This window comes from Apteryx mantelli, chromosome 1 (assembly GCF_036417845.1).
Source record: "Apteryx mantelli isolate bAptMan1 chromosome 1, bAptMan1.hap1, whole genome shotgun sequence".
Lineage (NCBI taxonomy): Eukaryota > Metazoa > Chordata > Aves > Apterygiformes > Apterygidae > Apteryx > Apteryx mantelli.
In genome coordinates, this window is record NC_089978.1 from 97,498,869 (window position 1) to 97,643,047 (window position 144,179).

A 144,179-nucleotide genomic window follows, 5' to 3' on the forward strand; every position below is an offset into this window, starting at 1 on the left:
TCTCTGAGAGGAGTTAGGACTGTTTAGCCAGTGTTATGACGTGTATTGAGCCTCTCCATTTTTCAGATGGGAGAGGAGGAGACAAAGTAGTAAAGTTTCCCTTGGATGCTCCCTTAACACTTCCATAGTGTACTAATTGCTAGAATAAGCATTTGCTTCAATTTCTGCCTCTTCTCACCTCTGTTTCCACTCAAGCAGAAGGAATGGCTGTTGTTTTTTTGGTCCTGCCTGACAGGAGCTGGTATCATAAATGCCTTTGGGAGGTTCCTATTGATCTGTGTAGAAAGACCCTACCTTAATAGAAGTTGCAGAGGTAAAGTGACTGATATTTCTTTGCTACTGCCAGCAATGATGAGGAAAAGCCGTGTCCTAGCTCTGAAGGAACATTCATCACACAATGGGAAGTTCTTGACAGCTTTGAATACAGGAACTTGGAAGTGAAGTGAAGTGAAGCGAAGCGAAGCGAAGCAAAGTGAATCCAGACCTAAGACAGGAACAGGGCTGGTCAGAAAAGAAGAATTCTCTTTTGTGAAAAAATGGACACTTTTGAATAGGCTGAGTAAAAATGATTAAGGCCTATGTTGATCTGGTTACCAGGAAGAGCCAGGTGCTATGCAAAAGAGCATTTACATAGATCAGATTCCCCTTTGCTGTTTAGTGAAGAATCACTGCTTAGCACCAGGACATCTAGAAAAGAGCCATACAAATGCAACCTAAATCCTTAAATTCCTAAAGTACATAAGGGGAAGAGAGAGAGAGGGAGAGTTTCTACAAAACTTCTGCTGTCAGTGTTCCCCCAAATCTAAAGATAACAAGATTTCTCAGGAAGCGATGGTAACCAATAAAAAAGATTTCCAGTTTTTATCTAAAGAGTGATTAAACTTCATGTCTGTTTTATCTTTTACTTTACCGTTTTGTTCCAACTTTCTTTTTAAAAGCTTGATGTTAAGTCTAGCTAAATATATGTTTTTTCTTTGTTTTACTGCTTTTCTGGCATTTGGGTCCCTTGGAAGCAACAAATTTATTACACACTACAATCATGAGTTAGCACACCTCCAGGAAACAGCATGTGCTTTCATCCTGAAGGACTTGTCCTCCAGGTTCTGTTTTGGGTACACAGGGAATCGGGAGATTTCCCACATAGCTGTCAAGGACTATTGAGGGAACTGGTGTTGTTCAGTATTTTATTTCTTGAAGAATTTCACTCCAACAGATAAAACTCATAAGCAGAAAACAGCTAAGGTATATTCTGTGACTCTAGGAAAATGTCAAATCATCATACCAAGCTTTTGGCTATTCCAGGATGGGTAGCCCTTTCTAAATCGAAACTCCATAATGCATCTGAGAGAGAAATACAGACAAATAAACATTTTCAGAATGGGAAAAAAACACTTTCTCAAAAGTCCTCTGCAAGTTCCAGTCAAGAATGTTCCAGGAACAGCAGGTAACTAAATTAGGACAATGTGGCCTTTTAAAATTCTTCCAGGGGCGCTGCTGTGTTACAGATTTGTTATGGGGGGAGGGTGTGGATTGAGGTGAGAGACAGTGAGATATAATATTGGCTGAGATATTTCTGTGTGGTTTGTCACAATCACTTCATATTGGTCTTCCTACAGTATCTCCACGAATGTTACGTAAAGTAAGTGGATATAATGATGAATAACTCTCCACTTCAAAAAAGTGATTCAGTCTTTCTCTAACTCCTAGAAGTCCTAACTCCTTTTTGTTTTCCTAAAAAAGAGGGGGAAAATATGCAAAGAAAACCCTGGAGAGCATCTGAAGAATGGATTTTTCTGCTGAATTACTAAGACAGTTATGATGAGTTAGTGACATTAACCAACATGGTTGTTTCTGGACCTAGATTTATTATTGTTAAGCCTTGGGGCTACAAAACAAAATCACCTTAAGTCTTCTCCCAGGAGAAGTTCAGCAGACGAATGAAAGGGCAGTAACAGACATATGAATTTCCATCAATTCAAATCAAGAAGCTCACTTCAAAGGCATGGAGTTTGCCCACCAGCAAGTACATTCTTAGCAGCATAAACATGCCCAAGCTGGGACAACAGCTTTTCTTTACCTCTTCACTGTTGCATTAATAGCAATAATAACAATGAATGGAGTGGTCTAATACTCTTTAAGGTAGGCTAAGTATAACACTTTCATCTCGAGTCTAATTATTTCTTTCTTAGAAGATATAATTTTAATTTTAATGGATGCACACAGGAGTCCAAATAGCAGTACGTTCCAGCAATTTGGAGTCAGTCAGAAACAGCATTATTTTTCATCCTAATGGCAGTGTCTGAGCTGGCATCTGAACTAGCTTTTTCACCCCAGAGAAAAAGACTCTTTGGAAAGCTTTGTTGTTCTGGGTAGGGGAGGTGACACTGTGGGGTAGGACAGAACCTGCGACCTGCTGCTCAGAACTGGCAAACCATGTTTGGCTCCCCTGGAAGAGAAGAGAGAAGAGTCAGGAAGAAGCTGTTCCCTGTTGTCTGGCAGACTTAAAACAACAAACATCTTTCTTTGGTTACAGCGCCAATGTTTTGCATGTATTTCTCAGTACTTGTATTTCATTCATAATAACAAACAGGAAAACTGTACTTGGATCTCTGACAGTATATTTCTTAATCTAATAGGACATGTAGGAACAATTTCAGTATATATACTTTATAAAACTCAAAGGCAAATGGTAGCTTTCTAATATTCTCCCAATTGAAATATGTTGAAATCTCAGGGCTTCTGCTACTTGTTTCCTTCTCTTCAGCCTTCTTCTAATTGTGATACTAAATGACACAGGTAAAGTAGAAGGACTTCTTGTTCAATAATGCAACACATTCTCCTCAGAAACAAAAAGTAAAACAGTTCTAACTGAGGGACCAGGGCATTTAGGTAAATTCATCCACCCTGACAATTGGCAATATGGATTAAAATTTAATTTCCACTTGGCTGTGAGCCTGGGCTGTGATCTGGCAAACTCAATAGGGCTGGGTCTAGTCAGCAGTTAGGTAAAAAAGACTGAAGAAGAAAACTGAGGAAGCAAAGGAAATTGTATTAACAAGTCAAAGTCTACAACCATTTAACTGAGCACTGTGTACTTATACAGTAGATGAGATAGAAGATACAACCCTATTATTAAAGTAGGTGAGGGTCTGCCACGCAATGGGAGATATTCAATAGATTAAGTGCTAATTGTAATTTTACTTCATTATTCAGATTGTAAGGTCTTCAGGGTGGAGAACATGTCTATCCGCATTCTCTAAAGCAGCATGTATATTTATGGTGCTGTCTAAATGCCTCAATATAATGATCACGTCAAGCTGTGTTTCTACTGAGCTTTTAATTTGGTTGAGGATCAGGGCACCCAAGTACACACAGGGTCCCAAAACACAGCTCTACCATGACCTCTCCAGGCTGAAGGATGCAGTTTCTTTCATCTATACCTTCTCACCAACAAACCTCTTTGTGTCAGTTTAAAATGAAGTGGCATTGACAAGTGACTTTGCTCTGAAAAATGACGTTGCAAAGGTAGCTTCTTGGGGTTTGATGTTAATTCTACCTTGGTGACTTCACTTCAGATTGCTCTGTGTGTAACTGAGAAAAAATAGTTCTAACTGCTTGACATTCCTGCTAATTCACCTGCAATTTTGAGGACATGTCTTCTATTCCAAATATATGCCACCATCACCCACTGAAAAGAAAGGAAAAAAACAGGGGTAAAGTAAGGTTAGTGCAGAGGCAGACCTGACCTTAAGTGGAGAATTTGCCTGACTTGCAGTGGAAGTGGACAAGGTGTTCACTTTGGTTTGCCATCTAACATTAGATGTCTAATTGAAGTGCCTAAGTTAGAAGTCCAAGGCCATCAGGGGGCTCCATTGACAGCACCTGGGATAGGAACCCACCTCTCTTCATGAAGTGCATGTTAAACCTAAGCTCCAACTTTAGGAACTTAAATCAGGGGAGTGACTTCCCACTTTCACTGCTATTTCTGTTAAAGTATAAGCCAGATGCTAATGACCTCTGTTTGCCAGACCCCTGTCAGTTCCATGGTGCAAACAGAGGCAAAAAACAGATACAAGCACAAAGACATATTTGAATCTGTAAAAACATGCAGGGAATCTGTCCAAGCAGCAGGTCCACTGAGTAAAAGGACCAGTTTTGACATGGTTAGTGTTCTAAGGCATGCAACAACTTCACTTTGGATGCCTTAGGACATCAGCCACAAATTAATTCAGACTGTTCAGCAGGTGTTCTGCTGGCATGCAGAAAGGTAAAGGAGACCATGGACTGCTCCTGAGTGATAGCTATTTGTTAACTTGTGCTCTGCTCCTGAGTACTTGGAGAGGAGGTGACTTTCCCTGTTTCAGATGTTAGGGAGCAGGGAATGAACTTCTGCTTCACAGCTTCATCTTCTAGTCATCCCAGTGAAGTGTTGTCCCATCAGCAGGGCCACTTTTAGAAAACAGTATAGCTCAGTGATTTTCAGTGCATAGTCCCTAGAAACCCTGGGTGTGCATGGAGCACTTTCAAGGGGTCCACAAAAACTATGGAAAAAGAGGGACATTGTCAATGGGTTTATGATCACTAAAAAGGAGCCTGGATACACCTGGGGATTTTTTTAGAGTTCTGTATGTTAAAAAAATTAAATTAAATTAAAAATTGGAAACCACTGTCCTAGCACTGTGGAGATAAATGAACAGGTCAAGAACAGTTCTGCTAGTACCTTTTATTGATGGAGTTTAATAAAACTTCCAAGAAAGTGACTGTTTGATTCAGGGACAGGGGAAGGGGGAATGCATCCAGAATTGAAAAACAGGAGGAAACCTGAATTGCCAGGATGTGGGTTATCTTAAGCGGAAATATTCTAGGATTATGTGTCCCCTGCATGAGGAATTAATTTGAAGACAGACAGAAAAAACAATAGTTTTGTAGGATAATTGGGGTATAGTATACTAATGGACTGGTTTTAGTGCCTTGGGTTTTTTTCCTGCAGTGTCAGCCACTGAAGTAGTTAGATGTGTGTGGGTTTTCACGTCCTGATGCTAATAATCCAGAGAACTTCCTCCTTGCTAGCTCCATAATATGTTTTATGAGCACGGCAAGTCCTTTGCTCCTTATGTTCCTGGAGCAATAAGATGCCACCTGTTCTCCACAGTGAGTTCTGGTGGAAGATGTTCTATGCCTGTAAAAAAAAATACATTTCCTGCAGAAAAAGTGGGATTTATGTCTGAGGACTGTGTTTTGCAAAAAAGAATTTACTTTATGAAGCAGCTGCACAGGTTTCTTGCTGTCTCTTGCAAGGCTTACTCATTCCTAGGTGAAATGATGATTTCACAAAAATTAATGACTTTCAACTTCTGCACAGTAAATATTAATTTCCAGTGTTTCTCTCTTCTTGTTGCCACAGACGAAGCTATCATTGCTTCATATAATGATGAGTGATAGTCTTCTTGTGATAGGGTCCCATCACAGCAAAAACAAAAAACGTAAATAAAACCAAACAGATAGGTGCAATACTTACACCTGCTCCTGGGCTCTTTCAAAATAGCCAGAAAGCAGAGCTAATCATCTCTGATGCTGATAACTGTTACATCCTTCTCCATACTATCTGTGAAGTCTCGCTACCTCTCTCATTCAGTCCAGAAGAGTGTCAGGCTTGGCTCTGTGGCACTGTGTGAAAGTGTGTGGTCCCCTCTGGTCCTTCACTGCATCACAAAGCCAGCTTCAACTGCCTGTCCTCACATTTCAAACTCTGCTCTGGGCTGCTGAAGCAACTTTCTCATGAGGGCACCCCTTAACAGGATTAAGCAACTATATTAAATCCAAATTGAATTGTGGACTCATTGTACTTGTGTTTGATTCTATTACATATTGTATTTGTTTCATTTCATTATTTACTGCTGGAAAATGAGCAACCCCCTTTTAACAGCAGGCATCAGACTTATGGAACTGCTGTATAACAAGCTTAAGGAGAAAGTTAGCCCAACTCCAGACTCTTGAGACAATAATACATCTATATACAACCACATCTATAAGAAACCTGTAGATAATTTTAATATACTTGTATATGAAGTACAGGTCAAGAGACAAAATTGATTATAGTTAGAAAACCAATGTACTCTAAAAAAAGTCTAGATCAATTCATACAGCCAAAGATTTGGATTACATTTTAATTTGGTAAAATCAATATCTGCTTCATATTTCTGGAAGGAGAAGGCAAAGACTAATGAAACTGACACAATATATTTTGTCTAATGTTGCTGAGGTGTAAATTAGAAAGAATAATGTTAGAAATGTCTATAATTCATACATAACACATATGAATTCCGTTGTCTGCTTTTAGTGACTCATTTCTTGCAGAAATCAATACAATAAGTAAAAAATATTTTCAGTATTCCTCAGGTCATCCCCACCACTGTCTAAAAGTAGTATATGTCAAAATCTCAAGAAATATTGCAATGTATGTATTGCAAAAGCAATATGTATTTAACCAAAGAAAGAGCAACATACCAGATGGTTTTAAATATGCAATATTTACTATACAATGAACACTAAGAGCAATGCTGACTTGACCCAATGCCCACTCAAGTCTAAAACCAGCCTTTGTTGGTTTTAGGAGACTGGATCATTTTCTAACTTCCATAGAGTGATTTTACCTAAAACATTTTACTCAGATCTACTGAGAAAGAACTGATGCATCACTGCAGACCAATCAATGGACTAGACTGGAGTCTACTGGTTCGTAATATCTGATGCTTAAAAAAAAAAAGAGAGAGAGAGAGAGGAATAAATATTCAACCTCTGTTCTGGTTTACTGATAATTTTGGAATGGTAACTTCTTGACTCTGGGACAGGGAAAACCCCCTAAAATCACAAGAGATAGGAATTTGATTGGAAATCACAAATAAAAAGGAAAACTGTTGCTCAGTTTTGCCATCAGTCCAAGTTTGGTCTGGAGTTCTTGCAGACTATGCTTGGCTCAGGAAGGCTGCCATAGATCATTTTTTGTCTTTTGGGAAAAAAATTTTGTCCAATCTGAGTTAACAAATGGATGCTAAACATTTATTTTTTTTCTATTTTAGTTCTGAGAAATTGTCACCTTTCTTATTATTCCTAGTCTGTCTCTCTCTCTCACCTGCCTTACTATGGCAAAGCTGCCTTCCCACAAGCTACTTTTCTTTACAGCTTGAGATTTGGGGTGTTGCAGGAGTATTTGTGTTTTTATATAGGTGTGTGGATGTGGTTGTACTATGTGTTGTTAAAAGGAATGAAAAAAGGGGCCATTTCTTTGTCTGCTTGCTTGCTATAGCATAACCTCTCTCATTATTTTGGAACCTTCTGCCATAGGATAATAGCCACCTTTTGATTCAAATTACTGTTGTGCCACAGAAATGAGGGATCTCTGACCTGGCAGAATATATTGCAGTGAAAGCAGTGAGAACCTGTAAAGGTTTTTATTGAAAAGGAGTTTGCAAATTGAGTTTTCCAGAGATCAATAATCAATATTGTTGTAGGAGTCAAATTTGCTGAATTTCAATCTCCATGTCAAATGCCTTTCCTATGTCCTTCTTGCATGACTTGTATATTGCTTTTTTTTTTTTCAAAGAAAATACTGTGTTTGGTACTAAAGATGAAGGGACATAATGTATATAAGCTATTTCTCCTGTGTCAGATGGGGCTTGGTACTCTATCACGCAGCAGCAACATTTAAGAAGTCAGCCAGCATATAAAAGAGAGAAGGCATTTAAGTGGATAACCAACCAGAGCGCTGACACCAATAAAGAGCATCTTCATGGCTGAAGGAGCAATGGGTGGAGTAGTTAGCAAGTGGTCTGCCACAAGGCTAAGAGTAAGGATGCTTATGCTTGGCAGTGTGTATTAATGCCAAAGGGAGGGCTTTATTCCGCAAACATATGTTTGCTGATGGCAGAAAATCAAATGAAAACTGTTTAAAAGAACCAGTGCACCAGCAGTTAACTTGCATCACAGCTAGCATGTGCATGGCAATAAAAGCAAAGACTGTCTCAGACTCCAGTATTTGTCCCTCCCAAGAAATGTAGCAAAGCATTCAGCACATGAGCAGGGTTGAGGTAGCTCTTCCCCATGGCCTTGAGAGAAGTGGCATCCAGAGCCATACACAAGGTCTACCAGGGGACACAGCCACAGAGTCCATGAGGCCAACAGAGGCTCATGGATAGCAACTGACCTGCTCCATACCTGTAAACCCTCTCAGGACCCCAAAATAGGATTGATCCCTGCAAACTGCCTGCTGGGAGCAGCTCTTGACCTGTGCAAGTTCCCAAAACTTGCTGGGAGAGCCTTTAGGAGAATGGTACCTCGCATAGGCCAAAAGCGCTCCAGGGTCTGCCCAAGCAGGTTAGTTTAATAAGCGGTTGTGTTTCCATGCCTGGAGGGTTTGCTGAGATACAGGTAGCCAGAAGTTCTTGGCACCAAAATTGTTCTTTTGAGACAACAGAGGTATCTTACATGTGGGAAAAAATGCCTGCAGTTTCCTGCTTCCATTGAGTTATGTTAGGATAGCAATGACAGCCCTACAACTGTGAGTAACTCAAAATTACTGGCATGACTGTCTCCTTCAATAGCACCTCAGGTGCCTTGAGTTAGATAAGACAAACAGGGGTTGAAGTACCTGGAAGAGCTGGAAGAACACCTACTGTAGGAGATGGAGGCAGAGTATTAGGGGAATGAGTGAAGCAGGGCTGAGGCTGTTGCCCTCTGTCCCTAGTGCTAGACTAACATTGCCACCCTTCCTTTAAGCACTATTTTTCCCTCTCAGTGGTAAGGTTCACACAGTTGCTTCCCAGTCCTATCCAGACTTCAAGATCCAAAGGCTTCACCCCCTTGTTTACTTGCTGCAAGGCAAGGCACAGACCTCTTCCATGTGAAAGTCTTCCTGTCAAATACAAAACTGCCTGACTCTTTCTCTGCTGGATCTGATGACTAACCAGGTTGTCTAGCCCAAAGCCTTGGTACTGTGAGGAATGCTCATAAAGAAAGAAGAATGAGAAAGAGGGTGAGGGGAAGCCCCTCTTCCAACACACACATCCCTTTTTTGGTACCTTGGAGAAAAAAAATATTTAATTTTGTCTTTGGTGGAGGGCCTTGCAGTATTTTAAACTGATGTGGGTAATTTTAAAGTCTGTCTTGATTTATGAAAGCTGTCTTAACAGGTAATAATGATGTAAACTGTGTATTGCTCCTTATGGCTCTGTTTTATGGATGGAAAGTGTTAGCAAACTTTGACAAGGGAGCTGGGAGCAGGAAAATTCCAAAGTTGTCCCCATTTAGATTTTATCCTGCTATGTTATCCTGAGCAACAATGCCTGTCCTCTGCACAATCACACAGAGAGAACAAGAAGATACTTAGGCCCGCTGATCCCCCAGACCTCTCTCCTTCCACTTAGACCGTAGGGCCTGGGACCATTAGCTTCAAGGCTGTCTGCCAGTACTTGTGTGCCGTATACTTAGTCTCAGGAGCAAAGTCCCAGCTCTGGGTTACACAGTTAGGATCTTCTCCTTCCAGTGCAGTTTCTAGATAACTCATTCCCTTGTCTGAAGGAGGTGTTTATGAGCTCGGGCAAGATACTGAAAAGTTTATGCAGCCCTCATCTTAGCAATAAAACCTCCATGGAGTTGATGGGGAGAATAATGTACAAACCATTATCATCCCCACCTCTCCCATCACATCCTTGCCTGTTCCTTTCATTCATAATAAAAGATATGTGCAAAGAGTGTCCTCTATTTGTACATGCAAAAGATGTGATTGAACCAAAAGCTGGTGAAAATGCATTCATGCACTTTTATAAAAGTCTCTTTTATTCACTTTTCAAAACTCCATCCAAGTGAATTGCTCAAAAAATTTTGGAAATAACAACAGTGTCATGAATCTTTACATTTCTGAACTGAAAATCTTTCTGGAAGGAATCAGCTTTAAAACTCTCAGTAGGTGTGAGAATCAACCCATCAGGAAACAGAAACAAGGACTGACCTCTGTCCAATGCTCCCGCAGCAAATTGCAGCATTGAAAATGCAAACCACTATGTCTGGTAACCATCTATGAGTATATCAATAACTGAGTCATTTATGGAAATAACCCACTGCATAATGATATCTCTGCGTATTTTTACTAATGTTACAGAAATGCATCTATGAAATGCATAGGCATGAACCTAGTCTTTCAGAAACATTCAAAATAGAGCTTTAAAGGCAATTCAGCATTGTACAGGCTTTGGGTTGGCCTTCTGCTCAGCAGTGAATTTCATCCATTGCGAATTATCTGAGAGAAGACTTTGATTTTTCACCTAAGAAGAGAAAAGGACTAAACAAATAGGATGCATGATTCATTTCAAGTAGATATCTTACTTGCAATCAGCACGTATTGTATCTGGTGACTATAAAGGACAAAGTAGGGCTGTCTTGGTATCCTGGAAGGAGGTATAGATGTTTGTGCATAAAACATGAAAAACAGGAGGAAGTAGAGATGGAGGGGGGAGTGTTCAGTGAGCTGTTCCCCCCCACACACACCCATAGCAATAGCAAAAAGTGAATCTATTATTGGAATAGCAGGTAGCAGGAAACCTGAGCTGCTCAGGGAGTACATGTGTATGGTATTGTACACCTTAAATACCTAAAGTGTATTTTTCTGTACTGTAATTTGAAAAATATTAATATTATATACTATTCTGGGCAGTAATAAAATTGCTTAGAGGTTTGAAATTGAAAAGGTGTTATGAAGTAAAATTTTAAATACTCTAGAGGTTTTGACTTTGAATTATGAGGAAGGATTAGCCTGTGCTGGCCTGTGCAGCCTGAGGAAGAAATGAGGTAAAATGGGAGACTGTCAGAGAGGTAAACAAAATCTTGAGAGGAACAGATTGAAGGCAGTAAGCTGTTTAAGATAGCAACTAATTTGAAAACAAGATGCCACAGACTAAAACTGGGATGGGATGGGTGGGTGCACAGGCAATTCAGACAAAATTACTTCACAGAAAAGAGTCTGTAATTTGGTATGGATGGAAAAAGTCAGCTACTGAAGCGTGTGTGTGTGTGGTGGAAGGATAAAGTGCAAACCCACTGTAAAAAGGAACAAGATGTATTTTTGGACAAAGATAGAATTCAGGGTTGCAGCTGCTAATTGGATTTTTAGGGATATGTTGAGATATTAGTTCCTTGTAGATTGGTTGGTATTTTCTGGGGTTTTGAGGACAGACTTTAACAGACTAACATTTTCTCCTTGCTGTTAATGTTCTGGAGTCTTTAACTCTTTCACAGCATGAGCCAGACCTCATGGAGGTTGATGGGACTCCTTCCTCATGTCAGGGTGTCAGTGGGATCAGGCTCCTACAGCAGAAACTAGCAGAGCTTTAAGATGTCCTCAGCTCTGTGGATAATCTCACTTTTTGATCATCAACAAGACTTTTAAGTGAATTACAGCTGTCAGAGAATAGTGCTTCTTTAAGCCTTTTCTCCCCCAAGTGCTGAGCACCTTTGGAGCCTTCCTTGCTGATCTGTTCAGGAATCCCTGATGGTATTAATTCATTCTGCTCATGCTTGTGCTACCTGCTATCATGATTTCTAAGCATTGTCATAAAGTTTAATCTTCAGGTCTTAAAGACTCATAGACTAGATTCTATAGCATTTGAAATCAATGTAAGTAACAGCAATGTTTACTTCAAAGAGCTGAACAGTAGGTAATTTTAAACATAAACCTTCTGAGGACCTGCCAGTGCTCATAATCACTAGTATCATATTGCATGTACACTCGCTCTAATTGTCAAGTAACTACATATATAGCCTGTAAGGCAGAGAAGCAAAGACCTTCAGTTCCAAAAACTCTGCCTTGTACTTCACAAGCTAATGAAACAGTTTCATTAACTTAGCTATCACAGGGCATTATGGTACACATGAGCAAGTCTAATACATTCCATGCAGAAAAGCACTGTGGTAAACATATATCCAAGCCAACATGTCACAAGGTGATACCTTGATTTTATTTTCCAACCTACAAATACAGTGGGAAATAATGCTGTGGCTGCAGTCTTCAAAGCCAACAGCTGAATTTAATGTGATCAGTTTCCACTGAGGCTTTTGTCTGTAAAGACTTCTAAGAGTAGACACATTTGTATGCTCTAATTGTTTTGTGTTACTCAGGTGAGGCAAAGTAGTCATAAATTTAGAAAAACCAACTAGTTGGGCTAGGTTTATAAGCTGGAGGCAGGGAAAAGCAGCTGCAGTACTTTCTAAGTAAACTTTGATGGTTGAGTCTTTTCCTTCAGGAGTAACATCAACATACTGCAAAGTGGGGATGAAACTGCTGAAATGCTTAATCTGGGCATTTTGATCCCTTGAGTGCTTCAGCTTTTAAAAGTAATCTTGACTCTGCATTGATGTGTTTGGCTTTGGAAGTTAAAACATCCTCCTAACTAAGCTTAGCCTACTGCTGCTGAATTGTACTCTCATTCTAACTCAATTTACACTCATTTTGGTCTGGAAATAAAAAGGAATTTTTACTCTTGTTGACTGGCACATGCCATTCTATTGATTAAATTAGGATGATTTCCATAATAAGGTGTACCTGGTATGAATCCCAACCTAATTAGTGTCATGCAGAAAATATTATAAAAAATGGAAATACAGAAACTTGATGTCCTATTTCATATTAACAACCTGAATACTCAAAGTGTTATAGCCTAGCCCAGAGGAACTTAAGTTAAATGTTAAATGACATCTCTTTTATAGAACTATTTTTAACTTTGCAACAGCGTATAACTTAAGGCAGAGTTATGTATTACTGAATAGCTTGGCAAGGTAACTGAAGCAAAGATGTGCAAAGGTTATAATTCTCTATTCCTTTATAAAGGAGACCAATCAATCACATGTTGTTAACAAAACCCTAATACACCACACCAGAACGGTGTCTGCCTTTTTTCCTGGGTCACCTCCCTTTGTCTTGAGACATGGAAACGTGTGAGTTCAGTACTTCTGTTCCACCTTCTCATATCCCACTCTCCTCTGGTACTACAAGACCATAGCGTGCAACAAACCTGAACTTGAAAGACCCAAGAGCACCTTTACCCACCAGAAATATATTGAGCCAGAAATTCTTGTAATGGTGCATTTTTCCGCATGGAAATCAATAGAAATATATTTTATCATAATCTTAAAATCAATATTAAATAGCTAAGCCAAGCTTTTGGAACAATAAAATCCCTGACTATAAATTTTCCCTAATCTGAGCTTTGAAATAGACTGTATCCATAGTACACTCCAATACTTCTTATGACCATTTAAACAATTGTTTTTATATTTAACACCATATTTTGTTCTAGGAAAAGGTAATAAATGTCTCTGCAGCACTGAAGAAAGCCAATAGGGGACACTGGTTGTTTGGAGTACATTCTCTTGAAGCATTTTTCTTTATGTTGCTGGAAGAACTAAATTAGCTGGAAAAACATGAACTAACAACTAGTTATCCATCATGGCTCTTTGGGCCCTAATATCATTGTACACAATTGCTTTACAACATGAAAGGCCAACAGAACATGCACCCAGGGACAACGCTATACTGAAAACAATCAGACAGGTGGTACTTTTTGATTGAATTTAAAGCAGTTCAACTTAGATAATAAAATGGAAGAGTGAACTAAGGTAAATGACAAAGGCTATAAAGTGCTGGGAGGAAATCAAAAAACATGTTGGAATTCATCTAAACAAGCAATTGTGCTTGTCTTTGCTGCATCTGACTTTCAGATGTGGATCAGAGCAGAGAAGAGAGAACAGAGAGCATTGTGTAAGGAAGCATCTGGCAACCAGAGGGACTGTAGTTTTGAGGAGAATCTCCTAAATGTGCTGCAACAATGTTATGAGTCATGCTTTAATAAGTAACAATTAGCTTATGAGAAGATCACAGAATCACAGAATGGTTGAGGTTGGAAGGGACCTCAGGAGATCATCTAGTCCAACCCCCCTGCTCAAACAGGGTCACCTAGAGCACATTGCACAGGATTGCATCCAGGTGGGTTTTGAATATCTCCAGAGAAGGAGACTCCACAAACTCTCTGGGCAACCTGTTCCAGTGCTCTGTCACCCTCACAGTGAAAAAGTTTTTCCTCATGTTCAGATGGAAGCGTCTGTGTTTCAGTTTGTGCCCGTTGCCTCGCGTCCTGTCGCTGGGCACCACTGAAAAGAGTCTGGTGCCATCCTCTTGACACCCTCCCTTCAGATACTTGTACACATTAATAAGATCTCCTCTCAGCCTTCTCTTCTCTAGGCTAAACAGGCCCAGCTCTCTGTCTTTCCTCATAAGAGAGATGCTCCAGTCCCCTAATCATCTTTGTAGCCCTTCGCTGGACTTGCTCCAGTAGTGCCACATCCCTCTTGTACTGGAGAGCCCAGAACTGGACACAGTACTCCAGATGTGGCCTCACCAGGGCTGAGTAGAGGGGAAGGACCACCTCCCTCGACCTGCTGGCAACACTCTTCCTGATGCACCCCAGGATACCATTGGCCTTCTTGGCCACAAGGGCACATTGCTGCCTCATGCTTAACTTGGTGTCCACCAGCACTCCCAGGTCCTTCTCCGCAGAGCTGCTTTCCAGCAGGTCAGCCCCCAGCTTGTACTGGTGCATGGGGTTATTCCTCCCCAGGTGCAGGACCCTGCACTTCCCTTTGTTGAACTTCATGAGGTTCCTCTCTGCCCACCTCTCCAGCCTGTCCAGGTCTCTCTGAATGGCAGCACAGCCCTCTGGGGTATTGGCCACTCCTCCCAGTTTTGTATCGTCAGCAAACTTGCTGAGGGTGCACTCTATGCCTTCATCCAGGTCACTGATGAATAAGCTGAACAAGACCGGACCCAGCACTGACCCCTGGGGGACACCGCTAGCTACAGGCCTCCAACTAGACTCTGTGCCACTGATCACAACTCTCTGAGGTCTGCCATTCAGCCAGTTCTCAATCCACCTCACTGTCCACTCATCTAGCCCACACTTCCTGAGCTTGTCTATGAGGATGTTATGGGAGACAGTGTCAAAAGCCTGGCTGAAGTCTAGGTAGACAACATCCACTGCTCTCCCCTCATCTACCCAGCCAGTCATTCCATCAGAGAAGGCTATCAGATTGGTTAAGCATGATTTCCCCTTGGTGAAGCCATGCTGACTACTCCTGATCACCTTCTTGTCCTCCACATGCTTGGAGATGGCCTCTAGCATGAGCTGCTCCCTCACCTTTCCAGGGATGGAGGTGAGGCTGACTGGCCTGTAGTTCCCTGGGTCCTCCTTCTTGCCCTTTTTGAAGACTGGGGTGACACTGGCTTTCTTCCAGTCTTCAGGCACCTCTCCTGTCCTCCAGGGCCTTTCAAAGATGATGGAGAGTGGCTTAGCAATGACATCCGCCAGCTCCCTCAGCACTCGTGGGTGCATCCCATTGGGGCCCATGGATTTGTGGGTGTCAAGTTTGCTTAAATGATCTCTAACCCGATCCTCCTCAACCAAGGGAAAGTCTTCATTTCTCCAGACTTTCTCTCTTGCCTCCAAGGTCTGGGGTTCCTGAGGGCTGGCCTGAGCAGGAAAGACTGAAGCAAAGAAGGCATTCAGTAACTCTGCCTTCTCTGCATCCTTCGTCACCAGGGCACCCACCCCATTCAGCAAAGGGCCCACATTTTCCCTAGTCTTCCTCTTGCTACTGCTGTATTTGAAGAAGCCCTTCTTGCTGTCCTTGACATCTCTCGCCAGATTTAATTCCAAATGGGCCTTAGCCTTCCTCGTCACATCCCTGCATACTCTGACAACGTTCCTATATTCCTCCCAAGTGGCCTGTCCCCCTTTCCACTTTCTGTATACTTCCTTCTTCTGGTTGAGTTTTGCCAGGAGCTCCTTGCTCATCCATGCAGGTCTCCTACCTCCTTTGCTTGACTTCCTACTCATAGGGATGCTCTGATCTTGAGCTTGGAGGAAGTGATGCTTGAATACTAACCAACTCTCTTGGACCCAAATTATGTTCAGACAGTGGCCAGGAATCAGGTGGAAAACAGAACTACTTTTCTGGGCTCTGAAAGTTTCCTTTGGGTTTTATTGTGAGTGTATACTCATGGAAAAGGGAGCATGGGATACATTGGTGTCAGATACATCTGACCCTTTAACATTTTTTAGGGTCTTCCAGAACTCTTAAGGCCAGGTTGGCAGATCTGCAGTGCTACATAGAAGTGGTCTGCAGGATGGACTTAAGGTCATTAGCATGGCTGCAGGAAAAGCCCTGGAGCTGGCTCTGAGATGGCCCAGCTGATATACCTCTGAGTGGAGTAGCAATGGAAGAACAGGGACCATCCTTTTGAGCTGTGTTTTGGAAATTCCGCACGGGTACATTTCTCTGTAGTGCAGACAGGCACTATTTTTCCTCTTTCCATCTTGTTGGCTTTGTCTAGTTCCTGCCCAGCTCGTCACCAGCTGCCAAGAGATTATCATTTGCTGATACAAATCCTCATAGCTGTCTAAGGAAAGAAACTGTGTGTGGGAAAGGAGTCATGGCAAAGAATGGCCAACAGGATGCTTGACAGGCGATCCTCTTCCTTTCTCCTGCGGCTGGAGCTGAAAGGGCAGTAGGCAGGTATTAGAACCTGTCTGTGAACAAGGAATTAAGAAGACATCTGCACCTGCTGCTTTCACCATGGGAACCACCCCTCTGTTTTTCCATGGGTTATTGCTATTTGTAAAGCGCTGATAATCTGTTGGCAGTTGTAAAGCTGAGGTCCTTCCGCTTATGTGCTTACAGCAATGGTACTCACCCTACGTCTCCTTGCCTTTCTGCATGCAGCTTTTCTCCTGGCTTGAAGGAAAATGCTATCTAATGTTCTGTCAATGATCTAATTTTTGCCCCTGGAATAGAGGTAATTTAAAACAAAAACCAGATTTCTTCACTTGTGGGTCACAGTGGCACTGTTAGTACTTAGCTTATAAAAACTGGTAGCAGATATGAATTCTAGCCTCTTTTATGACTGAGCCATAAATAACTTTGTTTTATTTTATCAGCTAGCTGAAAGTCAAACTAGTTCTGGAGGAGAGGAGCTGCTGGGAAAAACCCTCACTAGTTCTCCCAGACGGATATTGATTGGAGTCATACAAAAATACCCAACCTACATTTTTCCTTTCGTCTCATACTCTCCCAGCTCACTTAGACTGTGTTGGCAACACATTTGTTTCATTCATGTCTTCATATAAAATATGTCTATGTCACTTGGCAGGGGTTAGTATCCAGAATATAAAGCTGTCAATTTCTGTGGCCATAGGCAGGACATTAAATTCAATCTCCTGCCAGCTTTCTTAAGCAGTCTACCTCTTTATCCCTTGGCTATCATTCTAGGGGATATAACAGCTTGGGACAAGTTATACAAAACAATGGCCACCAGCATTTGGGAACAACAGGTAGGACTGTGGCAATACATATAGTGAGTTTCTGGGCTTTTTGAGCACTTTTTTTTTTTTTTTTTAATTTGTCAGTTGTTCAGCAGGGACAACCCTGCTTGTTGCCCCAAGTGCCTTATGCAGACATACCTCACCACACCACCACTGTCTGAACATATCTATGCTGTGGGAAGCTACCATTTTTGTATAATGCATCTTTTGCATTAACCAGCCTTCCTTTCCTTTCACATGTTCCTTTTCAGCTTGACATGTTCCATGCCTGGAAAGGTTTTACACACCTCAGCAGTGATGGGCTGCAGGAACAAATACACCCAAAGAGCAAACTGTATTTGGGGACTGCTAAAAGATTTGGTCCAATGGTTGGTATCAAATGGGAGCTTTTATGTACTGTGATAACTCAAAAGCTCTTCTTTTCAACTATCTGTACAACCAACAGAGTTCTAAATCAGTCTCAGGTAGTTAGGAAGGGGGGCTTGTACCCCATATACACCTTACTTAAGGACCTTTTCAGTATGCCACTGAGGCCCAGAAAAACAAACAAGATGTCTCTTAATGGATCAGGGTTAGGAAGAGAATAATATGAAAAATAATGCAGCCTTACCTCAAACGGCATGTACAGCAATAGCTACTTTATCTTAAAGAAAACTGGGAGAGGTTCACAGAAGGGCAATGAAAATGACTGGGGGCACGGAAAACCTTTCAAATGAAAAAGGTTGTACTAGGACTGCTCACCTTAGAAAGGCAACCAAGGAAAGTGAATATGATAAAGATACACTAAATCATGTCTAGCATAACAGTGGCAGCTAAAAATATTCAAGTAAATTGAAAAGCAGCAATTTCCAGACTGATGAAATAAAACCCTTTTGACACAAGAGATAATTAAACCATGGAACTCTCTGCTGCAAGACACCATGGAGGTCAGATGATCAACGTGATTGTAAAAGAGGTATGATTTTTGTCTTAGTAACAAGACTCTCCAGACTTACAATACTCAGCGTTCACACAGTTTTCTTAAGACATTAAAATCTGAATTGTAAAGTACTGACTCTTAGGAGGAGACCCAATTCAGTAGCCCAATAGAAGCGAGGCTGCTGCAACTCCATGCCCCTAGGTCCATATAATAGTGAGGCTGAACATGTATTCCCAGTAGGCACACACACAAACACATGAATGCATGTATATAAAACACACACACACACACACACACACACACACACGTGTATACACATCCAGCTATACAGATCAATACAGACAGACAGACACAGCATTCACACAGATGCAAACAACTCCAATAGCCTCATCTGGTTCCTCTCTGGCTGTTCAGCAGGAAGGTCCACTAGTGGGAAATATATATATGCACATATGTGTAATGTGGACTCCTCCAGCAGCTGTACTTAGAAACTCAGTCTACCCAGTAACTGTCCCTGGATCCCCAGTCTGCCTATTTGCTGCCATCTGGATGTAGGAGCCCTCGAGGCTGCAGCCCCACTCCAGCTGCTGATACAGACCCCTCACTTACACACACAAACACATTCACACACACACACACACACACACACACACACACACATGCTATGGATCCCTTGGTAGCTGGGCTTTGACAGTCAGTCTACCCAGTAGCTGGTCCTGGATCCTCACTCCTCTGAGGTGCCTACCCCTAGACACACACACACACACACACACACACACACAAGCAGGTCTCAGTTGACCCCAGACCCCATAGTCTCTCCAGCAGTTGGCGAGGACTCCCCTGGTCCCTCCAGTAGCCGGCTGCCCTGTGGTCTCACCCCAAGACACACACACATACCTGGCTCTCAGGTCATCAACTACTTGCCAGCTGGTCCAGCTTGACATTCACTGTTGATCACACACTAACATATGCACCCTCACTCACTCCAGTTGCTGGCACAACAGACACGCGAGCACCTATGATCCATGGTGTGACCCCAGTTGCTGGTGCTCAGACCTCCACACATACACATGCACACAGAACAGAGAGCCCCTCACCCAGGAAAATACTTTGAAATGGACTTTAATAAGAAGATAGGACAGACTGCACTGACGAGGCGCAGGGCATGGCCAGACAAGTGTACTGACAAGCAGCCTGTTTATGCAGAGCTGGCCTCTTTTATCCCATTGTTTCTCTATTTTCCCACATTTGTTCCTCCCCAAGCCACCTTGATCCCTCCCTTTCCCTGCCTTTGGATCCTCCCTGAAACATGCCATAATAAGTCTTGTGCAATCCCATGAATGTCTTATAGCGTGTCAGCATCACTGACATGCTTCATCTGCTGGGAGTAGCAGCTGGGAGTTGGTTGCCCTTGGGAGTCATTTGGTCCTGGGGGCAGGTCAAGAAAGAGCCTAGGAAGCCATTAGGGGCAGCTCCACCTCACCGGCTTTCTTAAAAAAGACCAAGGATATTTTTTTCAGTGTATGGATAACAATGTGTGCAAATGTTCAAGAATTTAAGCCATCTGGAAGGAGTACAGCCAAAAGCTGAGATAGGATCTTGGCTTTCATATGGGTGTTGTTGAAGTTCTTCAGGGACCATGTCAAAACAAGTCTGAAATCCCAGAGTTGTTTCTTTGTTTAGTGAGGACTATAAGAGAAATTTCTCTTCATCCACAGAGAAGGTAGTCCAGCAACAGACCTTTCTTAATTATGTTTTGTTGTCTAGGGACGTATATTTGCTGAAGGAGAAATTGTGTTAATCTACTCTTCAGATGAAAACCTCACTTTAGGAAAGATTGTTTTCCTCATTCTGTTTGGGAATTTGAACCTTCTCAGCAGTGGTACAAATAAATTCTGTGTATATAATCTTTGATAATGATCACACTTTAGTTCTATGCTTATGCAAGTGAAGACGACTGAGATTTCCCTAAGAGCTTGGAAGTGGCTTGAAAAACTTTATAAAGGCTTAAAAGGTGCATGACATCTTATTATCATAGGTGATCACTCCCTAGAGCTCTTGGTGCTTGAAAGGTGGCTGAATTAGGAGGGCAGGAAAGGAAGAAAGTGCAGTCAGGCTGTGTCTTTTTGCAGCAGAACTGTGATATTCAGTGTCTGTGCTTGACATAATGTGGTTTACAGGCACTTAATTTTGGCTTCCTGCCTGCGCTCCCTAACAGACAAGTTATTTTTTAATTTCTGTAAGCAGGTGTGAATTGCCATGCTAGTAGCCACACAACTTCTTCACTGTGATAAATGCTCAGCATTCAATTACAGCTGGCCTGACTGTTGTTTAAGAAGGGGTTGCATGGGCATATCTTAACAATGTCCCATGACACCCTTCTCCTAGGAGGAAATGTACACTTGAAAGAAATTATACCCAGACTTGAGATCCCTTCAAAATCTTCTTCTATGGAATATGATGGATTTTACCCCCAAGCATCAACATCTCTCCTCTTTTATGTTAGTAACACACGGCATGCAGGCAGATCATATTTAATCTGAACTAACCCCCCTGAACCAAATATACTGGAGATGTGAGGAGCCAGAGCACCAACTGCTTTGAGCTACTGATCTGATCCTATCGTAAAGAGTGAATTGCTAAAGTAGATGCACCCATTGCTGCCAATCTTTTTCGCTGTTAGTACCAGATTCAGCTACATTTGTAACAGATGTATTTGAGGTCAACAAGCACAATAAAGCATATGTTCTCAGAGAGAATCAGCTTTCTCTGTTCAAGTAAAAAGTAAGGGACAACACGTAATCAAGCTAAGAGAACTGAAATATGCAGGAATCCCAATATAAATTCCATGGATGATCTTTATTTTTAGCTGTAAGTAGAGAATCATGAGTAAAGTCAGTACACACATGCTCATTCATTCTTAACTGGCCCAGTGAGTGAAGAATGAAATGGGGGCAATACCAGCTGACGGCAGGCAGCCTTCCTAGACTTGTTAGAGTCAATGCGGGGAGAAAAGCCAAGATTAATCTCTCATAGAGGGAGGCTGAATGAAGGATCCTGTCTCTCCCGACCAACTGAAGAGGAAATGTAGGAAGACTAATTTCCCTAGTCTAAAGTCAGCATTTGGGGGTACTCCCTCAAGTTCCATGAAATTTCCATTAAATATCACTACACTGGGACCAGGATTCCATTCTCTCTTCTTCAGTAACCTAATGCCAATGCCTTCTGTACTTCATCTGGTTTTTGGGTTCAGTTTGCAACATTTTTTCAAAATCCATTTTGTTCAGTAGTCACACAACTCTATAGACTGGCTAGATACCTAGATTTTATTTTATCCTTTGGAACCACAAGAATTTCTTATGCTGAATCATAATGGAAAATTTGAAATGTCAAAAATAATTGTGACTTATAATCTGAAAAGAAAAAGCAAGAAGTTTAGAACAACTGACAGTTTCATTTTAAGTCTGACCAATTCAATTTTTTTCTTTTTTTTCCCCTACTAGAATTACATTTTAAAGCAAAGTCATTTTGAACTGAAAAGCTTTTTTTTTTTTTTTTAATTTCAAGCCAAGGCCATTTAAACCAATAGTTTTCTTCAAAAGATTTCATAATTTAACCTGTGGGCATTTCCTGCCAAAAAAATATTGTGCTGAAAATTTCTGGCCAGTTGTATTGCCTATGATTCAATGCTTAATCAGCTAGATGTTCGCATGTTTAGTTCTGGCTAATGGATATTCTATACTAGAGTGCACCTTTATAATTTATTGATATGAAAAATTAATGTATGTCTGGGTTTGGTTAAGAACAAAACAATGTTTTTGAACATGAAAAGACAGAAAGACTATTCTTACCATAAATTCTTACAACCCATATTGGGCTGAATTCATCAGACTGATTTCTCCTTTTCAAATGCTGAAGAATAAATAGCTCTACTGATAATTACAAGGCTTTTATATGTACTGTGTGCCCATTTAAAATATGGCAAGCACACAGTCTTGTGATATTCTATATCAGGGGACCTGTAAAGCAATGTAAAGCTGTGGCTGGGAATGATATTTAAAAATCAAAAGATTATTTATGGTCTGTAGGATTTCAAGGTAAGTTTCAAAAATGCACGCACAAACGAAAGCTAAGTTGCTCTGCCTTTACAGTCCTCTGTGCTAAAGGATTGGCAATTTTTTTATTTGTGATGAGGTGCAGTTCCTCCAAGCTGTGCTTTGAGAAAACATTACTGGAAGGATGGTGACATAGCTGAAGGCTTAAGCTGTTAAACTTTCCCTTTGTAGTCACGTGGGTGGGACTGCTATATGGTAATTTATGAGACTAAGTATATATAGCTTCTTTCTCTTTCTCCTCTGGGATTTTCAAGTACACAAGGTGGATTTTACTTGAAATTACCTGCCTGCAAAACTCCTTGACTGTATTCTGCCTTTCCCTTATCTTTCAATATACTCCTGTCTGTTTTGCCAAAGGCTTTTGTAGGAGGTACTAATCAAATTTCACTGCAGACTTTTGCAATAACTTGTTTGTTTGCTTTGTACAAGAAAGAAAGGAAAAATGATGAAAATTATTAGCCAGAAGCACAATCTCTCTCTGTCTCCCTTGTATGGCATAAAGAAAATTATATGAGAGCAAATCTGTTACTGTCTAATTTGACACAGTCCCCCACCAGGCACCTCGTGCTGTTTGTGGAGGTGGGTGTGAGGCAGATCCAGGCATCAGGGCATCAGTGTCTGCCAGCTATGAGTGCTGAAAAGCCAGCCATGTGATCAGTCTGCTTTTGCTGTCCACGCTCATACAGCATCTGTTTCAAGAGCATTTGGTTTGCGTTCCCTGCAGGGGAGGGCTGGTGCGTACCTGTGGCTTTGTCCTCCCCAGCTCTCCCCAGGGGATCCCTGATTCCAAACTTGGAACCTTGTGTGACTGGAAGGAAGGAGAGAAAGGTGTTGGCCCCAGAGCTAGGCTGAGAAACCAGCAAGTACAGAACGGGATTACCTTCTCAAGCAGTTCAGCTGTCCACAACTCCTCTGAACACTGCTTCATTGTAAAGATGGTGCTTCAGAAACTCTGCAGATGGAAACACCCATAGTTTCACAAGTACCTCTCTCCTTTGGTGTGGATTTCCAGCCTTGAACTATTGATAGTGGCAAAGATTCATTTTTTTAATGTAGAAATCACAATTGCTGTCAAAAAGTAGAAAGTGTCATTGAATTCTCTCTTGAGAGCTTTCCCTGGCGAAAAACAAGGATGGGAGATAATAGCCCTAATGGCTTTAAACATTTCTTGATCCTTTTGAATTAATTACCAGGAATGAAAGTGGTTGAGATACTTGTGAGTCCACAGAAGTTGACAATTATTCTCTGGAAAGCAGTAAGGATGAATATCATTTTGGTGCAGTGAGATGCTAATGTTATCTTTTACAGTCAATGGGGACCTAAAGTGAGGAAGCAAACAGTGTCCCTGTTACTCAATGACTATAAGAATTCAGTACAGAATCTAGTATTTCTAGCCATGAGCTGAGGTGGATAGTATCTTGAAATAAAAGTTATGACCATGGTTTTCAGAGAACTTCCCAGATCCGCTGGCATGTCCATGAAAACTGCAGGGTCTTAGATCCTCTGAAAATTATCTGCAATCATCTTCTGTATTCTTCAAAAACAACCAATCACTGTTGACTGCCAGGCTAGAATATAGCATTGTTTGTTGTGAGCATTTGTCCAGGAAATCTACACTCTCATTCAGTTAGTTCACCCTTACAAGCAAGGATTCAATTTTTCCTCCAAGTGCAGTTACTGCCAGCTGCATTTTGTCTTGCTGTGTGAGTATTTGCTCAAACACGTTACATACTGACAATCTGTCCTGCTCTGAGCCTCTCTTTATGCTTCCCTCAGTGGACACTGTCAAAACTAACTCTTCAGGCTTGAAAATTGTGGTCTGAAATCTTCCCTGAAACTGTTTATCTCTGTGTTTCAGGATATTAAATCTTAGCTTCAAGGTAGAAGTGGAAGAACAGTGAGCTCCTCTTCAATTTAGGACAGGGGAAAATGTCTTGTCACACACACCCAAGATGTGGGACAATGTGTATCACTTTCTTTCACTTCCTTCACCTCTAGGCCAAGAAAGGTGGAAGATATGTTATGTCTATTAGCAACTAAAGTCTATCTAGTATAGCTGGATATTGCTATTGTGAGTCTGATATTATCTGTGGCAATGAGTTCCACAAGTTAATGATATGTTATATAAACATTTTTTTCTAAAAAGAATAATCTGCTGGCTTTTGCTCCTGTTTAACAATCCCATAAATAATCAAGTATTCTTTTCACCTTTACTATACAACATGCTTTTATTTACTTCTGCTGCATGTACTCCTTGTTCCTCTCTAATGGAAGCAATGCTGATCTTTTTACTTCTTCTTTCTGCATCTTAACCTACAATCATTTCTGTCACCTGTCTCTTGCCTTCTGCCTTTCTCAAGACATCTGATTTATACTGTTCTGTGCAGGCTGCACTAGTGAAGAACCTAAAGCTAAGGAGTGGTTGATACCACTTCATAAATTCAATGATCACTCCAGTTTAAGATGGTAGAGATTAAATGGAGCAGTATGAAGAAACCTAACGGGTGAAGCACCTGTAACATTTGACTTCAGACAAGGATTCAGCCTGACACATATTTTCGCTCATTAATTTAAGAAAGGAAAAGATCTGGTTCTATCTCAAGCCAGCCAAAAAATCCAGTGGCACTGGATATAATACAGAATACATGAGTGTGGTTCCTTACAGTTAAGCTCCCTATAACTCTGAAAGAGATGTATTGCTCTCTCTTTGCTATCAGTATTCTGGGAATAGTGGGATAATTTATCCTACTATTAAGAAATCAAAATGGAGATTTTTGGCCTTCTAACCTCTATTGGTAGTGTAAAGTCAGTGAAAGATCCATGAAAACTACTCCAGACCAGTTTCTTAAATGAATTGCATGATGAGATATAGAGTTCTCACCTTAGGCCTGATCCAATCCACACTGAAAGCAATGACCCTTTTCCACTGGCTTCACTGAGAGCTGAACTGGCTGCCAAAACAGAAATTGATCTTTCTGTTAAATGACACTGTAGTAAAGAAGCCCCACATGCTCACTTTGCTTTTACTGTGGCTTTGGAGAGAGGGCTCTACAACATCAGTTTGACAGTTTTCATTGAAAAGAAGCAGTTAAAAATGCTCTGTTAAGAAAAACTGTTATGCAGGGCTAGGTACCTTTCTGAACTCCTAATAGCTTGTAACTCATCAAGAGAATTGTATCTGTGCCCAGTTTAGAGACAACCTATTTCTGACAAAAAGATTCACTTCCATTAAATAGAAAAATATAAACTCTGCTACAGGGACTGCTTTGTGATTCAGACTATGTCTCCAGAGTATAGATACTCTGTATGTAAGTACCCTCCAGTAATTAATACTGCACTATCAGCCCTCTAATTCATGCAGAAGAGGAGAGCTCTAATGCTACTTCCCAAGGTAACACAGAATTGGCAAAAATGTAGCTTTGAAAATCAGAGAAATAAGGGAGACCCTTTGAAGGGCAGTCCTGTAGCCAGAGACCCTGGGAAGAGTTCGGAGTTCCTTTCACGGACACAGAAAATGCCTCTCACTTACTAAGCTTAAGATACGTGCAGCACTCTCTCCTCCCAGTATAACCTCACAGCTAAAGAAGCAAAGGTATTGAGTGACAAAAGACATTTTAAGACATTTTATTATGAATCCAGCTTTTCTGTTGGTTCATACTGATAGCCATCTGAGTCAACCCAGCTGATAAATGATATTTGGTTGTTGTAAAACCAGTGAATGAGTTCACCAAATGGGCTGCTGTCCTGAGTATTGCAGGGCTTGCTGGACCATGGGAGAAGATGGGTGTGAAGAGGACTGATAAAATGTATGCTGGCATGCTAAAAGATGTAGCGTATTTTAGAATAATCTGGGACTTTCTTTCTTCCCAATGGCATCATTATCAGTGAAGCAGAAATGCTCACCATTAATTGGGGAGTCATAAGAAGGACAGCCTCATCTCTCAGGACAGATAAAGCCATCTAAAATCAAAGGCAATTTTTCCTTTTAAAAAAGTGAACTGGAAGGCTGAGGATATCTCTACCTTTGTCAACTCTGAAGAGAAAACAATGCAAATAGCAAAAAGGGAATATTTGTGGCCTATTGCATCTTCTAAAGTACCTGTGAAGCCAGGACTTCTTTCTAGAAATAAGTCTTGATAGTGCTGATTTCTTCATCACCATTCTCAGAAGGTGTCAGAATCAAGCACAAGTTGGGACACTGAATGTCCTCCTCACATCCATATCACATGCAGTGATTTTAATGAGTTACTGATTGCTAATGTTAATGAGCAATTGATTGCCAGTGCAACCGGAGTTCTGGATTTTTTGTGATTTTTTGGTAAAACCTCTGGCTATGGGCATTTTCCTCACAATTAGAAGTAGAAAAAAATGCTGGATTAAAGCATAGAACTTTCTAGGCTTACAAGTATATGAAAGGGAAGATTTAACAGAAGCACAGTCAGAGCTGCTGACTGCTAACAAGAAATAAAAGCACTTTTCTAGTTATCAGACAAGGCGCATCTGGAAAAATCAAAGTGCAGAAATAAGTAAAATGAAGGCATTTTGACAATCCCTGAGCACAGATGAGAGCTGGCACTTGAGGACAGCACAGGCCTTCTTGCAATCAGCCAGAACGGTATTTGTAAAGTTGGTCTGAAAGCACAGAGCATAGGTGAATCAAGGACGGTGGCCCCTCCAGAAGGTATGTCTCCAGAGTCTGGCCTCCCTCCCCTCAGCTGACCTTGCTGACTACAGTTCCCAGTGCATCACCTTCCATGTGTGGAAAAAGAGCTAGAGACAAGCTGGGATGGGCACTTTTGTACCTTCTCCCTCTCCTTCTGAGAGCTGTCCCAGTGCAGGGGATACAGAAAGCTGCATGTACAGAAGTGGAGAGATCAAGGTTACTGCTGGATGCCAGCCAAGCCCAAACGGTGGAACTGGAGAGCACCTCCCAGGTTGAGGCATGTGCCTGAGTGCACCCTGGGCCTGTTGGGATTAACACCCGTGAACTGCCCTGGCCACCCCACCCCCCAGCAGCAGTCACCAAACCTGAGGAGCACTCACAGCCTGCTTGTGTCCCCTGTGGATGCTCAGTGGGATCTCTGCCAAAAAGTAGCAGCCAGCTGTGTTTCTCTGTCCTCCTGACCCCCAGCCTAGCTCTCTTTCCTCTCATGCCCATGGCAATTTCCAGAGAAGATGAGAGACTAGTGACTTTTTAATGCTGACAAATGTTGTCCACTGCAGGTATAATTTGCTGCTTAAAGTCATAATGGTCATTTTATACACATTTTGGTGAACCATCATCCGTGAACAATGGGTTTTTTTACAGAAATGTGAGTTTAACAACCCTAAGGCTCTTCTAATTTACCCCAGCAAGCTGATACAGAGAAAAACTTAAAAATTAACTTTTACTCCCCCTCTTTGGTTCCTGCCCCAACACAGTAACTGCGAGTGGAGACTTACAGAGTGAAGACTCAAAATGCAGCTGCATCCTGCATCTTCACTGCATGTAGCTCTGTCCTCAATTTCCAGAATTAACTCAAATAAATTATTCATTTCTACATGCTTAACCAAGAAAATTCTGCACAGTGACAGTGTAGAGTCACTCTGAAGGGAAAAAATCTGACCCTGTAGTGCTATGGATGACAGCTATTTTTGCCTTTTGGCTGACATACAGCCACCTGGGATCATTTACTGAAAGAGAAACTAATGAAATTACTGGAGTGCCATACAAAGAAGAAAAACTGGAAGGAAAATTCCCATGAATGTCACATTACAGAATGATGAAAACGCCTCCCACCTGCAAACTTCTTAAAAACATTTCCATGGTGCCCCAGCTTCTAATTTGGCTTCAATGGGTAATGGTAGAGAACTAACTCGAGTTTATTGAAAGGACATAGACATGGGTTTTAGGAAGGAAACATCATGAATACACTAAGGAAACTGCAGCAGGTGTGAGCATTAATAACCATTCTCCTCTGCACTGAAACTTGTTCCCTTTCCACATAAACCACAAATCTCCATTATTCTGTATCATCCTGGCTCTGTATTAGTTTTGAACTCCGGAGTCTACAGCAGTGCTATCCAAGGCACAGATGAGCTAGCTAAGATCCTTCTGGGTAACTGTGCCAGGTGTATGGAGGGAGCAATGATGGCTGTGCTTAAAATTATGTTTAAATAGTTCCTTCTTCATGTGCTGACAATTGTTCACAAGGAATTACATTTGTACTTGTCAGGGAGAGCCCCACACGCCATGGACTTCTTATGAATCAGCAGTCAATGTGTGGCCCTTTAGGGTGAAGTGATGAGCTAGCTGTAGTTTGGAGAAGGATGTACATTCATCTTTCTGTCAGATTGGCATGCTTTACATATTCATACATTAATTTGATTCACAAATATACACCTTTCATTTTCTACTGATCTCTTTTTCCTGGTCACCTTCAAAATCCACATATTGCAGTCTAGATTTTTAATCCTCTTCTTTTCTCCTTGCTAATTTCCTCTTATCCTAAAGCAATGACTTTAATTTTCTCCTTTGAAAGCATCTAATGAATCTGGCCTTGTGGTGTTTACACATGCATCGTTTTCAGTTTTCCTCTAAATAAATATTTTCTAAAACTGTCAGTACAAAGGACACAGAAGGGAAATCAGAGTCCAGCTGACAGGGAGAGATGTCTTCATCCTGCTGAAAATGTAACATCCCAAACACTGCAAGCTGGGCCTATACGGACAGCAAGAGCCAGCACAACAGCAACTTTATTATTTAATATTCATGTTCTGTATATTTTAATACTAGAAAGCAAATCTACTCTACATACAAACTAGAAAGGAGGATTTATTTTTACCAATTCAACCTTTATTTTACCCACAAGGTTACCTGAAACACTGCTTCCCACAGCAGCAATAGAGAGCTAGCCTGGCCTACCTTTGAGAAACTGCTAGCAGAGTGAGGTGTTGGAGGGAACCTGCAGGCTTCCTGGCAACAGGGCTACCGTGTCCTTCTGCCCCTGCTCTGCAGGCTGCAAACTGTAAAGGCCGATAACTTCAGGTTATTGAGTGAACAATGTGAACCATATAAGAGAATTCAAGCTTATATATTAGTCTTAAAAACCCAGTACTGGTGATCCATTGCTAAGAATTACTCAGGTTTGGAGGCAGGCTCATTTTAAACATAGTACAAAACCAAAGAAAATGAGGGAACCTCTGATCTCACTTCTCTCCTTCTGCTGCTTTTTTTTAAGGGGAGCACTTTTTTAAACCACTGAGTTTAAAATAATGTAACTATGGCAAGATCATCACAAACAGGTGAGGTCTCTATTTGATATTCAGGATTAGTAGAAGGAGTAGAAGCCACAAGAATTCCTGTTCTGCAAAATATTCTCAGATGCTGGTATAGCACAATATTATGCAATATGTCCATTTGTCTCTTTTGCAATCCCAGATAAAGACCACGATAGAACTTGTGAAATAACCAGACAGCCAAAGGGTGATTTAAATCTGAAATATCCATATGATAATGTCTCTGTTGTCATGCATGGTTTCACTTAGAAAGTAGAACTCCTGCTATTGGGGAGCAGAGCTCCCAAATAATGGGCAGCTCTGCTAACAGCCTGGGGACGTGGGTGTGTACAATATTCAAACCCAGACGGGAAAATATTTCACAGCTTTTGCCATGATTTGAACATGACAGGCTGAACATATGGTAGGGCTGGAAGGCTTTTATGACCAGGTCCTCCTCCCAGCTCCTGTTCCAGGTGGGACAAAGATGTCTTCCTTTTCCCCTGTCTCTGTCTCCTAGAATGTCAGTACATCTTAAGCAGAAATGGAGAACTGCAAAAGCTGAATCTATAGAGTAAAATACATTTTTTATTTTTTAAATTCCTGAAATAAGGTTGGGAAATTCTCTTTCTGTTCATGGATGTTCTGCAAGTTGGCAAAGAGGCTAAATTAACTACATAAATTATTCATTACAAATTATTCACTCTATGTAGCACATACTGATTGTTTAGAAAATTCATTCTTTCTGTCCTAGAAATGTCACTGGCTGTAACTCATTACCTCATCATTGACAAATTCTGTTGATTGCTTGACTAGTTGCTTTAACTAATCCAGGATTATGGACTGTAAGAATAATAATAGCCACTTCTCTAGTACTTTACACATGAGGATCTCAAAAAAAACATTTCTAAATGCTAATTAATCCCCAGAGCATCTCGGATGTGAAGTATTCCTATCCTTATAACAGGTTTGTAGCTCTTGAACCTTGTCAGGAGGTGGAAGGCCATTTTGCTGACTCACACAAGCTGCCAGGTCAGGTGGATCTCATTAGCTCCAACCAGTCAAGATAAAATGCTGAGCATTAAAGAGACTGGAAAAAAAGAAAAAAAAATCAAGTGTGAAGAGTTGGGGAGGCTGAAAGAATTGGTGTTGGTAATTTCCTTAGCTGCTTTAGGCTTCAGTGAGTATTGACAGCATTGTTTGATTTGGGAGCCTTCCTCTTAGGAGTTACTGAGGGAGCTGAATAAATGATAGAGAGTTGAACGGGATGGAACCCATTCACTTGAACCCACTGATTGGGTTGAATCTTTTAGGCCTTTATTTATTTTGCAGGGTGTGCTTCCAGACCTGCCTACACTGGCAATCCTGAAATTTTGTGAGATGGGTCTACTATGCACCTGTAGTTGATCTGTAGGGCTGCAAAATATTGAAGCTGCTGTGCATGCTATGCTAAGTGTGCAGTGGCAATTTGTCTTGGACTTCTGCATGTTTGATGGTCTGAGAGGTTCTTCTTCAAAGATGAAGATACTTGACTAGAAGTAGGTATCTACTACCTAAATGAGTGTAGATGAGAGGCTGGCAAATAAGCTGGACTGCTAAGAATTTCCTTTGTATGGGATAACTTCTAGGTGGCAGAATGGCTATACTGGAGCTTTAAAAGCTCTGTCCTGGAGTCAGATTATCCTTGTCAGATATAAAGACAGATGGGAAAAGGGGTGTAAAAGCAGCTCCTGCACTAAATGGCTGTTAGTTCTGAGGATCACCTATGCTCTTTATCTGCCACATCTGTTATGTCCCTTTGCTTTCCCATTTACTGGGAAACTGAGGTACACAATGGAAAGTGAGCTTATTCAGTGAATCACTGGAATGTGGGGATCTGAGTCTTATCTCAAAGTTTTTCATGAACAGCATTAAATCTTGTGTTATTTTGGATTTCACCTGCATTTGTTGCTCTTTTAAGAGATCAAGCAGTACAACAGCTAAATGGTGCTGTAACGTTAAGCTCTGAAAGTCAAGTACATTGTGCTCTGCAGCAAAGGAGCATCAAGACCAAGTACCAAGCAAAACATTGCTCTTTGTCAGTTAGTGTTTCCACTGAAGGTAAAGAGCCGGGACTTTGAGCAGAGAGTGAGAGAAAAATACACAAAAATGTGTGTCTTCCTTTAAAAATAAAAAGAATTGAAGATTTAGGGAAAACAAATGTTACCAGGGCTGGACAATTTCATGTACACTGAGGGAAGGGGAATGAAATGGGCTTGTTGGTGCATGGCTCTTAACACTGTCTTTGTCCAGAAACATGCATCATGGCATCTAGCGTTTGTGCTTTAAAAATGTGATTACCATCTGAAAAATGAATCCAGATAACCAGTAAGCAGAGATAGAATGAGAGGCAGAGGCCAGTTCATGGCTGCAAGCTGCAGTGCATGGATGCTAATGTTATTCTGACACTTTTTTATTTTTTATTTTTTATTTTTTATTTTTTATTTTTTATTTTTTATTTTTTATTTTTTATTTTTTATTTTTTATTTTTTATTTTTTATTTTTTATTTTTTATTTTTTATTTTTGAAAGTAATGAGCGCTCATGGTTCAAGGGGAAAACAACACTCTGCCTAGCAGGGGCATTTAGACAGAGTGTGACAAACAAAAGCTTATGTATTGCTGCAGGTTATACTGCAGGGCTCTGTGGCACTGATGTGAGTGCTTAATTAAATAAGAGCAGTAGGGGTATAGAGAGCTGCTGCTTAAATTTTAGGCAAAACATTCTTGCCACTCATTGATAACAAAAAGGACTGACTATGTCTGTATGATCTGACTCCGCTCTTGCTTGTGCCAGCAGACAAAAGGAATAGCTTTCTAGAGGTTAATGGCTTTAGACTGATATGTAAATGAGAGGAAAAGCTGATCTTAAATCCTTAGGAAGCAAGAAGTGGTGACAGAATTTACTGCAGACCTCTTCTACAGAAGAAATCTGTGGGGGATGGAAGGGAGGGATTGTGCAATTAGAGAAGCCTTCAGCAGTGCCATTCATTTTGCACTTGTGCTCCCATTTAAGTTTTGGCAAGTGTGGGACTTGAGAAGGAAGAAGGAAGTGTCAGAATAGTTGTGGAGAGGACTTTCTGATGGGCTGCCCTGGATCCCACAGAGTGTGTTCACATTGTTGCTGGGAAAACAGGACAATGCTTTTCAGGCCAAGTTCCCTGACCATCCATGTTCCTTACCCTTGGAGTGCATTTGGGGTGCCAGAGCCCTGGCCCAGGCGGGGACATGGTGGGGCAGCAACCAGTCCCTCAGGTCTTCAGGGCAATCCTGCACCTGTCTGAGACCACAAAGGCACACCCCACAATGCAGCATGGCAGAGCAAGTGATGCTGCTACCCCATCCCTCACTGGTGCTGCAGGACTCTTGAAAAACTTGGCAAGGTGGAGGGCTGGCCAGGACACTGCACTGAGGGCAGGCTGCTTGTTTCTTTCTGCAGACAAGTCCTACATCGGACTCTGGCTACTGCAGAAGCCTCAGCCTGGCCAGATTTAGCTTTGCTCCAACAGGCATGAAGAGCGAGCACCCTGGGTAGACAGGACTGGTCACTCCGCCCATCCCCACCAACAGTGACCTGCTCAGCCTGTTTTTCTGAATTGTTTTTTTGTTTATTTCTCTTTCTCCAGTGTCGGGCCCATACCAGGCCAAGGCTGCTGCTGCTGATGATGTCTCCCCCTGTCCCACCAGCTGGCAGGCTGTGTCATTTTTGAGCAGGTGCTAAAGCTCTTCCCAGGGAGGAGAGCCTACAGAAGCATGCAGGCAGACAGAAATCTGGTAGACGCGTTATCCTTGTAGATGCAAACTGTTCCTTCTGCCTTTCCATGGTTCGCTCCCAGTGAGGAGTACAAGGGAGATCAGGATCAAAATCTGGGAGGCAGAGCAGCCATTCTTTGCTAAAGAATGGGATTTCAAGCAATGAGAATTGGAATAAATCCTTTATCCTCAAAGGGCTCAGAAAACAATAGCATGTTTGGCATAGAAATAAAACATCTGAACAACCGAACAAATCCCTGGTATAACTTCATGGGCTTCAGCAAAATTAGCTTGGAATTAATAGTAGCACAGTAAATTAAGAGTTTTCAGGTTAGAAACACTAAGTGCACAGTTCTTTGCCTGTGGAGCAGGTAACATGTTTCCGTTTTGTCATCTACATACTCAGACTATCTGGAATTGGCATCCATTCATTCTTCTTTCAGAAAAGATGTACTTGTTTTTGGGAGTCCAAATTCCTGTTGTCTATGTGGCTGGAGGGACAGTACCAATAATAAGGCAAATAGTGAACTGTTCCTTCTCTGAGTAAGGACTGGGATACACAGGTGAGACAGTGCAGGGAAATATGTACTGATAAAACTTGTGCTATTAGCACTGCTACAGATCAGGGCTGCAAGTGTGGCATTTCCCATATACATGTCATTCATTGTTCAGGAGACAAAAAAAATTGCTCAAAATACTTTGGCATTGCCTACATGCTATAGGATACTATTTACCATAGTGTGCTACTTAATTTACTCTCTGTGTGCTGTCTTCTGTGCTTTCCTTCTCACTTCATTTCTTAATAAAACAAGATTTCTCTGGGTTTTCTGGTTCCCTTGAATCATCAACAAAAAGCTAATGTGACTTTTTTTAGTCTTACTACTAATATATTTATAAAAATAACTCTAATCATTGCTACCTCTTAGGAATTCCTAAGTAATTGCTGGAATACAGCTAATAATTGTACCCTTACTTTACCATTCAGCCATTATTCTTCTGCGTAGTCATAACTTTTGCTTTCTAAAAATTAGCTCTCTGATGAGCACTTCCATTAGGCTACTTTTTTTTTCCTTAGGAAAATATGTAGTTCACTTAATTACTTTCACTCATCTGCTTAAGTCCTGTGCTACCATTTTACCACTTCTGAGAACACTTTGTATTTCTAACTTACATGTCTGAGAGCTATGCAGGGAGAGGGAGGTGGCTTCTGCTTTGGGGGAGCTTACTCACTGTGGGGGAAACTTTCAGTAATCTTCTTTCCCAAAAGGACAAAAAGCCAAAATATCAAAGCTTCTGTTCCTCAAGAGGTTCTGAAAAGTGTGTGTACATGTGTTTGGGCATGGGTGTGCCCCCCCATCATGGAAGTTTAAAGATTCTGTGTGGGTTGTAATCAAAGCTGGCATTTAATTTTGAAATGAAGCCTCATTTTGATGCTTCCTTATTTTCACTTGGAAGTTATTCATTTAATTTTTTAAAGCAGTTTTAGTAAAAATGTTTGTAGTTGTATCATCATTTGCAATATGTTATTCAGTGTTTTCCATTTTCAGATATTCTATAGAATGTGCTTTTCTCTCTTTATTAATAAACTTGTTTTTGCCCATCTGCAATGAGGTGGTATGCTCTTAGACACTGTCACAATGAATAGTCTGTGGTAGTTCATTATTGCTACTATTGTAATAAGCATGATATTAGCAAAGTGAAGCTATCACTAAGATCTGCAATACCAGCAGAAGCTTCTATTTATTGTCTTCCAATTTCTTTAAAGCTAGGTACTGACATGTAATAATGACTTGAAGGAGCACTCATAAAAGGTACTTTTTTCTCTAATCTGGTTAGAAAGGCTCTTATGAAATTCTTGCAAGCATCAGATTCAGACTGTGTGTTTAATAATAGATTCTCATGGAATATGAGAGTTCTTCTAACTTCTTTTCTCTTATCAATTCTCTGCTGACCTTTTCAGGATCACTTCCACCTCTATTCCGAATTAACACCTCTGAACAATAACATAAACTGTACAAACCCAGTGATTGCCAAATCTCTGGTGTGTTTAGCAATAGCACATTATACTGGCACAGCTTACATGGGAGGCCTGCTCTTTTATTCTATTCAAGTTCATATCTCATTTTCATTTCCTAGTTCAATGGAGCTTGGCCATGGGTGAAACATTCAGACCCAAGGGGCAAGGTGACATGGGAATTGTGTTGGCTATCCTGTTTTTCTTAGCACTTTGTGCTTGCTGATTCACAGAATTATATTAGTAGCAACCTTGACTGGCTTTATCTCCCTGTGTTTGTGAGCAAAGGGGAGAAAATTGGTACTGATTATGTTTGCATAACAAACATAGGAGGAGAAAGACATTTGTCCTCCTGTGGTGATGCCACAGGAGGCTCCATGGCAAATAAGAGAAAACTGAAATATTGACAGGATTGCTTTTGCCCCTGGCATTTGCTATAGTGCTACAGAAAATAGGTGGCTTAGTTCTTATCTAGCTATGATTTACTGCAAAAAGTCAGTCTTTTGTACTGACTCAATCTCTGTTTAATGGAGAGGCAGGCATCATGAGAGCAGTTTGTGACAAATTTATTAGCCAGACATATACATTTAATTAATGTATAGCACTGCATTATACTTACAAGCAAAACTGATAAAGAACAGAAACAGATGGACATTTTTATCTTGCAAAAAATGAAGACACACTTAATTCTCTTTGCTGATGACATAATATGAGATTAATCTGCTGCCAGAGGTTCTGGTGGTAAATTCATCTGCTGAATTATACAGGGTGTAAAGAACATCAGGATCACGTTTGCCAACATAATGGCAAACAGCCTGTCTAGGAGGGATGGAGCTTCATTAATTCCCTGGGTAAATCAGAAGCCTCACCTGCCCTCTCCCTTACCTCTTACTTAGAGTGTTGCTTGAAGTATTTTCTTAGTATATGGAAAAACCTTACCCATGAAGTCCAGGACCCAGTCAGGGCATTCATGTCAGGAACATACAGGCTGTGTGTGACCTAAATGCTCAGTTGATGAGGTCAGATGGAGGTTAATAAATCAGTCACATGTTTGAGAGGCCCTATAGGGATGGCTCCTCTGTTGTGCTAGCAGCTGCAAACAGTAGCTTCAGTAATACTCTTTTATGCCTTGTATGATGCTATCAGATAGTCATTTAGCATCCTAACAACAACTTTGATCTGATTAATGCCACTCAGCAAGGGTTTCCACAGAAATCAGTAGCAGGATGCTTTGGAGCGTGAGACTAACATTAAGTAGCTACAGGTGGCCTTTTTGTGTTAGAGGGGTAAAAAAAATGTAACTTCATATTGCTGAACTCCCTCTTGGAATTGCATACTGTGGGCAATATAATTCTTGAGGATGAATCTGACAGTCTTATTCCATTACTACAACTTTGCATTTGTGTCTTCCTTGGTTTTGAACTCAGTAATCATCTATGCTTTTCTCTGCGAGCATAATTCATACAAAGCTATGCATTAAGATGTCAAGACAGTAGGCCAAGACTCTTCAGGTACATTAATGTAAGGCTAGAATAAAACCCAAGAGTTCCGGTGTTTTCTACAGATTTACAACGTTTAGCTAAAGAAAAAAAGTGTCTTGAAGTGCAGATGCCATACCATATTGTGGGATAGTGGTCTGTGATTACCTGTGATCCTCCCTGCCGTGGGGTAAACAGCGGATGCAAAGGGTGATGTGCGGCCTGACGCCCATGCCGGTGAGGGGTGAGGCAGCGCCCAGGGCGAGGCGGAAGTCTCGCCACTCGCCATTGCTCAGCCCAAAACGACGCCTGGGGCGAGGCGGGAGTCTCGCAGCCTCGTGGTGTTGATAGGCGCAAAAGGAAAAAAAAGGCCAGCAGCTATTGACACCCTCTGCTGAGCTCGACAAGGACCAAACATCCCGCAGTGTTTGACTCAGCCCCGCCTCGCCAAGAGTATAAACTCAGTGCATAAATGTTCCTCCATTTGGAGGACGAGAACACCAACCTACGGATGGGTCGACGGGCCTGGACCTCTCTCCTCCCCAAAACAGGGGCGCCTTTTGGTAAGGTTTGCGCCTCCGACAACGTCGGACGTTACCCCGGGAAAAACACCATTGCTGAAAGCGCTTAATTATCAGTTTGAGCTCAGAAAAAGTAGAATTTGTTGCAGTAAGTGCATTTATCACCGGCAATCCTGAACCTGTTGCTCTGTCGCTTTAATAAATTGTTTATTTTGTTCAACTTTGCGAACCTGACTCAGTGAAAGCCCTTCTGAGGAGGGCTCTGACAGGCAAAGTTGGTTACCCCTTTCCCTCCCTTCACGTGACAGTAACACATATATCTGAATAATGTAATGAATATCTTACAGCACTTGCTCAGCTCCTCTCAGTGTTTCTTTTCTGAAAAAAAAAAAAATATGGACAAGTGATAAGTAGGCCAATCAAACTGTTTTCACTTGTATCAAAAATGTTTTTTTCTGACTTACATTTTTTTTAAACTTCTCATCTCCAGCTCAAAATTCATTTCAAAATGGGAAATTTAAGAAAGCTTGCTGTTTATTTTTCAAACATAATATTTGTCATTGTTCAACAGTTCACAGAACATGTAGGTTTGGATAAAATGGCTTTTTCTATACAAAATTTCTGACCTGTTCTAGTTTTAATCAATTGGCTTCAGCATGTGAAACTAGATGTACTGTATTCAGTTTGCCTGCCAGATACTATCCCTAACGAGGTTGTTCAGTGGGCTATTCAGTCATGAATCTTAAAGTCATGAATCTTAAAGTCATGAAGTGCTTTTATTGCGCCAATAAAAAAGAAAAGAAGCATCAAGCAATTGGGATAGGAAAACTTAGGTTTGAATAAGGGAAAAGGAGAAAATCAGTGGAGCCAGAAATACAGCTCTGTGTACTTTCACTATTAAAGTACAAAAGAAAGCATATGGTGGACTGTGACATGATATTCTGTAAAATCAGATAATTTAGCAAGATTTAGTGGGTTGTTTTATGACCGAAACATGGAATAGAGCAATAATTACTAATCTGTCACTTCCATTGACTTTGACTACATAGGACAATTGCCACTTGATCTGCTCTCCAAACACAGACGGGTTACATTCTCACTTAAACTGTGCTAATTTATATTGTTAGAAGCTCAGAATAATTGGTCCTAGGGGTACCCTGCCATGCCTGCTTTCCTCTAACAATGCCTTTTCTACTTGCAGCTAGGAGACAGGTATAGGAACTGCTGGGATATCTCAGCTCTGCTCTGGGAACTTGGGAAGCAAAGGAAACTTTAGATAACTAAACTAATACAAGAGTTCCCTCACTGAGATGACCCAAATCTGTCCTAATGCTTGAAGGGCCTTGGCTACAGTGTGAAGATGAGGCTTGCCTTTATATTTTAAAAAAGAAACAATGTCTTCAGCATCATATTGGGTGATGAATATAACCTTGTACATACCTCTGGTTTTACCCTGTGAAGAAAAGTTGTCTGAGTTGTACACTAAAAGGGTTTTGCTCTGTTTTTCTTCATTGATTCCCAGGTTTCTCCTGGAATCCTTTTTGGAAATGCTGCTTATTCCTGGCTACCCAGAAGAAGTTGACCGTTGTTTTTTTTTTTTGGGGGGGGGGCAGGGGAGGAGGTGGTTCTCCTGCCTATTTTCTTCTCCCACTCTTTGTGGAAGTACATTGTATTCAGCATAGTTTTCATCAAAACCCTGGTAAGAAACATGCTATGGTTTCATTTGTGCTTTCTCATGAATGAGCCAAGGGCTGAGTAATTCACATTTACAGAGTTTTCTGTTATCTAGGGGAGCAAAAGACGGTGTATGAGAATGTGCATCACCATTAAGGTAGACTCTGAGGTACTTGAGAAGCTGAACTCTGATCTATGTTCTACATTAAGACAGAGCTATTGCATACAGCTTTGTTTATGGGGGGACTACTGATACAGCATTAAGAAAAATTGATTCTTGTCTCAATTTTTCCCTCTTAGAAGCACCTCCCAAACAACAGAACTTCAGTTGCCAAAACACACTGAGTATTAATCGCACTGTGTGGAGTACTTTATCCTGGAGTTTAAACAAAAATGGCATTTGATATTGAGCAAAAAAGGGTTTCCTTAAACTCCCTGAGCCCTACCCCTGCACAAACACACAAACAAGTCATTCTGAATGTACGGCCTGAGACAAAGATGCAGTAATTCATCCAGGCTTCTTTTCTTTAGGGTGCATAATACATCTGCCTTTCTGTAGCTCAGACAAGCATATTTCTTGCTCACCAGCATCCCAGCCACACAGAGATAAACACATTTTTCTGCCTAGAAGCTGAAAAATGAACTGAAGGTGCTGAGAGGGGAAGCTGCAGGGTTTAATGGCTGGAAGGCTAAGTCTGGTTTCTTTTCTTATCCCTGTTATTGATTGCATGCGTCTTCAGCAAGGCTCTCCTACTTGGTGTACCTGTTTCCTTTCTGCTGTCAGATTGCTCTATCTGGCACAGGAAAGCTGTATCCTTCTGTGTGTGCTTAGCGCAACAGGCTATGCTGGTCCAAGCAAGAGTGATGTACATGAGGGATCTTATAGCGATATATTTGCCAAGAGGGCTTAACCTAGCATCTCTTTCTGTGCTTGCCACAGAAAGAGAAGATGGCCACCTGCAAGCATAATGACAAAATGCAGCCCTCTAATAGCAGGTGTTTCCCCAGGGATGCAGGAATGGCAAGCTGCCAGCTGCTCCCTGCTGTCATCAGGGACACAGAGCTGCCCTAGCCCATGGGTCTTGCTGCTCTGCCTGCTGCTGCATGCACCTCCCTGCATCCCTTCCCTGGCAGCTTGCTCAGGGAGGGGGTCTGCCGAGAGCCCTCTATAACCTAAAAAAGTTCATCAGTGAGCAAGAACACTCTGTGCATTCCCAGCCTAGCAGTCTGACCTTGTCCTGATGTCAGTGATGCTTCATCATGGTACCACAAGCTATCCTGCCATACTGCTATTGGAGTACATACCTATTTGCACACTGCTTTTTTGGTAAGAAATTTTATTCCTACAACTGCTGTTAATAATGAATTAGCTCTACTGTTATTTTTCATTCACTTTATTGGCATGAGTCACATATTAGTTGTAACTGCCTTTTCTTACTGTGGGTCCCACTTCTTGCTGCCTGTACTCTGTTTGACTTCATTCCCCTTGACCCGTACTTCACATCTTTGACCACATTCACGTTGGTTACATGCACTTCTCTGTCAGCAGTGACTTGATTCTTAAAATTAGCAGAAAGTCCCTCTGCGAAACGCTAAAACTGTTGATCCATCTACGTGTAACAGAGCAAAGCATGAGATGTAATCTTACTGTTGTATCTCTTGAGTATCCCCACTTTGACTCCCCCCTTAGTGCTTGCCATGCCACAGATGTCAGCACAGAGATCAGGTTCTTTATGGGTGGCACTGAATCTCTCTCTGGGCTATAAAGCCCTGTGGCTTCTTCACTGAGGTCTCATTTAAATAATAATGAGTTATCAAATATTCTCTCATGAAATTAAAGGTGCTTTACAAGCTTATACAGATTACAGTTTTAGCAGTTTTGAATCTTTGCTATCCTAAGCGCTATCTACTAATGGTCTCTCCTATGCACAGGCCATACTTAGAAGGCTGACGATCACTCAGTATGGTGATGCTTTTTATTTGCAGAGTTGAAATTTATTGACATTAAAACTATGAGGAAACCTTGGTAATGTGTCAAATGAGTTAATATCTCCTGACTCTTTATTGTTCCTATTCCTTGAAGAGGATGTGTGTAGTATAGACATGGGATAAATAATAACATTGTCAGCTTGATTGTAATTTTTCCCTTCCAAAGAAGGATAGGGGGATTTTTGCCTTCAACAGTGCTTTGCCTTTATATACTCAATAACAGGCTGAAAAAGGTTTAATATAACTGACTTGGTATTTTAGGAGGACACTTTGCCAAACAATGGAAACTGGCTACTGCCAGCTTAAAAGGTCATTGCTGTGTAAGTGTGCCCCTTGGTGCATTAACTGTAAACACAGCTTCTGATTTAGTGTAATTGATTTTAAAGCCTGATAGTTTGCCAAATTGATTTATAATATGAATTACTGCTGGGACCAAAGTTTTGGGGTTTGAGTATAAATGACCAAACATCATCAACATACCTAACTCTCCATTGTTTGTAGCTGCTGCCTTCCTTATTACTATTGTTAACTAATGGTTTTCACCAGTTCCTGTGGAAAGCTGTGAAGGCAACTGTGAAAAAATAAAGGCACAAATAGGCTTTTTGCCTAGTACTTCCCTTATAAAAGAAGACAATGTGAATAGAAGCCAATTTAATTAGCAACAGCTATGGATCTATTTCTGATCTCACACTGATAATTCTTTTGTGTGATTCTATTGATTCACTAGACTTATTCCTGGATTACATCCCTTTCAATGCGGTCAAAATTGTATCTAATGTCCTTGTGATACAGGAGAATCTCCTGAATAGGAAATTGCCTGAAAGAGTACAGTAATTTGAAAGAAAAATACTTAGGGCCTAGAATCCAAGGAAATGATAGAGCTGTTGCTTGTATAATAACATAATATTAATAAACTTCAGGACAATGCATATGATTGCCTGGATGCTTGCGGGTGATGTCATCTCATTTATCAGAATCAAGTTAAGCTGGTAAAAATCTTTAATAGTAAAGAGAATAATTCTGTTTCCACGTAGAGCAGCAACTATAAAAAAGGAAGATTTTTTTTATCTAAATTCTAATAAATTGTGATTTTTCTTATATGTAGAATGCAACACTGAGATAATTTTGTTGAGAGAACAAATCCATTCTTTTATATATTTCTCTGGCTGGTTGGGCTATTGGCTGACAGGGCACTGAGCATATTTGTACTGTTTGTAGTTCTGTACATGAACTTTAAAACTGACAATGTTTCTGAATGCTAGTGAGACAGTGACAGATAATTGCAAATGAATGGCTCAGAATGAGAAAGTACAGTTGTAAAAGTAGAGAAGGGCTTCATCAGACTGCTTTAAAGTTCTGTACCTCATCTGTCCTGTTGCTCACTTTTTCCTCCTATAAACTGCAATACACTACAAAATTCTTCCAAATAAACTTGATCAGGTAGGATACTCTCCAGTTCAGCAGTTTAAGTTGTTTGTTTCATTCCAAAAGGCGTTAAGCAGCATGAAACTTGGAGAATGATAATGAGAGGGAGCAATTGGGCAAAAACTTGTGTCTATTTATTTTTGTCATCTTCTGCTAGTGTCCTGATTAGTTGTGAGTTGCTGCATGAGCCTCTTATCGTCCAAGCCTGAAAGTTACCAGGTTTGGTAATTGCAGGCAAAGAACTGGATTGACCATGAACAGAAATATCTTTGAGGTACTATCAGAGCATTTCATTGGCATTGCAAATGGTTCCAGCAGTGATCTGTCAGTCTCTTTTAATTACTAGGCTTAAATTCTCATTGGTGTTTAGAGAAAATGATGATAAAAGAAATCTTTATCTATCTGTGTGATAGATGTACCTGTTACTTAATCTTGCATATCAGTAAGGGCGAGGAAAACCTTCAGTTACAAGTTTCCAGCGACCGATGGTACTTGGTCTCGATTGCCAGAAGGGCAGAGAACTCAGTCTCACAAAGACATGTTAGAGAGAAAGGAATAAAAATAATAATAATAATAAAAAAAACAAAAAACAAAAAACAACAGCTCATTCTGATAAATCTAGACACTCATCTTTTGTGCCCAAAGTCTACCAAAGGTTTTTATGCAAGCTGTAATTCAAAGCCACCTTCAGCAGGTTATCAACAAACTTCTACAGCTCAGGTACTGACAGATTATTAAATGGGAGAAATCAAATGTTTTATGGTAAATATTCACAAAGCTGGTGCTTAGTGTTTCCTGTGCACCATGATTTCAGTTTTGATGCTTTTATCTAACCACATGCCTGTTGCAAGAAATTCTTGTGACATTTACAGCAGTAGGGCATATTTCTCTTCAAGCAGTTAGCCTAAAATTCTAGGTTTCTAACCACTGATTCAGAGATGCTGTGTGTATTGAAAACTGTCACATAAGCCCTGAACTCCTAAGCAGGAACTTTTTAGGAAAGAAAAATTGTGTACCACATAGGCCATCTGCTGAAGCCAGGGCATGTCCTCCAGCCAGGAAGACGCACAGATTCATCATTTGTGAAAGTAAGTGAAACTCATGGTGCAGCTTCAAGACTCATTCTAGAATTTGCTCTCTGACAGCTGTTGGGGCCCTTGCGGTACTTCAGAACAACAATCTATATGAAATATAGATTGTTGGAACTACACTGTTTAGGATTAGTTGCTTAGCATAACTTGCTTAGCATGAGTAGCTAAATTTGCTGAAGCCTTAGGCCTCAGGCTGTAGCCGCTGCTATGTGCTTTGAAGTAGTTTTACCAAGGACACTGGTGCAGCTGGGAATGATACATCCTGAGAAAGTACAGATAAGCTAGCAGAAGCCAGTGGGAACCAAGGTTAAGGGCTAGACAGCTTTGCTAAACAAGCAGCAAGGTACAAGGCATGAGCGCTGCGTGCGTGATCGGTGCAATGATTGGCTACCTGTGACATAATCTGTATGAACCACAAATCAAGGGCCAGAGCGCCGAATACCTGTACTTATAAAATGGGCAAATTGCTGAATAAAGATGGAATTGAACCTGCATTCTGTGAATGCGTATGATTCTTTCCCGTCACTCCCGCGGACCGCGACAGACAGCTACTGAACATCAGTTCTGTTACAAAACAAAAATTATGTTTGCTTTCTTGTCTGTTATGGCAGCCAAAGCTCCTGAATTTAAAGGATGAAGCTTGATGATGTTAATTTCAGCTGCATCAGAAGACAGTGAGTGTTAGATTAGAGACATGAAATAAGTGTGCCTATGTGGCTTCTCTTGCTCTGCCTTTGAGTCCATTTATATTTTACATTGTCAGATCTGCACCAGTTATGCAGGTTCTCACACTCTGCTATTAAGCCATAAAAGAAACTGCCTTCTATTGTTGGGAAGGGGAAGAAAAAAAAAAAAATCATGGGTGTGTGGCCTGACTTTTATGACGCTGAGAAAAATTAATCAGAAGATGAGCTGTGTTTATAGGCTCCAGGACCCGGGACCAGTCAAGAGAACTTCAAAAGAAGACCTCTCTTTCCACTTATGTCCCAAACTTCACTCATTCTGCAGTCTGCTTGCATGCTCTTCCCTAGAGTCTGCCCTGCATCTATGAAGCATCTCCAGCCTGAGCTCCATGGGGAGCTCCTTTTGGATGGGGAATGAGCTGCCTGTTCATTCAGGGGCTCCACCTTATTGCAGAGCCATAGCAAAGCCATCACAAACGGGAAGCTTTCCTCCCTGCTGCCCAGCCCACAATAATTTTAACACAGACTGTGCTGTACATATGCTGTCAACTATGAATGGCTCAGCCAATTTTGCCATCCATTGGAGTTGCGGAGGACAGTAATCACCTTTCCTAAAGAGATGCACAGCTAAGGGAACACTTTCTGTCATACCCGCAGTGTTGTAAAGGACATGTGGTCAGAGAGGAGTGTTATACCAGTTTTGCCTATTTTTATCAGGCTTGTATATCAGGTCTTTAGCAGCAAAGTTATCCTTCTACTGCAAGGCCTACTTTCCTTGCTTTTCCAGCTCTGAAATGTTAAGAACTTTTAGTTTATTTTTTATTTTTATTTTCCCTGCAAGAAATTGACTGTGTAGCTGTGGGTTTCAACTGCCTTTTAGTGCTTTCAGCTTTTACTTACCAAAAAATAAAATAAAATAAAGCATATCAGGTTTTGTCCTAAAAGATGACAGCAAGAAAGATATTTTCCAAGTTGTCCAACAAACTTTCCAAAATAGGACTGCCTCCCTGGCTTGGGCTAGTCAGCCTTCCCAACCCCTGTAGATCCAAATGCAATGTAACTCTTATTACATATTTCCTGTTTTGATGCTTTCCCACCATCCCTCTGTGCTGCATGCTTCCAGGCCAGGACAAGCATGTATACTCCATTGTTGTGTGGAGTCAGCCAAGAGTTAGTTCAGCCTAAATTACAATCGCACTACATGCTCCTAATTCCTATTTATTTCACTCTTACAAGTATACTAGTTTCAAGCTGGCTATTCTTGTATAATTACAAGAATAATTTCTCCCTAGGGCTTGAGGGAGAAAAACAGCCCTTTCAAGAAGGCTCTAGAAGAGGCAAAAAAAATTCAGTCTGTGTTTTGGAAGCGCAGAAGCTGACTAGGACTGATAAATGATTAGGTTGAAGTAGGTTTTATGTGCACCTATGTTTTCAAATATTTAAAGGCATTTCTGCCGAAGCAAAGGCACATTATAAGGTTGAGGAAAGCAGGCATTTATAAGCCTATCGCAGGGCATAAAAGTGAGTGATAGAGCTCAAAGCTAGCTTGGTATGAAGAAATGTTAAGCAAGCACAGCTTGAAGTGTGTTGCGTAGGTCTTTTTTTTTAGTGTGTGGGGGTGTCCCCACGAAAAGAACATCTACTTTTGCCAAATCCAGGCTTTTACTCTGTACAGCGCTGCCTCTTCTCCAAAAGCCGAACTGTGGCGGGGGCGACTTGGAGACATGTCTCTACAGAGCAGGGTCGGCGAGTGGGAGCCTGCACAAGCCTCCTGCTGAGAAAAGAGCTGGTGTGGCAAGGAGTCAAGGTGGTGTTGTCAAAGCCTGGAAATGCTGCAGGCTCTTTTGGGTGTTACGTGCTGGGCTCTTCCGAACCTCGCGGGGTCAGGATACTGGAGGAAAGCAGGGCAGGTGCTCGTGACCTCCAGCAAAGGGAGGTGGCCAGGACTAATGGCTAATGTGATCTGGAAGGCAACAGTTTGGATTCCAGGGGTTATGCAGGTTTTCCAAGTTCATAATCACTTTCTTTTCCCTTTCGTGCCCCCTCCAACAAAGTTCTGTTTGTTTAGGTCCATTTGCTTAACTGACTCTTTGCAAGGGAGGGAGCATTGCTTGCTGTGTGCCTAGAGCATGCTGTTTACCTCCTCTGGATGGATCTGAGGCTGACAATGTTTGTGGTTTTAATGAAGACCATAAGCGACTGGATGTGGCTTTTTTTTTTTGCAGTTAGTGCCTGGCAGAAGTATTACACTTGTGAAATCTATGAAGAATCTCACAACACAAAAGAACCATACACCAGCTTGGCTGTGCTTCCAGCCTAGCAGGCAATAACAATACATTTGTTGCGTGTCATCTATCCTTTGACAGCTTGTAGCTGCCATTTGTCAGTGAAAAATCTGGTTATTACAAGAAAGCAATTTACTCACAAAATTCAAAAGGAGATTCAACTCCACTTCCTTCATTGCTAAGATGCAAAACACTGTGACATGATTAAAAAATGTGGTATCCGCCACTTCAGGATTTTCTTTTGTTCCCCTTGATGACATCACACATCTGCCCCAGGCCCTCACTTAGAACAGTAGAACTGCTGCTATAAATTGTTAGTTAGTGGGGCTTTATCTAGTTGTTGAGGAATAGCATAAACAAAATTTCCTTTTAAAACACAATGTGAAAGTAACACTCAGAAGTTTGCTTTTGTAGCTAATATAATAAATTTCTTCCCCATAAATTCCTAATCAAGATGAAGACAGATTGTAACACCTGGAAAATATGCTTCTGTAAAAATTCTTTGCATCTGTTAAGCTCATGCAGTCAACTGGACTGAGCACTGCTGGCTGGGTCTGACTGCACCCAGTTACAATTATCTCCTCCTCAAAGTGTAGAGGTGGCCACCAGCTTGAGCAATACTTATTAATATATAGGTGCTTTATCCAATCTGGGACCTGAGGAGCTGCCAGAACATCATCAGGAGGCCGAGAGGTCAGTAAGTGAACTCTGAAGTTAGACAATGTGCATCTCTGTGCACCGTGCATGAGTCTGAAGAGAATGAAAGCTGCCTGTGGTAAAACAGAAACAGTGCAGTGAACGTGTAGACCAGCTACGATCTATCTTCAGTTGTCCAGGGACTGTGGGGAAGTGGGAAGGAAAGAGGTAACCTGGATAAAACAAGAACACAGATAATATACAACACAGTTAAGTTGCACAATAGGTAACTGCTTAGTATGTGTCTCTTTAACAGCTTCCAGGAAGAACAGAAGCACTTTAAACATCAAAGGTAGCGTGGTGTCTGGTATGCCTGAGTGGTATTCACCAGCATCAGGGACCAAGGGAGGCACCACAGCTGCATTGCAGCCAGGCCTAGTAGGACACTGGGGGCTGGTTGTCCACGGTCTGATAGTCCATCTGCTCATGATTGATTCTTGTCTATACTCATATTTGCTTGTCTTATCAGAAACAGCATTTCAGGACAAGATTAGACACAGAACTGGAAATTTTCCAGCAGAATGTGTCTATCCAAAATTGCCAGTTTGTCAAAACTGACACATTTCATGAAGATTTGTCAATTCTGAGAAATTTGTTTTGAAGGGTAATGAGAAAAACATTGAAGAGATCAGGCAATTCTGATTGACTTCTTCAGTATGGAATATTTCAACTTTTCTGTTTCAAACTAACTTTGTTTCCTTCTTCATTTTTCTATATTTCATAGAATATGTGCAAATCAGAATGAAACATTTTCAAGTGACAAAACATCTTTGAATGATATGTTCAGGCTTTCTTTTTTCCCATGTATCATTTTATTTCAGAGTTTTTAAATTTTAAAATTTCCTGCCAAAATAAAAAAAAAAAATTTTCTTCCTTTGCTCCTGATTGCGTTTGTCACAGATTTGGCAGTTGGCTCTTTCACCTACATTGATTTCCACTATACTAGAGATTGTAGATACTTGAGAAGATGTGGGTAACAGTACTGGTAATATTCCATGCTCTTCTTCTAGCAGTAAGTGTTCCAGTCTGAAATAGAAACAGTTTGGTGTCTTAACATTGTTCTATTATTATAAAGCTTACATGTAGAATCAATGAATGTGCATCCAGGTGATCCATTATTAACCTGGAGACAGCTAAATATCCTGCTAGATCCATAATCTTTAATTCCAGAGGAAAATAATAATAATAGTAATAAAAATATGACTGGAATGTAAGGGAAATGCTTGTTAGAACATAAAATTGCTCACTACTTTGCAGAAACAGGTCAAGGAGAGGGAACTTCTTTCAGGCTGGGGCAGAAGCAACCAGATCAGCGCATAATCAGGTCCTCACTGAATGTAAATCTCTTTGGTATCCTGTGTGTATTTTACAAGCAGGGAAATGATTCAAGGAATATGCTGACCTAGTTGATTCAGGAGTATTAAGATTCAATCCAATTTTAGGGCCGTGCATTCCCAGGAGGTGCTGGAAATTGTATCGGCTTTCTACAAAAGCTGTCTCAGGAGCTCTAGTAATAGCCAAAACCTTTTACTTGGCATGATGCCACCCTAATGAAGGAGAAAAGACATTGGGAAGAGGCTCTGCAGAAAATAAAACTGAGGATGAAAACTGGCAATGTGGCAAGGAGAGAGACACAGAACTACATGTGATGCCTTAATATGCCCTTTACATCTGAAAAACATCTGTGCCTGAACTCAGCATAATATAGGAGTGGGTTCTCGCATGTGCCCTGGTCCATTAATAAATACTGCCAGGTAGTAGCTATATGGCAAGTGCAAACTTCTAGAGAAATGATTGGTCTGTACTGCTGTAGACTTGCTCCTACACTAGCAGGCATGCAGAGATAGGCATAATATCTGCTCCCTGCCATGGGGCCCTCTGCAAAGGGAATCAGCCCCTTTTAGCTTTCTAAGGAATTTAATAGCACAGGGAGTTAGCACAGGTGGATCAAAACCCACCACCAAGTGACAAGTTACTCCACATCAGTAACACTGTGGTAACTGCATACGCTTGCAATTTTACTTTGCTCTGCAGCACTTATAACTGTATAAATGTCAGAGGTGGCTTACCTCTCAGTGAAACAAACTACCTTATTGAATGTTTCACAATGGGATTTTGTTCCTTGCAAGAAAATATGCTTCAGCTAGGTTATAAAGTGGGAGCCATTGTAGGTTACACTAGCTGAAAGTCTAGGCTAGAGGTTTCTTTAATTTAAAAAATGAAGTGCTTCGGGCATTTTTATTTTGAAATCGAATTGTATTTTTAAACATCATTTGCAAAAGATTTTTTTTATTCACCCTATAAAAATGTTAGAACACAACATAACTGATAGTAGTAAAAGCAAAGTTTCTTTCTAAATTGCTGGAAGTTTTCATTTTTTTTTAGTTTTGAGGAGAAACTGTGTTCTTTTTCCTTGGGGAAAAAACAAAGAAAAATGTTGACCCTTTTTGTCATTGCCTTCTACTCTCTTCCTTCAGTTACTTAGCTACAAATTTTCCTGTTCTACTAGAGAGGAAGAATAAGACAGGCAGATCCTCTAAAACAGTCTGACTATTTTTCTAGTCCCGTATTTTAATATTTGGATTAATTTTTATGAATTTTCTCCCTGCTCTCAGGGAGTCATTTTTATGCAACCAAAATAGTTCAGGAGCAATTCCCCCCATGCCACACTGTAAGTAAAGACCTGAAACACTCAGTCTTGTTATTTCTGTGTCTTCAGTTTCTTCTTGAGGCATTTAGGAAGACTCACAAAAATATAGCGAAGCAACATATCTAAGCAAAAAAAAAAAAAAAAAGGGAGAAAAAAAGCAGCAACAGTTGGGCTGACATGTGGAAAGACCACGACCCTTTGCATAACCAAAAGAAGTATGTTCCATGTTGGCAGATGCTCTTTAATGGAATAAGTGAAAAAGACAACTGCGTTAGCAGGAAAAGAAATTAAACTTAGTGTGGAAGGAGGGCTATAGAAAGAGCATGTAGTTGCACTAATGATTGTGAAGGTTGCACAGGGGGACACAAACTGTTTACCACATATTTAGTATGATATTACTGAAAAATAGCTGGGCATATGAGTAACCATCATATTAAAATTAAAGTTATTAAAGCAAATACAGCAAGCTGAAACACCTGAGAATCGGCATTCAAGTAAACAGACTTCTGGGGAACTGGGAAGCGAAATGGCTTTGAGGGTGAAACAGGAACGGAGCTGTGAGATCAGGAAACTCATACAACTCTCTGACTGGAAAAAGCCTCTGACCTTCCAGCCTCCAGCAATTCAGAGGTAACTGGGTTTTGTTCAAATGTAGGGTCACCACTGGAATAATAACATGCTCCAGGTACTAGCAGTTGTGCTTGCTGCAGTCCTACTCTGTAGAGTGTTGCGTGCCTTAATTTGTTTTCATTTTTACTAACAAAAATAAATAGAAATTAGAAAACTCCAGGGAGGGAGGAAAGAAATTGCGTTTACGTTTCAAAGCTCTGCAGCCAGCTCTCCAGTGTGCAGTTGCAGTGTAAGGCAATGTTCATGCCTTGTTAAATAAAAAACAAAGAGCAAAAGAAGAAAACAGCTGTTTTACCAGAAAGCACAGATTCCATCTCTTATTCATCACTCTACAGTTTCTTTGCAGTCTCTGGCCTGAGGCTGCATGAACATACATATTTGAATTTGAAATGCAGTGGTTGAAACCTTTCTTCCCCCCTTGAAAACACTGACAAAAATATCACAAAATTCAGATTCAGGTTGAAGGTATGGAAAGTTCCCTAAGTGCTACAGTCTGCTTTCTCTCTGACACAAATAGAGGAGCCATTAGGCTTGTTTTTCAGTTCCTGTATCTCCAGTAGAGAGCCAGAACTTGAACTCTGTGCTTTATTATGGGATTCCTACAAGTTATCCAAGTGGAGCAATCCAGTGCATTTATCTGGCAACTTTCCATCTGCTGTTCCAATTAGGCCGTGAAAAGGTGTCACTGTGAAACCTCTGTCTCTGTCCTTGCCGCTAAAATCTTCAAGGCAAGTGGCAATTAAAAGTCTTTTGGTTAATCAGCACTCTTAAGTGCTTTAAGTTTGCAGACAATAGTCAATCAGCAAGACTTAAAAAGAGGCTGGCAAGCATGCATGTAGCACTACCCCACATGCAGCAGCTTGGATAAAATGTTGAGCACATTACCCTGATGGATGTTGCACCAAAGCAGATGCTTAACAATTCAGCCCTGAGACAAGCACGTGTTGTTTCATGGTGGAGCCACCTGTTGTACTTTCTCAAGTTGTGACATCCTTGGATTTATGAAGTAAATCTTATGAAGTAAACCTCTGAACTGAGTCCAGTTTGTATTTGGCTCTGAAACCTCTTTAAAATAATCCAAAATAATGCAGGAAGTAGTGCTGTGAATTCAGTGGTGAACATTTTTCTCCTCCAATTTTGGACTGAATGGCTGTTTCAGCAGAGAGTTAGGAAGTACTGTGCTAACTGGTGTCTTTCAGATAAGATGTTAGCTCTTTTTTTTTGAGAAAATTAGCAGAAAGCTTGCTCATGAGAACTGCACTGCAACACTTTTAATATTCATCTGTCACTGATATACTCCAAAACAGAAAGAAAAGCAGAAACAGAACATGTTCTGTAGGGCTTGACTGCTCCACTCCCTTTCCACTTTACAAGTTACAGCATGACTTAAACAGCTAATGCTCTCCACCTTTGCTCTGTATTCAGCCTGTGAAAGAAGTTCTCTGCTTCAGCAACTCCCCTGGGTTTTCCCTGCCTGCTTCAGTCCGTACAGTCATGCTTTTAACACCAGGTGCTTTGATGTAAGGAAGAAGGTGAAGCTAAGGGGATCTGGCCTCTGTCACTTGCATTCCTTCCACATAGTCTTTTTTCTGTGCTCTCCTCTCCTCCCTCACTGTTTGCTTTCCTTCCCCCTACAGTGATGATAGCAGAGAGAAGGGAACTCTCCATCTCACAAGCAGGGTCAGTTCTGAAAAAGTCTAGGGCTCACCCTCCACTTCCTGTTTGACGTAGACACCATATTAACATAAATAATGGTGCACTAGTGTGTCTCAGAGCAGCCTCTGGCCAAAAGCATCAGCTTCTTCAATTTCAGCTATGAGATTTCCAAAGATTTAATAACTAACTTGTTTTTCTAGATGGATTGTTCTTCATGGTGTCCTTAAAATCTGTTCTATGTACAGTCAAATTTATAACTGACCACAGTACTAATGTGTATAGAGCAGTGGCAGGACAGAGTGTGGCCTCTGTTCAGGTGTATCTCAAAAAGCACAGGCCAAGATCTGTTCTGCAATATTCCACTGAAATCATGGGATTTCACTCAATATTAGCTGTGTGCTTATGTCTTCCCTAGCTTATACCTTTGCTTGGTGCAAACTGAATGAAGCCTTCTGCCTATGAAAACAGGAACACCTAGGAAATAGCCCTCCCATGACTTTTGCTGATCAAGCGGAATGGGTGTGTTGGTGTTCACGCTGCATGGAGCTGATGCTCTGTCCACTAGGGCATTTTAAAAGAATCCCACTGGCTTTAGTTGAGACCCTAAAACTGGAAACTTTTGGAGAATCCTGGGTCACTGTGACAAACCACAGGGGGGTCAAAACCTGAAGGTCTAGTGGGAAGACGCATCTTTCCCTTCTCCCTCAATCCAACAGGGATTTGAAGAAGAATCTGTGTCCTACCACTTTTGGCTGTGAAGAACACTATATTCCATTCTTTTTGGCAGATGACTTTTTTCCCTCTTCTTATAATGTGCTGCCTCATATACTGTACAACAAATGAATCCTGTGTGAGAGGAAAAACTGAATTTTAATGCCTCCTACTGTATCACACAACTGATTTGTGTATGAGTTTTCTAAGTAGCCTACGACCTACTTACACAGGAAAGCATCTAATACCCAACTGCAGTAGTGAACAACAAAGATGTGTGAAGTGGGCTTTCATTGGCATGAAAGAGGAGTTGCTGACAGAATAATAGCACTGAGGGCCATATTTTGGGAACTTCTCTTTTGCTAGGTCCATGGGACTCCAGGATTGCCCCTCTCAGAGCAGGCTGCAAGGTGCTGCTTTTCTTTCAAGGTGAGGAAGCTGCTTGGTGTTCAGCTTGGGTATGTTGGTTGCCCTTTCAGAGGATAAGCTGTTAACATCCATTATGAATCATGTTTTTCAAAGTTTATATAATGTTTACAGCTGTAGTAGCCTGCTAGATTCTTCTGACATTAGGGGAAAAAAAGTCCTTGGGTGATTCTGTACATCCTAGTAGGAAATGTTTTAAATATTTTGGATGAATCTCTCCTAGAAGTGCTGATATCTCTCCATTGATTGTACAGGAATCCAGAGAACCAGCTTAGATGTATGTTGTAGATCTCCTGCAGACTTGAATGGTTGTTCTCATGTGGAACTAATGGAAATCTCTCATAAATATACAAACAGACCAGGAAATTGTGTGGCTCTTCTAAGATTTAAAATCTGTCATCTATTAGCCTCTTACCTGGGTCATTCTTTTGTTTCTTTGTGGCTAGAGATTAGCATCCACTTTAATGAATACAGAGAAACAACAGGAGTTTTTTATATTAGTCATTCACACTCAGAGAAAGACTGGCCTGTTTGGGAACCTAAAACCACATCCTCCATGGAAGATAGAATGTATAGGAACAACAGGTTGGCATGAACTTCATACCAGTGAAATTTTTTGCTACAGCTCAGCAATCTGTAGAAGGAGTTGCTGCAAAAACAGGTGCTCTCAGTGCACCGAGGCATGGAGCACTTCCAGCAATGAGTACCCAAAGTTTGCCTTCAGCGATACTCAGTGATTCTCTGAGGACTTCTCTAGACTTCAAGAGCTCTTTGTGGTACCAGGTTTCATGGAAACTATGTAAGTAGTCAAGTCTGGCATGAATTTCTGAGAAATTAATCTTTCTCCAAGATTTAAACCATTTTTTAAACTTACATCCTCAATGGATTATACAAATTAAATATATATACTCACATATGTGTATATTTGCATACAAACCAGTATAGTGCTCCAAGCTCCTGGGAATATTAATGTAGTCACAGATATATTTTTATTTTGCATCCTGAGATTAAAATTTCAATAGGTGAAACAATTCATTATTCAGAAATTATTAAACCATTAATCATTTAAATCAAATTTGGGGTTTCAGTCAAATAGGGGGAAAAAAAGTTCTGGAACAAGCTACTTCCCTATTTCCATATTTCTTTTATGCAAATATTTAATTTCTCAGGCTTTATGACAAGTTTCATTCTGGCAGAATGTTTACAACCCATTTATTAACCCTTCAAACTGGGGGGAGGGGAGAGATGATAGCCAGAAGATTAATGTGACCTTAGCTTCAGCATCACATTTTATAACCCATTATCACATGGTGCCATTTCTTTCCAACAGTAAAGCAGCAACCTATCATGAGAGTAACTTACAGTGACAAAGACAATCAGTGTGTAAAGCTACAAGATTGTTTTATTCCTCAAAACTGTAGGACAGAGACCCTAATGACACACAATGACATGAATGCTGATTACTTTTATGACATAGAAAGCCCCTGATTGGAGATTGACCTCTAGCAGAAAAATACCTGTCTGGGTAAATAATTCTACTTTATTATAAAGAAAGAAGAAAGTGATGAGGGACTTGCAATCAATTTTCTGTTGTACCCACAAAAATGTGTATCTATCATGGCGATGTGAGGGTAAGGACAAAGATCATCCTATCAAGTTTGTTCATTGGAGGAAAAATATGTTTTTAAGTGGTACTCTATCATTTCTTGCCGAGCCAGCCTGCCTTTGGTGGGCTGACTGACTGCCCTCTTTTGGAAAAGGAGCCTTTAATTATGGACTGGTCCAGCTCCAACAGAGAGCAATGATAGACTTCTCACTAATTTACATGGGGGACCAGAGACCCTGCATTGTAAGTACTTAGCCAAATGCTTAAGTGTGTTCGAAATAGTAGTTCTGCTAACTAGTATTCTCTTGGACTCCTGTATATTTTTTTATCTTAGTCGTGGTTACTTACGGTGGCACACCTAAGTTTAGGCCTTTGCTGTGTCAGTTTCTATACTGGAGTCAGGTACCCTGGACTTTCTTAGTAAGCTATTGTTAAGAATACTGGACTGAAACTGTCTAGAGTTAATTGCTTAGCATAACTTGCTTAGAGTTAGTAGCTAAATTTGCTGAAGCCTTAGGCTGCAAGCTGTGAACTTTCACCTAGATGTTGCCTAGTTATGTGAAAGAGGGCCCCAGAGCTGGTTCAAGCTGAAAGATAAAGAAGTTACAACCAACAGCAGAAGCTGCAACCTTGAAAATAAGAAAAGAAACAGCCTGCCTAGAGACAATGGCGGAATCCAATGAAGAAGGGGAAGACCCCAGATCTAAATATTACTACTGGTCTAAACTGTGGCATGAGGGGTGGGAAATTTAGATTTTAAGGGTATAATTGCCCAGGGATTTCTTTGGGGTCCCTCTCTGGAGGCACCCAGGTCAAGCTGTTATTTGCCGCTGTACCACTTACAGTAAATCAGTTTGCGATACTCCGTGTCTGAGACTCTGCTTTGGGAAACCTAGGGTCAAGAAACTTTTTTAACATCCATGAACAGAAGTAAGCATTTTTATGGAACAATTCCTCTGACCAGTTTTATACATCTGCATTAGGATGAGATGATTCTCATGTGCGAGGCAATCATTTCTCTCTACTAAAACCACTCAGAAAGTCTAGAAGGGTAGTTCAGATGTAGACATCTGTACTAGTGATGCTCCCATCTGGCTAAATGAATCCTGCCATGCCTTAAAAACAACAAAAAATGTACTATGCTCTTTGCTATAGATGATTCCTTTGCACTCCTAGTTTTAGGTAGGCAGAGGAGAAGGTTGCCTAAGACACAAGATTGCTGGGGTTTGCAAATAGTCTCGAGTAAGGGCAGCCGCTACCTTGCTGCTTCCCATGCCCTGTGTAATTCACTCAGACAATGGAGGGAGATAAGTGCAGAGAACTGGTGAGGGCTGTGAAATATGGCCATAGCAACCCCAGCAAGAGCATTTATGTGGACTGTTAGGCCAACACTTACATACCCAGCATGAACTCAGCTGTGAGCCCGTCCCATCATGCACTTCCATTACTTAATTTTCTTTGTCATTGACTAGCCTTGAGCCTGCTCAGCTGATTTCTGTCTCTTTGTCAAACAGATGGAAGCAGAAGATGAGATGTCCTTCTTGTAGAGGATGCTCTTGTTTGTAAAGATGTAGCTAGTTTCTTCAGAGTTTGAAGTACCTTTTGTTTTGACAGTAAATCCAGCAGTTTTATTTCAGAGAAGTGCTTGGAGTGCTGCTTAGGCCCAGTTATTTATCAGTTGCAGATAACAGTGGTCTTATTCAAACATAGGGTTGTCTAGATCACAGAGGAGATGTAGCAGAAGGCTACAGAGACTGGAGAGAAAGGATCTTCTTGAGAATACTGAACGAAGTCATCTTGTTTCATATTTCAGTGATGGTGTAAATTCTTTTAGACATTTTTCAAGTGTGTTTCATAAAGATTTCTGTATTTCTCTTCAGTGCTGAGTGCTAAAGCAAATCTGTGTGGTTCAGACTTTTCTACTTTCTTCCTCAATTAATCATTTCCCTCTCCTTTTTTATTTTTGCTTTGACTTGTCTTTTTCCCTTAACATCTCAGCCTCCTGGGACTTTCAAATCCAAACACTTCCTTCTCAACTCTTGTCCCCACTCCAAAACTTTTCCCTTTAGAGGAGAATGTACAAGGAACTAATGACATACGATGTTTCAGTAGCATCCAGTCTTATGTGATTTAAGGGCGGGGGGATGGTATCCTCAAGCAAGGGGACACTTGTCTCTCAAGAGTATCTAATCCATTGAAAAACTAATGTAGTTTATTGAAATACTTGTTATTTCCACCTCCTTGAAAATATATTTTCCCCAGTAGGTGGAGGGAAAATATAGATCACTGGCATTTTGTCAGATTTTAAGTAGAAACTTCTGAGGAAGTTAGTAACACAGCTTCTCTAGAGTTAAAATAAGGACCTTAGGAAAGGTAGTTAGGAAAAGATCAGAGCAATGAATAAAGTTAAACAACAGAAAAAGTTGGAGATCTGTGTGCTCATGCGTGGTTCGCAGGCATAGCCACCAGGCATGGTGGGGAGGGCAGTCTTCAAACTGAAAGATGCAGAGCACATCTGGAAGCTTGCACAGATCTCAGAGGCTGCTCCTTTGCTTACCACATGTTTTAGGGTCTATTCCTCCCAGCACATGGTTGTTCTCCTGGGCAGGGCACAAGAGGATGGGAGTGGAGCAGGACTATAACCACACTCCTTTCTGTCAGCTGTGTCACCCTGTTTCCCGGACAAGGGAAAGATCAGTATCTCAAGGAAGATCTGCTTTTATACACAAAGACCTGTGATTTTCTGTCCTTGTCATGTAAAATGAGCAATGTCACATCAGCCCACATTCTTCTTTGTCTTGCAAACTTTCTTTTGAGCATTGTGAACAAATAAGAGTGAGAATTGGCAGTCTACCCTACTGGTTTAAGTTTCATTAAAAATAGAGGGAAATTTTGGGAATGTATCTTTCAAGTACAAGATGTAAAAGAGAGGCTGCTAGTAACTGTGGAAATTTTCCATGCAGTTCAGAAGAAGTTGGGGTTGATATTATTTAATTCAGTAGATCATGATCTAGTGCATTTCAATATTCTGAAAAATTTTACTTGTTTATGCTTAACATCATAACTTTTTATCTAAAAAAATGTCAAGAAAGTCCAGCCATAGCAGAACACTTTACTGCACCCACATGACCTCTTTGGGAGAAGATAGAGAACAAACTGTGCAGATGTTAGATGTGTTGCTTAATGCAGTGCTGGAGGGCACTCAGGTGCAAAAGGTCTATTAGAAGAACCTGTACAGAATAGAAGAGAACTTAGTGTGTGGTCAAGTGAGGAATCACAAGGCAGATGCTCTCATGCAATGAGCTATAACAAGGCTATAATATCAATAATCTGCATGTTAATGAGTCAGAAATCTTCAGATTAAAGACTTCCCAAGTGAACTGTGAAACAGCGGACCTTGACGGCTTTATTACTGTTGAATAGGACAGCTTTCTTAATACTCATTGATAGTTTTTGTCTCTATCACTTTCATGGAGAATATAAAGCCTCCAAATGAACCCTTCTATTCCAGAAGTAGAAAAATCATGTCTTTTATACATTGGTTGTTGTTGCCATCATCATTGCTACTATGAGGATTTTTGTATCTATGGGAATGCATAAAGTGTATATAGAGCTAAATGGAGCTAAATTATAAAGCTAAATACTAAATTCTGAAATTATTTTTAAGATTTAAATTTGTTTTTTGTTTCACACTGGAATGAAACCAAAACTTCCAGATGTTTTGAGATAAAACCCCAAACTGTGTCAAAAATGTATATTTTCTACCTGAGATGGTCAGGTTTTCTATTCTATTCTATTCCTAATTAGAAGTGACCAGAGATTCCTTAACTTTCCAAACTTTTCTGGATGAGAGCATCCTTGAGCCTGTATCAGGAAACATTTCATCTTCAAAAAACACAACATTCTTCAACAAAAACACCCTTTGTGAATATATTCTGGACACTGCTAATCGAAGCTCCACAGACTTGGCACAGCACATACATAAATATAATAATCCATGCTCAAAAGGATCCAAATCTCAATTGCCACGCCAGAGAAAGGATCTATTTATTCCTTACCTGCAAAACAGGGCTATGGAGGCACAGAAAAACTAAGATGCAGGGGCTGCTCAATGGACAGGTAGATGCCTACGTCATCTGCCACACCTGAGTCACAGGCCCCAGCATGCAGAATTTGCCACAAGGTTTAAGCACAGTGGTCACTGCTCAGCTAAGGAGCTGCTCAGAGCCCTAGCATGAGCTGTTTGAAGCCCTGAAGCCAGAAGTGGTGGGTGTTACCTATTTGAAGAGCTGGGGTTCATTATACAGATGTGTGCTGTGCATGCCTATGATCTGGTACCTGTCAGACCCCACTGTGAGAAATACAGGTCCAGAGGGAAGGAGACAGACAGTGTCTGCACAGAAGTCCTGTGAGAGCCTTGAGAAATGAAAATTGAGTGAGCAGAAAGCAAACACAGAGATTATTTCAGCTCTAGCAGGGGCTAACACCACGTAGGATCTCTGCCTTGGAGACAACGTGGACTAATTTATATGTACCGTAAAGATTCTGTACCTGATTTTTACCCCCCAACTTTAGGATACTGAAGTGTTAACATACTGTCTCTGGTTGAACTGTTTTGGGTGCCTACCTCAAGGGCAGTGTTCACAAGCTGAGGGCTCCATACTGAGGGATGCATTTATCTGTCATCTGTCAGCAATATGCACCAGACCAACCACTTAAGTTACTTTGTCCTCCATCCCTCCTCAGCTGAGTGGCTTCCGAAATCGCTTACTGAAGCACTTTATCCTCAAGTGCTCGGTAAGGAGCCTCAGCATCACCAAACTGCCAGCTTAGGAAAAAGAAAATCTGCTAGATGACATACTGACTGCCTAGGGGTTAGATACTATTCTTCTCAGCTGCAAAACTATGAAGTCCTTTCACAGAGCTAACCCTAACTAACCTGACCATGGTCATATATGAAATCTCTAGCAGTCCTGTCTCTTTCTTAAGCGCAAGTGCTGCATGTCTTTCTTTTTGGTCTATATATTCAAAGTAATAGAGAAAGATCACACTTAATTACTTTTAAGGCTCATTACAATAACAATTCCAATTCTTTTCAGACAAGCAAGACAACTGAGGAGTGAAATATGAAAATATCTTGTCTTAAAAGTTTCAACTTTGCTTCCTTAGCAACTCTCTCTGACCTGTGAACTGCAATCTTGGTTCGGCAATAGAAATTTAGCTCTGTTTGTTCTTTTACTGTTGTGGGATTTCAAAATCCGTATGAGAGATTTATACTGTATAGCCTCTGGTAAAATCAATTGGAGTGGTGCAACTCTTTGGAAAGGGAGAAATTAGTAATATCTGAATAACATGAATGCAGTGCTGTGTGTCTTCATTCTTTAGAAATGTACAGCACTTTATGGATTGTATAACAATTTCCCCCTTCCCTGTAGAAGTATATTGAAACTGAAAAAGATCTCCCACATCTTAGCTAAACAGTTAAAAAACTCACACATAGTTAAGCAATGGAACCCTGTATTGTGTGAAACAAGTCAGTTGCATCATAAAGGAAAGAAAACTCTAGCATAGTGCAAAATTTATCATGGAGGCAATTTTAGAAAGATGAGATATGAGATTAATTTAGATTGCACCCTTTGTTCTTCTAGTATTAGTCCACAAGCATACATATGTATCCCAAGCAATATTAAAACAAAACAAAACTGGTATTCTCCTGTTTCCTTTATCAGTCTCTCAAAATGATTTGATAAGAGTATACAAGTAAATATTTATGGGAAAACTCCTGCTGCTATTAGAAAAAACAAGGAATTCACTCAACCCATAACAAATGGATAGAGCTAGTTGACAGAAAAATCAAACCCTTCTTTCTAGCTCCTACCCATGGAAGCAGTTGCAGGTTCAGATCTTGAATCAAGATACCTTGGAGTACAGAGTGAGTTTCAACTGCATAGTTTTTGCTGCAGGTGAAGTAGCGGGAAGATCTGTGAGAGAAAGTGGTAGTTATCTCTGCAGCAGTTCTCTCCTTTAGGGTAGTTTTGGGCCTCTCCATTCATATCTACTGCCACAGGCTGAACAAATCTAAGTTGTATATGGTACCACTCATTATGGGCTGTGGAGCAGCAGGCTAAAAGTGAGCAATGAGAATCTCCCCAGGGTCTACTGGTACCATTGCAAGCTTCATGTGTACTGGATCTATACGAGACTATGAGGCAGCAGTGTGAGCTCAAGTTTAGCAACCTAGGAGCTCACCCAAAGCTGAGGTGTACATATACGTGTGCAGTTTGGAAATGAGGCAAGTTTCCATGGAAGTGAAAACGTGGATAAGCATTGAAGATACATACTAGACACAGATGGCAAGCCTAGATGTGTCCTAACTTCACCAGCCTAAACTTCAGCCGGGTTACCCTCATCCCCCACCAGTTTTCTTATGGAGGAGAGAGGGTTTCATTTTTTCCCTTGAAACACAGAAAGGTTTGTGACTTGCCTGTGTATGACGTCTCTTCATTTCCCACCTGATACTCCTACAACTTCTGCCTACAGAAGCATGCAATCTAAAGAGAGCCCCAGTGATTTAAGAGGCAGAATGCTGTTGCCTTGGTTCAAAATAGTGTCAGTCTTGACCTCCTCAACACGCCTGCCCCCCAGCCCCTCCACTTGCTCAGGTTTTGGGGGTCAGGAGAGAGGAAGGGAGATGAATGAGACTATTGTTTATAGATAAAACATTTGGACTGCTTAATATCTGTGGTAGCTAGTTCTGTTGTGCATGCTTCTTTACATTGTTGTCAAAGGCAGCTAGCAGCAGAGATAACTGCCTTCTTGTCATGTGGGCTGACAAAGACATAAAGGTATAATATAGGTTTTCCTCTTTCATTTTGGGTGATAAAGGTAAATTCCCTTTGTTGAGAGCCTCCCTGCTTGATCAGTGTTATTGCGAATTTACTGTTTCTATCACAGTAATGTGTTGGCTCCATAGGAGGTCAATGCTCCATACACAAAGTGCTCTGTATAAATATAACAACAAAGAGACACTGTGTGTGCAGTTAAACATAATAGTAAATGCTTTCCACTCTGCATGTTACTTAGCACATTTTACTCACATTTATCTACAGAGTTTCAGCTGCTAGTATCTCCAGCACTGCAACCATTTAGGGATGATTTCCACGTATTTCCTCCCCCGCTACAGTTTAGCAACAAGCTCACAAGTTTGCCTTCTTTTCCAGGATCTAAAACTGTCTATAAAGAAAGGTGAAGCTTCTGTCTGAGATCTTCAGAAGAGTGTAAGACTCCCTGATTTCCCCGGTCTCATGCATAGAAGGTCAATAAAGGGTTGGCACTGTCTTAGTATTTTTACAAATGTCATCCACCCCAAAAGGCCATTTCTGCTAAACTATGAATTTCTGTATGCCAGTGAAGCAAGCCTCCTTCCTCCAGCTTCAGATAATTCACAAAACAATTCAAGCTTTTTAAAATTTCTAAAGAGCCTTGGGACTAGAATTATCTGAAATGTGGAAATCCAAGGAAGTTCTTTTAGATACAGCTTGATTGAACATGAGCATAGCTCAGGTTCCCTTTTTTTTTTTAAGACTAACTAGAGTCTTTCTCTTTTTTGCTCAGTCCTTCCTCTTAAAGTTCAGTTTTGTAGTATTTCACCAGTCTGAGAACAGACAGGGCTCTTCTCTTCTATATGCACGGGTAATTTCTGCTTAAGGACCCTCAGGTCACAGGCTAAGAGCTCAGTAATTCTTTCTGGCTCTTTAATTCATAATAAGTTAACCAGGCTGCACAGACTCTGTACATCTCCTAGCTTCACTCATAAGTCATGACATGAACTGGACACGGCATTACAATGTGTATGATTCATAAAGCCATTACTAAGCACTCATCACCTCAAGTGTAGAGTCACATTATGGAAAGGGAAGGTATGGAAAATGAATGTGTGCTTTCCAAGAAAGCAAAGAAAAAAAAAATTGCAAAGTCAACCATAGCATGGTTCAAACAACAGCAACTATTCTGTGATTGGCTTTGAATTCTTTACAGATACTGAGTTTGTTTTTACCAAAAAAAAAAAGGAAACTAACCTGCTTTTGTGTAATTAGGGACATATGCTGTGGTCAAAATGGAAGTCTGTTCACAACTGCTACATAAATGCATATTATGAATAGTTTTTAATCTACATTGCAATTTATATAGAACAAATTCAGTGTTGGGGTAGTTTCCTTAAGAGACTAAGATATCTGAAGGAAGACTTAGGAGGTAGAGAGTTGTCAGAGTCCAGAAATGTGATCCAAAAATCCTTACTCAACCTGTGGGTTTATAAGCTCTAGAAGCAGTTTGCATGTACACCTTCAAGTTCCCTAGAGCTACATCTCTGTGTGACTCCAGAACTGCCCGGATTAGGCAATACCAAACCTTTTAGCATCTAATTTATGCCTAAGTATGACTATGATGCAGAATTTAGGCATTCTCATATATCCCTGAAGAGAATGACGTTCTCTAGGAATACTTCTAGCATACACTGCCTGTATCAGACTTCCTATAAAACACAGTTATGGCTGTTACTTTTCTGTGAAATGGGAAGTAGGAAAATTGTTGTCACCCCCCAGCTCTGCTTTATACCATACTTCACAATTATGAACCCAGGAGAGGGAAGACCCTATTTTGGCTCCTCCTTGTGCCTTGGGCAACCCTGAACAAATGTTTCCCGTCTCCCAGGCTGAGCTAGATGGAGAGCAGTGTTTTTGGTTCTCCCTCTTGAAACTCTGGCAGTATGCAGAAACCCCCCCCCCCCCCAAACCTCTTAGTATGCCAGAGAGAGAAATGTCAAGCAGGAGTCTGACTCTACATCCTAGCGGCTTGGGCATAGCACCTGTGAAGGGAAAAACTTGATCCCTGCTCCCAAGGCTGTATATTTATACAACTACGTTGATTGACTTAAAGTATGCTCCTGTTCTGAGGGCACATTTTAGGTGCAGAGACATATACATTCAATCTTTGTTCATACAGTTGGCTCCTACCCTGATGCCATGTGGATACACTGACACAAATGTGCCTGAGCCTTATGTCCTGCTTTGCAAGTGACTGTGACTGCACATTCAAGCCCTAAGCCCCTTGCCTCAGGTGGCTAGATCAAGGAGCCAGCAATGCTAAGGTTGTGGTTTTCAGCCCTTTGAGGGATGGACTTTCCTCTGTTTAGAGGCTGCAGACTGTTAAGGCAAAGTAAGCTACATGTCTGACTTGAATGTATATGCTTCCTTAGCCACCCCCTCACAGTCACTGCTGGAAACAGAATAATGAGCTACACAAATCATTGCAACCCCATGCAACCCTGTTCTTGTGTGAACCTTCCTACATACTACAGGGAGCACACATGCCATAGGCCAGGACTCAACCCCAGGTTTCAGGCAGTGAAGAGCTACACTTTGCAGCAGCTAACTTTTAAGCATTTATTTGACTCAACCTTTCTCCAGTCATGTCTGTAGGAAGAAGCAGATGAAATAACTTGTAATACACTAGAGACAGAAATAGTTGTCAGTCAGTCCCCATTCTAAAAAGAGATTTATCGTCTCTTGCTGTTAACAGCTCCATCACCTTGCCCACTTTCCTATTGTGTAGCTTATCAAACTACCCTGGCCAAAGTTCCCCACTGCAGTCATAATCAGTCAGACTTGGATCGGTATCTATCTACCTTCAATGTGCCTGAACCAAACATCAATCTGAAATCCTTCCTCTCTGATCATCCCCCCCAGTTGACCTGGAACTGAACCTGAACTGTTTTATTTATTTATTTATTTATTTATTTTTCTGAGGGCTCCATTGATCCTGAGCCAGAACTGAACTGAGGAAAAAATAAATTGCTGCTTACTGGTTCAGCGCAATGGACTGATTAAAAACTGGCATTTTTCTAGCAGGGTCTGTTCAATTTGGAGACTGCCCATACTGAGATCTGCAGAGCAGTGTAACATTGCAAGATCTCCCTTCCCAGCCTTCCCTTATTATGGCTCACTCGTGTGTTTGCCACAAACCTTTGCCTCTGCACAGGAACACCCTGTCCTGCTCCACAGACCCTCAAGGGGAAACTGTTCAGCATGGGGACTTAAGGGATCTTCGTAAGTAAAGCTCTGGGAGAGGACTGTATCTTTGCTTCCTATTCCCCTATGCTTCCTGTTCTCTTCTCTAAATAGAGGTACTATCATTGGAGCACCTCACTGTGTGGATAGGTATTTAGACCTGTACCTCCCTGGTGTGTATGGGCAAAGCTGGGGTGCAGGGCCATTATTGGCACCCATCCTTCAGTTTCTTACCCCAACTCTGGCACCTCTTGCATTTCTAGTATCCCTTCTCTGACTCTTCATTCCTCATACCAGATTTAGGTATCAACTGGTGGAGCTGTACTGGGAATATGAGGTAGGAAACAGAGGTTAAAACTTCTTGTCTGCTGAGGCACTTCCATACAAGTTTACTCCTTCATATCATCCTCTCCATTTGTAAATGTTGTATTTGCTAGTTTTGACTGGTTGCTAAATCCATGTTAGCCCAAACCATCTTCAGTCCTATCTCAGCCCACTGTGGCAGTGAATGTAATGGTCTGTCTCCCTGGAAATGTCATTTTGCTGTTCTTTTCAGGCATTGATGTTATGTAGCACAGGTATTTAAAAATTCAATGGTAATTATGTACTCTAGCAGAGATGACTTTATTGGCATGAGGGATAAATGCTCCTCTTTTAGCCCTGTCCAGTTCAGGGAAATCTCTTCCATGTCATATCATTTGATTCCAGGGACACAGTTGCACAGCACCCCGGTCAGATCAGGGCTGCATTTACCCCAGGACTATCATCAGCTCACAACAACACTGACCTTAATCACTGGATCACAGTGGCAGCTCAGTGGGTTTCTGCGCAGACATTTTGCCTATACTGTCTGCAATCTGCAAGTTAAGTTTTGGGGAACCAATAGAATAAAATGATCAATGTGAAAATCTGTGATGTTAAAAGCAAGTATTCTAATGGGGGCTCTTTATCCAAAACTGACTAGTGATGGGTAGAAATTGAACAAAAGTGGTATCCATAAGAAAGAACAAGGTTATATATACACTAGGCAAAAATAACCTTAGGGACCTATATCCAGAGCGGGGTGTGTCCTGTTCAGTAGAGATGAGTGTTGTTCTTGCAGGTCCTTCCCGAGCCCAGTTGTAGAGTTGAATTTCAACATTTCCAATTGTAAATTTGTCAGGAGGATTACTAGAATGGCCACAGTGGTCTTTTCTACCTTTATGATTTCAAAACTTGACTCACATAAGCCCAGAATTGGTGACATTACAGTATATATATATGTGTGTATATGTATCATAGTTTATAACTCTATTATCAACTCTTAACTGCTTTAAAAGAAAGTGGTCCAAAATATTGAGACAAGAGTTGTTATCAGTTTTATCATGAAAAAGACAATTAAAAAAATTCATAACACAAAGACAGTCTTTCCCCTGTAGAAAGATACTGAGGTAGAAAAAATGCCTGTAAAGGAAGCCAGTTCACTGTCTAATTCTGTTTTTTAAGCAGCTTACAGTCATTGATGAATTCAGTATTGCCGTCCAATAACCACTTGTTCCTTTTGTTTCCAAAAGTTTTGAAGGGCCTTTTCAAGCTACAACAAAATAATGTTGCAGTGGAGAACTAATTTTCACCTGTTGGCATTTTTAAGAAATGTTGATTTAGTGCACACATGAGTATTGTGTTGATGAAGCAGACAATCAGACGTAGAACTCCTGAGAAACCCAGGTCTTTAGCACAAAGAGCCTCCTGATGACAATAAATTGGTATTTTGGACAACTGTTGATACAAAAACCTTTCTAGCAGAGCAATACAACCAGTATTTCTGCCAGTCAGGGTAGGTGCCCCATCTGTGCAAATGCTATCCATTTTGGAGTAATCAAGCATAACACTTTCACTGGCTGTCACATTTTCAACATATTTTCTCAGTTCTTCCATCAGACCTCAGCCAGTGATGGTAGATATTGGCAGAGACCGATCAGTTCCTGAATATTAGCATTTTCCTTCACTCACTAAACTTAAATACCCAGCTTGAGTGTATTGCATTTCAGCTTTCAGCAGGTGAGTGAGAAGAATATATGCATCCAGCTACCGAACAACTAATTTACAATGGCACCTTACTGAACTTTTCAAGCCTCTGCATTACCACAGAAGCCCAGTCACAGCAACCAGTTTGAGGTCATCACTCTGTGGAGCTCACATGGACAAACACTTCTTCACTACCCCAAAATGCTTTTGAATTAGTAATGAATTAATTGTAGGGACATTAACTGTATATGAGCCCTTTTATTTCTTAGATTTTGGTTTTGGTTATTTATTTTCTTAAAAAAAAACACACTATGCCAGGAAAGCTGTCTCTTTTCTATTTGAAATCAGCTTGCAGATTTGATAACACAGTCTCAATGGTGTTATTCTGGGTAGAGCTTTGAGTAAAGGACTGCTCCAAATTAATAATTTTCCTGTGCCTATTGCATTACAGGCCAATGCCCTGGTGCAGGCCCAAAGATGACTGCAGAAGAATAGTTGCTGCTCAGGGGTGTGGAGGTAGGATACTGCAAAACCTGGGAGCACCCTGCTCTGGGAGGAGATGGCCAGGCTCAGTTAACGCCTTAAGCTGTCCTATTCTTCAGGCACACTGTGCCTATTAGCAAATCAGCCACTTCATGAAGTGAGGGCAATCGCAAAAGTTAAAATAACTTGTAAATAATTTGGGAAAGCTAGCTGTGCCAGAAAATGCCCAAAGGAAGCAGGTTCCCTAAAACAACAGCCTGTAGGGCTGGGGTGCAGAAGGCTTGGCCATGAAGGTGTTCAAGACTCTTTAGAGGACCTCTTCTGGACTGTAATGGCAACATATGTGTGTGTGTGCCCTGTTTGCTGCAATAATTATTGCTAGTATTTAAAATCAATCAAGCAAATCTAGGTTGCAGACAGCTCATCTTTGAGGCTTCTAGCCCAACAGCCTAAACAGGGGCAAGGGATGGAGTCTTTGGTCTTGGCAAGAACCAACTCTGAAGGAGCTGCACATCCAGAAAAGAGGCAACAGCCAGCACCCTTACCAGTCCTGCACCCAGGGGAGGAGAGGAACTTTTTCAGAAAGGGGCAACTGTTTGTCATTCTATGATGCTGCTCTCTCTCTTGCATGGAGTGGTTTTTAACTCAGTCTATTTGCTTGCATCCCTGCAGGCAAAAGGGAGGAAAAGTAGTTCAGAGACTTTGTGGGTATGTGCTCTCTCTGGAATATTAGATCTTCCTCACTTGTGTTATGGATTTTTAATATTTTTGATATTGTGGGTAGGTATATGCCATAGTTCAAATAAAGGAAGGTCTAACTGGTACCTTGGCTTTTAGCTTTAACTTCCATTTACCCAACCTTCAAGCCCAATGAAATGCTAATGCCCTACTCAGCTTAATTTTAAGCATGCAAATAGATCCATCAACATCCACTAAGTGATGATAATCAAGAGTATGGTCTGCTTTAAAAGGTAGTGATTTTTAGTAAGGTTGTGAGGACAAAGAAGCGACACACCTTGAAGGTTGAAATACACCTTGTTAAAGGTTGATACACTTATGTACACTCAGAATAAGACCAAGCAGAGGAAGTATCAGGCTTGGAGAAGTCATTCCGAGAAAGAGTTGGCCCACTGAAAATATGGAGTAAAATCCTGAAACTATTGAAAGTCACCACAGTCAGACATCACTCAGGAGTCCCACATATAAAGCTCTTATGTCTGCCTTCAGCTTCAACAGGAGATATTCATAATGACCTCTGTGAACACAGACTTAATGAGAGTAAATTGTGAGGCTTTTACTAAAGCCAGCAGCTGAACAAAATAGTTTCCTTCAGCTATTTACAGGAAAAAAAAAAAAAGAAGGTTCATATAAACACAGATGGGAACATTGGAAGTACCATCAATGTTCAGACTAAATTGTATTAAAATGCATTTTCATTTAGTAAGTGACATTTTAAACATGCTTCTCCTTCTGCAAAATTTCAAGCAATGAATAATGGAGTTGAATCAGATGGTGCAAAAGGTGTCTTGTAATTAGTGAGTACTCAAAACACTGACTCACTTCAGCTCTTTATTTTTCTTTTTTGAAAGCTTCACCTGCAATGAATGTGACTTACTGAATTAAAGAAGCAAAAAGACAGGAAAAGGCAGCAAATAGTTTATGAGCCATCCACTGACCAAAATTTGTTAACATAAAGCTTTTGTTAAACAACTATGAAAAATAAATTCAGTTTTGTTTACACTGAACAATTTATTAGATGTACTCTCTCCTTTTCTCTGCTGGCAAAAAAAACCAAAGTTCGTTTTTACAAGGATGCAAGAGCACCAGTCCAGAGGGAGGTCCTGACACACTCTCTCTCCCTCCAGACAGAGGGATCCTATTGGTTAGTGAAGAGAAGAAGGCTGTGTGCTGGTTTCTGTTCCAAGAACTAATTTTTTTAAAATGCTTATGGGTTAAGCATGATATTGGACCTAGCAAAAGTCCTGAAATAGGACCCCAAACCCCACTTGCCTAGTCCTATTGTGATAGGTAATAATTTGTTACATCAACTCGTGAAGTGATTTTATCATGAAACTAGGCGCTAAGTACCGGCTATCACCACAATGATTGTACTGAGTCAGCAGAACGATATTGTATTGTGAAATGTATGCGCGTGACCTGAAAGGCACCACGTACAACGCAGAGGAAGACGCCAGCTTTCATCCCGACCCCCCCCAGCAACAGCCGGCGCAACCACAGAAGTTACAGGCATATAAGGGGACTGTGAGCGGGGGATTGTGCGCGCCGTTGGTGGAGCAGGAGACTCCCCGGCCGCCCAGCGCTGTTTTGCTTACTTGTGACTTGCTCAATTATTCTATTAAATTGGAGTTTATGCAACCCAGCCCGAGTGGTTGTCAATTTGTCGCGTTTACCTATAACAATTTGGTGCTGTGACTCGGATGCAGGCTTCCCTGGTTTCGGGACTCTGACTCAGGGGAGGCGCCCCATCTTCGGATGGCCCTTGAGTGGGTAGTTCCCTTACCACAACCTGTACTTCCGAACCCTAAATCGGACAAGTAAGCAAAAGAACTACAGTATCCCGTAAATTTTGTGCACGAAGATCCGAACGAAGACTCAGGATTGAGTAAAGTATTGGTAAGTGGTTCCGTTCGGTTGGGGTGGGATCCCCGGAGCATGTCTAAGTGAGACGTCCCCAAGGGACGAAGCGAGTGCGGACCCTACAGTAGTGCGGTTCCCATTGTCCGCGAGGGCGTGGGCCACGACCTAGGGGAGCGATTGAGCGTGTGTGTGTGTGTGCTCCGAAAGATGGGACAGAAAAAGAGCAAGTCTTCTGATCCCATAGAGGGCTTTACAGTACGGTTACCAGATATACCGCCCGATAGCCCTTTAGGATTAATGATTAAGTATTGGAACGATTGGCCCTCCCGAAAAGGCAAAAGTCAAGAGAAAATGGTACATTACTGCATGCAAGTATGGGGTGGGAAGCAGATCAGAAGAGACCCCCTTTATTGGCCAATATACGGGTCTTTTGAAAATTGGATATGTCAGGCCCTAAATATATATGTGAATTCAAAGGAGCCCTTTAGTTTAGAAGAAAGTGAGTATGCTAGTTTATGGATAAGACCAGATACTCGGACTATGATATTTACCCTGAAAGAGAAGGGTTCGAGGAAGAAAAGCAAAATATTGGAGGAACTTCCCGTTTCTCCTCCCCCCTATATTCCCTCAGCTCCAGCTCAAAACCCAATACCAGCCCCTCCTCACAGCCCCCCCCCAACGACCCCAGACTGGGATCTAGACCCTCCTAGTTCCCCAGAAGAAACCCGAAGGGTCACGAGGAGTCAAACGAGGGGAGGTGGGCGACCTGATCAGCTGTACCCCTTGCGAGAACTCCCCATGGGAGGACCGCAACCAGGGATGGGTTTTGTGTCCATGCCCCTGAGTTCAGGGGACGTACGGGATTTCAAGAAAGAAATGGGGAATTTATTAGAAGACCCTTTAGGGGTAGCTGAAAAATTAGATCAGTTCCTAGGTCCTAGCCTTTATACATGGGAGGAATTACAATCCATCCTGAGCATATTATTTACAGTGGAAGAAAGGGAAATGATCCGTAGGGCCGGGATGCGGATTTGGGATCAACAGCACCAACAAGGTCCCGCTGCAGATATTAAATGGCCCACCCAACGGCCGGACTGGGACAATCAGAATGCTGAGCATCGGACACATATGTCCGATCTAAGAACCATAATAGTTCAGGGAATCAGGGAATCTGTTCCCAGGGGGCAAAATATTAATAAGGCCTTCATGGAACAACAAAAAAGGGACGAGACACCAATGGAATGGCTCGAGAGACTTAGGAAAAACCTGCAACTTTATTCCGGGGTAGACCCCAGTACCCCTGTGGGACAGGCTCTATTGAAAACACAGTTTGTAGCAAAGGCCTTTCCAGATATCAGAAGGAAGTTAGAGAAGTTAGATGATTGGCAAGATAGAGGACTGGATGAATTGCTGAGGGAAGCTCAGAAAGTGCATGTGCGAAGGGAAGAGGAAACTCATCGGCAGCAGGCAAAGATTCTGGTGGCAGCAGTCCGAGAAGGACAGAGAGGGATCCAGGCGCAACCTCCTAGGTCGTATAACGGACCTAAAAGAAAGCCACCTCACCAAGAAGGACAACCCAGAGAAGTCGTGATGAGGGACTTGAGGCAGGTTGAGTGTTTTATTGCCAGAAGAAAGGGCATCTGAAGAGGAATTGCAGGAAGCGAATGCAGGATGAGCAAATGTTCCAAGAAGATTAGGGGGGTCAGGGGCTCTATCTGCTGGGGACTCATAAAGGAACCGAGCCCTTGATAAAATTGAAATTGGGTCCCCAGCGACAAGAAGTAGAATTCCTTGTGGATTCTGGGGCAGAAAGATCTACTGTCCAAACGGTACCCTGGGGGTGTAAACCATCCCCAGAGAAACTACAAGTGATAGGAGCTAAAGGAGAACCCTTTAAGGTCCCAGTAATTAAAAATGTGAAAATAGAATCAGACTCTCGATTAAGTGTGGGATCCTTTTTATTAGTTCCCGAAGCTGAATATAATTTACTGGGCCGAGATATGATGGTTAGTTAATAGAATCAGGGCCCCTAGACAAAACTTGGTCGGCCCAGGCTTGTGAATTGTATGCGGTTTTTAGAGCCTTAGAAATTTTAAAAGGCAAAATAGGGACTATATACACCGACTCTAAATACGCTTATGGAGTAGTACATACATTTGGGAAAATATGGGAAGAAAGAGGACTGATTAATTCGCAAGGGAAGAATTTAGTGCACGAAAAATTAATTAGAAAAACTTTAGAAGCTCTGAGGGGACCTCGGAGAATCGCGGTAGTACACGTTAGGGGCCATCAAAAGGGCACATCTTACCACATAAGGGGAAATAATCTAGCAGATGAAGAGGCAAGAAAGGCAGCTTTACACCTATTGTCTGAAGGAAAGGAGGGCCAAGATAAGCTAGATACCAGGATGAGTTTTACTAAACAGGAAACAGATAAATTACGACAGATAGGAGCCCTAGAAAAAGAAGGTAAATGGGTGGTGCCCGATGATAGAGAAATTGTATCCAAAGGTGTGGCTTGGAGAATCATGAAAGAATTCCACCGACAGACTCATTGGGGAGTGCAAGCATTAGTAGACCAGTTTGGAACCAAGTATATGTGCATTGGAATATATGACATAGCAAAAAGACTAGTGGGAGAATGTTTGACCTGTCAGAAGGTTAACAAGCAGCACCTCAGAGAAAAAGTCCCAGGGGGACGATCAATAGCCAAGAGGCCATTTGAGAAAATACAGGTTGACTTTACAGAACTCCCAAAAGTGGGCAGGTATAAATACCTATTAGTTATAGTAGATCATTTAACTTACTTTATAGAAGCCTTTCCCGTAGCCCGAGCTACTGCGAAATCGGTAGCCAAGATATTGCTAGAAAATATCATACCCCGGTATGGGAATGTATCGGTCATAGACTCAGACAGGGGGCCACATTTTACATCCAAAGTCATTAAAGAAACATTGGATCCTTTAGGGATCAAGTGGGAGTATCACACTCCTTGGCATCCTCAAAGTTCAGGAAAGGTAGAAAGGATGAACGGGGAAATAAAAAAACAGTTAACGAAGCTAATGATGGAAACCCAGATGAATTGGATCAAGTGTTTACCCTTAGCCTTGTTGAATATACGAACTCAGCCCAGAACTGACACAGGAGTCTCCCCTTTTGAAATGTTATATGGGATGCCATATGATTTAGAAATACCAAAAGAACATCCTAAAGTAGAAGAGAGATTATTACAGAAATATATTACAGAGCTTATGAAGAGAAGACAAGAATTGATAAAGAAAGGACTAATAGTACAGAGACCTCCACTAGATGTAGCCATTCACCGAGTTAACCCTGGAGACAAGGTTTTAATTAAAACCTGGAAAGACTCATCCTTGACTCCCCACTGGGAGGGACCTTTCCTTGTCTTGCTCACCACAGACACTGCTATTCGCACCGCAGAGCGAGGATGGACACATGCCAGCAGAATTAAAGGGCCGATCTCAGAATCATCGTGGGAAGCCTTTGGAAACCCGGACAATTTAAAAGTAACCTTTAAGAAGAAACCTAGAAACCTCGATAAGTAAGACCACATTTTGTAAAACCTCACATTGTATTTGTTATCCCTTTGTGTGTTATAAATATAGGATTTGTAAAGAGAAGTAGTGGACTCATTGGTAGCACGGGTACCTCCCTAGCGGCAGTTGTCGCCTTTGTTATGGCAAATTGACCCATTTGACATTAAAAAGGGAACTCAAGAAAAGATCGGTGGAATGGTGGGAAGCTTTTGCTAAAAGGAGTACAACCAGAGAAAGGTTGTACCTACACCAACCACCCCGATCACATAAGGCCAAAATTGAAAACACCAATTGTAGGTGGACCGTGCTGTATGTTGAGTGTCTCTCTCGAAGAACTGGGAAGCCTTTAAAATCAGAAAGGCTCATAAAGGAGGTTCCCCTGAAGAATACGGCTGCTGTCGAGAAGATGGTACACCCTGCTGCTCTGAGCAAAAGAGTAGGCAGAGGAGACAGAGACGTATAGAAACTGTGGGGATTGAGGCCGATAAGCCACCTCCTAAGCAGGAATACCTAAAATTGTAAGACCCAGACTCTTCAAAGTCTCAAGGACACTTGGCATCACGGGCCGTCTCACAAAGACATTAGGAGTTCATAAATATCTGTTAACCAAACCATGGGTCCACTACTCCTCTGGAAGATGATTGTGCTAGGCTTATTAGGAAGACGAATTCAAGGGGAACATAATGTACACCAACCCTTTAAATGGTCATTAATAAGATGGGAAGATCAAAAAGTGATCCAAGTACAAAGTGTACCCGGGAACCCTACATTCACACCTACCTTGTGTGAATTGGTACCCATTGAGCCATGTTTGAGTCAAAAGGAGCACGGAAAAGGGTTTTACTTTTGCCCTAGTTCTAATCCTGGGCGAGGATACTGTAACTACCCAAACTCTTATTATTGTGCTTATTGGGGATGTGAAACTATAGCCTCTGATTGGACTCCAGGAGCAGGATCAGATAAGTTTTTATCAGTAAAATGGGGGCCTTCTGGGTGTATCCCCCCTAAAGAGGATTTCCAGCTGGGGTATCGGGGATGTCCCCACTATACCCCCCTGGGAACTTGTAAATATTTAATGATAAATATCACCCGTCCGGAAGATCCGGGATGGTTCTTGGGAAAGACCTGGGGAGTCCGGTACTGGGAGACCGGGACCGATAGGGGTGGATTAATTTTCATAAAGAAAGAAAGTGTGCGACCTACTCCTCAAGCAATAGGGCCGAATTTAGTTGTTAAGGGAGTAGAATCAAGAATCCAACCAACGGGTGCGATCATGAATTCGACAAGTATTCCTATGAATCACCCCACCTCGAAAGATACTGTTGTAACCTCAGAAAGTAAAGCCACAGAGAGGATAGACAATCCTCTGCGGAAGGTTGTGCAAGCAACCTACAAAGTATTAAATGCTACAACCCCTAGTATAACTACCCATTGCTGGTTATGCTACGACATAAGACCCCCTTTTTATGAAGCAATAGGAGTAAATATGACATATACCTTAAGCAATGATCCAGCTTCACAGTGTCAATGGGAAGATAAGAAGAAGGGATTGACTATGGAGCAAGTTACAGGAATAGGAATGTGTATTGGCAAAGTGCCAAAATCAAAAAAAAAGCTGTGTGGATCTATATCATTGCAAAACCACATCCCTAAAAATGGATGGGCTATTCCCACCAAAGGAACTAGATGGATATGCTCAAAAACCGGCCTGACTCCTTGTGTCTCCTTAAGGGTGCTTAATGAGTCCCGAGAATATTGTATACAAGTAGAAGTAGTCCCCAGGATCTTGTACCATCCGGAAAAAGTGATGTACGATCATTGGGACACCCCTCATCCGGTCCGAGTAAAGAGGGAACCAATCACCGCGATTACTATAGCCACCTTACTGGGCCTCGGGGCAGTGGGAGCGGGAACCGGAATTTCCTCCTTAGTGATACAACAGCAGAGCCTTAGCACCCTACGGGCGGCTGTGGACGAGGACTTAGAACGAATAGAAAAATCCATCACCGCCTTAGAAAAGTCGTTAACATCACTATCAGAAGTGGTGTTACAGAACAGAAGAGGGATGGACCTTTTATTTTTACAACAGGGAGGATTGTGTGCAGCCCTAGGAGAAGAATGTTGCTTTTATGCAGATCATACAGGAGTTGTCAGGGATACTATGGCGAAACTGAGAGAGGGCCTTGAAAGACGTAAAAAGGAAAGAGAAGCCCAGCAAGGGTGGTATGAATCATGGTTCAGTCATTCTCCCTGGCTAACAACCCTATTGTCTACAATCGCGGGTCCATTGGCTTTATTAGTACTTGTGTTGACCTTTGGACCGTGTATAGTAAATAGAATAATTAACTTAGCTAAAAGCAGACTCGAAGCTGCCCACCTACTGTTGATAAGAAGTCAATATGAACAACTGAATGAAGATGAGAGTAAGCATAACCCTATGCTCCTCCTGGCACAGGAGGCTGTTGTTCGATTTGATGAACAAATTAAAAAGGACCAAAACAAAAAGGGGGGATTGTGATAGGTAATAATTTGTTACATCAACTCGTGAAGTGATTTTATCATGAAACTAGGCGCTAAGTACCGGCTATCACCACAATGATTGTACTGAGTCAGCAGAACGATATTGTATTGTGAAATGTATGCGCGTGACCTGAAAGGCACCACGTACAACGCAGAGGAAGACGCCAGCTTTCATCCCGACCCCCCCCAGCAACAGCCGGCGCAACCACAGAAGTTACAGGCATATAAGGGGACTGTGAGCGGGGGATTGTGCGCGCCGTTGGTGGAGCAGGAGACTCCCCGGCCGCCCAGCGCTGTTTTGCTTACTTGTGACTTGCTCAATTATTCTATTAAATTGGAGTTTATGCAACCCAGCCCGAGTGGTTGTCAATTTGTCGCGTTTACCTATAACACTATGTTTTAACTCCAAGGCCACAGTCTTAGGCTTTGGTTGCTTCTTCCCTATCTGGCCTTGTAAATATTGTGTTTTTGTCCCACTGTGACATAACTTCAGCAGAAGGAATGGAGGCCTTTCCTTTGTGGGCTATTCTACAGCAAGACTGCACTTTCAGGGGTTATTTCTCTAGTACCTTGCTAGAGGAGTGTGACCAGAAGTGTTAGGCTGCTGCCTGTTGTTTCTCATGGTTCCCCTTCTCTTTTGAGAAAGCCGGAGGGAGAGATCCTGGGACCAAAAAAGAGGAAACCATCTTGTCCACCAAAGCTGATTAAAGAATCACTTGGTCCCTGCTCACTTGGGAGTCCAGCCCCAGAAAAGGCCTTCAGGTTTGGGAGCTGAAGTTTCTTTTCTCCCTAATATGCAGTCCATCCAGAAAGCCTGAGCCCAGAGAAAGTAGGAGCAGGGGCACATCTCTGTGGTCACTGCTTCCCCTTACTTAGGTCCAAGAAGTTCATTTCTCTGTGGAGGAGAAAGAAAGGGAGCAGGTCTGGACTGCATTTTGGAGGAGTCTACTTTTCTCAGCAACTGTGGAGCCTGTATGGCAATCTGTTCCTCCAAATTACCCTAGCAGGGAAGCAGCCAGGTAGCATCTCTGAAGTCAGTCATTCTGAAAATATCAATGTATCTCCTTGCTGTGGAAGTTCCTCTTATTTTCTTTCCACGTGAAGGCATAGTAAATAGGCAGAGTTATGGTGTGTTGACTCTGGATTGGGTTACTGTTACTAATTTACCAGTTGCCCAAGGTTTGATGATATCCCAACATTGCATTAGAGGAAATTCCGGTGCATTCGCTTCAAGGAAAAACTATCTAAATATGCCATATAATGCCAGATATTATGGACATCAGTTTCTGATTTGGGTCAATTAGAATTCATAATTATTTATTTCATTACTGCACACTGGCAAACTTGGAGACTTAACGGGCTGCTGTTTTTGAGAAAGCCAGATTGATGATATCTTTAAGCAACTCTGAAGGTAAACTTAAGCTCTTTTTCAGGCTCAGTCAAATCTCTAGTTAAAAGGCCTCTAGGGCCATAATACATTATGAGTGGAAAGTTTATGTTCCTTTAAAGTCCTGCGGGAGAGTGGGGATTGTTTAGCTGATTGAGTTAGCTCATTTAATCAGTTAGCTTAATTTCAGCGTGGCTGTGTTTCAGAAACATTGAAACATTTACGAAAACACAATTTCCTCTGGATTTCACATATTAAATCACATTGTTCCTAAACAGTAAAAGTCACTGCAATAGAATAACAGTAAATTTTGAATAATTGTTAGCTGGGATAGGGATTTTCATTAATGAATACATATGCAAGTATCCTTTAGAAACTATTTAGTTCTAGAGCAGGGGACAAACAGCAGTCCGACTTGTTTGAATGTATTCTAGTCTGAAAGGTTAATGCCAGGGTCAGCACTAGAAGGACTTTTTCTTACAAGCCACTACAAAGAAAGATTACAAGACAAATCTTGACCCAAACTAATTTGTCATAAGACTGTATATGCAGCTTAACTAGTACTGATACATTTTAATTTTATATTGTCAAGATTTGGTGAGAAGGATAACATATACACACAGCCTAAAGGCTGGAGCTATGAAAGGATGGAAGGAGTTACAACATTGAGCCTTTCACAGTGCTGGGTTTTCAGGAGCAGAAGGCAGGTCCCTGAGTTGGACACCTGAGATCCTCAGGGAGCAAGGGGGGGAAACTGGCCCTGTGGCATGGTGTATGCTGACACTGTGCCAAGGAGGAACACCAAGCAGTGGGGAGAGATACAAGCATTTAGGGAATTAGGAGTGAAAGTAGTGCTGACATTTACTTACAAGTCTAGAGCAAGAGAAACTCAAGATCAAATCTTTTCCCTGCCTGCAGGGAACTTGACCCCTTTACTCCTAAGGGGCTGTACGGTATTTCAAATGAGACTCTCTGAGTTTCTCCTTTCAAAGTTAAGTCTCATTGCATGAAATAATTAAACAAGTCTTGAGCCAGAGAGAGAAAAGGAGAATGATTCCATAACCAGCAGCAAAAACTTTAGCAAGTGAAATGTAAAACTCTGTTAAGGCAGTCAAAGAAAAAAGTAATAGAGGAGGTTCTGAGAAGCAATTTGCTAAAGGCATAAAACTTAATAATAACAAAGACTTCAAATGAATCAGAAACAGGACCCTACCCCGTTGTCAGTAAGGCCCAAAAGTGAACAAGATGTAAAAACTTCACATAGGGAGGACAAGGTTGTTGCAGGAAATCTAAATTAATTCTGGAGGGGATGAAGCCCAATGTAAACAGGTATCTGCACAGCTGGTACCATATCCTGTGGCAGAGGAAGGCATGAAGCAACAGCAGCTGCTACTGGCAGGAAGCAAATCCTTTGCTCCCCTGGGAAAGAGAGTATTTGGATTTCTCCATCTCTATGTTCTCCACACAGAGGTGAAGGAGAGACCTGACACTGCTGTTCTTTAAGGGGCACATATCTGAGGAACACCTGTCTCATCTGGAAAAAACAGTGGAATAGAGTATGGAACATATCAATAACTAATGCCAAGAACTGTAAAGGAGTTAAGTTTGGGGTTTATTCTCAGAATAAGCAAAGTTTATGCTCTAGGTACCAGAAAAAAAGAAAGGCAACAAATGTTACACCTTTTCGGATTTTTTTAACCAGGATTGTAAGAGATTGTGTGAGATACTACAGACCATGATGCCTGGCTTTTGTACCAAGCCAACTCATAGAAACTTATATGAAGAACAGGTTTGCTAGACATGGTGATAAACACGATTTGCTGAGTAACAGTTGACACAGCTTTTTCCCGAGGCAAGTCATGACTCACAAATCTATGAGAGCTCCATGAAGGAGTCAGTGAGTATGTGAATAAAGGTGATTTAGTTGATATAGTGTATGTGGGTTTCCAGAAAGCTTTCAACAAGGTTCCTCCCCACAGACTCTTAAAGGAACAAAGCTGTTGTTTGGAAAGGCCTCTCATGGATTAATAACTGGTTGAAAGATTAGAAACAGAGAATGAGAACGAATGGTGAATTTTTCACAGTGGGGAAATGTCAGCTGGGCTGAGACTTCACCATATCCTCAAAGCAAGCTTGAAAACTAGCACAGAAGACAAATTTTGGTGGTGAAATAAAATTATTTAGCACAATCAAATTTAAAGCTGACTGATTGCAGAGGATCTTTTGATACTAACCAAAATTCAGCACTGATAAGTGCAATGTAATGCCTCTGGTAAAAAATATTTTTAACCATGCATAGACTGTTCTTGGCTCTAAATTAGCTGTTACCAGTCAAGGAGTAAATCTCTGAGCTGCTATACATAAGTTTCTGTACACTTACTGCTCAGGAGTGGTCAAAAAGGCAAAGAGACTGTTAGAAATAATTAGGAAGAAGAATTGAGAGCCAAATTGAAAACACTGTTAGCCAGCTGCATAAAGCCCTGGTGCAGCCATATTCCCAAAACCGTGTATAGGTCCTTCCTTCATCTCAAAGATGAAAGAGCAGAGCTAGAAGAGGTCCCAAAATGGTGGACCAGAGGCACGGAACAGCCTGCACAGGAGGAGAGACCAAACAGACCAGCTTTGGCTTTGGAAAGAGGCAAAAGAGAAAGGGATAAGAATTAATGGGACTCCAATGCAATGATCAAATAGTTTTAAAACAAACTGAAGAATATACTTTTTCACACAGCTCATAATTAAAGAAGGCACGCATTGCTGAGGGAAGCTGTGGAAGCAAAAAGGTAAATTGATTCAGAAAGGGACTAGATAAATTAGGACAGGTCCATTGGCCCCCATTAAACGTGATGGTCTCTGCATGACCTTCAGCTCAGGTGATCTCTAAGGCACCAATTGCCAGAAGAGGTGCTTGGCCAAAGAACATGCTGTACTTCCTTATGAACTTCCCCTAAGTATCATCTACAGGGTAGTTTGGGAAACAAGACTGGGGGCTAGTTGGTCCTGAACCAGCTTGATTATTATTATTTTATGTTACTCAGCTAAGTGATTAGTGCATTTACTGTGAAGGAGACTCCTTTGGGAGCACAGTGAGTGTGACTATGCCCTTGATTAAACAAGTCACATATGCTGATCCTGGGATGTTGGTAATATCCTTCATGTGAATAAAGCAGATAGAAGCAAGGGGATCTACTCATGTACTTGATATTATATATGCAACTGTGGACTCACTGTTTGATATCAATGGAAGGATGTTTGTACTGTGACAGTATAAATGCAAAATTTGTTTTCTGCATAGTCTGAATTTCTTTGTGTGTTAAATGAGATGCAAGGACACAAAAACGTAGCTGGATGATAGTGGGATTTAATCAGATACTGACATACCATCTGCTTTTACATATTACTGTTTTAAAATGAGTAAGTGGGCTAAAAATGTTTCTGAAATTGTACCTCTTCTCAACAAGCAACTATTGTCACTGTAAGTTTAACATAAAATCAGCGTTTATACAATATGGCAAACTGCTATGTGGTGTTTAGTTACATTATGCTAATATATTGCAGAAAAAGGAAGCAAGGTATAATAGCAGGTCCTCCCTGGCAGTTGTTCCTCAGGCAAAATTCTGGTGGTATTGCATGGTAGAGAAAATCCCAGAAAGGACGAGCTAAATGATAAATCATTGAGAGTGTCAGGAATTATTTGTAGCATTTAGCAATAAAACACAATATTGTCAGTACTATGTAATCCAGAATCTGATTTCAATAGTAGTAATTTAATGTGCAGTAACATTTCTGTGTGTGTGTGTGTGTATGTGTGTGTGTATGTGTGTGTGTATGTGTGTGTGTGTGTGTGTGTGTGCGTGCGCGCACAGACATACTTTGACAGGAGAGGGAGGGGTTGTGCTAAACAGCTTTTACACCTGCCAAGAGCAGCTGCTTCTTTTTTTTCAGAAAAATTCAGGCAGAGGGATAGGTATAAGAAGTCACAGAAATAAGTAAGTAGTGGTATCAGAAGGCAATAAGAAGGAAGGCATGAGTGCTGAGATGGGCCCAGGATGTTTCACTGCCAGTTCTGCACACAGTGCTGCTGTTTGTAATGACCAGCTTGCTTTATCTTCCTATATTTTCTCTGTAAAGAAGAGTTGCCCTGAGGATGTCTAAGCTGAAGTTCTGCTGTGGGGCAGTCATAGCCAGGGAGCACTTGTGTGCTTCACACTCTCTCTCATGGAAGAGTATCTCTCTTCACACCCTGCCCAAGATCTCATGGTGTGGTCAAAGCATTGAATTTTAATTGGCATAACAGTGCTAAATGGTTCTTCCATACTCCTTTACTGTCTCGTGCAGCACTGTGCCCTTAATGTATAGATTACAAAATCCCATATTTAAAGTCATAGGAGCATTTGACAAGATCCCCTTACCATATATCACTGCAAGCAGGAAATGAAAAGTAGAATTGTTACTACTTCACTCATTTAGCAATTTCATTCACAGAACCCAAGTGTTTTGACAAGGTCAATAGCATTATACAAGCTGTTGTACAGTGGGAGAAATCAAGGCACAGAATAGTGAAGTTTTTTGCTCCAAGTCACCCAAGGCATGAGTTTTATGAATCACAGGCTGCTGCAGGCAAGACTGCTTCCCATTTAGTGTAAACAGTATTCAACAAGAGAGTTACCATTGCTGTTCTGCAAGTCAGAAGAGATGTGAAATGTACAGCATTTTTTCAGTGCTGAAAGGTGAAGATGTAAATGATAGTAAATGAAATATGACCTTGGTGTACTTTTCTTAAGGCAATGGCAATAATATGACAGAATTCAAAAAGAGACCATATAAACAATATCTCCTTTGCATGTTATCAATAAAACAATGTGTTACATAGATAAAATATAAAGCATATTGATTTTAAAATTTACCCAATGAGATATCAATAATAGGTCAGTCTGCTTTTCAGACTGTGGGCTGTGGCCTCCTCTTGGGTCCATGGACTTCTTCAAAATGACCCGTGAAATGACACCACAAAGTCTGTGTTGGTAAACTTAGACTTCCTATGGAGTTTGCACCACTATTTAGAAATGTTTGCAGGTCTGCAAATTGAACAAGGAAAAAAATCACTTAGATAATGTATTTAGATTTCAACCAGCCTGATTAACTTTTATTGCTTTTGTAGAAAATATTTCTTTAATCAAATCAGAAACATTTAAAACCATTACAGCCTTTGCAGTTGCATGCATTCTTTTTCTTGGTTGTTTTGGTTGTTCTTTAATTCTCACTGAGTGCTAAGTTCTGTCTCTGATGTTCATAGATAGTTTTGGCCAAAAACATCCTGTCTGGTGATCTATTTTTTGGGCACCACCATTACTTCTGCCTATGAAACTGTTCCGTGTTCCAAAGAACCTTGTGAGCTCTTCAAAAAAAGCTAGCAATAGAGAGTGAAATTTGCCATTGTCAAAGACCTTTGCAGCACATGGTGTGATTTCTATTTTATTAGCCATTTTGAAAGAAGCTTGAGTTTGGGGAGGAATTGACCATGTTTGTTGAATTTTGCAAACAGTTTTACCCTAAAAGGAAGGATGAGGTTTTACAAGAAACCCAAAGAGTTGATTCTGAGGAAATATTTCTAAAATGGCAAAATATTTTGTTATGACAGTTTTAAATCAAAAATCTTTGCCTTTTCCTTTCAAAATGTTTTTCAAGTTTTCTTTTTTTTTTCCTCCCTCCTTGTCCTAAATTAAACACATAAAGGTCTAAACTGTACACAGAGGAAACAAAACATTTCATTTCAGGTTGAATGAAAAGTTGCAAGATGCTCCAAAATGAAATAATTTCACAGACAAAAAACTCTGGAAAAAAGTGTATTCTTTCTGAGTGATTTTCTCCTCCAAACTGTTCTCTTCAGCCAGTGAGCCAACAATCTGTTGTAGCCCAGCTCTGCACTTGTCTCATTTAAGTCTCCATGGCAGAGCTAAGGTAGGACTCGAAGGTAAACAGAAGCCGTGTCCTGGCCTTCATGCATCCCGAGTGATTCATTCAGATTTGACTCAATTAACAAAGAGTGACTGTTTCTTCAGGCTGATATTGCAAAGAAGAGGGGGGGAAAAAAAGACACTCCGCAGCAGCTACAGGGTTCTCCTGTGACTATCATTACCCCATGTAAGAATGCATTGGCATTTTGATTACTTCAGTAACTGTGTCTTCCCAGCAACACCCAAGAGGTGATGCAATGTAGATGCAAAGACAAAGTCTTATAGGCATAGTATATATCACCATTATCAACACCAAAACTAGCAACAGAACAGGATTCAATAGATCATTAGTGTATGAAAAGAATAGCACCTCTTATCCAGGACTTCAGAAACCCCATCAATTAACAGGCAAACACTGTAATTTACAGTAATTCCAAGCAATTCAGTTGACCAATAATGACTTGTTGCTCAGATGAAAACCACAGAACCCCTGCCTTATTAAAAGCAAAACTATAAAGTTCAGCAAACAAAGGCAAACAGACCACAACATCAAAGGTCTTTTGAAGATTAATACATTGGCTAAATTACCAGAGATTCATGTAGAAGCAAATGACACAGACATTCATTACATCTGCAGCCATTTTTAGTTTATCAGAATATGTTCTTCATTTACAACATTCTTCAGTCCTTAACTTACAGCTGTATATGATAGGATCAAATTTTTTTGCAGGCTAAACTTTTTGGGATCATGGTTTAGATGCCTTTAGAGGAAATCTTTTGACTCTCAAATGAGTCGTTTGGAAAATATCCTGCTAGTCAGAGTTATCTTTGCTGAGGCATGGATTGGAAAAGCTGGAGAGAACTGTTGCAGCTGTGTTATATAAAAGGAAAAGACAATTTAATGGAAAATTTCATACTTTGCAGAAATTTGATTGCCTATTTTCTCTATGTAGATATCTTATTAAAGCAGCTACAGCTGCTACGCTGAAGGTATATTTTCACTGATGATGATCAGGATGGGAGTGTCAGAGCAGTATGTGGAATTTAACATTTTATTCTGTTGCAGAATTACAGCAAACATTTACAAATCTCTCAGCTGTTATTTTCATTTTATTAGGCAGGAGTGAGAATATGCTCCTTATGGCTGCTCTTTTTGTCCCAGGAACATAGAGTGTTTTTTGGTGCCAGGACCTTACTGGGCTGGGTATAATGGCAAAAAAAAAAACAAACACAAAACAAACAAAAAAAACCATCAGTGAAGTGTGTCCATCTCACCTGCCAGTATTACTGAATGCAGGATAAATTGGTTCTTTTAGCACTGTAAGCATAGATTGCCCTACATTTTTCTCCCCTCCATCTCTCTCTTTCTCACCCAATTTTTCTTAATGTTAGATCCTTTTAAAATTACATTGAGATGCTACAACCTGGATCTTTGTTGATGTGTTTATAATTAGTGTTGGAGGTGAATATGTTACAAATTCTACATCATAAAATCTCTTAGCTTCACAGCTATGGTAGTTGCATTTCTTCACTGAGGACAAAATAATCCCAGAACTGCTGTCAAATGTTTTATGTTCTGCAATTTGGAGTTTATTAGTGTTAACTATTTGTGGTGTACAAAGTGCTGCAGGCTAAACATTCTTGGGCTACGATTTTTCAACAGCCAAAATAATTTGAAAATCCTATCTACATATTCGCATGGAGTTTTGTATGATTTTCACAAGAACAAGACCATTGTTACAACAAGAAATTTTTAGGGATATTTAAAGTAAAAGATCCTCTCTTTCTCCAAGCCTATGTGAATGATTCTTCAAGTTGAGTCAATAAATGTGCATGTCCCAGTACTTTAATTGTTCTTAAATGTCTGCAGAGTGATCCCTGTTGTCCCTAAAGGCAACGATTTAGGACAGGATCCCAAGGTGAATAGCCCTTCTGGAAAGTGCAACAGCTAAAAACAGCTACTTGTAACCTGTCTGTAGATGAGCTGCCAGCAATTCTGATAAACAGCAATTTTCTCTCTCCCACTCTGGACACTCAAGTGACGCATCATCTGATGACTCTCCTGTTAGAGATGCGGCTTTGAACACATCAGCTGACATTCCACCTCTTGATTTTGTAAAGCATTGAAATTTTCTTTTATACATCTGATTCAACCTCACCGTACTCATAGTCCTAGAAACCTGAATACAAGTAGTTATTTAGGCCACCTCAGCCTGGTCAAGGAATAAATCATGGGAGCTTGCACCAAACTCTCCAGTATTGCAGCCAGTCCAGCCAAGTGGCAGGTTGAAATCCCATCTTCAGTAAAATAGATCAATGGCAAGCATCGGCTTAAGTGTTGCCAGGAACTCACCAAATACAGTATTACTAATGTTCTTTTATTCTGAGTTCCCATCTTCCATTCTAGATGCCCCCTAGCACTTACAGAAAGAGATGAAATGGTACAGAATTGGATGGAGAAAAAATTCTCCAACCACTGTGGTAGGTACGCTCATAAGTAACTCATTCTCTAATTGAAAATTGAAATCACTATACTTGCACAATTCCAGCTCCTACTGGGGCCAGAGATGTTTTTTCATACCATCAGATGAACTTCTGGCCAACAGAGGAGTCACAGTTCAAGCAATGGACTATACAGTGGAACTTTTAGCATATTTTTTATAAAAAGGAGCTGACTGTCCTGCAAGTCATCCAAGGTAATATTCTAATGAGCAGATGGCCTTCAGCCTGTTCTGCCATTGTGACTGTATTACAGCACATTTGGAATTGCAGCTGGTATCTCAAAGCCCCATTGGGAAAGCATTGTCAGCAACAGGATCTAAGAGGATGCTGGTTTAAAGCTTCTCTACTGGTAAGATCTGAGCACTGCTCTTTTAATAAAGCAAATGTATAGTGGTAAGGAGAATGGTATGGAAAGCAAATGAGAGGAAAAAAAACATTTCTGCTTCCCAACTGAGTTACCACTTGAAAATTCACATCCAGCGTGAATTAGTGGTCAGGCAAGTGGCAAGAGAAAAATACTGGAAAGCAAGATTGTCCATGAGTTACTTTATTTTTATGCTGTATGGAGGCATCATTGTGAGCACCACCACCATACCACCATAAAAGCATCTGAAAGTCATTTTTTGATCTCTGTACATTGTATAGTGTTCATTTCTGAGCTTGGGATTACCTTGAGGAAAAAAAGGGTCTTGAAATGATGATGGAAGATTTTCCTCCTCAACAAAACAAAGTATGGGGGAGACAATATCCTTGCTTCCTATTCTAGCAGGAACTGAGGTTGGAAAACAGAAGAATGTTGGTCTGTTTGAAGACTGAAGCAAAGCCTACTGAATTTCACCTGAGTCTTTCCTTTCACTTTGGTGTCCTTTGGTAGTTATCTGCAGAGAAAGAGATTTGTTGGTGAGGAAAAGTCTTTAGTTTCTGCTACTGATGAGTGGCTTCCAGGCTGTGAGGGGAATTAAATTAATCCTCATATAGTGGATCAATGCAAGGCTATTATATCACTTAAGGTCCAAGTTAGTCCTGTTCCCAGCTCCAGGATCTGGGTGGCTTCAAAGTTATAAATACTGTCTGTACTGTTCCCTGCACTTGGGTGAATTTCATCTGTGGGGAGTCATTTGCAACAAATAACTTATTGGGTGAAATTTATCTTTCCTTTCCTGTTTGCAAATGATAAATGAAGAGACTACTGTTTTCCCACATGTATTTGTCATTCAGAATCATTGGCTGAATAAATTCTTTGTGAAATTTGTGGTCCGTAGCTCATGTTGTGGTCAGGACAGAGTAAAAGACAACCCTTACTGGATCTGGATACTGGGATTTATTGAAGAACCAGTGAGATCAGAGCCTTTACCCTTCGTGATTGTTTCATTCACTCACTCGCTCCCCCAGTGCTGTGTTCATGAGGTCTTGACTTCCCTCCCCATCAAGGAGGTTGCTGCTGGTCTGGGAGGGTCAGGCAGAAAGTCATGTGGGTTTGACCTGTGCCGCTGCTCACGATTACAGGTTTTGGGTGTTACCAGTCAAAGTCCCTGGGCATCCCCCGGCATTCATCTCCACATGACTCTCTGATCTCCAGGATCTTCTCCATTTCTAGGATATTTCCTTCAGCCATGATCTTCACTTTATTTTTTCCAGGTCCCCTTCTCTCCAAACTGCTTCTTCTTTCTGGGAATCCTTCTTCTCAGCACCAGCTCTTCTTTCAGGAATCCCAAGGTCTTATTTTTCCCAATCTAAATAGTCAACGCACAGAAGCACAGAGCATGGTGAGCCTCATAATTGGTGCTTTTGCCTCACATATATTTATTAATGGGAGGATTCAGGATGTGCCACTTTTGTTTAGTCCAGTTGTTATCAAAAATCACAACAAGCCCACACCAGTTGCAGCTAGCAAGCAGCTCTACTTGAGAGTTCAAAAGATCAATTTCAGACATGCACCCTGCCACACACATACACCCAATTATCTGCTACTTGTTAGCATTCAGAGTTTAAGCATTTTTTTTTCACCTCCAATAGTTTGTTCATCAGCAGTTTAAGTATCTGAGCAAGTTTCATCCCCGCTGGTTGAACACAGCCAAATCCACAGGAACGCAGAATTCTGCAAGAAATCAACAGTCAGTCACCTGTCCCGGTGGGACTTCTCTTAGGATTAGGGATGCAAGCAAATACAAAACATTGGAAACACAGTCCAATCTTACTCTTTTGAATATACAGTGAGTATTTGCTGACATATGTTTGCAGCATTCCCCCAGACCGCATAAGGCAGGGATTCATTTAGCTCCAGTGGATCTAAATCTGAGATCAGCAGCTGAAAACAGGACCCAGGAGCAAATGAATTTCTAACAAACAGTTGTAGAAATAAGAGTTTCCACCTAGTATTAAGAAGACTGAGTCACTATAAGGTAAATGGCATCATTCAAGTTCCACTGTTTCTTCTTCTTAACGAATTAACTAAATCAGTAAAGATGATCTTCTTCCCATTTCTGCTTTCTGAAAGAAGGTCTGAAACCTGCTCCCAATTAAATCAGTTGTTAACTCCTTTGATTTGAGCTGTACATGATCAGAGCCCAAATGAGCTTTAATTTATTACAAAGACTAAAAACACAAGTGGAAGTGTTTGGAGATTTCAAAAGCTGAGTTGTGGAGATAGAGTGGAGGAGGGGGGACAAGTATGAGCTTACATGATTCAGAAAGGTCTCTTCTGATCAGGTAGGGTTAATTAAAGATCTATGAGCAAGTCAGTTTGGTGTTTTGATGTACTATGCTTCCCTGAAGCTTTTTGAATGCATCCTGTAGATCACATCTTCACTGAAACTGAATTGAAAATAGTTCTCTCTAAACCCCTTTATCTCATAGATGAATCACCTGCACATGCATCCTGTAACTTAAGCTGAGAACACTGTTTCAAAATAAAATTTTTAGAATGGACTGTGTTTCCTGGCATAGCTAAAAATCCATAACGGACCACTGATTTGGAGTGTTCATTGTGAGGCCGTGAGCTCAGATGGCTCCTAAGAAATACTATCACGTAAATAATGTTGAGACAGGCTTATATTTACAAAGTTTTATTTGCAGGGTCAATAGCTGGTGGCGTACAATGACTCCAAAGTTGCCTTTGGGGGAAAAAAGGAAAAAAGGAAGGAGAATAAAATGGGCAAGAGAAAAAATTTACCAAGGTTATTCCCAGATGCCCAGACAAGCATCCTCCTGTGGCTGTTCTCTCCAGAGCAGCAGGTTAACATGACAATGAAGATGTCTTTTTGTTCTCTGTTTCCCCCCTCAGACTATATGTTTTTCACTGGGACCTGCTCAGACTCCCTATTGTTTTTCCCCACTTCTGATGCTGCCAATGCTGACTGGACCATGCTTTGATCAGGTGCAAGTGATACTGATAGGTATCACTTAGCAACACTGATAGGTTGCTAAGTTTTGTACGTGTGTATTATTGGGTAATACTTATTAGCTAATATCAACTGTGTTATAAACTAAGTCTTGCATTTCCTCTGTTACAACAAAAGCTGCAAAACAAGAGATAGAAAAAGGGATGGGGGAAAGAAGGGATGATTCTCATGCTGGTGGGGTTTGTAGGTGCAAGGCCATGAGAACAAAAACACATGAACAACAGCATGAGAATAACAAGGGAAAAATGCTGTCACAACAGCTGAGGCAAAAGTCTAGAGAGCTGTGAGGGGAAGGCAGGCTACAGAATTGCAAATGGGAGGCCCTCAGCATGACTGGGTTAAAGCACTTCAGGCACAGTGCAGTAGTACCTTGCTGCAGAAAGGACCATTCCTGGCAGTACCAATACACTGGCATAATGCATAATGAAACCCTTCACCTTCCCCTGATTCTTTTTTCCCTCCTATCCCATGACTGTCACATCCACTGTACCTGTAAACTGTCCAGGTAGGAAATGCTGCTCCACAGGTGTCTCTATTGACAAATTCTTCAGGGCTCTCCTCTCCTTTGGCAGCCCTAGGTACTCTGCCAATGCACAGTCCTGCACAAGTCCCACATGACACCTCTCCATCATCCTTCCTTGGCAAGTGTTACAATGTCCTGAGCAAACACCCGGAAAGGCTGCTGGGAGCCTGAGACTCCAGGTAATATTTACTGAGGGAAACAAGGCATGGGACAAGTTGCATCCTACAGTCAAGGTCCTACAGATTAGCAGAGGAATGCTCTTGGTGGCTCCTAGGCATGTAAGGGATGTGCAGCACTCCAAGCTAGCCACAGGGCATAAGAAAAAATGGAAGAAAGTGGTTATAACTACATGCAGTTCTCAGTTGTTGCTCCCCTTTCATAGACAGAGCACTAGCAGTGGAGACTGGTGATTAACACAGCATTAGTGCAGGATGCTCAGATAGAAATACAGGTCAAAAAGCTTTCAAATATCCTGCTTTAAAGAGCTTATAATATTTCCTGACCAAACTGTAACCAAACATTAACCTTTACTGGAGTTACTTGTAAGCAATTTTAGACAAAGTTATGTTATGCTGATCTTGCAATCTGCCTTGGGAGCACAAGTCCGAGAACTAGAAGCTGAATTAGGTGCTGACTGCTTTGCCTCCAAGTATTTTAGAATAAAGGTTTTCACCTTACAGGTAGTTGCTGGGCTCTTACCTCCTGACTCCTTTTATGTTTGGAGAGACTACAGAGAAATCTGCCTGAACATTAAGGGCCCCTCTGTGCAGTCTGCCCAGTGGGTTGCCAAGGGAGGTGCAGATGGGACAGGAGGAAATATGGTAGCTTTCTGCCAGAAACCTGCACAGCAGGCAAGTTTTGAAACCCATGTGTGCTGAACGAAACTCCACAGATTCCCACACTCAGTAGCGTTTCATTTTGATGAATCAGCGTTCCTCACTGGGAATGGGTTCCATCAGAAGATTTCCGGCCAGATATAATCAGGGATGCTTGAAAGCAGTCCAGGAAAGGAAATAACTACAAAAAATACCAGCTTATATGCATTTTCTGAATTGTTCAGTAATTACATTTGTTGAAGATATAATTCAAGCATGATTGTTTAGAGTTGTCCCTACAACATTTATCAGCTTGTGCGCAATTATCTTTCCTTCCTTCCAGCATCAGTCTGTAATCAGTTCTATAAACCCTCTGAGAGATTTGTTTGAAGACAATGTGTTTTGTAGGGAGTAAAGATGGGAAAGAAAAATGTTTTCAATAGCTGTAGCCAAAGAGAAAGCTGGTAATCAGAGAACTAAAAGGAAGCTGTGGATTTTTCTGACCTAGTGAAAACAGATTCAGGAGGAATTATTATTTTTTCCCTCTTTCTGCTTTTTCTTCTTACACATTACATTTTATTTCTCTTGCTAAACAGTGTGAAACTCCGGTACCTTACCATAGCTAAACCCTTTTCTACATATGGAAAGCTGTATTAGTTCAACTATATTATTGTATATAAATGCTGTACTGTATCAGTACAGTTCAAGTGGTACGATCTTTTTAATTTGAATGCAGCTACACCAGTAGAGGCTTTATACTAGTCTGGGAAATGAATAAGCTAGGTAGCTATAAGGAACTGTTGTGCCAGTATAACCATGCCCACACTCAGGGTTTTCCTTGTATGAGTCAGCTGGTAGGAAACATTTTCTACCTGGCACATTTACAATCGTTGAAAACAAGAAAAACTTGTATCTGTACTAGGTCATAAGGATGAAATGTTATTTGAAGTCTCTGGTTGCTTTGTGCTACTATAGCAATATATAGTATCTATAAATATGGTTTAGCAGTGTAATTAATCAGTTACAGCAATTTGCATCACTGAAGCTGCTCAGCCAAAGCACACAGTAAATTTACCTCATGGAGCCTGCTTCTGCTCCCATTTGTGCTGTCTTTATCCTTGTGTGACTCCACTGACACAGGTGAGCATTATTCTCAACTCACTGCTGAGAAAAGAGCCACCATGCTTATTTGTTCCTGAGACTGACTCTGACATCTGTCCTCCCAGCTTCTGATGACTTGTGAGTGTTATCACATCCGAGAAGGTTTCCTTGGACTGATTTGAGCCATCACTGGAAGCTGGTGCTCAGTTTGGTTTGTCTCAGTCCAGAGGGTTCATGACAAACCAGTGATAGATGCTCTGCAGTTCCCCAGCTTCCCTTGGTGTGTGATGGGTGCTTTTCTCTCTCACTCAAGAAACAGGTGTAATCATACACCGCTGGAAAAATTCGGCTGTAAGGAGCTGGGTTGCGTTGGGGGGGGTTGCTTTGTTTTATTTTTGACCATGCATTTGAGTTCATGTCCCTCAGCTAGTCCTTGGCTGTTGAGCTCACTGGTTGTTTACCCAGGCTTGCTATCTTGGTGTCTACTCTCCATCTGATCTCATTAAATCCAGTTGTACTTCACAATGCTCAAAGACACTGACATGCTTTTTTGTGATAAGGAACATGCCGCTTGCTGTAGATGATCCTGTGACTCAGCGACAAACGTATGCATTGACACCTGTGAGATTCAGTGAATAATGATAGAAACACAGCTGTTTCCAGATGATACCATTTCAGCAAAGCTTGCTTTCTATGCCTGTCTTGAGGATGGCAGCCCTCCTAGAGGACACAAATATTTCCAACCGACACAGCAGTAATCTAGATCTATTTTTTCAGAAATGAAATGGTACAGAAGGCTTATTTACTTACTACCATCTAAGAAGAAGGGACAGCAGCATGGTTATCTAGGTAGTGAAGACTAACAGTGAAGGGTAAGTTGCAAGTGAAGTGTTTGAATGTCTTTCTTGGACTGAGAAATCCTAAAGGCCAAGAATGTGACAATTCAAGATCTGAAATTTGCTTCTTGTTAATGTAGATGCCATTTGTAAAATGCAACTCTGGATCCTGAGTATTTGCCACATTCCCTAGTCAGAGCCACCTGACATGGTTAATGGTACTTCTTCCTCTCCGCAAGAGCTGATCATGTGATATTCAACTATTGAATATCTGATATTTATAGAGTACCACGAAAGTGTTTTCCTGAAAAAAAAATCTCAGTACGCTCTTCTAACAGATAACAGTTTAGTGGTATAAAACTTAGGTTCTTTAATTAGTGGAGCAATCCTTTCTTGTTTGACTTCAGTGAATTACTTGCATAAGGTTTGCAAGTTGAGCAGATGTGTAGACTCAAGTTAGACTAAAACTAGACAAAATAAGAAAAGAGGACAAGTTATAGGGTTAATGAGAATGAAGGATAGGGATTACATTAATATAATCAGAAAGTCACAGTCAATGCATTATCACAGCAGCACTGTTCTTCCTATTTTTAGGTTTTGTCCTTTGTGAGGGAAGATTAGGGTATCCAGCCTTTTGCAAAAAAGGGTGTTTTAGGAGAGAATGAGCAGAAGGCTGGTTACAGGATTCTGAAAGCAACTTCACACATTAGGTGTTCATGACAAAAAGTCCATTAACAAGAGCCAGAGAAGTGGATGAAGAAAATGGCCAGTAGAAAGGGCTGGAAAAGAGAAATCCGTTCTTGCCAGAAAAAAACTCATTTACAAAGACTATATATTTTGATTCTGCTTCATGACAAAGTCAAAAATAAAAAATGTTTCATGAGAAGGGGTTCCAGGAAAATTCCAGTATGAGAGATGTAACACTAGTTTTGTTGTTATTGCTGTTGTTTCCCAGCTTCTTGACCATATGTCTGGAGGACTCTTGTTAATTTCCCTTTTTCTTTTCCAACAAAAAAGTGAATCGATATGCTCCTGAAGAGGAGCCATCAAGGCAGGCCATTTCTGATTTTCTTGATGAAGAATCATAATCTTTGGGGGAAATATGACGTTTCAACATGGAAAATCTGGATTTTGTGAAAAAGGAACTTTCTGTTGGAATGATTTCCCCAGGAAAATGCTGACCATCTCTAATGGCTGGCAAAGTGTTTTGGCTAGTACAGAGAGCAAAGAGAAATGTCTTCAAAGGTCTGGACAGCATCAAAGTTAATTAGGTTTGGAATCCCTCAGAGAGATTGTGTGACATCTCTCTTATCTCAATGCCTTATTTTATACCAGAGGCCCCTCCTGGGTAGGACTGGTCACTGAAAGACGCTTCGTTCTTCGCCAGTCCCAGCTCAAACCAGCTCTTCCAGCTTCTGTGGAGACACTTCACTGGACACTTTTGAATATGTGCTAAGAGAGGGAGGGGCTTGTCTCAGGACTCTAATTCATGGATTTCCTACATTGTCTGGTAATGATTGTCTCATTAGCTACTTACTTTGAATTCACTGTTAACTCAAGAGAAGCTAAAGCAAATTGAATTATTCGTTTCTATTACCCAAAATAGATGCGCAACACCATTGCTAGTATTTATAAAAGACACACGAAAACGTGAAATATATTTCCTCCAAATTATATCTTCAGTGCCTCTTTCTCTGTCTGGCTGACTTGCTATGGACTTTTTATGACAGATAACATTGTCAGGCATTTGTCTTCCTCTGTTATTTAGATTTCATTCATCACAGAGAAACCATACCTAGTGGAGCACATCAGTTTCACACCTACCTTCTTTGAAGCCTCCAGAAGAATCTAGATAGAGTTAATCTTCCATCTTCTCTTCAAATCTGTGTATTTCTGCCCCTTTGAAATATACCTACTTCTATTTTATTCAGGTAGTCCAACACTCCTGTAACTAAATTATGAATTGTCTCCTTTATGTTGAAGTCGCATATGTCACCTTGTAATCAGAAGTCTTGTCTGGCCTTTCCTGGGCTCAACGGAAGATAAAATTTACCCCTTCAAATCCTTCAATGACTCAGTATGCACTATGGAGTACGAACTGTGTCTGTCCACCAAACTTACATTTCTGTTGATCTATATATTAACAAACACATAAGTGGGACAAACACAGGTAGCTCAATACTGGCTCTTGACTGCATCCTTTGGGATAATGCAGGAAGAAAGCCCAGGGCAACATCTGCAAGCTCAGGTGTTCAAAAGATTTTCAGTAAGGAGGATTCAGTGTTGGATCAAACTCCCAAAGGAGACTGGGTGGATCTGGAGGCTGACTATCTTTAAGAAGTGCTGCGTAAATTTCTTTGAGGAATCCTTTCCAGAATAGGATCAGCACTTACAGCATTGGGATCCTCTTTCATCAAGTAAACTACAAATCGATGAAAAATTGAAGATAATAATATAATCTGAAAGTCATTATTTAAAACCTACCACAAGCAGAGTATTAACATACATTAGGTATAACACCAGAAACTCCACTCACTCACACTGGGGTGTCCTTATTCTGATTCTATATTATTATATTGTTACTGTATGTGGAGGTGCTCAAATACTAAAGAAATAATACCTTACACAAGTGCATTAGCTATACAGGTATAGGAGACAAAAGCAAGCGATTCCTCTCCCATAATGAAAGCAGCAGAAACTAAGTGCTTTGAGCAGTCCTGGTTTTAAGTACAACCAGCTCAATAACACTGCATTTGTTTCAATAAAAGAAACCCCTGCCCCTAGCCTTTGATAGTCAAGGTCATCTGGCAAACTGACCATTCCAGTCATACTTCTAATGCACTGGCTGCAGTGTTAATATACCGGGGTGGCTTTGAGCAATCTTCACTGCCTATGTGCAAACAGAGCATCTTCCTATGTGAGGGAAGCCCTGGAGTGGCTGAGATGGCTGGGTTTGCAATAGCTGTACTTTGACACAGTGGTACAAAGAAGATGCACTATTAAAAATCAAGATTTGGTCCTACATTTTCTCCCACAGCACCTTTAAGAAATTTCTACCTAATTCAGTGAAAAAAAAAATCATTTATGTTGTTAACATTGGCTTTTTTATTTCTTTACGTAAGAGCTTCCCTTGGCCTAAAGTATCATCAGCTAAACTGCTAGAACAGTTCTGGCGACAGAATTTTAAACTCCTTTGGTGGTGAAAGAAGCAAAAGAGCACTGATGGATTTCAAGATCAGAGGCTGAGTTTACAGACTTGGCAGAAAAATGTTCTCCTCACCTATAAGCAGCACAAATAAGCAATGTAAATCTCAGAGAATTGTGATGGGATCACACAATTATTCTCCCCAGTGCTTCTCTGGCTAGAGCCTCCCTGATATTTTCCTCTGGTTCAGGCATGTGACAGAAATACCAGGAATCATCTTGGGGAGGATGGGAAGCTCGCTGGTCTCTGCTGTTTGAGACAAAAGCATGTTACGTAGTCTACATGGCAAAATTAATTTTGCTGGGAGTTAAAGGAACTGCTATAAATAGTTGACAGGCTGCTTGAGAGAGTGAGCAATGAGAGAGCACTACCAAGCCTCACAAAGCTGTGTCTGTGATCAGTAGAGTCACTGAGGAATATCTGTCATTCCTGGACAGATAACCTTTGCTTCATCAAAATACTATTATTTTAGGAAGTATTTCTTTAAATGGCAGATTCATTTAAATCACATGGTTTCTCATGGACTCGAACATGAATGCAGGTGCTGCTCCATCGGTAAAGGCAGAACACAGTGCGTCTCTTCCAGAGGTCCCCCATCCTCTGGAGATTGTTTAAATGTGATCAGTACTTTTCTCACTTACCGGCTCAGGTGCACATGATTTTTTCTCAAAGTCCCAGTTCCAGTGGTTAGGCTGTGCTGGTGCAGGTGAGAAGAGTCCCTGATGGCACCACAATGTTGCAAGTTGTCCATAGTGGTCACACAGCATCTCTGTCTCTTCCGCACACAGCCAGTGAAGCCAAGGCACCCTGAAGGCCACAGCTGCTGCTGGTAGGTCGTATTCCTCAGAGTGAAATGAAAACATCATAGGGCACATTTGCTCCAGGAGCTTGGAGACTACAGGCCCACCTTCCATCTCCACAGCAGCTTGTACAAGTTACAGAGTACTCCTAGGAAATCATATAGCTAAAAACTAGCAAGGGACTCTTTTTGGTGATCATCTGTTGGTTTATTGTGGTTCTTTGCAACTTCTTCATACAGTGCATCATGTTCTAGGTTTTGGTACACCTATAGTCCAGCCATTGCAGGACCTGCAGATATCCCTGAGTTAGCTTTAGTTTAGCTCCCTTGAGCATTGCTAGCAAGGAAGTTGCAGTAATCTAAGGCTGACCATGAAAATAGACTGCAAACGGTTTAATTGGTTTCTCCAGCCAGTTCTGGAGCTCACAGTGAGCTGCAGGGACACACTGAGCTAGTTATTCTGAAGCTGGATACTATGCACCTCCAAAAGCTGCAGCACAGATGCACAGTTTGAAAGTTTGTAAGTATAGGCTTGCAGTTTGTGAACACTGGCTTGTATTCCTCGATTTCTCACTTTTGTGCTCTCCATCACACAGGAAAGCTGGACAGGACTCAGCAGATGCTGCTGCTTTTCAACCAAAATGGATGGTCACTACAGCTGACCTTGTAGTCTGTGCTGCACTCCAGGCTAAACCTGGGAATGAGGGAGCGTAGCAGGCCTCAACCCGCTAATGCTTCTCCTCCAGGCCAGTCCAAGTGTTGGTCAGTGGGCTCCTTGTCCTGTTCCAGAGTAACATCTAATACTATGCTGACAAGCGCCAGTCCAACTCCTTTCACTTTTAATTCCTTTTGGCCTTTGTATCAAGACACTTTCTGCTTTCCTTTTTTTTTTTCTTGTTTAACAGTGACAATTTTCCCTGAGAAGCTCTTCTGTTGAAAATAAATTATCAGATTTTGATGGAGACATGTAAGCTGAGGCCTAAGTCAAGACAGTACAGTTCATTTCACTTGTGATCTGTACTCCAAGTTTGAAACAAGACAGGCCTCTGGAGGTGAAAGACAAGCATATTAACTCATTCCTCCGCTCTGTTATTCTCTTTGTCCTCAGTGACAGCACCGTGTGCCTGCAGTCAATCTCGTCTACATGTGTCTCTAGAGCACTGGGCAGTGAGTGGCTGTGACAACTCTTTTGAACTCAAGCAATGTGTTTTCACCCTTCTGCTGTCAGAGGTACCCATCAAACTGACCAAGCCCAGAAATCAGGACCGTTGACAAGGAAAGAGTGAAAAGATGGAAGAACATGGAACAGTTTACCCTGTGTCTCTTGATGGGGTCTCCTAAATCGTACTGATGTATTTCATGATGCTGCGTCCTTATACAGAGAAGGGCCATGGTCTCAGCCTTTGCCATGAGCCCCCTGAAATCTCTGTACACCTTAAATGAATGTGGAATGCAATTGTGTGGTTAAAAGGCAAAACAAGAGACAGAGTTATTCACAGAAGCAGGTTAAATAATGCAGAATTCAACCCTGTTATTCTGCACAACTCTTCCAGCAGCCTTTCCTTTTTTATCAATATCACCAGCATGTTTCAACAGCATATGGGAGGGAAATAATCTGCATGGAGCTTAGTTAACTTTGGGACTAACTTGTTTGACACCCCTCAGAATAATAGCTATCTAAAAGGTATGTTCACAGCTGTTTAGAGGGTGATATCTTCAAGAGGAATGGACAAAGGAGCACTGACTTTCCCCTCCAGAATTTCACTGGATTTCTTAGTGCAAATTTCCCCAGAAACTCTTTGAGATCAAAACTTACCTGAGAGGAAACTGAGGGAAGTGACAACATCCAGGAAATAGCCATGAGTTCAGATCATCTTTGTAAACAATAAATATTTCAAAAACAGCCAAAGGTCAATAACTGCAATAAACTCCGATCAAAGTTAGTGTTTACCTCAACATAAATATATTCTTAATAGACTCAGAATTTTTTTGGTTGAGTGAAGCTTAACAGAAAGTTTTTCATGCAAATACCAGCAGCAGAAAAAACCCTTATCCAGTCCAGGTTTAAAATCATGTGTCTAAACAGAGGCTCTCATGACCCCTTGAGATATGAATTTCATTTAGGCTGAGTGACATGTATACTGTCGGTAGTCACGTAAATAAACCATCCTCTGCTACCAGATGTCGGAGGACGCCGGAGTGGGAGGCGGGCCCGGAGTAACGATGGAGTCTCAATATGAGTATGGTCGTTCTCCTTTTATTAGAACTTACACAAAGTATATATATCGACAAGCAATACGCATGCGCTAGCAATAGTTACATGATTGGTTACAGTTTCTGTCCACGCGCATAAAGCGGATACATGATTGGTGCAAGGTTGCTGTCTACGCTCCGTCGACATTTATGGAACCTAGTTCCGTCCAGACTTGTTTACCAGCTTTGTGAATACCTTCTTTTGTAGTGCTCAAGGCCGCTATACGGCCACGTTCAGCAGGCTTCAGCAGGCTCGCTTACCTTGGCCTAGATAAGGCCGCTTTCAGCAGGCTCGCTTGCCTTGGCCTAGATTCCTTCCTCTACCCTGAAAACAGGATTGCTCATCCCAATCAGATCATGCCCTCTCTCGCTTAACCATTCCTCCACAGTATACTGCATATAGTGTTTTAAATCCAGAGTGAGAAAAATTTTCCTGACTTCAGCACTTATATCATGTTAGAGAACATTGGCTGTTTTGTTTTCACTACACTTGCCTTCCTTGTCAGCACCCCAGCTAAAATAAAGAAATTTCCAGGCAATTTTCACAAACACACAGTGGGAAGAACGTACTCGTATGTAGGGTCAAATTCGACATTACAAAACTCCATTTACTTTAATTGAATGTGACTCGCACAGTATACACAGTAGAAAATGCATATTTGCCTCCATATATGGAACTTCAGGGAACTTATTTGAATTAGCTACAACTATTTGCCCAGTCCTGATCTGTGACATAGAACACCTGAATAAGGAAGAATTTAGTTCTTCTGATTTATGAAAGAAAATAAACAGAAACTCTCTTTCCATTCCCCACTCACTCTCCCCGCCAACCATACAAATATTAAAGCAGCAGCAACACCCATAACCCACGTCTAACCTAAAATTCAAGATTTATTCATGCTTTTGGCATGTTATTCCTTCAGAACTTTGTACTACCTGAGTATACACAAGACTAAGGAGCCCCAGAAAAGACTAAGCGATTATTTTAGATCCTGTCTGTAAATATTTCCTAGCTATTTTTTTTCCAGTAGTTCTTTGCAGCTGATTATCACTTTGGAGCATTCCCAATATGTAAAAGAATGCCCAGTTCCCTGCTTCTAGATTGTCTTTGCTTTTGTAGAAGTCTAAGAAAGATGAAAATAAATGAAAAGTCACTCTCTGATACTCTCTGAAAGGGCAACCTTCTTTCCTAGCCAATAAACAGATCTTTGAAATCCTCTTCTGACAGCCTTGGAATTGGGCCTCCAGCGTTAATGCCAAAGCTATGATTTAAAGTTGTAGAGTACAATTCTCCTCTTAGTTACAGGGATGTAAATCTTTAATTTCAAGGAAGTCATCAGACTGATTTCAGGAGAGCTTTGCTAGGCTGATTGTGGAGTAGATGAGATCTGGCTCTTGTCCTACAGTCCTTTGAAGTATTAGCATTACCCCTTACTGAATCACAGCACTGCATTTTCACATTTATAATTGCACCCTTTTCATACAGGATTTTGCTCATCTGTGAAGAATCCCCCTGCAAATGCATTTGACTCAGTGTGGAAATCTGGAAGCTCAAATCAGCAAGAAACACTGCTGAGTTTTCCTCCATAATCTGTGACATGTATTTGGAAATGAAGAGGTTATTTTTAATTATAATTGATTTTTTTTTTTCTCCTGGTTCTCCCAGTGCAAGCATTCATCTTGCTGGAAAAGTACCATTTATAACATTGTCACAATGGGAGCTCAATGAAAGAAGCTGTAAACAAACCTCTGGGGAGCTTTAAAAAAGTCTGATAATTAGATTGCAAAGTATAAAACTTGGGAACCGGATTTTACCAACCCGTCTGAGGCAGTCCAAATAGGAGAGGAAGAAGCAGAAGGAGCTTCTTCCGTGCCCATACTGCTGCCCTCGGGGCTGGACATTTCAGGTGGCCCTGCTGTGGGAGGACACCGCTGCACTGGGGATACAGAACAGTTTCCATTCTCCGGGGTCCAAATCTGCAGCCCAGGACCCATCACAGCTCTGTGGCCAGGCAAGGCCTGGTGACACACTCCCCTCTCATGCCTGCATTTCCCTGCAGAGGAAATGCAGGTTTCATAGGTTCAAACTCCTGGAGCTGGGAACGAGGTTTCCCATATGCAGGTCTATTTGCTATTGCTATATGCTGTTCTCTCCTATCCATCCCAGGCCTAAGTCATCAAACACGATTTAGAACCAAATGCATATGATCAGAAAATGCACTAGGAAAGTGCAGAAAATACACAGTTAAATTAGGAGACAGTGTCACTGCAGCAGAGTGTGGCTGTTTCCTGGGGATGCAAATATCAGCACAAGAAAGCACTTTCTGAATCAGACAAGCTATTAATAAAAATAACAATAGAAAAAGGCTTTGAAAAGAAATCTGAAGATTACAAAAATTTGCTGCATTAAAAAACTAGCTCCTGTAAAGCCTTCTGTCCTGGGCCTCTCCCTGAGCACTAGCACAAGCTCTTTCCCTGGCTTTTACAGTGTCTGCTGAACCAACCTATTCAGAGGTGATTACTAGTGCCAGCCATGACAGTGGCAGCACCACATTCCTGTTTTTTCTCTGCAAACAAACATTTAAGCCCTCCTGGCAGGACTGTCATGCTGCAGGGGAAAAAATGCCCTCAGTCATCAGATCTGCCATGATTTAGTAACTGTCTGTACCAGAGTGTAACGTTTCTGGCAGGCAATACGATTGACACAACGTCTCTCAGCATTATTTTGTTGAGACTACTCCTATGTGATATAAAGATCTCTGGGAAGCTTCAACTGTCCTAGAGACATGCAGAGGATACAGTCTGGCCTGGGTTCCTGTAGAAAAGCCGGCAGATGTTGAGGGCTGGAAAAAGGCAAGCAGCATGGCAAGGACAGAGGGTAGTGACGAGTCTCAGCCCTCGGCCTCATGGGGAAGCTCCTCCTGGAGGCCAGAGGAGCACTAAGAGCTCGATGAGAAAGTGACTTGGGAGAAGCTGTGCCCATTGTTGGGCATTACTGGTGGATTTTGAAGGTGAGACCCTCAGATTTTGTACTGCTGAGTGTTAGCATTGTAACAGTTAATTAAAATGCTGCTCTGGCAGTATAAAGGGTACAGCAAGTGAAACTGCAGAACTCCACACAGCAGCAGAAAATAAATGTAATAAATGGTGTATCAGAATTGGGGTCGTCTAGGTAGCTTATGGGCATCTTATCATTTCAGAAACCCATACATTGGAGTTGAAATAGATATCCTGCATCCACTACTGAAGCAGAAACTAGTATTTTCAACTAGTGTAGGACAAAATCAGAAGTTTTGTGCAAGGGATAAAAATTATGCCCTAGTATGGTAAAAAAAGAGATTGTTCCTTCATGGAGAACTCAATTTTGAGTTTACACCTGTTTTAGCAGTACCCAAGGGGAAACAAACAAACAAACAAACAAACAAACAAACATCATAAGGCATTATAGACAGACCAAGCCAGAAGGTAAGCCTGGGCAGAATGTTCCCAGAAAATATATATAGCACATCAAAAGCAGCCACTCAAAAATGATTTGACTCACAGCCTGGTTAAGGCAAAATTCCCCTTCGCAGGTAATACAGGGGCTTTTTACCTTGCCTTGCCTTACCTTGCCTTTTTGCCAAGTTCCAGGACAGGAGGAAAAATGGTAGCTGGGCACAAAATATGACCAGACTTAGGAATCCATTTCTGGAGAGGAAAGTGGATAGAGAAAGATTTTTACTTCATTACCAAGACAGAAAAGAATACACTTGAAAGATGCACAGGCAGCAAAGGGCAGCATCCAGCAGAAGAAACAGCATACAAACTATCCAGACCAACAGAGTCTATCAGAATAACTGAGAAATCTGTTTTTATTTCAAGATGTTGAATATTTTGTCATTTGTGCATGAGAGCTAGCTAGAGCCTAAGATGAGAAGGATGGAGGAAAAAAAAAAGAGAAAAAAAAGGAATGGGGAAAAAAAGGTATCTACATACACAAAACTAGCTCAGCTGAACCTCCCCAAAGATCCCATTTGTATTGGATTCAGATAAAGGTCCAGGTTAGTTTTCTATCCTACTTGGAGCTGTTCACTCACCACACATCACAAAAGCATGTGTTTTCTTATTGATTACCTTTGTACGTACCAGTATATTCAGTACTTTTGCTGCACTGTTGTATTGATTTCTTTTGCCCAAATCGCAGTATTGATTTTTCCCACTCCTATTACATGTCTCCTGTGCTTCTCTCAGCCACCCACTTGATGTAATAAGGAAGGTGTAAGATTAAGTGCTTATCCTGAAAACACTTATGCATGTGAGGAATTTACACACAAGAATAAATCCAGGGCCACCACTCTATTTTTTTCTGATTTTCAGTGAGAATTTGATATGTTCCACAGAAGAAATAACATGTGTGTTTTTCTGAACAGCTATAATGTTTAATAAAATTACATTTAAAGTAAATGTGTATGTGTTGTTCCAAGCAGAGGGGTTTTAGTATGAAGAACTAAGTAATTCTGTAACATATAAAAAGTAATAATCTGAATAGTTTCTTGAAATATGTTATTGGTATGGAGACCATATGTGCTAAGTTTTGGTGGTATTACAAATAGTACATGATAAGATGTTTAATACCCAACAATTATTTTGTAAACAAAAATGATTCACCTTAATTTAAAAACTGTCACTTTACCTCTCTGAACTCTGATGAGGATAAGGAGGTGTTGTTTCAGAGATTTCTTTTTCAAACAAAATAAAAACCTCTTGCACAACATTGTTTTTTTCCCCTCTTGAAGTGAGGAAAAGGCATGTATATAATAATCCTACCAAAGCAGGAATGGGCAATTTGAATGCATAGAGAAAACAGTGCTGTCTGATTATTATTACTGTACAGTTTAACAGGTCCTTTGGATGTTATTTCCTATCATCAACTTTATAGCTCTTTCATCCAAAACCTCAAGAATTTGTAAGAGAATGCTGTAGCCAGAAGGGAGGGATTTTCCTTTTCATACAAAAACCTCATGATGACACTAAGAGAATGGTATTGTTTAAGTAGCTTTATGTGATGGTATACATTTGACAGACCTGTCTGTGACCACCCTGTGCAGTATTTGCTAGCTGCAGCCTGGGGAACAAAGGGCTAGTGATCAGCATCATCTTACACTGAGTGACCTTTGCAAATTAATCACGTAACAAGGTTTTCAAAAACGTTGCCCAGAGAATTTAACCAAGGAGAGCTGTAGCAATAGAGCTCTTAGGAGAAAGAGGCCAAGGTGGATAAGCTGTTACCATCTTGATTGTAGTGTAAATCTTGCCCTGTGAATAGTGGTTACATACAGTACAATCATTAATGTGCTCTAGTAAGAAATGGGCTTCTTGGTGGGGCTGACAAACTCTACAATAACTCAAAATGCCAGCGCATTTGGTCTCAAGTATTTGGAGGAGCTATATTGCTGCAATTGGATACCTCTCTGCTCATATGGAAATTGTGCTGTTTAAAGCAAAGGAAAAAAAAAATCACAGAGGCACTTAGAATCTGCAGGCAGAAGCCCCTCTCTTGCAAGGACCCTCTCCAGTTTGCATGCCCCCTGACGCAGTCTGGGGCGGGCACTGCAGGCTGGCTGTTCCCCATGAAGCACCCAAGATAGGCTTCTCCCTTTCCCACAGTCGGGCATCGCAACTCAGTGCAGGGACTGGAGAAGGCCTTTGCTCCTTTGGCTGTGGAATGGCCTTTCAGGGTCTCCTTTCACAATCCAATGTCAGTAGGGAGGTCAGCAGGCCCCCCTGGCGTGGCAAGAAATTTTGGGAGTGTGCAAATGGTGATAGAGTCCCACCTGTCCTCCACAGGCACTACTGCCTAAGACTATGATAGTGTGTGACCTGTGGACAAAGAGAATCTAAATATGCTTTTTCAGAGTTGTTTTCATCTCAAGGTTGATTCTGTGCATGCTGTTTTCCCTGAGTTCCCTCATATACTTTAGGCAGCAAGCACAGCCCCTAGCTCATGTTCATTATAACAACACTGTAGCTGACTATGAAAATATAAGCAGTTTCTCAAAGAAAGTCTAGGGTATAGGAAACATCCAAAGTCAAACTCTGTTTTAAGCTGCTTTTTAAAAATGGTCTGAAGGTTGCTTGTTTGTTTCTCTGTTCTGACATCTCCTAAAGAGTCTGTAGTATCCCTTTGAAGGCACAGAGCTGGTTTAGCGGCTGAGTCCGTTTTATTCCCAGTTACAGCTGGGTCAGCAAATAAGCTGCATTGCTGGAGGATATCGACTGTCTACCCCATTTCAGTGTGACCAAATGACAACCATTTATTATTCTGTTATTTTCAACCCTCAACTTCTTTAGCCAGCAAGTGATCTCAAACCACTGCTTTCTAGCCTTTAAAATCAATTGATAAATAACATTTGTTTAGCTACAAAGGATCAATGCACAATTACTTTGAACCGTTTCAAGAAAATAGAATTTTTGAGATATCATATCCTCCCTTTAGTCTCTTCTACTAGTTTGATTAAAAAGAAAAGAGAAAGAAGAAGCATCAGTAGTGATACAGCCTTGCATAAATGCTAATGTTCTGCAATCAAATTATTTTGTGAAACTTTGTTGTTAGGTCTCCCTTTCTCAGGTCTCCCTTTTTCAGGTCTTTCTTTTCTTTGTTCCCAGACTCTTGTCTCTACAGGAGAAAGCAGAGATTCCAGGCTTTAGGGTTTTTTTCAAATATTGGGATGTATCTGGTATGGTACTTACTATGAATTATCTAGAAAGAAATTCAGAAGAAGAAATTAATGACAAAGCAACAGGTTTTGAATTTCATGTATACAAAATCTCAAGCTCAGAGTTGGGAAGCAATTGGCATAGTGGATGAACTCACTCGCATACAGAATGTCGGATGAAGACTCTTGAGTCATATAAGTTTTCAAAATAGTTTGCAATGCAAGGACTGCTAGCTAGGCTGTGTGAAGCTCTATAGCTGTGTGTTTAGTGGCTGCAGAAGACACTGGTAAACATTATCATAGTAAGATAATTTTGAAGATTATTTCTCAAGCTTTCACCAAAGCTGGAAATTTTATATACCATTTTCTTATAAATATAAATTCTGAAATTTCATGCCTAGTAAATATCGTTATAGTTATTGTTAATTTTCTCCTCCTGTATGTTATATGAAAAAAAAAATCATCTAATTTCTGAATGCTGAATCCATCCTAAAACCCCCTGATAAATAAGTCTATTATCAATACTATAAACTGAAAACCCATGAAACCCTCAATTAAATTGAATCATGTTTATCCATGAGTACAATGTGTATATAACTTATCACTGGGTTGGGATGACGGGCCTAGTGTAATGGAAATTTCACCGATTTCATTGGAAAATCTGTATATATAAGACCTTGTCTAAGTATTATAAGAAACAATATTTTTAAAACACTTTGTATGATAGAGTAGAAGGACATAACATACTTAAGTGAAAAATGTGTTTCTCTTTTTCTTCAGGAACTTTTACAATTAGGGTACTATGAGATTAATTTTTGTCACCAAAAGTCATAATGAGTGTGAAAGTAGTTGACATTGACAGAATGTGGTTTACTGGAAAGATTATATAGTCTGTGTCACTGCAGCACATCTCCCACTCTGCAGGTCTGACTCAGAGGATGCTCAGGCATTAACTGACCTGATTTCTTGAAAGGGTCCATGCCTAGAATAGAGGCATTTTCCAGGATATTCTTTTAAAAACAATACTTAAGTGTTCCAAAGGAAAGACAGTATAAAACTGTAACAAACGAGAACGTAAGTTTTGTTCAGTGTGAAATTCCTTTAATATTATTGTTTCAGACACATAGTTCAGGCATCTGTCTAGAATCACCACCTTACTTCAACAGATGACTCAAAAACTTCATTATTTGTTTTCCTAATTGCCAAGTGAAAGAACCATTAACCTAACAATCCAGTGTAATATAGTGATGGTAAAGCCTAGAAAAATGGTAGACGTAAAGATCAGGAGCATAAATGAGGAAAACTTTTAACTGCAGAGAATTAGGAAGCTATTAAAGTAAAGGATATACCGAATAAAGGGGAATATGTCTGGGGAGCCATCATTATAATTTTATTAAGCTTGGGAGTTAAATAAAATGAAAACCTAAAAGAAAAGTCAGAACAATTGAATTTGAAGGGCCACTTTGATCAGATTAACTGAAATGGAAGTGGCTCAAGGGATAATACAATATGCAATCCCAAGAGACACCCAGACTTGCAAACAACCTCAGGACTCTTTGTCTTCATGCGACAAGGACACAGGCTGCAACAAAGCTGAGGGAGCCTTCATTGCATTTTTACCTCTACTAGTTGGAATAATATGGTGGAATATTTCACTTCTGACCTTCGTTCTCTCCAGGGAAGAATATTTTTGTAAGGGAGGAAGTCAAGGGGCAGGCTAAAGCCAAGGAGACCAAAAGTACACAAACCTCTTCTTCAGACTGGTGAAACTATCTTGAGGCAAAGACTCAGAGGGGCAAAAATTTATCTTGGTCAGAACAGGTAAGATTGGGAAAGCTGTAATTTTCCTGAAAAACACTGGGGTGAGATGCTGGGAGAAAAAAAGTTCAGACTGGTAACAAAGATGCTACAGCAGATGAATATAAAATATCTCAGACTGCAGGTCTGGGCCCTTTCTTTAGGTTGGCTTTTGGGTTTCTTTTCCCCTGTATTTCATATGAAGAGATCAAAACACAAGTGATGAGCAGCTCAAAAAGTTGGCTGCACCTGGGAGTGCTCAGGTAGGGGAGAGCAAAAGGCCTTCCCTTCCCCCAGGCACTTCCAGCTGTGCAGCTTCCCATGTATTCCTACAACCTTGCTCCATGCCATCTATGTGATAGGCAGGAAACCCAGTTTCTCTTTGTAAGCATTTTCTGTGTGGGCATGTAACAATCTCCTCTTTCTTTGCCATAGGAAGAAAAATAAAGCAATCCTTCCAAGAATGCAAACATACCGAGTTTACATGTACTGCTGAGACATAAGAGACTGATGTAAATGAACAAAGGATCTTTAAATAATTTATGACAAGAATTTCTGTGATTATTCTGAAAGTGTCAGAGGAGGAAGGTAAAGGTGAGGTTGATAAAGACAGCTAAATTTATAAACAGTATGGATATGGCCAAGAAAATCAGGATAAACAAAAAGAAATCCTTTAAATATACGAGAAGTCACAAGGAGGTAATGAGTCTTCAAAGCATGACAATGGGAAATTACAGATGAAGCTGATACTGTTCAGAATGCTTTTTGTTTCATTGTTCACAATAGAAGCTGAAGGTCATTCTCTAGCAATTGAGATATATTTTCCTGGGGGAGAAAGAAAAATGTTAAAAGGCTTCATGATTATACTGGAATAGATAATTAGGCAATAAAAAGTGTTAGAGGTTGACAAGACACATGGCTCAGAAGAATTCCAGGTACGGCAAAAAATAGCTAGGACAAAGATAAGAATTGTGGGATGGAACAGAGGAGAGGACTTGGTTATGGCCTATATCCAAATAAAGAACATTGAGGACTCAGTTCTGTTGTCCAAACACATGTATCTGAAACATCTGTGTAGAACTGGCAGATGTGCAGGCCCCATGCAGGGCCTACAGGAGGGAGACCTGCAACTTCCAAATCAGGAGTGAAAGCCAGGTGGATACCTTAGGATACATCAAATAGTGCTAGATGCTGGTTTTCTGAATCAAGCCTTGAGTCTTTTATTCAAAAGGTGGATGGACTTTAGAAGCAGTAAGCTCTGTCAGTAGAGGATGGTAGTATAAATCAACTCCAGGGAACTACTGAAAGTCGAAATCGGTGTAGAGTCAGTTAGTTTAAGTTGGTGTTAAGTTGTTATGCAGGCAAGAATGGATTTATTTATATTTTCATTTAAAATGCTAGTTAATCCTCTGATATTTTAGCCCTTAAATATTACAATAACAGTAATCATAAATTATTGACTCATCCATTGGCAGGAAAGGCAGATTCTAATAGCCTAAATAACTGACTTGGAGGAGAAACTTCTGAGTTTAATTCTGAAACCAGCATTTCTCCTTGAGTGGCTTAAGGCAAGCTGCTTGCCCTCCAAAAGACTGCCTAATTCCTGATACAAGACAATTCCTTCCTTTTTTGATACAGATGTAACTCTAGCAATATATCTTTAACTGCACTGATATTAGTTCATCTGATCTGGTAAGGATGCTTGTTCTGCTCCAAGCCAAATTGAATTTCCTCTCAGTAATGTTAGCAGTCATTCCTTTTATCCTTTCCTTAGACAGATTTAACACATCACTCCTAACACTAACTTGATATCAACAGTAAAGCCCAGCTGATGGCCTCTGTGGACATCAGAAAAAGCATAAAGGTCTGAACACGAAGATTCAGTTATGTCCTTGTGCCCTATTCCTGAGCTTATTCTGAAAGATGTCAGGAAACCCTACTGCCCTACAGGTCTGTTCTGTCAACACAGTATCAGTTTCATACTCTGTGTTAAATATCAATTGAATTATAACAGGCTATTTTGAAGCAACTTATGACATGAGGCTTCCTATTTTACTTCCATCTTCAAAAATCTACAAAAGGCTATCTTTCTGTGTGCTAGGTTTCTAGGAGGGTCTACAAGCAAATTACAGAATCTCAAATATAACATTCATTCCTAGGAGCATTACTGATTATGTTCAACTGGATGAATATTCAGCATCACTGACCAACTGCCACAAGGGTTTGTTCAATGGATGAAAAAAAAAAAAAGATCTCAGGCTTTATTGGAGCTATGCCAATTCACACCCCAGTGAATGAAAATTAGTTGTCTCTCTAAGTTCTTTCTCAGCATGTATCAGGGCAGGACAGATCAACAGAATCTTCTGTTCTGATTGTGACTATTTCCGTAAGTCCGTATGGGAGGAGCAGAACACTGCCTCTGAAAACTGCAAACTTCATAAAAATTGAGATCAAGGGGCAATCTGAATTTTCTTTCACAGATGTGAATGTCACACTCAGGCTCATCAGAAGGTCCCAGCAGTCTCACTGTTTTGGCAAGCATTGTTCTCCAGCTTTAGATACCTGAGCATAGTATCTACCCAGTTTCCACAAGTGCTGATCTCTTTCCATTTCTGTTATCTTTACGGCTGTTCTGCAAAAATCAGGCCAATTTCACATCCAGAGTTAGATGTAGTGGTCTGATTAATGTCTTCAGTAAAGCATGGACCATATGGCTATAAGAAATAGTCATGAGCAGCCACTTGAGCTACAGATCTGTAGAACAATCAATGAACCATGAGTCAAATCTTCTGTTACAACCATCTTCCAAATAGACCTTTTCTATGGAGTTTGACTACTGTACTGTTGCAACGTATGCACCCTCACTTTTCATTTATCATTACATAGGAGAGCTCTGAGGTGCGAAGAAGGAGGATCCTTCTAAGGAACCTTGTAGGAATCAGTTTGAACGAGTTACTGCCTTATGCAGGTTAGAGGCTGCTGATCAGTTAGATCTCAAACTCTGTCAGTACTTTGGGTCTGAGTGATACCACCCCAACATACAGTATCAAGATTAATGCAGACTAAAAAAAAAAATACCTTGAGGCACAGGATGGAACAACCTGGCCTACAATGAAACTCTTCTGAAATGCAAAAGGCACCCTAACAAGGTTTAAGTAGCAACAAGGAAGGCATTTGTTAATGTTGATTACTTATGCCACAAATAAGGGCCAAGCCCATGTTACTAGTATAAGAATAATTGTCTTTCTGGAAGAAAGGAGCTATAGATTGTTTACATACTGGGAGGAGAAAACAAGACAAGCCAAACTTGTCCTACACTATTTTGTCTATTGCACTGAGATGGTACTTTCTAATGAGGTTATAGCTCAACCTGTAATGATGGATATCTAATTTATTTTTTCTCAACATGACAGACCTGGCATAGTAATATCTGACAATTAGTCACAGTTCACTGGGCCTCAGCTTAAGTAGTTTTCAGTGAAATATGGTTTTGGATATGTCACTGCCAGTTTCTGTTACTTCTTATCCAAAAAGGCTGGTGGAAAAAAAGCATTAAAATGCTAAATCACCTATTGCAAAAGACTGCAGAATCAGATTCTGATTCCTGTTTAGCACTGTTAAATTACAGAACAGCACCATTAGAGCATGTGTTGTTACTCGCTGATATTTTGTTAAGTAGAAAACCAAAAGCAAAAATGTTTGCACTGTTAGAAACTTACGTGAGAGTCACCAACATTTGCCGATATAGAAAGATACAACAGAGCTTTGATAGATCTGATTTGCTTTATCTAACCGATATCCGACAAATAAAGCAAAACAAAAGCTTGGTAAGAGCTGAGATATTTATTGCACCCACCATTCCAGGAAAATGATGCTGGCCATTTTTATTTCAGGGAAGTATAGTCACAAACAGCAGGGATACTGGAGGAGGCACATCCACAGTGGTGAGCTGTTGTCCCAGATAGGTTCATTGTGAAGAGAAAAGCAGAACATTTCTGGGCTCCAGGAGGGAAAGAAGTAAAGGGGTCAGAATACCAAAACTGTCTGGCAAGGATTGCTATAAGCTGAGTCAGCTCATTCCCAGGACACAGCCCCCCTGGAAATATGGGACTTACCACTGCTTGTAAATCATGGTATGGTGTAAAGCTGGCATGTTTAGTGTGCAGGCCCCAGGAGTGCTTCCAAGGAGTGCCCTTGTGTCTGGGTATGGGCCTTGGATATTTCTCTCCCCCATACTTGGATAAGGCTGGACACGTGCCCTGGTCACCCCTCCCCAAGGCTTTGTCCCCATGAGAACAGTATGTAGAGTAGAAAAAAAGCCACAGCACACTCCATCAGGTGTCCAGTCTGGATGATGGGGACTCCAGGGCATTCTGTAACACCTACCTACCATGAATATAAACACAGCCAATAAACACCAACCAGTCCACATCACAGCACAGGCACTACTGAAAGTCAGCAGGAAGTTTTATTCAGTCCACTCATGGCATGTATCTGAAACTGTGGATTGCATTTATTTATTCAAATCATCACTAGGCTTAACTAGGAGAGAAAGTGGTAGAGAACGTTGCCATCAGCAAATCCCTGTTGGGAGCACTTGTGCTGTACAAAGACTTGCATGAGGCCATGGCATCCCAGGGGCTGACTGGAGCATGCCTCTGCCCTCCTCTTGGCTCCAAGTGATTTCCATATGTATGGCAGGGACACCTCAGCCTACTTTCTATTAGCACCTGCTGCTTCAGCAGTGTGGCTCCTGTTAGGGCAGACAGCCTGCAGTGCCTTAACACAGAAGGGCAAGTCCATGAGCACAGGCAAGGGCAGCGCATGAAGGTGTAATGCCTTCAGGCATTAGTGCATAAAACAAGAAGGACAACAGACCAGCAGCAAAACTGTAATACTGACTATGTACAGAGTGCTGGCAAAACCACAAAGAAAGGTGCAAACATGGAGAAATATGATTTCCCTTTGCTCTTTTCTCTTGGCAATAAATACTACCTGTCAAAGCAGTAAGTAAAGCCATTTCAGACAGAAATGTAATTTACAATTTGATGGTGTCCCTTTAAGTGTGTAAACTCCTTGGAGCAAGGATTATGTTTTTAGTTTGACATGTTGACCAAATGTAAAACATCGAGCTTTACCTTCCAGCATTTCCTAAAAGATAAAGAATAATAAAAATACCCGCACCCCCAATCTCTGGAACATGTATCTTGCTATTACAAAGCTCTCTGCTTGCAAGAAGAAATCTATTTATAGGTTGAAACAGATTTGCAATCATGTGTGATAGAGCAAGAGACTGAGAAGAAATATGCAAACCAAAAAAGTGATGGCAAAATCTGCATAGTTCTTTAAAGTTTTCTTCCAAAGCTTCTGCAAAATACAACTATATGTTTTCTAAGAATATCCTATGGGGGTAGCATAGACCACTCTTTTTTTTCCTCTTTGTTTTGTTTTGCTTTGTTTTGTTTTGTTTTGTTTGAAACAACAAGCGCTACTTGTGGAATAGTATTTCCCTTTAGCAGGGAAATGTGTGTAATTGTAAACTATTAAAGACAGACATCTGCACAGTAACCTGTACTGCTGTATTCAATTACTCAGGAAGTATTTTAAAGCAGTTACTATGTGCTAATTTACCTCATGATGAAAATGTTTGTCAGAATAATATGCTTTATTCTAAGCACCTGCTATTTAATATTTGAGAGAGTTGAAAGTGTAATGAGGAAAGAGGAAAATACATGCTTGTAACTCAAACACGAGCTGTAGATGCAATTCTGGGGTGAAAAGTGGTACAGCTGAACAGAGCCCAGACCATTTTTCCTCCATTTGTAAACTAGGCACAGAATGACAGGCTAATTCCCAGCAGTTGAGTGCTACAGGCACGGCCATTACTGAGGCTAGTTAATCCTTCAATCTATGTCTCTATTTGCAGAAAATGTTACGAAAACAAAACCCAAAGCCTGTCAGTTGCCTACACTGCCCTGGTTCTGTGGCTGGCAGGGTGCCAGAGCACCCTGCAAGCAGCAGGGAGCCTGGAGGTCACCTGGCTGCCCAGGAGCCCCTGGCCCAGGGGGACCTTATCCCCAGCACCGAGGACTCGCCTTGAGCTTTGGTCACATGATGCCTCTACGGGAATCCTCCAGTCAAATCCAAGGTGGCTTTTGAAGCACAAAACACACTCCCGTTCCTGCACCAAGCCAGTGAATCAGGCAGCCAGACAGGCAACCCAGAGCATCTGTGAGAAGGTGGGGGTTTTAAATCAGCTATTTGAAGCTCTCCAGAGTTTCCAGGAGTGAGAATGGCCCTGGAGTACTGTGCCTGGTGCAGATGGTATGTATAGAAAATCAAACTTTCTGGCTGCCTTCTCTTTATATTTCTGGCTTTCTTCTGTTGATGGTCTGAGAACTGTGCTGTAGTGGCAATGAAGGAAAGTCATCTACTGTTTTGATTTAATCCCCAGTATTATTTTGTAATGGTTCCAGTAGGCATCTCAAATTGATTGGTACATGTACAAAGACACCGACAGACTTCAAACCAAGACTTTCAGATCTAGATACCTAAAACTAGGCTACTGAACCCATCTTGAATCACCTTAACAAATGATTTTCATTCCAGACAGTCTGAGAAGTCAACAGTTCCCAAATTCAGGCCATTGATTCATGTGTTTACTTTTGGATTCAGGACCTGATTCTAGACATAGAGGGTTTTTTTTTTCAAATCCTGGCATAGCCCTGTAGGATCCACATAAAGGCTCTGGTGGCTTTTCAAGCTCAAGCATCTAGCCATTGCCTGCATAGAACACGTCATAAGCTTCAGTTAGCCCTTCTGCTGGTGAACTGATACGAATTTGCACTATTTTCACAGACATAATGCCCCTTGCAAATGTAGAACAGATGCAGTTAGACAGACTGCTAGAGAAAGGCAGTTGGAAGACTATTGCCTTAGCACACAGGATCCAGCTGCTCAAAATACACAGGATGTATTCTTTAGGATGGCACTCTAGATGCCTACAGTGATGAGATAATGTGACATACAGCCCTGTCTGTGAGCAGATATGGTGAATGCTAATAGGGTCTGCTCCTATTCCCTGTTGAAGCTGGTGGTAGTCTTGCCATGAACTTTAGCAGTAGATGGAAAACAGTGAGATCATGCAAGCTGACACTGCAAGAATGACATTATTATTCAAGCAGTGCAGTTACCCAAGGATAGACTTGTTCATTCAGATTCCCCTGGAACCCAAGTCAACCGGAAAAATACAACATTCAGGGGCAGCATCTGAGCTGAAAGCTGAATGCCAGGTTCAGCATTCAGTTTGCTGTCTCTGGCAGCAGCTGAAGCTCTTCTAAGAGCCTTTTCTGGATGTACCCAAGGTGAATATTTCCTCAGGTCATAGCAGGGAAAACACTGAGCAAGCAGCTTTGCTCCTGCATACAAGGAGGAGCTTCTCTGAACAGGAGCTGGCTGTCCTTCTGTCCTCCACTTTGCTCTGGTGAGGAGTGTGAAGGCCCCAGCTCTTCTCAAACCATGCTCCTTCCTCTCAGCAAAACTATTTCCCTTGCACAATGGGGATTCCCTCGAGAAACAGGGCTTCCCTCTTGTCTTGGGAGTTTGTGCCCTCCTGTACCCTTGTTTCCTGGCTCCAGGGCAGGGACAGTGACTCCCTTTCCTCTTGCAGGCTAAACAAGCACAGGCCTTCTCCAGACAAAACTTTCTCCACCCTCCCTCAGCTCCCTCATTCAGCTAACATCCAAGATGAGTCACAGATAGGTGATCTTATGCCCAGGTATGCCAGAAAGAGGGTTTTGCCTCAGGTATACAGCTCAGCCTCCCTGAACGCGCAGTCCTGCACAGGCTATAGCCCACCTTGGTTAAATGTGAGAGCTCCTTGCACTGTCTGCCTGCTTCCCTGGGCTGTGGGGAGAAAAGGCAACAGCTGGGGACTCCTGCAGGACAGTGTGGGGGCACTGAGCAGTCTGTGCAATGCTAATGTCACCTGTGGGTAGTTCATTTTTGTTAGGTCCTGGGCAACTGATAGATAAAGTGGGTTGGGAATCATTTTTTCCAACTCCTTCTGCTAGAAAAACATGTGTGGGGATTTAAAGCTCTGTTTTTCTTTGTTTTGTTTTGTTTTCCAAAACATGAAAAAAGTAAACACGAAAAGCAATACTCAAAGCTCCCTTTTCTGTTTTCCTCTAACTTTTCACTGCACATATATTTTCTTGCACAGTTTAACTGACAGATCTCCCTTAGCACACTTTAAGATTGCCAAGAACATCTGCAACAGTGGGTGGATACTATTCTACTATATTTTAGTGACATACGGAAATTTGGAAATAAGGTGTTAGAATAACATTTACAGAGAAAGAGTCAAACCATCTATGGCTTTAAACATGTATTTGCCCATAGTAGCCTTCCCCTAACACCTTCCCCAATTTATAGGGCTACAGAGTACAAAAGGAACTAGTCCAATACTCAGTTTAATGAGTGATTGTTGTGGGGGACTCCCTGCTGCAGGGGACGGAGGCATCTATCTGCCGACCAGACCTCATGTCTAGAGAGGTTTGTGGCCTGCCGGGGGCTCGCGTGAGAGATGTCATGCAAAGACTGCCATTCTTCGGACTATTACCCACTGCTGCTCTTCCATGTGGGCGCCAATGACACCAAGGGCAAACTGGAGACCATCAAGCAGGATTTCAGAGCTCTGGGGATGGTGGTCAAGGGTCTGGGAGCCCAGGTCATCTTCTCCTCAATCCTGCCAGTGAGGGGGATGGATGAGAGGAGGAGGAGACGGACTTTCCAAGTTAACGACTGGCTGCGCCGCTGGTGTTGGCAACAGGGTTTTGGTTTCTACAACCATGGGACCCTGTTTGAAGATAGACAACTGATGGTGAGAGATGGGATCCACCTCACGAGGCGGGGCACGCGGGTCTTTGCCAACAGGTTGGCCAACCTGGTAAGGAGGGCTTTAAACTAGGAAAGATGGGGGAAGGGGAGAGTTATAGTGACAGGGTAGTTGGCAAAAGACTGCTCAAGTCAGGATGCCTCCAACAGGTGAATGCAGCCAGGGAAGTGCACATGGGATGTGGCTATGGAGGATCCTCTTTTACCCCTCCTGGGAAACCTGCATGCTCAATCACCTCTCTGAAATGCCTGTACACCAATGCACGCAGCTTGGGGAACAAACAGGAAGAACTAGAGATCTGTGTGCGGTCGCAGGGCCATGATCTCATTGCCATTACAGAGACATGGTGGGATAGCTCGCATGACTGGAGTGCTGTCATGGATGGCTACGTGCTTTTTAGGAAAGACAGGCCAGGAAAGCGAGGTGGTGGAGTTGCTCTTTATGTGAGAGAGCAACTGGAATGTATTGAGCTGTGCCTAGGGGTGGATGAAGAGCGAGTCAAGATCTTATGGGTAAGGATTAAAGGGCAGGCTAGCATGGGTGACACTGTTGTGGGTGTTTACTACAGGCCACCTGATCAGGATGAGGAAGTCGATGAGGCCTTCTACAGACAGCTGGAAGTAGCCTCACGATCCCAGGCCCTGGTTCTCATGGGGGACTTCAACCACCCCGATACCTGCTGGAAAGACAACACAGCTAGGCACAAACAGTCCTGGAGGTTCCTGCAGAGCATTGGTGACAACTTCTTGACACAGGTGGTGGAGGAGCCAACAAGGAGAGGTGTGCTGCTGGACCTCGTACTAACAAACAAAGAAGGACTGGTGGAAGATGTGGAGATCGGGGGCAGCCTTGGCTGCAGTGACCATGAGGTGGTGGAGTTCAGGATCCTGCGAGGAGGCAGCAGGGCACCAAGTAGGATCGCAACCCTGGACTTCAGGAGAGCAAACTTTGGCCTCTTCAGGGACCTACTTGGAGGAATCCCATGGGTTAGGGCCCTAGAAGCAAGGGGGGTTCAAGAGAGCTGGTTAATATTCAAACATCACTTCCTCCAGGCTCAAGAGCGGTGCATCCCTATGAGTAGGAAGTCAAGCAAAGGAGGCAGGAGACCTGCATGGATGAGCAAGGAGCTCCTGGCAAAACTCAACCAGAAGAAGGAAGTATACAGAAAGTGGAAAGGGGGACAGGCCACTTGGGAGGAATATAGGAACGTTGTCAGAGTATGCAGGGATGCGATGAGGAAGGCTAAGGCCCGTTTGGAATTAAATCTGGCGAGAGATGTCAAGGACAGCAAGAAGGGCTTCTTCAAATACAGCAGTAGCAAGAGGAAGACTAGGGAAAATGTGGGCCCTTTGCTGAATGGGGTGGGTGCCCTGGTGACGAAGGATGCAGAGAAGGCAGAGTTACTGAATGCCTTCTTTGCTTCAGTCTTTCCTGCTCAGGCCAGCCCTCAGGAACCCCAGACCTTGGAGGCAAGAGAGAAAGTCTGGAGAAATGAAGACTTTCCCTTGGTTGAGGAGGATCGGGTTAGAGATCATTTAGGCAAACTTGACACCCACAAATCCATGGGCCCCAATGGGATGCACCCACGAGTGCTGAGGGAGCTGGCGGATGTCATTGCTAAGCCACTCTCCATCATCTTTGAAAGGTCATGGAGGACAGGAGAGGTGCCTGAGGACTGGAAGAAAGCCAATGTCACCCCAGTCTTCAAAAAGGGCAAGAAGGAGGACCCAGGGAACTACAGGCCAGTCAGCCTCACCTGCATCCCTGGAAAGGTGATGGAGCAGCTCATCCTGGAGGCCATCTCCAAGCATGTGGAGGAAAAGAAGGTGATCAGGAGTGGTCAGCATGGCTTCACCAAGGGGAAATCATGCCTAACCAATCTGATAGCCTTCTCTGATGGAATGACTGGCTGGGTAGATGAGGGGAGAGCAGTGGATGTTGTCTACCTTGACTTCAGCCAGGCTTTTGACACTGTCTCCCATAACATCCTCATAGGTAAGCTCAGGACGTGTGGGTTAGATGAGTGGACAGTGAGGTGGATTGAGAACTGGCTGAATGGCAGACCTCAGAGAGTTGTGATCAGTGGCACAGAGTCTAGTTGGAGGCCTGTAGCTAGCGGTGTCCCCCAGGGGTCAGTACTGGGTCCAGTCTTGTTCAACTTCTTCATCAATGACCTGGATGAAGGCATAGAGTGCACCCTCAGCAAGTTTGCCGACGATACAAAACTGGGAGGAGTGGCTGATACACCAGAGGGCTGTGCTGCCATTCAGAGAGACTTGGACAGGCTGGAGAGGTGGGCGGAGAGGAACCTCATGAAGTTCAACAAAAAGGGAAATGCAGGGTCCTGCACCTGGGGAGGAATAACCCCATGCACCAGTACAGGTTGGGGGTTGACCTGCTGGAAAGCACCTCTGCGGAGAAGGACCTGGGAGTGCTGGTGGACACCAAGTTAAGCATGAGGCAGCAATGTGCCCTTGTGGCCAAGAAGGCCAATGGTATCCTGGGCTGCATCAGGAAGAGTGTTGCCAGCAGGTCGAGGGAGGTGATTCTCCCCCTCTACTCAGCCCTGGTGAGGCCACATCTGGAGTACTGCGTCCAGTTCTGGGCTCCCCAGTACAAGAGGGATGTGGCACTACTGGAGCGAGTCCAGCAAAGGGCCACAAAGATGATTAGGGGACTGGAGCATCTCTCTTATGAGGAAAGGCTGAGAGAGCTTGGCCTGTTTAGCTTGGAGAAGAGAAGGCTGAGAGGAGATCTTATCAGTGTGTACAAGTATCTGAAGGGAGGGTGTCGAGAGGATGGGACCAGACTCTTTTCAGTGGTGCCCAGTGACAGGACGCGAGGCAACGGGCACAAACTGAAACACAGACGCTTCCATCTGAACATGAGGAAAAACTTTTTCACTGTGAGGGTGACAGAGCACTGGAACAGGTTGCCCAGAGAGGTGGTGGAGTCTCCTTCTCTGGAGATATTCAAAACGCGCCTGGATGCAATCCTGTGCAACGTGCTCTAGGTGACCCTGCTTGAGCAGGGGGGTTGGACTAGATGATCTCCAGAGGTCCCTTCCAACCTCAGCCATTCTGTGATTCTGTGATTCTGTGATTCTGAGTTCATTGTTCAGCTAAAAGGCCGTTGTCAGCCAAGCAGTGCATTTACTCTTGTAATAAGGAAAAGGGGTTCATACAAATAAATTAGGAGAGTGCAACATAAATCCTTGTGGATTTACATCAAAAATTGTTACATGAGTTAGCTACATTCCTAGTAAGCTAAAATGTATTCGTTGTTATATAAGTAACTGATTCAATATCTTAGTGCTTGTCAGTAATCTAACTTCTAGCCACAACTACAGACGCTAGTGATAAATGACCAGACCCTTTAGAGAGATAACTACGTCAAACCCTGAAATAGCATTCCAGTGGCTTCCCTAGCAGTGGCTGAAACAAGTGAATTTCCTTAAGATGAGTAGGGGTTGATCTCATCCAATTGATTTAATTGTCTAGGCCTCCCATATAATCTAAAGTTTTATATTGGTGCTATTTACACTGTATTGTCAGAGCACTTCTCTAAAGACCAAATTCAAAACTCAGTTTTCCTCCTTATTTGCTTCCTTCCCAAGGGTAACTAGGTACATTTTTTGTTGATGATAATTTATTTTTCCCTCTTCTTTATGCTCGCTTTCCTATTTCTCTTCTTAGCCTCCACTTTCTCTCCTTTCTTTTTTAAATTTTTGGGTTTTATACTTTCTTTCCTATTTGATGCTTGTTGTGTGCAGCATGAGGGCAGCTCTGTCAAACAAGAGGGTTTCACCTTCAAGCTGAGCACCATAAAATTTATGTTATTTGAGCTTCTCAGCAATGAGTCCAGACCTCCTACCCTAACTGCTGAGGGAGGTTTGCTACCTGCATTCAGCCACACCTCACCCTTGAAATTGACAACTTCACAGGGAACACAGGGAGAGATGTATCCAAGACCTGTTTCCTGAGAAAACTATGAACTGGGGCAAACACTCTGAACTCAACCTGATATGAGGTCATCATGGAGCATGAATGACTGCTTCCCCCCCCCCCCCCTTTATGAGGAAGAGGAATGTTGCCTGAATTGCTAGGCAATGAACTGAAGCTAAAACACATTCAACATAATGAAAAACTGACAAATGCACTCTCTGTGGTCCAAACCATCTCAGAGGTGTGGAGGTGAGATACCTTTCTCTTTTCAAAAAGCCTATGAAAGAGTCATACCCCGAGGACTTTGGAGAAGTGAGGTTTAGATAAAGGAGGTAGCCTCCTCTGCTGCTCAGCATAGACAGGCCAGGTGCTTGTAGGAGATCAGTTCTGTAGGTCTCCCTGTGGTACGGACACCTGGCGGCTGTTCCCGATGCCTGCAGCATCCCCACCAGCATGTTGGCCTCGCTGCACTACATGCACTCACTCAAGGGCGCCCAAGCAACCAATGCAGCCCAGTGACAGTGATGGTGACTCACTGGGGCAGCCAGCCTGGGGCAAGCTCTCTGGCTTTGTCTGATGGAGGGAACAGATTTTGAAGCCAGAGATGAGGGCTGGAAGAATATGATTACTCACCAACTGCTGGGAGATTGCCACCTACAATATCTGGCTTTGAGACTTTGACCTGACCTACATTGTTAATACCAACTGCCAGCGTGTGAGTAAGAAGGGTTGCTCATACATAAATCTGATTAGATTGAAGTTATTTTTTCTCTGCTTTGCTCCTAGGAAATTTCTTTACTAGGGAAGGTTGTCTGCTTGGGGGAGAACAAGATATTAGGACTGTTCGCCTATGGCCAAAAAGGCATTAGCTCTGCCCTGCCCAGCCATGCCAGTGCTGCTGCCCCATAAGGTCTGCTGCTGAGCCCCTGAGCCTGGTGCTGCAGAGTCTGCACAGACTCTGGCAGGAGCAGGGGCTGTTCCAGGCCGCTCTCCTGGTGCAGCGCCCTGCCATGGCAAGGGAAGCAGGGAGACATGCTAGTGCAAGTCAGTTTGTGGCTGTGCACATGGGACCAATGATACTGGAAGACAGGCCACAGTTCCCCGTAAAATGGTGGCAGAAAGGCAGGAGAAAAGTGAAGCTAGTAATTTAGGACAGGCAGAGCAACCCTCTTGCTCATCGGGTCCTTGTACACCTCTCGTTCTCCTGACACAGTCAGGAGAAGCTCCTGAGCACCTCTTCTCCAGGAAGACTGAGGCAATATTCCTGCAGCACACCTGTACCCTTTCTCCTTGGCCGTGTAATGTCATAGTGGCAGTGGAAAGGTACACACAATGCTACCTACCAAGGACCTGGTGTGCAGGGCCCATGCTCAACCCATGTGTGAGAGGCCAGGGCAGAGGCTTGAGGAAGGCTACATGCGCTTCCTTGTCTAACTGAATGGGAATTAAGGCAGTAGTGATGTCATCCCTTCACCCATTTCAGCTGCAAATTGGACATTAGTGGCCACCTGAGCATTTGCAGCTGGTTATAGCGGAACTGAGGATGCAGATGACTGCTCTGGTGATATAAAAGAATGATTTCTGACAGCAGCCAACACTGATGTGGTGCCTGGGGAAAATGTGGTATTGTCACTGCACAGGCAGCCAGCAAGAAGAGAATTTTCCCTCCATCTTCTACATCTGCTCACTCATCCGTCCCCTTTTTTGTACCAGGCGTATCTTAACTGCAATTAAAAAGGCATTATTAGCATTTAATTGATTTGGAGTCCTCACTGTGATGTTGAGTCTTCATGCTGATGTCATCTGGGTTGTCATGGATACAGGTGAACAAGCTGCTTGAAGTGCAACATCAGCGCCAGACTTGAGGGGGATGGGAGGACGGAGGGGGGAAACCTCTGGAGAAATCTGAGACAGAAAATGGGTGAGCAGAAACAGCTGCCATCACCAGGTGAGCATGCGTGTGAGAGGAGGAGAAGAAATACAGAGCGCTTGGCAAACAAAGACACCGAGAGGTTTTGTTATTACAGTCACACTCTTTAGTATAAGCTAGGAAGGCAGGCTACTCCCTGACATCAAAAACAACAACAAAAAATCCCCCCAGACAACTAACAATTAAGAGAAAAGCCTAGGCTGACATACCTCCATGTGCACAGCAATTAGAAAGACAAATAGTATCTTTCTTTCAGTTCTGTCTGTCGAATAGATAAGGAGGGAGTAGCAGAAGGGAAATCATGGAGAAAAACAGAAAAAATATCTATACCCATGGGACTATATGTGCTTTTATGTATTCAAAAGACCGTGTCTCTATGTGTGTAAAAGAGATCAAGGGACATTGTGAGTCTGGGTGTGTATGTTCATGTGTATCCTTGTAAGACCTAAGGAACTTTCTGAGTAATAGTAATAATAATTATTATTATTATTATTATAAAAATAATAAAGGAATCCCACCCAAATGAGTTGCAGGAGTTCCTCTGCTTGTTTCCATGCCCTTTGTCTCTATCTTATTCTCTTGCTGAGAAAGAAATTAAAATGTATTTTTCATACAGTATCTCTAGCACTCTTTTATGTAATAATCCCCTTTCTGTGGAAGAGGCAGGTCAGCAATAGCTGCAGGCTCCTGCACAATCAGTGCTCATCTCATAAAAATCTCCAGCTTTCCCTGGGATTTTCCAGCCACAACCTATTAAGCATTTGCCAGTGACAAGAAGCTGGGCTGAGGGGAGAGGCTCTTTCAGATAGTGCTTAGGCAAATTTGTATTTATTTACAGAGTGGTTGCCTGGATTTTTTATAATGGAAAATTAGACTTTTTAAATGATATGTTGGTTTTGAATTAATCTTAATAGTCAGTTATGGCTTAATGCACCCTTTAGCTTTTAGTCTAAACAGATAAATCTAAAAAAACAAGTTTAATTTTAAATTGGAGAAGACGACATGGAGTGTACTGTCCCCATCTTATTCCCCTCTTTTACTGCCTGACTAAAGGTATGATTTACTGAGATTCAGATTTGGAAGATCAGATCTTTTTAGTCAAACATTGGTCTCTGATATATGGATACTAGAAAAATGAGTTAAAGCTAAGATTTGCACTAAAGCTAATTACAAATATCCTGATTAAGTATTTCCCATCAGAAAATTCCTGTTCACTTATATCTAAATTGTAGGTTTCAATAATCACATTTGCTCAGAACAGTGATATAGAAGCTTTGAAATAGTGAAAGTACATTTTTTTTAATATTCATATAACCAGAACTCTAATTTCTGAAGTTCAAAGTGTCTTTGTTTTGTGATTTAGGCTAACCACAACAAATACACACACACACACACACACACACCACACGGGCAGGGGGGTCCTAGCCTGAGGAAAGTGCCGATGGTCTCCATTTGGACCTGAACAGTTTCATTCTGCCCTAGGCATCTTACTCAATCTCAGGCTGACAGTTTAAGCACCTATCCCCTCTCTTCCTCAACATGTGGGGATCATCTCCCATTTTTATCTCAGTGTCTGCTGGAGAATTAATGAAAACTAATTAATGTCTGTGAGATGCTCTGGTCCTTCAGCGGTGTAGTGAGATGGAGTGTGTGTGGGGGTTCATAGAGCATCCCTGGAGACTTGCCTTTGCAGTTTCAGGTGTCACCAGTGGCCCTGGTTCTCTCTTTCATTATAGCAAATCCTGGAAAAGGCTTTCTAGTTCAGCTGGTGCTCGATGATATTCGAATTCTTTCATAACATGAACATTGTTTGATTTACAAGCCAAGTTCCACCACAAGAACCATCATCATTATTTATTCACCTTGGACTGGAACCTACCATCCTCCTTGAGTGGAGCGATGCTTTCTGAATGAGTAGTTTCAATGAAACAAACAGGGATCACTCTTGGAATAAGATAAGCCCTTCAAGGGCTTACCCATAAGCTTAATTGACATTAGACTTTGGTTTAAAGCATCTTGCGCTGTGTAAAGGTAAGGATGTCTCTGGGTTTGCATGGGATCAAAGCCCAAGCTGGCCTCACTGCAATGGGGAAAAATCAGAGCAGGGTTTTAACTTAGCAGGGACATGTTGCTTAAAATCAACTGGTTTTCATAGCCAATTCATGCTGGCCTGCCCAGCAGAGACTGCTGGAGGGCAGCCAGGCATCTGCTTTTGTGTAAGGCAGCAGAGTCTGGCAAGTTCCCACCATTGCCTGAATGCAGCCACTCTCCTCCAAAGCAAGTCTTCAAAATAAATAAGAAGGTGGCAATAAGGTAAGTTCCTTTGAATTGTCTCATTATGAGTGTTGTGGCCAAAGGAAGTGAAGTGGCAGAATTTGGCTTCCCTAACTAAAATTTGCCTCAGGATCCTTTCAGTCATTTTGTTATTGTGTTTTGTCTTTTCTTTCCACAATCTTTTTTAATTTAGACCACAGAGAAAATATTTTGCCATAGCATAAATAATGGTGGGTTTTTCATTTTCTGCCTTTCACTCACTTCATGAAACACAACAGACTGTGAATAAGTCTATTTCAAGCCATATGTTAAAAATACACTGTCAATTTAAGTCGCATATATGCCTGAAAATGCTTGATTATCTATTGTCACAAACAACACCTACAGTCTGCTAGAAATGAATGGGATGAGAGGATGGAAAATACATCTCTGTTTTTCAGTAAGCATTTGATGGACACCTTGGGTGGGGTTTATCTCAAATCACTTAAGATATCTACAGCTGAGCTAGTAGTCACCATGGGCTGTCTATAGTCAAAAGACAGGGAGAAAAAGGCATCTTTAGGGGGTATTTCATCTGCTCTGTTTTAGCATCTACTTTAGAATGAGAGGAATTATGCTTTGGACTCCACTGAGTATATTGACCAGACTCCATTGACTACAGATGGTGTCAGGGGGAATTAGGTGGAGGACTGACTGGATGGCCATTAGATGATTCCTGTTCTGTATGAGCAGTTTCACTGCTTCCCCTGTCTGGTCAGTTTGCCAATCAATTTCTGTTCTTTTTGGTATAATCTTGCAACAAATCCTCATGAAAGAAAAGATATGTATGATACTACATCTTTTTTAAGATATACATCTTTCTGAGATATTGTTGGGGAAACACAGTTGCACTAACTTTTAATGCATTGAAAACAGCTAAGGCTAAAGTTGTGATCATTCCTTTGCAGTTATGTTGTCAAACCTCCTCAACTTTGGGTTTTTTAGTTTTCATGTGTCATGAGAATGTCTGCGGATATTCATCCCATATTATCCGTGTAATCTATGGCCTCTCCTTTTCCCTCTCTTCTTCTTTTTTCTTTTCTTTTTTAATATAAATAGGGAAAGCTGATATAATAGAACAAACTCAACTTTTGACTATGTTGGTGTGTACATTGCATCATTCCGGTGGTGCATACTCAGCCATGTAGTCTTAATTAGTAAAATTCTGACTTAGGACTCTCAGGAGTGATCATGTTATGGAGTTAGGGAAGTCTGATTCAAGCACTATAATTAGAAGCCACTTTCTGGTGACATCAGTGAACTTGCTCCCTTATGAATTTGCCAGATTTAGGTAGTGCTTTACTCCACTGCTAGCCCTGCCTCTATTTGCCATCTTGTACGAAATCAAGTAAGTACTGTAATTTTCAGCTTAGCTTGTCACTGATAGTGATCCGTGTCATGAAATCATCACACACCAGACACTCTGCTTAACTACAAGTTCTGGAAACCTGATACCTGAGCCACTGCTGCAGAGATGCTCAAGGATGAGTTTATATGGCTTCTTGAATGCATCTGCCTCTACAGCGAAGGGTGCTCACAGGTCAGTGCTAAAATAATCAACAGGGCAGCATGGGGGAAAACTTCTACTGCTTTTGTATCTGTTGCCCCTGCTGTTGCTTTTCCTCCCTTAACTTCAGTAAGCAACCCCCCACACACACCAAAACAACAACAACAAAAAACAAAAAAAAACTTTTTTTTAAAAGCAGTTGTCACAGTGGGAAATGGCTACTGTAGGGTTATAATTACTTGGAGGGGGAAATCTTTTACTTTCACCTCCTTCCTCTAGCTTTAAATTACTACTTGGAGTGTTAGTCTTTGTTGCTGCAGTCCTTATCAGCACTGCAGGAGACAGTGATTGCCTTGCATCTGAAAACTACAGTGAAATTAAACCTTAATTGGTTGTTTAAATGTGGTATGATACAGACCTTGAAGAACTTAAAAATTCAGAATTGTTTTCAGGTTTACTGTAAGGATCCGAGCACATACACCTTAAATGATTGAAAGAAAATACACCAAACTCCTTTCCAGGAAAAGCCTGATCATTTAGTATGGTGCGATTACCAAAATTACAGGAGGAAAACTAGAGAACATTTTCCATGCACTGTCTCCCATTTCCTCCCTCTGGGATGGCAGGTCATAGCTTATTTATGCATCACAGTCTCTCTGAAGAAGAGCAAAAGCAAACAACCAAAATAAATAGATGAAAAGTGGCAACACAAGCATTTACTCATTTTTTTGCAAGCTTTCCTAGGGGAAAAAGCTGAACCTTTGGAAAATGTTAATAAGAAGGGGCAGGAGGAAGAGATAGAAACAAGCACGTGCCCATGGCACCACAGATAGATTCTGTAAGCTATATGGCAATCAAATGTGTGGCCAAAGATGTGAAAAACATTCCTGTCTCCCTTTCCAGGGAGTGCACACACACCCCTGGGTGAACTTGGCCCTGAGTGTTCAAAGGAACTTCCAATGCAAACAGTTGTCACATTCCATATTTCCCATAAAAGCCACTTTTAGCTGAAACTCTGTTTGGCTTGGCCCGCAGGAACCTGCCGTGTGACTCACCTAGTGGATCTGCTCCCTCTACGCTGTGGAGTTTCCTGCAAAAAACCTATGAAGCAACAATGTGCAAAGTCCAAAAACACCGGTAGAGCCTAGAATGTCTGAGTTGCATTCCCGTTTGCCCCCAGATGACAAACAGCAGGGTAGTACCCACTGCTGTCACAAATAAAATGCATGCAAATCTTCTTGCTTCCTGCTCCATTGCCATGGCTTGGCTACTGGGTGTGCAGCCAGTGCAGCCGCTCAGGGGCTTTCGGGCTGGAGGGTCTCTGGCAGTGAGAGCTGGATGGGACCTGGTGTGGACCCAATCCAACTCTTTACACCAGGACTTTGCTAAATGTGCTCTGCTGTGATCTCTGCTGTGCTTGTAGTATATAGGACAGCAATAAGAGAGAGAGGAGAAATAGAAGAAGGGAAAAGGATAAATTAGCGAAAAATCTGCTCTTTGCAGAACTGATCATCAGGTGAATTTGAACCACAGCATTACTTGAGAAGCAGCTGGCTCCAGTAGTGAAAGGACTATGAAAAAGACTTTGAGACCTCTCTGCTATTACTTCTTACTGTTTGTTTGTATGATAGTGGTGGAACAAGAGACAATTATAGGCAGAACGGTTTGGTTTTGAAATGCCTTGGAAGTATATTGGTATTGAGGCAGTGCATAGCTTGAGAATCACAACTCCTGTTCATAAAATGTATTTTCTTCCATCATTTCTTTCCATCACTTCCATATGGGACATTTATATTTTGTGTATTATAAAATGAACACACAACACAAAATTGTCAGTTTTTCTAGATCAACTGCAATAACAAAAAAGTTCAAAAAAAACCTTAGAGCCAAAGAAACAAAAAATTATTCATGGAGAAGAGCAAGGCCTATTCAGTGAAGGATAAGGAGAACCAGATGAACTTTAAGCTCTTCCTGTACTGGGTTTAGTGAACAACTGCTCATTAGCTAGTTGTTTGAATCCCTTACCTACCCATCAGTTGAACATATAGAAGTAAAATTTAAGAACATGGAGGAATCCTGGATAAAAGCTATCTGACTTGAAGCAATGTATCCTCTCTTGATACTAGCTTGGTGAATGAAAATCAGTGGAAAAACAGTGAGAAAAAAAAACACAGAAAGGTATGGGGGAAAAAAAAGTTGACTTCTAAATACAACGATGTTAAAAACCTAAAGAACATCTTCTTACCTACAGGGATCCTCTATTTTGTCTCCTTGATCTTGAGCTACACAAAAGGCAGATCAAAATTCTTCTTTAAGATATTTGCTGTGTCTACAAAAATATCCATGGCTTGCCCTTCAAATAAGAGAACTCAAATCATTTGTGATGCAGCCAAATGTCTTTTTAGTGGTTATTCTCCAGAAATGTAACGTTAACAGCTTTAAGTCTAGTGGTGGGTTACTGTTTACTGTTAGTGAATAATGCTGGTTATTTCACAAGCAGTTTTTCCCTCAGGAAAAAATAAATAAATTACTATTTGCAAATATTCTGATAAAAAAAGAAACTAACAAGCATTCAGGTAAGCAGCTTCCCACTAGCAGAGACATTATGGATAAACCCTGCCAAATAACTGTTGCGTTAGAAGGGTTTCTGTGATAATTTATGGAAGTCTTTTGTTACAGTCACAAAATATATTCAAATAGTGTATCAGTGCAGGAAAGGCACTTTTTTTTCTGGACAATTAAATCATTTCATTAGATCTGGGACCATCTCTTCTGTTCCTTTGCCAGCCCTCTCTGAGCATCCACAGGGCTCCTGTCCCTTTGCGGTTGGTACTGCTGTAGCCAGGGGCTGACTGGAGCTGGCAGCAGTTTTGGCATCTCTCAGCCAGCCAAGGCCTGAATGGGAGAATCAGGCTGCAGGAGTTAAAAATCAATGTTAGATCTTCAGTGATGTGATCTGAATACAAATAATGTTTGCCTGTTACAATGATTTCATTATTTGATGCTTGAAGTGTTGATTCCTTTATAGAATTTCGAGTATAACAGCACTATGTTGGCAAGAAATAAGATGATCTTAGGTCGAAAATGATAGACTTCCTGTAACAGCAAGAGATAACTGAGACATGCTGTAGGGATGCCATTAGAAAAATCCCTGAAGCAAGCCACATATAGGAAAAAACAATGTCAAACTCCTGCCTCTTTCCCCTCTGTCCCATCAGCAACCATACCCTTGAGGCTGAATCCCAGGACATGGTCCTCATCCCTAGGAGTGGCCTGCAGGTGCATTCTTTGGTGCACCTGTCCTCACAGCATCCACACTTAACATGGACTAAAGAAGTGCAGCCCATGCTATGACACCATCGCACTGTGTCTTTGCTCTGTCCAGCCCTGCACGCAATGCAGACTTTCCCAAGCTCGTGCTACGCCAGGGATCAGGGAGGCTGCCCAGGTGATATTCGGGCCACATACTCCCTCCTCCCCACTGCATACCCACACCACAGAGAGCCCCTTGCAGACTCTTGTTACAAAAGGGCTGCTTGTGTGGCTACAGATAGAGCTGAAGCCTGCCTTGCTCTTGGTGGGCAGCACAAAAGGAACACCTCCCTGTCAACAGCTCCTGATGGGATCATGGACTCTGAGGGAAAGCAGACTCCCATCCTTGGGACCCCACTCCAGGATCATTAGGTGAGCAGTGAACGTGGGGTTGCCAGACCTCCTTAGCAACCAAATGTGTAACAGCTTGAGATCAAGGCATACCTTCAGAGCCCAAACAGCTCCTGGTCACACTGCACTCCTTGGCAGCTATCATGACCACTACTGGGAACCTCTTAAGCCACCTTCCTGCCTTTTCCATATCAATTGGTAGTGGCCAACCTGATCAGAGGGACATTTCTGAGCAGACAACGAGGCTGTCTGTAGTCAATCCACACAAACACAGGGCTAGAAGAAATAAGACACCATGTCCCTGATGGAGCCACCTCTGCTTCCATGCGTGGGGCTGCTGACATGAGCACCAATTGGAAATAATCCCAGAAGAGCCTGGGCTGCTGTTGTGCCTGCACCACTGTGTCACACAAGGTAGATGCAACTCTGGAAGCTCCTGAGGGGGCTGCAGATGAGGATGTAGGTGGAAAGCTCCCATGTGGGGCCATCTCACTGGGTGAGGGCTCAGGCATGATCAAATGAAACCCTGCAGTGTTCCATCTAGCTTTTCTCAAAGCGATAATTTTGTATGCTCTCTCTAGATCTTATTTTCCTGCTACGCTCAGTCTTTCACCAGGAAAAAATCTACTTTGAATAGGATGCATGCCCACTTCCTACAAAATCAACGGTAAATTCCACTTTGCACAATGCTGATAATAGTCAAGGAGATGAAGATTTAGCTTGCAGGCAGATAGACAAGGATTTAGGTCTGACGCTGGAGTAATAAGATGATACATTTGGAAAAGTTTTATAGAAAGGGCTTCTCCCTGTGGCATGTTTGCCATACACTTTGGCAATACAGGTCAGAGAGGATGTACAAATGTCACATCTCCTTTAGAATTGACAGCTGGCAACACAAATATTTGTGGCATCCAAGTCTAAAACTTTGACAGAGTAGAGGAACACTTTTCTTCCCCTGGTGTGTATTTGCAAGATGCGTTTGACACAAACAATAATTCATTCTTGACAGGAAATGTCTCAAGAATCACCAGCCAAAACAGCTAGATATATGTTTGATTTTGTTTCACTTGCAGTGAACCACTGCAGTCTGGACTACAGGCAGCTGTTTTGTAATTCTGCCATAAGCCATAGCATTGTACAAGCATGGAGTTCAATCCAAATGAGAATGCTCTCAGACTGGTTAATCAAATCTATGATCTTCTGAAATTGCCTTTGACTGTGCTCTGATTTGCCTAAACATGATTCTGCATTTGCTTCAGTCTGTTCTTTCAACGTTTCCAAAACCCTCCTCCACTCTAAACTTGGGAATAAAAATAAGTACATGTGCTTTTAAAAGGAGGCACAGTGGTTTAGGACAGTCCATATTGCTTCATCTAGAAATACTCCTGGCACTGACCAAAGGTGATCTCTGCAAGGCAGTTTCTGCGACAGATGAGAATAAATTGCTTATATGCTTCATTTGTTCTTCTTTGTAACATTACTGAATGCCATGCCCCTTTTAAAATCCTCATTTATAGAGTTCCAGTTCCAGAATCATACTGTTAGTAACAACTACATTGAAGAATTAATTTTTCCAGAATATTTAAGTAATGACAAAAGATCACATTTCAGACCCTTACAGGAAGAGATTCAGTGACATGTAGGTTACAGTAGCCCAAGAGTTAAGCTAGGGACAGCAAAGGCTGTGGGAAGAAGCAGGAGTTCTTCAAAATCTCTTGGAGGCAGAGTCAATTCACAGGCAGACAACGTGTTTCTGCTTTGGTCTCGAGGTCCCCACCTGCTTGCTCCATCTGTGTTTCCAAGGTAGCTTGTTGCCACAACCCTCTGCAGCCCTAAGGTATGTGGGAGAGGTGTCCTTCTGCACTTAGGGACCTCATGACACACTGAAGATATTGGTAATGGTGGTGGCCAACAGCAAGCATTGTTCACAGACCCTCACCACGCCTTAGTCCTTGGTCTCCAAGCACTGATTTGTCTTTGGAGAAAATATACATGGTTCTTAGATTTCTGGCACCTGATTTTTCTTTTTTAATTCTTTTGGGGGGGTGAAAGGTGGGGGATTCAGAGAGGAGGAGTGTTAGATGCAGTAGTAGTTTGGCCTCTCCTTTGATCACTGTAATGAAGGCCATCTGGCTTGGTAGGCCCTGAAATACACTGCAGACCAGCAAAGGGGAGACAATATGCTTTCTGAGTGTCTGAATACTCTCTCTGACTGGAGAGGGGTCTATCCTTTTCCACAGCCATAACCTTCACCCTTTTCTTTGTGCAGTTTTAAGGACTCTACCACGTACACAACATATACCCTCTCATGCACCCTCTTCTTGCAATTGCTGGATGAGCTTAAATTGGAGTCCTCTCAAATAAAGAGAGATGTCTCAGTAGTCTCTCATTTTACTCATTTCCTGGTCCATAGCTTTATCCTCTTTGTTAAATACCACAGCTCTTCTGTCCAGATGACTTGAATGCATCACATTCAGCGAGTCTGCACTATGGAGAGCTTTTGAAGAACATAATAATGAAACCTCTCTGGTGCTTTTATCCTGTGTGTAAAACCCAACCCTGTGGCAGTTTTATCATCTCTTCCTTACCCAGGCATGAAACATCAACATACAAAACAGTGAAGTGCTCTGTTCCTCAAAGCTGTCTTCAGTCAACAAACCCCTGCCACCTGTAAGGGATTAAATTCACACTTTTTGTGACAGACAAAGCCATAACTAGAAATTGGACATAATGCGCTCAGAACAGATTCTTTAGCTTCTAGTTAAGGCAAAGTGGGTGAGGGGGGTTAAAATGTGAGGTGGTCCTTGCACTTTATAATTTGTGCTCCTCTAGACTCTTTTATCTGGGATCTCCATGTATTTAACAGATACTATAAAGTTAAGGCCACCAAGATGCCATGAGGTAGGCAAGATTATGCAATTTCTGCCCTACTTGGATGTTTATTTGTATTGGCACTGCCATTGTTAAATAATTTAAGAGGGAAGGGTTCAGACTCTGTTTCTGACATTTTGCCTTTCATTGCATGCACACAGTTGCTCCGCTTGTAACAGTTTGCGCATGCAAAAAAACACCAAAACCCTCTTTTAAAAGTGACGTCACTATTTTTTCCATCATCAAAGAAAGCAATTTCACCCAGAGCCTTATTAATAGTGAAGGTGGAAGTGGAACTCTAACAGCAAAAATGCAGTAGGCATAATATGCTTGCTTTTTTGTTGTTTTTTTCGGGGGGGGGGGGTTGATTAATGCTAATCCCACATTGCTTACTCCTCTTTTGGAAGATTCTGATTAGAACAAAAAGAGCTGTTATTAACATTAATTGAGAAAAGTTAATTTCACGGTACAGACAGGTAAATGGCTGGCTCAGGACAATGCAGGACTGTGATGAAACCCAGATTTTAGCTACTGTTTTTAGAGGAAGATATATAGACTATTAATTCTGCATTATGTAGTACGAATTATGGATCTATTTTTCTTTTACCTACAAAACAGGGTTACTGCAGAATCATGTTTCTTTCATTCTTTCTGCTTTATTATCAAGTAGTGATGGATGATAGTTGAACACCTACAAACATTCCACGTTTTTCTACTCAGTTTCTGGATCTGTCCCTGGCAACATGTATGTAGATTCAGTATTGATTCCAGTAATGTCAGTCTCTTATTGAATTGACTGAGATCAGACCACAGTCAATCACATCCAGCTGTCTGCTGAGGAATGTGCTGAACTGATTGACCGAAAGAAGTGCTCATTTTTTATGTCATTCAGAAACTGTAGAAGGGATATAAAATGAAATGATCTCTGCAAGAATGATAACAAACCTGAGAATTATCAGAGCAAACAAACAGGAGACCTCTTTCAATTTGTTGCAAAGCCTGTGGTAAATAATAGTCTTTAAATTGGACATTTGGTTATCTTTTAGCTCTGTAGATGTCCTTATTTGGATCTACCTCTAAAGAACAACAACGCCAAAACACAGCTGCAGGAGAAGGCGGGTCCTACAATCCTCCTGCTTGGGGTATATTTTACTTCTGCCTCTTGTACATTCTGTTAAGTGAGACTGCACATCTCCAACTTCTCTTCTCTTAGGCTTCTGCTTGAAAACAGAGAGCTCAGAATACCATGCGTACTCATGTCAAGAAGACCCCTAAAAGATGTTTTTCTGTAGCCTTTCCTCTGCAAGGTTCCCTGTGAGACATTGGTGATCTGAGAGGGCCAATAATTGGAACATTTTAAGAATTAATTAAAATTAATTAAATTTATTAATTATAAAATCGGCACCCATGATCATAAAATATGGCAAATTTACTATAATCTGACCAAAGAGTTTTGTTTTACATTAATAGACTTAATTAATTCTTTCTTACATAATTAGGAAAGAGAGATCTCAGAAGAGGTGGATAAAGAAATCTCAAGATTTTAAGTTTTTTTTATCAGTACTCTGATTTGATTTCTACGGTTGTGCTTTTTTATGGCCTAATGCATCACACAGTTTGGGCTATCTGACACAATATGAAAGGAACAAAATTAAAACATAAAACGCCATAAATTTTTTTTCCCCAACTTGTTTGCACCACTAAAACTTAAAGTGTTCATTTTAGTCCCCAGTTTCTGGTGGGGACATTTATTTTATATGCTGCTGAGCATGGAAATCGTCTATGCTTATTTCCATCAGATTGCTTTTGCTGCCTCAGATTAATTCAGAAGAATGGGGCCCTGACATTTTTGTTGGTTGTCCTTTTCAACTTTTAAATTATAATTCATAAAACACTTTGTGATTGAAGCCTACCATTTTTTACTGGGCTTTTAAACAAATTTTAAACTCTAATTGCTTATATACCATCCTCATCCTATCGTAAGTCTGAAAACTTCCTACCTCCATCTTGGCCTCTTTGATAATAGGAAATTTGGCTGAAAGAAAGGGTATTTCCACCCAGGCAGAGAGCTGTGCTTGCCCAGATAGACGGCTTTGAGGACCAAAAATAGCTTGTGGCCATGTGGCTTAGAGTGAGGTGGAGGTGGGGGGGAGGGAGGTCACATCTGTCTATATACATCTGTGTACCCCTCTCATTGCTGCCTACAGAGGCCATACCAAATACATTTTTCCTGTGGAAAGGACAAACCATGCTGAAGAACTAGGATAGTCTCCTGACTACATTCACTCTTCAGAGGACTTTCTGGTGACTGTTTGCAAGGTTTGGATCCCTCTCCTTGTCTATCCTACCTATTTGCTATTACAAAGGCCAGTGCTTCTTTCATGAGGGGCTCCAGGATACACCAAACTAATACTCTCTTCTCCTTGTCATTTGCTCAACTGAAGTAGATATAGGAGATCAACAAAGCAGCACTAAATGATTTTAAAGGAGTTGGCATTAGATACCATGTACAGGTGGAAACAAGTAACAAGCAGAACATCCTGCTCAGCATCCTTTGAGTCAGGTCTTGGTACAGATGTCAGCTGCACGTTTCTCGTAGCTCAGTCTTCTCTGTTTCTGCTCTCTGCACAGCTGGGGCAGAGCATAAGTAGTAAATAATAAGCAGCTAAATTCTGAAGGCCATCGCCTTTTTTTTTTTCTCAGCTTTTTCACGGCCACATGCTACTCTCAGGAATGAAGGATTAGTTAAAACCAAAGAATATCACCTTCTAATTCAGCTCCACGACAGAACGTCCTTGTGCTACCACAAAGGGAGTCCTAAAACTGATGTCTTCCAAGACTTGGAGAGCTTGTGGTTTGGCCTGTGCCTGCCTCCTCTTTATGGTTATTTGTTTATGGCAACATTCACACAGTTCTAGATTGACAATCAGGTACTGCTCCTGCCTTACTTACAGCCAAGCAACCACTGCCCCCAAGTGCCCATTTGAGGTCTATTTTTTAAATTAGGGGTTCACAAGGTTTTTCATGTGTGTGATACTCCAGTTAGAAGTAAGGCCCATGTCACAGACTGCTGTCCATGAAGTCTCAACATGGTCAGCTCTGGTAGTTGCTTGCATGGCTAAATCACTTCCTCTCATATTCCACAACCCTTTTCCTCCCCACTGAATACCTTTTACCTTTCAGAAATCATGATTTCTTTTAATGTCTCCCTTTCCTACGGCATTTCCTTTACACCCTGCACAGTGAAAATTAGTTCCTTCAAAGCCATTTCATTGTCAAGATAAGTGTCAGATTACCATGTGTTTTCAGCCTTCCATGTACTTAAAAACTAGGTTTCCTCACATATCCATCCAGAGTAACACCTCCTGGACATCCAGCATCATTATCCCTCTCCTTTGTTTTTCAAATCAAATCAAATACACTCTTCCTGCTCAGGCAATATCAGTTTCTAGTGTCTATTTCCCTAGGTAAAAGAAATTTTCCCTTTGAGGCTCAGGCCATGTCCTTCCTGAGTAATTATCTATCTCCTTCATGATTTCTTGATGCCCTACAACCAGCATCTTCTTTCAACACTCTGGCTTCACCAGACTTTATTTTTTCCTTGATGTCTTTTCTGGATGTCTTCTCCAAACTCCCATCCTTATGCACCTTTATTAACTAAGTTTCTTTCTACACCTACCTGCATTCTCCTCCCCTCTTTCTAGCAGAAGCTACTTTCTCTTCTGTCCTTCTCTTTCCAGTCTCCTCCACAAACTGTCCCCACACTGCAGAGGCCATCCCTCTTCTTTGATCCTTTCCTTCCCTTCCCTGGCTCCCTCCTGGCAAGGCCAATTCCCACCCTCCCTCAGTGGCCCCCATGGCAGCACTTCCAGCATCTGGGGTAGTGTGCTCATCATGGCAGCAGCTCCGGAGTGGCTTCTCACAGAGAGGTGGTACATACAGAGGTTCCTCCAGTGCCACCGGCTGTTTTACATGGCATTAGCCAACTACCGCTTTGGTAGTCACCTGTGGGTCCACCCTGTGGCTCCTCCTGTCAGTTTTTGAACTGGGGGTATTGAGTAGCTCCTTATAAATGCTTTTAGGCATCCTGACTGTGGCAGCACCAAAAGCAGTAGAAGCCAAGCTGCTTCCTACTGCAGACTCCATCAGCCACTCAGTTGGGAACCTGTTTCATACTTTCTTTTCTGGGGCTCTACCTCTCCCTCGACTACAGATATATTGTACAGGCAGGAGACTTACAGCTGCTGTTTATGCTCCAAGAGCTGCTTGACTGTCATCAGCTAGTCAACCTGGCATTGATCAGGGCATTATCTGTGCTGTCGCAAATGAGGTCTGACCTGACCTGATCTGATCTGCCTATTCTTCTTTCTTTACCAGTTCAGATTTCTTCTAGGACATAACAGAAAGTGCTTTGAAGAGGTGCAAGTGTCAGTGATATTATTCCCAAGACCTACAATGCCCATTCTTCCCCATTGTTGGCCTGAGTTATATTTCATTATCTCAAGGAATGATGACATTCAATGCGGTGATGGCTAAGCTTTTCTAGTTGTTAGAAATCCCCTGGCCTCTACAGTGGGGCTTCTTAGCATCATTACAAGCATGTCATAATCACTGAGAAATTCATTGCCTATCATGTGGCAATGTTTAATTCAAATGGAATAAAAGTAATTAAACCTATATCCATTTAGAGTGCACAATGCTTGTTTTATACTTAGTATAACTATATATGAATGGATTGATGGTATTTGAATCTCAGGCATCTGAGATTGCAGTTAAATAAAACAGGCCATGAATATACTGTACAATAATATTTACTCAAAATGAAGGACGTAAAAAAAAAGAAGAGAGACCACAATAATGCTTTCAAGCCTCAGTAGATTTGCGATTTGTGTTAACTTGGCTGTGATAATCTCCTCTATCTAGGCTGATGTGTCCATCAAAAATGTTGGCATGAAAACCAAGGGGAAAATTAGATGTCAGTAAGCTAAAAGCCATTTTTTTCTCTGTGACAGAGACAGCCTAATTCTAATCCCATCTTCACTATTAGAAATTCAAAGCAACTGATTTAAGAATCTGGTCTGTAATGTGTACACACAAATTACAAAAAACATATGGAAACACTTTCTCTATTCAGGCCAGCGAGTAATGCAGCAGTGTCTGGATTTCTCTCCCCCACACACAGAGTGATAGAGCAGAAATCCTGCTGGTAGGCTGAGCAAGGGGAAAAAAAAGTCCTATTTTGTTAATGTGATACTTTGCAATCAGGTCAGCAACACTTCTGAGGCTGTTCTACCAGTGACTCCCCAGTGGTATCATGGCTTTACAAAGCCTGTCTGGAAGGAGCAAATAATTGCCAGCAGGTAACCGAGAGTTTTAAGAAAAAGAAAAAAAGGAGAGAAAGCATATAACCAGGTATCTACCTGTTCTGCCCAAGAGGTAGCTCAGTGCTCTACAATACATTGGAGCTTGGGGAAGGAAGAATTCAGTGAGAAATCTCATGCAACGCTCCAGAACAAAGCTGTTGGATATGTTATTGAGTGCAGCCAAATGGGTCAAGTCTCGCTCACAAGATAGCTGTTCTCTTTCCATCTCTCACTTCATTTTATCTTTTGATTACTTTTGGGTTTTACTTTTTAACCTTTCAGTATCCAGAATAAACCCACTAATCTCAAATGTCATGTTTATCAGAGCCAAATCAACACTGGTAAGGCAGCCTTGCAAGAAGACCAGATCCCAATATGTGCTCATATAGACTAGTAAAATATGCAACCATAATGCCTTTATTCTATATCTAGAAGTCTCTTCTTCCTAAGCCGGTGGTCATTTTTTTCTAGAAGCTTCTGTAACATTAAAAAAAAAGAAGACATATATGAACTCACAGTGCTATTTCATGCTATATATAGTGTGTGTATATACATATATATATAGCATGCTGTAGAAATTGGAAATGAAGCTTCCCTTGGGTTTTGTGGTTCATAGTTTGACTTTCCATCAGCTCAGGGTTTCATGTCATTTCCAGGCTAATTAAAGCCAATAGATGACTGAGTTTTGTTCAGCCTGAATATCTGAGAAGAGACATATCTGATACACCTGAGATATGACACAACTATAAGACATAGGGGGAATGAGACTGTGGAAAGTACTTTTCCAATGGAGAGCTCTTTCGCTGGGGCTGATGAAAAAACGAAAAGTCTCTCATATGATAGTGCAGTCAAGGCATATTATGTTGCATAAGCAAGTCTGACTGACTTTCCCTAGTCAAAGCAGTGCTCTATCGAGTGACACTTTGCTGTCAGGAGGTGTTATTTCCAGGACTGTGAGCCTGTTGGTTAGTCATTTGTGTTTCACACATGCCCTGCCTTTCCAAACAGACAAGCCTATCTACAGGCAGATTGAGTCTCATTAACTATGTAATCTGGAAAAGAAATATGCATTCATAATGCATACATAGCTGAAAAAGCAATTGTAAACTCTTCAGCATTACAGTTTGGCTTTGGTTGTGTTACATGATGGTATAAGCTTTAGAAAAAAATAAACTGTAATGCTCCTTTGTTTTGTAATATTTGAGTATTTGATAGCATTAGAGATTTTTCCCCCTTCCTAGACAGCAACTACTATAGCAAATTGATTTTCTAATGTATTTACTGTCAAAATGAGGATTGGGCTCTGTGATGCATATTACCTGTCCCCTTTCTATACTGCACTGACTTATTTGCAGTTTAAATTTAAAGTAGATACTTCAGCAAGCTTTTCAAACAAATAATAGATTGCAAAATACATGTTTATCAGTAGAAAACTTTTTCTTCTAGTCTTGTGGTAGCAATATTGTAAACAGGAATGTTTGTCATTTTACCTTAACTATATTAGACATTCCTTCAATTAATCACCAGCTTATTTACTTAGAGATAATAGCTGATAACTGAGGTACTGTAGATTAAAAAAACTAATTTTCACATTCTCACTAGTGTCCTGTTTCTCATTCAAAAACATCACGGGACCCTTCTTCCTCCCCACTGTCCTGGTTCCCTATGTGGACCTAGCGTTTTAGCTACTGTCTTCCCCTGCTGCCTTCCAGTTCTGGTGTTATGCACAAATACCTAACATTTGAAACATTTATCAGAAACCTCAGATGCACCTGTCTAAGTTCAGCTTCTGTTCAAAATGAGCTGCAGATCATAGGAATGTTGTGCGTGTTTCATTAACTTTTGTCAAATACATATACAAGCTTTTCTTCCCCAGAATTTTCCTTAATGAACAGCCTTACTATTCACTACCACCCAGTTTTTCCACTCTGAATTCTACTCTGTGGAAATTATCCCATGGGCCAAGCTGCCTAGTACCTTGCAAAAGGAATAGTAGTCTTCCTTCCCTTCCTGGCTGGCAAAAGACAAAGCCATACAAATGTGTACAGCATAGGAACTAGAACTGTTGCTCTGAGATCATAGCATCCTCATAGACAAGCTCAGGAAGTGTGGGTTAGATGAGTGGACAGTGAGGTGGACTGAGAACTGGCTGAATGGCAGACCTCAGAGAGTTGTGATCAGTGGCACAGAGTCTAGTTGGAGGCCTGTAGCTAGCGGTGTCCCCCAGGGGTCAGTACTGGGTCCAGTCTTGTTCAACTTCTTCATCAATGACCTGGATGAAGGGACAGAGTGCACCCTCAGCAAATTTGATGACGATACCAAACTGGGAGGAGTGGTGGATACGCCAGAGGGCCGTGCTGCCATTCAGAGAGACCTGGACAGGCTGGAGAGGTGGGCGGAGAGGAACCTCATGAAGTTCAACAAAGGCAAGTGCAGGGTCCTGCACTATTCCTGGGGAGGAATAACCCCATGCACCAGTACAGGTTGGGGGTTGACCTGCTGGAAAGCACCTCTGCGGAGAAGGACCTGGGAGTGCTGGTGGACACCAAGTTAAGCATGAGGCAGCAATGTGCCCTTGTGGCCAAGAAGGCCAGTGGTATCCTGGGGTGCATGAGGAAGAGTGTTGCCAGCAGGTCGAGGGAGGTGATTCTCCCCCTCTACTCAGCCCTGGTGAGGCCACATCTGGAGTACTGCGTCCAGTTCTGGGCTCCCCAGTACAAGAGGGATGTGGCACTACTGGAGCGAGTCCAGCAAAGGGCCACAAAGATGATTAGGGGACTGGAGCATCTCTCTTATGAGGAAAGGCTGAGAGAGCTTGGCCTGTTTAGCTTGGAGAAGAGAAGGCTGAGAGGAGATCTTATCAACGTGTACAAGTATCTGAAGGGAGGGTGTCGAGAGGATGGGACCAAACTCTTTTCAGTGGTGCCGAGCGACAGGACGCGAGGCAATGGGCACAAACTGAAACACAGACAGTTCCATCTGAACATGAGGAAATACTTTTTCACTGTGAGGGTGACAGAGCACTGGAACAGGTTGCCCAGAGAGGTGGTGGAGTCTCCTTCTCTGGAGATATTCAAAACGCGCCTGGATGCAATCCTGTGCAATGGGCTCTAGGTGACCCTGCTTGAGCAGGGGGGTTGGACTAGATGATCTCCAGAGGTCCCTTCCAACCTCAGTGATTCTGTGATTCTGTGATTCTGTGAGATGTGACCCAGGGAAAACTGAATTAATTCAGACCTGTGTCTATTATAAAATGAAGAATCTGCAGCTTACCACATAGAGGATGATGCAGAAGGATAGGGGAACTGATTCTGAATCTGTTTTTGTAGGCTATTTTCAGCTCTTAAGCCTTGTTTACACTCGAGATTAAAAAAAAAAAAAAATCCAAGGCTGTTATTTAGTACTGTGAGGTCTTTCCTCTTTTGCACTGTGCACCTTGGGAGCAGTCCCATGAGGCGAGCCGGTGGCTTCAGCCTGCAGGTGGCACACAGAGAGCACTGAGCCCATGGAACGGAAATGTACACATGGGCACACAGGGCTGGCAATAATAATTTCCTAAACTGGTTACTGATTCAGCACAACCTTCACATCTGACAATTCTGTAGAAGCCCTCAGTCAGCTTTAAAGACCCGTCCACAAACATGCTCTGCCATTAATGATACACAAAAAGAAAGAAAGAAAGAAAGAAAGAAAAAGAAAGAAATGAAGGAAAGAAGGAAGGAAAACAAAAGGAGATATTAGTTTAAAGCAGGAATATCCTGCTACAGGAAAGACATCTCTAAAAATCATCATAATTAATGAAGAGTATGTGTGGAGAGAATAACTCTTCTCTAGTGGAAAGAAAATGTTTAATAAAGGAGTTAGGCACTTCTAATTTGACATATATTGCATTTAGACGCTTGTCGCTGCCCAGTCTGCAAACACAAATGCATGAGTTTGTTTATATTTAGTTTATCATTACACCAATGGGGGAAAAAAACATAGTTGATGCTAAGTCTAGTTTGGGGACTGAAAGTAATTTTATATGGAATTTATCACCTTCTGAAGGTGAAAGTCATGAACTCTGAGAAGAAATATTTCTTAATGAAGGTAACTTCAAAGGGCCACAGCTTCAGGGCCATAGGAAACCCCAGCCAGTGAATAGAAAGGGAGGATGAGCCATTCTGGGTATCAGACAAGAATCACTGGACTTTTCATCTTCAGTCTTGGGCCAGCTGTTCTTCTGGCCTTTTAATCATTGAAATTTGAGTCCTGGCAGTGATGAAGCTACGTAAATCTGAACATGAGGAAAATACTTTTTCACTGTGAGGGTGACAGAGCACTGGAACAACTGGTTGCCCAGAGAGGTTGTGGAGTCTCCTTCTCTGGAGATATTCAAAACCTGCCTGGACGTGATCCTGTGCAACGTGCTCTAGGTGACCCTGCTTAAGCAGGGGGGTTGGACTAGATGTTCTCCAGGGGTCCCTTCCAACCTCAGCGATTCTGTGATTCTGTGATTCTGGAAGCATGTGAGATTTATGTGTTAATATTCTGTGGATCAACAATGCAAGAAACAGAGAAGCTTGTCTCATTGGGTTGCTCTAAGTTAAGGCTTTTGAGTTAAAATCAGCTTCACGGGAGAGGCATTTTTAGGTTATATTAATATTAGCTGATTTCAGAGGATAAATATTCTGGCAGCAATGCCACTGAAAAACCTTTAATCAAAGCAAGTGATGTGAAAAAAATTGTCAAGGCTGATATAAATGGCATTATGTTTGGCATGACCATAATTTCACTCTTTATCATTATTGTAGTCATCAGAACAAAATGCTTCACAGTGCACTAACATTTTTATATCAAGCCATGTCAATGATGCAACTACACTTTTTGGGTCTAATGTACGTCAAAATAACAAGGTATTGACCGGTGCCTGGAGTTCATTGTTAAGGATGGAGAAAAACATCACAATGAATAAACTGATAGACAGCTACTGGCTTTATTTGTAAGGGGAATTCAGACAAATATTTCCAAACCGTAATTATTGCATTTCAGTGCAATAAATACTTAGGATGTGGAAGTTTTCTGAGTCTTTTTCTGCAAATGTATTCACTAGTGACTGGTAGCCTTTGTAATACACAAATAGCCATGAACACACTGAGAGTGATTTAAAAAAACCCACAAAAACAACATCTGTAAACTAGGAGTATGGCCTACCTTGCACCCTGCAATAGCCAGAGGTGGGCTGCAGTGAATTTCTCAGGGAATGGGAGCTGCTCACTCTCACAAAGCTCTTGCAGTCACCACAGCTGTTTTGGGATACAGCTAAATATATCTATACTGGAACCAGTATAGCCATATTGCTCCAGTGAGGCGTTAGTATTCTTCCCCCTCTTCCCCACTTGTTCATGCAATTCATACCTTTGAGCAGAATAAGGAGCAAGGGGGATGTGGCAGAACAATAGTCCACTTTGACCTTTCTTCCTCTTCTGCAAGGTTTTGGATGTTCTGGATGGTGCTAGAGCTATCCCTCCACAGTTTTCTGATAGGGCCAAGAGGTATGGAATTCATAAATGCAAATGGTATCCTGATCCTCTCCTCTCCTCTACCTCTACCCCAGTGTTTTGGGTCTTTGAGGGCCCTGCTTTCAAAATACACACTCCAATCCTTTCAAGTCAGGAAAGGTTTTTCTTTCCCCTTTGTATTTTATTTATGTTTTGCATAGCTATTTTAATTATTTTCACACTCCCTTAGTTCTACATACTATTATTTTTTTACCTTGGCCTGTAACATCATGCCCTTTTTATGGCATCCCCTGTCAAGGAAGTACATGTAAGCATTTGGGACCTATGGAAAAGAAAAACAGAACTCAACTTAAATCTGGAAACTATGGAAAAATATGCCTTGGCAGCAGAGACAGTTGCAGCTGGAAAGCAGAGGTAGCATCAGCAGGAACTGAAGATTTCTTTTCACCCATCATTGCTCCAGAAAAAATACCAATGGTTAGGGAAGCGATCTGTCAAACCTCAAATAACAAACCAAGAGGATAACATTTCCCAGGTTTGTGTTTTCTTTTCTCTCCCCTTTGCTATTTATTTGCTTGCCTCTTGCTTGTCTTCCAATGCCTCTGAGTGCATACAGCACTCTTTCCCGATGTAGTATCTCCTTTAACAATGCA